Raw genomic sequence first — 122,055 nt, 5'->3', positions numbered from 1 at the left:
CAGTTGTTTACAATTTTGATCTGTAAGCTGGGGTTTATTGAATGAGTTAACTAGTAGTTGCACTTCTTTCCTAGAAAATTAAATTTGAACCTATGAATCATATTCAAGTTAAGAACAAGCAACACCATATATCCCATTGATCAAGTCATCCCTAACGGAATGAGGGTTCTGCATGATTTTACTAGAAATCTCCCCATCAAGTCTTCAGTTCCTTCTCCATCTTCTAGTTTCTATGGCAGAGAAAGTTCTTCCTCAAACAGTGGATCAAGTTGAAGCAATGGCTGCTGGCAGAGCTCTTATTTTTCTCAAGAGATTGGCATGTAACACCCCATAATTTTATTATTAATTTATTTCACATACATAAATTAAAGAGGAGGCCCACAATTAAATGGATTTAATTGATTTGGGTCTAAAATATCTAAATAAGATAATTATTATGAAACAAGAGGCCCAAGTGGGATAGCATACATATATGGGCCTTGGTAAGCTTAAAAACTCTAGCATTTTATCTCTTGAGCTATACATATTTATACTATTAATAATATGTGTAGGGATAAGGACCCAAAATCGTATATTGGGCCTTGGGCTTTGGCCGAGGACGTTGATTGGTCCGAGGATGAATAAACAACAGTGAGGATGATAAGTTTAGAGTTCTATAAGTAACATGCAAGTAGAGAGGTCGAGAAAGGTGGTCCGAGGAGAATTGTCTCCTTGGATGAATGAAGCACAGATCAAATGCCTATTCTACCGCTTAAAGTGACCCTACAGGAAACGTACTAGAAGAATGGGAGCTAGGAAATATCTAAAAAAAAGCTACTGCTACCGCATTAAATGCCCTGTAGCTAACTTTTTGGTCGCATTTATGTGAAGAAGACCCCTGAATAGTGCTGCCTTGGCTACCATAACTCACAAAAGGCTTGAAAGGGTGTCTGATGGGACAAGCATTCGAGTAGCAGCTTGAATGATTGACAAGTGTAGGATCAAGATCGTTCGAAGGGAACTATATAATGTAAGAGATCCTCCATGTATAGGGGATCAAAAAATCACAAGAGAAACACTGTAGCAATCAAAAACCAACTCTGTAATCAAACTTGAAAGGAATATATAAGAACTGATCTCCTCGAACTGTATCGAGGACGATTTTCTCTAATTCAATTTAACTTGTTTCTCTGTTTTGGTCAACTGGGACCATTTTATTCGCGATCCAACTTATTCTAACCCAGTCTTCCAACCCACTCTCTACAAATTCATTGTTTTGGGCTTTTTGGGCCTAGGTCCATTCATCGTCTGGGCTAGGGACTCAAATCTGGTCCTTACAACATGATTCTTGATTTGGATTTCATTATCTTGCATACTAAAATATTTTCATACAAATTCCTAAACTCTCTAAAATACCTCAATCTTTTAGTTAAATAATTTTAAATTTAAAAACATAAACCAATTATTATTCTTAAAAAAGTTCATATGTTTTAGACTTTCAAACTTTTATCAATTCTCACGTAGAGAATGATTTTAAAAATTATGACATTATCTCTATCTCAATTTTAAACATTATTTCACTAAATTCAAAACAAAAAATAAAAAAGAGCCTAAGTCTAGTATATAAATAAGAGGTTTCTCCTGTTTTAGCGGCACCACACGATTGATTTTATTTTTCTTTCTCTACGGCCGTGTATTGGAATTTTAGGTATGGTTTTGTTTCTGCCGTAATTTAAGAAAGTTGGAATTATTCAAGGTCTAGTATTTGTTCCCACGCTTTTAGGAAGACATGGGTCTGTACATGAATTATTTTGGTGCCTAATAGAGAAATAGGCATTTGCTTTATCAATCTAATTTTGTCATTGTGTTAATGGAAAAAGGTGTCATATGATTGTTATTATATTAGACCGGACTATGTGCATGTAGCCATATGTCATGGAATGGTCCTCCGTAGGCTATTGGGTTTGATCAATTATGAATATACCATGTGGCTTCTAAAGAATACTAGAAGGCTAGACATGTAATGACATGCTAGAGTTCTATAAAGTTGCAGTACAATCACGCCGATTAATAGATAGTGAAAATATGCAAAATAGAACAATTAGATCAAATCTTAAAGTGAACCGGACAGTTTAGTAAATAAATAGAAAATTTTGGAAACATCAGTGTTGTCTAGAATTACACTGTTTAAGTATGAAAATAGATTTTTTAGTGGGAAATTTGTGTAAATTGATGGACCTATATTTATTTTGTGGAACTGAAAATTTTATTATTATTATTTTGAGGGTATTAAATATTATACTGTATAACTATTTTTTAGGATGTTTTATTTTTGGTGAAATTAAAGCTTCGACAATTGTGATGAGATTTTAGATTTGCTGGTTGCATCTGTCCAATATTTTTATGGATTATCTAAATTGAATAGATTTTTATTGTTTGTGGTTTTAGGGCATTACATGGCACTTCCTCTATCATCTTAGAGGGAGATTCAGAGGTAATCATCAAAGCTTTGAAAAGTGAAGATGAATGCTTTACCACCTTTGGCCACCTAATCTATTAAGCTAAACTCCTCTTACAAGCCTTTAGTTTGAAAAGTTTCTCTCATGTTAAAAGACTAGGTAATTCTATGATTCATAACCTTGCTAGATATGCTAATCATATCACAAGTCTGTTAGTGTGGATGGAAGATGTTCTACCCCAACTTAATGCTTTAGTCATAATCGATTATGGCTAAGCTTTTTTAATAAAGATGTTAAGCTTTTTCCTAAAAAAAAAATGGTTAAGAAAGAAAATGGATAATGTGAGGAAACACAAAGATCAAATTATTTTAATTAGTTTGTTTAATTTTAGAAGGAAGTTGTATTTTTTACTATTAGTCCATTGGATTATATTTCAAGTCTTATTAGTTAAATAGAATTTTATTTTATTTCCTAGTGCTAAGGGTATTTTTGTTATTTAATAATTGAACTTCTTAAGTCAATTAGAATTGGGGTTATGCATAGTAGTCTATATATATCTCCGAAGGGGAAAAACGTAAATCATTATTGTATACATCATAGAGGTTTGGAGGGACAAATTCCATCCAAGCAAGAAGAGGGTCAAAAGATCTAGCTCTTCTAGCAAGTCCATGAGCAACATTATTTTCTTGTCTTTTAACATGGTAGAAAAGAACTTCTGGTAGCAAAGAGTTAACCAGCTTGATGTCCTGAATGATGTGGCCAAAACTCGCAAAATGCATATTCCTTATGTTAATAGCTTCAATGATAGTCTTCGAATTTCCTTCGATCAGTACTCTCTCAAAACCTAGTTCTAGTGCAAACCAAATAGCTCACCACTTTGCTAACACTTCCACCATCTCTATCGAGATAGGTAGTGGAATTTGATGTGATAAAGCAACCATAACTAATCCATTATCATTTCATATTATGACATCAAGTCCAGTAGTGTTTTCACCTTCAAAAACCGCATCATCAAAGTTAGCCTTATATACTAGCTAGAAGGGGGAGGATTCCAACGAACAGAGTGAGCCATGGAAGGGATCTTTGCATGGACTAAGAGAAGTTCCTGAAATTCTTGGAAGGTTTTCTAGGGCCATTGAATTGATCTTCTTTGTGGGGAACAATTCTTGACCTACCCGAGACTTGTTACTTCTCATCCATATCAGGGAGACAGTCATAGCAAAGATATCAAAATTAGATTTGTCATGGAGGGCTAGATGAAAAACATGCAAGAAACTTGAACGCACTATTGTATTCCAACGGAGATGTTTTATAATTTTGCATGATTAATTTAATTTTGAATTTTCTCAAATGGTCTATGTAAGGACTCAATTTTTGCCGATCCCAAATTGGTATACTAGGCTCGAACGTTAAAGGCCCAAACAATAAAATTTATAGAGAGTGGGCTAAAAGGCTAGGCCTTGGTCGCCGTACAGTGGTTAATCATGGTGTTCAAGTTAATCGCATAAGGGTGAACCGTGCTTGCTCAAGAAGGTTCTCTCCTCGGCATGGCCTGGGAGGCTCTAATTCTTGGCCCATCCCTCTTCTGGATTGCTTCCTTCTCCTTTTTATATTAGCCTTTACCCTCCCTCCAACGTCCACGTATAGATTCAGCTTTCTAGGGCTGATACTTGTCCTATCAGCCCATACCCAAAGTGGTTGGGAGTGGTTGTAAAAGCTGAAAAGTATTGCTCTGTCAGGCGCAGAGTACTTAATTGCAGTAATGGTAGCCTTTCCCTTGTCCTTTGTCGCCACATTGTTCAGGGGTCCTTTCCCCATCAATGCGGAAGTGTTTAGCTTTTCCATGAACCTCTCCTATACCGTACTCGCCCTTTCTTCTAGGAGCGCTTTGGGATGTCGAGGACAGAATCGTCCTCGGCTATATCTCTAGGCCATGTGGATTTTCATTGTATGTCCTCGGAAATGTCTTTCCTCGGCTCGGGCCTTGGGCCTTAATGTAAAGTGGGCTTGGGTCACAAATTCTCTAGCCCCATAATAGCCCCTCAAAATCCTGCTGTCCGGCCCCTCGAACGAAGAAGAGGGTTTTGGTGACATCGAGCCTATGTCACGGCTTGCCAAGCCTTGTCCTTCATCAATGCCGGTGCTTCTTCATTTGTCTGGGACATGCTCCTCGTTATGAGACATTCTTTTAGTTTTACTCACGCCGCATTCCTGCTGCTTCGGTGCACGAGGCGCGTTTTTAATAAGTTCTCTTTACGAGGCGACGCTAATCTAACGGTTGAAAACGGTGTTGGGAGTTGAGCGGGACTTATCTCGTTTATAGCTTTTCTTGGAGATTTGTACAGATTAAATGCCACCAGGCTTGCCCCCCATATAAGAAGCACGGTGGGGGGTCATTTTCTTTATTTGTAGTCCCTTTAAGCCTTTCAAATCCCTAACCCTCCAGTTGTGCCCATAGTCCCCATTACCAGTGTGGCTGAGCCTTCGGGGGTGATATGGTCTAAGCCAGGATGGGGATGAAGGAACCACACCCTCTTTAGAAGCATTGGGTTTCCCAAAGACTCAAGATGGCCCGGTCAGGGCAAGGGAGACAAAGACTCAAGACATTTCTTCCCCTTGATAAGGCAGGAAAGGAGCCTCTTCTTCCTTCAGCCAAAATCCGAAGCAGGTAGAGGTTGCATCAGATTTTTGATGCGACAGCACTGAGATTTCTCATCGTCGGTACCATCCGCTCTCTCTCGAGTGCTGCTAATATGACACTTGCTTGATGGGAGTTAGAGCTGGTACGGGGATTAGGCATCCCCGCTTCTTCCTCTCTTCCTCTCTTCCATCACTGGTGTCACCTAGGTGCCTCCGCTTCTTCTTCTCTTCCATCATTGGGACCATCCTGACATGCTTAGTCGCTGCTAAAACAGAATTTGAAGGATTTATCGTTCCCCTGTATTTTTTCTTTTTGCTTTTCTTTTAGCTTTTGTAGTTAGCTTCTGGTATAGGCTTGTTTAAGCCCCTTATTGTACGCTGTGCTATTTCTTTGTCTAATAAAAGATGACTTTATCCCATTCTACATGTTCTTTCTTTTCTGCAATAATTATTTTATGAGTGGATGTGCTGGTGTCCTTTTCTTTTAAACAATACTTAGGGCCGAAACCCTTGTTAACAAAGAGCTATCACTTTGAACTTATTAAAACTAATGGGCACAATAATGCCGACCTGAAGTAGGTTAACCATATAAGACTAACCGAGATAACAGCTGAATGCTCTGTATCGCATATAGGGTGATCATCCAAGGATGGGTAACCTAAAACGAACTATCCGAGAGGGTCGCTGAGCACTGGGGTGCTTTGCCATGTTCCTGACAACATTCATAGCCCTAACCTTTTTTGGCATCCGGTCCAAGGACCGAGATATGATTGTACCGGGTCTAAACACTCGGTTGCGTTAGTTTCCTTAGAGCTGGGGATCCGAGGACAGCGCGGGATTTCCATTATGTCTGGGACTTAAGTCATTTTCTAGTGACTAGTTTCCCCATAGGTTTGAGTCCGAGGACCATGCAAAACCTTGGTTCTGTCCAAAACTTATATTTTTTCTTTAAGTAGTTAGTTTTCCCATAGGTTTGAGTCCGAGGACCATGCAAGACCTTGGCTCTATCCAAAACTTATATTTTTTCTTTAAGTAGTTGGTTTCCCCATAGGTTTGAGTTCGAGGACCATGCAAGACCTTGGCTCTGTCCAAAACTTATATTTTTTCTTTAAGTAGTTGGTTTCCCCATAGGTTTGAGTCCGAAGACCATGCAAGAGCTTGGCTCTGTCCAAAACTTATATTTTTTCTTTAAGTAGTTGGTTTCCCCATAGGTTTGAGTCCGAGGACCATGCAAGACCTTGGTTCTGTCCAAAACTTATATTTTTTCTTTAAGTAGTTGGTTTCCCCATAGGTTTGAGTCCGAGGACCATGCAAGACCTTGGTTCTGTCCAAAACTTATATTTTTTCTTTAAGTAGTTGGTTTCCCCATAGGTTTGAGTCCGAGGACCATGCAAGACCTTCGCTCTGTCCAAAACTTATATTTTTTCTTTAAGTAGTTGGTTTCCTCATAGGTTTGAGTCCGAGGACCATGCAAGATCCTGGCTCTGTCCAAAACTTATATTTTTTCTTTAAGTAGTTGGTTTCCCCAGAGGTTTGAGTCCGAGGACCATGCAAGACCTTGGCTCTGTCCAAAACTTATATTTTTTCTTTAAGTAGTTGGTTTCCCCAGAGATTTGAGTCCGAGGACCATGCAAGACCTTGGCTCTGTCCAAAACTTATATTTCTTTTTTAAGTAGTTAGTTTCCCCATAGGTTTGAGTCCGAGGACCATGCAAGACCTTGGCTCTGTTCAAAACTTATATTTTTTCTTTAAGTAGTTGGTTTCCCCATAGGTTTGAGTCCGAGGGCCATGCAAGACCCTGGCTCTGTCCAAAACTTATATTTTTTCTTTAAGTAGTTGGTTTCCCCATAGGTTTGAGTCCGAGGACCATGCAAGACCCTGGCTCTGTCCAAAACTTATATTTTTTTCTTTAAGTAGTTGGTTTCCCTATAGGTTTGAGTCCGAGGACCATGCAAGACCTTGGTTCTGTCCAAAACTTATATTTTTTCTTTAAGTAGTTGGTTTCCCCATAAGTTTGAGTCCGAGGACCATGCAAGACCCTGGCTCTGTCCAAAACTTATATTTTTTCTTTAAGTAGTTGGTTTCCCCATAGGTTTGAGTCCGAGGACCATGCAAGACTTTGGTTCTGTCCAAAACTTTCTTTTTGATGGTCCCTCGGGGATTAGCCCCTTGACAAAGATGTGGGGCACTGACTTAATGTTGGAAGCCCCTAGAATTGCCCGTGCCACTGGCACTTCGAAATGTAGCCCTGAGCGGAACTTTATATTAGGGCACCAACTACATGCTGCTGGAAATGATGGAGGGGCTTTCGCAGACCCTGGTTTGATTAGAGCTTGATCCTACCACCGCCTGTGCCAACGCACAAGCCTTCCCACAGACGGTGCCAATTTTAAGGACTCAATTTGTGCCGATCCCAAATTGGTGTACTGGGCTCGAACGTTAAAGGCCCAAACAATAAAATTTATAGAGAGTGGGCTAAAAGGCTAGGCCTTGGTCTCCGGACAGTGGTTAATTATGGTGTTTAAGTTAATCGCACAAGGGTGAACTGTGCTTGCCCAAGAAGGTTCTCTCCTCGGCATGGCCTGGGAGGCTCTAATTCTTGGCCCTTGTCCCAGTCCCTTTTCTGGATTGCTTCCTTCTTGTTTTTATACTAGCCTTTACCCTCCCTCCAACGTCCACGTGTAGGTTCAGTTTTCTGGGGCTGATACTTGTCCTATTAGCCCATACCCAAAGCGGTTGGGAGTGGTTGTAAAAGCTGAAAAACATTGCTTTGTCAGGCGCAGAGTACTTAATTGCAGTAATGGTAGCCTTTCCCTTGTCCTTTGTCGCCACACTGTTCAGGGGTCCTTTCCCCATCAATGCAGAGGTGTTTAGCTTTTCCATGAACCGCTCCTATACCGTACTCGCCCTTTCTTCTAGGAGCGCTTTGGGATGCCGAGGACAAAATCGTCCTCGGCTATATCTCTAGGCCATGTGGATTTTCATTGTATGTCCTCGGAAATGTCTCTTCTCGGCTCGGGCCTTGGGCCCTAATGTAAAGTGGGCTTGGGTCACAAATTCTCTGGCCCCACAATCTAGTACTAATTTTAGTCAATCCTATGGCTTTGTTTGTTTGGGAATATGGAAAAGTTGAAGGATGAAAAATGTTAGGAAGAAATTTTTTTTTCTTCATGTGTTTTTGGTAAGAGGGATGGAAAAGTGAAAGGATAAAAATTACTATTATAGTTTTGTTTGGATTTGTCGTCTGCGTTTTTGGTTTTTTTTTTTTTTTTTTTGTCCAACGCCTATTGCGCTGTTCATGGGACATAAACAGTACAATCAGGCATATGAATAGTAACCAAAGTTCAAACAGTAAATTTTTTATTGTTTTCAGTTTTTAGCAAAATAAGCGGTATCCAAATGCACACTATGTCTTTATTCTAGTTTGAAATAATGGGATAATAAGGGTAATGTTGTCTTATTAAGTCTAAACACATTTTCCTCTCAATTTGGGGGGATAAGTTTTGGTGGGCCCAGGTGAAAAATACCTAAACTCACCCATTTCCAACTAGATCCCAAATTTCCACCCAACCAAAAGAAAGAAAACCCCAATTTTCCTTCTATTGTTTTCCATTCCCCCATTTTTCCACCCAATCAAAAAGGACCTTAGTAAGTGTTGATTTGTAAGTTTTGATTTCTAGATGCTAAGTATGATTCCATGCAAGTCTAGGTGCTATTTTTTTAATTCCTATTTTCTTCAATTTTAATATTGCATACCCTAAGGTTTTGTTCTGCATCAATGGAGAAGAAAAATTATGTGCGGAAAAATGTATTATTTTGCCAAAGTATTCATAAGATGGATTAATGAAAGAGGGGCAAAGTTTCTTACTTGGTATAAAAAGAGTTATGGTTATATATATATATATATATATATATATATATTTTTTTTTTTTTTTTTTTAAATTCCAACTTTAAAGTATGTTTACGTTGCAGATAGTGGCAGAGGCAAAAATTATTTTAAGCCAAGTTAAATATATTAATAAATTTCAAATTCAAGGAATAATTATTAATTATATACATGTTTGTGGGGCCTGAAATTTGGAATCCCGGCCCATTTCACATTAAGAGCCCAAAGCCCAAGCCGAGGAGCCCTACTGCCGAGGAGGTACGAGGAGAACCACTTGATGGCCCAGTAAAATAGCCGAGGACAACCTCACGCTCAACGCCTCACAAAACGCTTGAATAAAAGGACAAACTCAGTACAAGAGCAGTACAAGCTAGAAAGCTGCCAACACCATAACGTGGAGCCCAGCACCTGACAAGCCCATACCCCATACCATGCTATCCAGCTTTTCCCAACCACTCTGACGTGAAGATTGATAGGACGAGTAACTGCCCCAAACAAGGAGAAACTGACACGTAGATGAAGAAGGGAAATCGAATACTAGTATAAAAGGGAAAGGAGGAGGGCCCCCGGAGGAAGGAGGAAAAAAAAGGAGGAATGGTGAGAATGTAATGCTCCTCGGACTAATTCCGAGGAGCCAAACCTTTCAAACTACACTGATGCAAGGCTCAGCTATGCAGTCCAAACTCATCTTTGTATAATTACTTATGAAACCGGGACCAGACTGAAGCCCAGCGCCCAAAGGCAGGCCTTTCCAAACCCACTCTCTACAAATCATATTGTTCGGGCCCTTTACATACGAGCCCAACGTTATTCTTGGGCCGTTAAATAATTGTGTCCCTACAATTGGCGCCGTCTGTGGGAAGGCTTGCGTGTTGGCGCAGGTGGCGGTTGAGTCAACACTCTAGCAAGCAGAGGTTCACGGGGTTTCCTCCATCTTCGGCGACATGCAGTTGTTGCTCCGACATAAACCTCTGCTAGGGGCTACGCCCTGCAGTGCCAACGGCGTGGGCAGCTCTAGGGGCTTCCGGTCTCAAGCCAACTCTCCCCGCCATGGTCTAGGGGCTGGCCTTCGAAAAACAAATAAGTACACAAAGAAAAAACTACAAGTTTTGGACAGAACCAAGGCCTTGCATGGTTCTCGGACTCAAACCTATGGGGAAACCAAGTACACAGAAAAAACTACAAGTTTGGGACAGAACCAAGGCCTTGCATGGTCCTCGGACTCAAGCCTACGGGGAAACCAAGTACACAAAGAAAAAACTACAAGTTTTGGACGGAACCAAGGCCTTGCATGGTCCTCGGACTCAAGCCTATGGGGAAACCAAGTACACACAGAAAAAAACTACAAGTTTTGGACAGAACCAAGGCCTTGCATGGTCCTCGGACTCAAGCCTATGGGGAAACCAAGTACACAGAAAAAACTACAAGTTTTGGACAGAACCAAGGCCTTGCATGGTCCTCGGACTCAAGCCTATAGGGAAACCAAGTACACAAAGAAAAAACTACAAGTTTTGGACAGAACCAAGGCCTTGCATGGTCCTTGGACTCAAGCCTATGGGGAAACCATGTACACAAAGAAAAAACTACAAGTTTTGGACAGAACCAAGGCCTTGCATGGTGCTATGGGGAAACCAAGTACACAAAGAAAAAACTACAAGTTTTGGACAGAACCAAGGCCTTGCATGGTCCTCGGACTCAAGCCTATGGGGAAACCAAGTACACAAAGAAAAAACTACAAGTTTTGGACAGAACCAAGGCCTTGCATGGTCCTCGGACTCAAGCCTATGGGGAAACCAAGTACACAGAGAAAAAACTACAAGTTTTGGACAGAACCAAGGCCTTGCATGGTCCTCGGACTCAAGCCTATGGGGAAACCAAGTACACAGAAAAAACTACAAGTTTTGGACAGAACCAAGGCCTTGCATGGTCCTCGGACTCAAGCCTATGGAGAAACCAAGTACACAAAAAAAACTACAAGTTTTGGACAGAACTAAGGCCTTGCATGGTCCTCGGACTCAAGCCTATGGGGAAACCAAGTACACAAAGAAAAAACTACAAGTTTTGGACAGAACCAAGGCCTTGCATGGTCCTCGGACTCAAGCCTATGGGGAAACCAAGTACACAGAAAAAACTACAAGTTTTGGACAGAACCAAGGCCTTGCATGGTCCTCGGACTCAAGCCTATGGGGAAACCAAGTACACAGAAAAAACTACAAGTTTGGGACAGAACCAAGGTCTTGCATGGTCCTCGGACTCAAGCCTATGGGGAAACCAAGAACACAAAGAAAAAACTACAAGTTTTGGACGGAACCAAGGCCTTGCATGGTCCTCGGACTCAAGCCTATGGGGAAACCAAGTACACACAGAAAAAACTACAAGTTTTGGACAGAACCAAGGCCTTGCATGGTCCTCGGACTCAAGCCTATGGGGAAACCAAGTACACAGAAAAAACTACAAGTTTTGGACAGAACCAAGGCCTTGCATGGTCCTCGGACTCAAGCCTATGGGGAAACCAAGTACACAGAAAAAACTACAAGTTTTGGACAGAACCAAGGCCTTGCATGGTCCTCGGACTCAAGCCTATAGGGAAACCAAGTACACAGAAAAAACTACAAGTTTTGGACGGAACCAAGGCCTTGCATGGTCCTCGGACTCAAGCCTATGGGGAGACCAAGTACACAGAGAAAAAACTACAAGTTTTGGACAGAACCAAAGCCTTGCATGGTCCTCGGACTCAAGCCTATGGGGAAACCAAGTACACAGAAAAAACTACAAGTTTTGGACAGAACCAAGGCCTTGCATGGTCCTCGGACTCAAGCCTATGGGGAAACCCAGTACACAGAAAAAACTACAAGTTTGGGACAGAATCAAGGCCTTGCATGGTCCTCGGACTCAAGCCTATGGGGAAACCAAGAACACAAAGAAAAAACTACAAGTTTTGGACGGAACCAAGGCCTTGCATGGTCCTCGGACTCAAGCCTATGGGGAAACCAAGTACACAGAAAAAACTACAAGTTTTGGATAGAACCAAGGCCTTGCATGGTCCTCGGACTCAAGCCTATGGGGAAACCAAGTACACAGAAAAAACTACAAGTTTTGGGCAGAACCAAGGCCTTGCATGGTCCTCGGACTCAAGCCTATGGGGAAACCAAGTACACAGAAAAAACTACAAGTTTTGGACGGAACCAAGGCCTTGCATGGTCTTCGGACTCAAGCCTATGGGGAGACCAAGTACACAAAGAAAAAACTACAAGTTTTGGACAGAACCAAGGCCTTGCATGGTCCTCGGACTCAAGCCTATGGGGAAACCAAGTACACGAAGAAAAAACTACAAGTTTTGGACAGAACCAAGACCTTGCATGGTCCTCGGACTCAAGCCTATGGGGAAACCAAGTACCTAGAAGAGACAATACGGGGATTGGACACAACTTGTACGTTATATGACCCTTAGAATCTACCCCGCGAAAGAGTTCCCCATTGATAAGTGGGCTAATCCCAAAGCTGCATGGATTCCCCAGCCTACCCTCGGATCCTCGGTACCAGAGGAATTGGTGCCACTGCAATATAGTGCCATACGTTGTCAGAACGCAGTTAGAGTCCTTCACTGCTCGGTTACCCCCTCGGATGGATTATTTAGAGTTTATCGTTCTCGGATGGTCTCCTCGCACGTATTACGGAATATTCAGCAGTTATCTCGGTTAGTTTCCTGAGTTTAATTTACTGTGAATTATCGTTATTATGCCTGGTAATGTCGGTAAATTAGAATTAGTCGGATTATGTTTCGAGGTTTCCTGCTCTAAGTATCATTGAAGAAAAACACACATGGAGCACACCCATTCATAAAGTAGTTGTTGCAAAAAAGAAAAATATTCAAAACAAGTAAATAAATTCCTCTTTTATTAAGACAAAGAAATAGTATAGCGTACAATGAAAAGATGGAACAAGCTTATATTAAAGCCAACTACATAAGCGAAAAGAAAGATACAAGAGAATAAAGATAAAGCCGAGGAAGTAGTACAGAGGAGAGATTGGCTGCTGTTTCAAGACTTTGTTCAAGGGAAACCATTCCTCAACACTTTTACATGCTTATAACTCAGGCAGCCAAAGAACCCAACGTGGGGCCTGCACCATTGAAGAAAAGGTGTAGAGAGCCCAGCTTCGGGCTAGCGCAGCCGAAAAAAAGGTGCAGGGAACCCAACTTGAGGCCCGCACCGTTGAAGAAAAGGTGTCGGGAACCGGAAGTTGAGGAGCTTACACAAAAATTTGCCTGCGACAAGGCAGACGGCGCTGATGGCGGAAATTCTTTCTTCTGACACACCAAAAACCTGGTTTGACCAGAACCTGCTTCGGATTTTGATTGAAAGAGGGGAGGGTACCGTTCCCACCATATCCAAGCGGGAGGACACCTTAAACCTGTGCCTTCCCTGCCCAGACCACATCACTCTAAGTCTTGGAAGGGTCCGGTGCCTCTGTGGCGGGTGAAGTTCCTCCACCTCCACCCAAGCATCAAACATATTGCACTAAGGGAGGACGACACTGGGTGTGGGAACTGGTTATGTATAAAGGGTTATGATTCTGAAGAGAGCAGAAGGGTTCATGTGCCAGGAGAACAACCACCTGTCCTACTTATATAAAGGGTAAGGAGGTGTCATTTAATTTAATTTGAGCAGATTCCCAAGAAACGCTGCAGACAAGGCAGCTCTGGCACAATTTCCAACGCTATCCTCCACCACAAGATTTAAAGGTCCTCGTGAAGGCGTGCCTCGAATACTGAAATGACAAAGGACACTGCGCGGATGAAGAATAAAGTAATGCCTCTTAATTCGGCACATCTCCCATGCAAATGAAAGAACTCAAGCAGCAGTAAGGCACGGAACTTGAACAAGTCACGAGGTGGGCTCAGCATCACCAAAACCCTCCTTCCCAACTAAAAAGTCGGGAAGCAGGATTTCGAGGGGCTATTGTGGGGCCTGAAATTTGGAATCCCGGCCCACTTCACATTAAGAGCCCAAAGCCCAAGCCGAGGAGCCCTACTGCCGAGGAGGTACAAGGAGAACCACTTGATGGCCCAGTAAAATAGCCGAGGACAACCTCACGCTCAACTCCTCACAAAACGCCTGAAGAAAAGGACAAACTCAGTACAAGAGCAGTACAAGCTAGAAAGCTGCCAACACCATAACGTGGAGCCCAACACCTGACAAGCCCATACCCCATACCATGCTATCCAGTTTTTCCCAACCACTCTGACATGAAGATTGATAGGACGAGTAACTGCCCCAAACAAGGAGAAACTGACACGTAGATGAAGAAGGGAAATCGAATATTAGTATAAAAGGGAAAGGAGGAGGGCCCCCGGAGGAAGGAGGAAAAAAAAGGAGGAATGGTGAGAATGTAATGCTCCTCGGACTAATTCCGAGGAGCCAAACCTTTCAAACTACACTGATACAAGGCTCAGCTATGCAGTCCAAACTCATCTTTGTATAATTACTTATGAAACCGGGACCAGACCGAAACCCAGCGCCCAAAGGCAGGCCTTTCCAAACCCACTCTCTACAAATCATATTGTTCGGGCCCTTTACATACGAGCCCAACGTTATTCTTGAGCCGTTAAATAATCGTGTCCCTACAATGTTAATTATACATAAAGTAAGTATGTATGTAACATGATTTAATATATGCTATTTTGTTATATATAAAAGCATTTACATTAAATTATATTAATTTTTACATTGGTCAAAATATTTTCATTTTCCTTCCAGTAAATTTGCAAACTGTGAATTATTTTCTAAATCATATTGGGATTTTTGGTACATAATTGGTTTCACCATAGACTAATTACTAATATTATATATATAAAAGAAGACATAAAAAATGAAAATAAAAATATTATAAATGGGATAATTTCCAAGTTAAATATAAATGTGCAATTTTTTTTGAGAATAAATAAATGTGCAATTAAACCAAATATTGAAATTAATAGAATATTATGATTCAAAAAATATTTAAATATAGATTTTAATGTTTTTATATAGAAAAAATATTGACTTCATGTTTAAAAGAAAAATATTTAAAAGCTATATATAAGAGTTGTAGGGACTGAATTTGAGCACTATTCCTAAGGGATAAGTGAATTCAAGCCCAGCAAGCCCAATACAATAAATTTGTAGAGAGTGGGTAAAAGAACTGCACTTTAATGAGCGTAACAACAATTGAAGATGATTTAAAGAATGAATAAGTAAAAGAAATATGGACTTGAGCAAGCAATTCAATCCTCGGCACTAGTTCGAGGAGCTTTTACTTATTATTTCTTGAGTGACAGTGACAATGGTTACAAAGTTAGTTCAGATTGCTACAGTGTTTTATCTGGTAAAATCTCTGATCCCTTTTCTCAGAGCTTCTTCTTCCTTATATACTACTTTCCTCCTTCATCTCCACCATACACGTGCAGGTCAAATCTATTGTTGTTAGTCTTTGTCACATCAACCTCCTCTCAAAGCTCTTAGGTAGTAGCTGTGAGTCTGAAAAGCCACTGCTCAGGTATCATTTCCATATTAATGCAGCCAGAGTGTTAGTTGTGGAGCATTTAATATGGAGACAGCAGTTTTTCCTGGAATTGTTCTACCGCCATGCTCTAGTGTGCTTACTTGCTGTACTTATCTTTTTTCCTTGAAGTGCTTTGGAAGATTGTCTTTGTCGGTAAATCACTTTTCTTCTACCTCGGCTTTGGCTAGCCAAGGATAGAGTTGTCCTCGGTGCGGTTTCCTGGGTTGTCATGATCACTATTGTCTTCTTCATATGCGATTATGGGCCTCGGCATTGGCCTCAGGCCCAGTACAAAAGATGGACGTATATCACTGGGCTCTATGACCCCACAAGAGTCATCTAATTGACTGATACTTTCTTCTAAAGATGTATAATTGAAGTACCTATGTATTTTCCATTTTCTAATATGTCTAATTGGACCAATCGACCAAGGACCAAAGATATCAATTATTGGGGCTTGTCTATGCTAGGCGGGAAAGAAATAGTCGATACTCGGTAGGACTTTAGGAGAAAATACATGCTCTTTCTGTAACATGCATATACCACCTCAGACTTTAGAGAGGGAGAGAGAGAAGAGAAAATAGTCAAATATGGACCTTAAAAGGACATGCATACATGTCCAAAAAAATTAAAAGAACATGAATACAAGATCTTCACATTTCTAATTTATTTCCTTCAAAACCCCAAAATTTTAATTTATTTTACAAATAACAATTATTTGCAAAATGACTACTACTCATGAGAGTCCTTTTTTTTTTTTTTTTTTTTTTTTTTTTTTTTTTCTTTCTTAGTTCAAAAAACCAAAAAAAGTCAATAAACACAATTTTTGTGCAATGACTTTTACCATAATTTTGATGTGTTTGACTATAAGTGGTAGTATATATAAAAGTAATAGACAATTACTCACAGTTTGAGTGTCTAACACATTAAAATTGTAACAAAAACGTGTGACAAAAAAGCTATGATCCCAGAGAATCTTTTTTTTTATCATCTGCTAAACACTATTAATTTTTTTCTCAATTCCTTTTTCTTTTTCTCTGCCACGAAACCCAATAAAAGGCATAAAGTAATTTTTTTAATCCCTTCTTGCTACAGTAAACTGCCAAGACTATAGTGAACCGCTGGTCTTGGTAGTTCACTGTAGCCAGTTGCCAAAAAATTTGGCTCAAGCACCGTTGATGTTGGGCTCTTTTTGGTGTTTGAGTGACAAAATTGTAATTAAAAGATGGCAAAGATACTATGGTCCTATAATAACTTAGTCAAAAAAGGGTACAAATTTTGTTTGTCCTATTATTTGAGGGTAAATAGGTGGTAGTGACGTTCGCCAATTGCATTGATCTTTTACACTTTTTTTATTATAAAGTTTTGAGAAGGATCTTTTACACATATTAATGGGATCATTGGCATAAATATAGTGAACTATTGAGATTTGAGGGTGGGACCATGGCATATGGGTTTGTGGCCTATGGGGTGAACGACTTATGTGTGTACGCGTCGTCATGTCCACCCTGCTCTTTCTTTCACTCAACCTGTGGTGTGTTCGGCTGGAATCTGGATCATCTCCCCTCTCTCAATTTCTTTCTTTTCATGATTTAAATTTTATTCTTTCCATTTAAAATTTTAAAATAATATGGTCTTCGGTATAATTTTAGATAAAGAAATGGCTTTTGGTATTCATGAAAAGAAAATCTATCATGTATCAAATACATATAATTCCATCTCCATTGTGGGAGAAATTTATTGGTTCTGTTCAAAGAACTGCATAAGCCAAGAACCACGTTGGCCAATACAAAAGAGATAAAAAATATGCAAAATAGAACAATCGGATCAAAGCTAAAAGTGAACTGGACAGTTTAGTAAATAAATGAAAAAATTTGGAAATATCAGTGTTGTCTGGATTTACACTATTTAAGTATGAAAATAGATTTTTAAGTGGGAAATTTGTGTAAATTGATGGACCTATATTTATTTTGTGGAAATGAAAATTTTATTATTATTATTATTATTATTATTATTATTTTGAGGGTATTAAATATTATATCGGATAACAATTTTTTAGTATGTTTTATTTTTGGTGAGATCAGAACTTTGACAATTGTGATGAGATTTTAGATTTGTTGGTTGCATCTGTCTAATATTTTTATAAATTATCTAAATTGAATAGATTTTTATTGTTTGTGGTTTTAGGGCATTACATGACACTTCCTCTATCATCTTAGAGGGAGATTCGGAGGTCATCATCAAAGCTTTGAAAAGTGAAGATGAATGCTTTACCACCTTTAGCCACCTAATCTATTAAGCTAAACTCCTCTTAGAAGCCTTTAGTTTGATAAGTTTCTCTCGTGTTAAAAGACTAGGTAATTCTATGATTCATAACCTTGCTAGATATGCTAATTATATCACAAGTCTGTTAGTGTGGATGGAAGATGTTTTATCCCAACTTAATGCTTTAGTCATAATCGATTATGGTTGAGCTTTTTTAATAAAGATGTTAAGCTTTTTCCTAAAAAAAAATGGTTAAGAAAGAAAATGGATAATGTGAGGAAACATGAAGATCATTTTATTTTAATTAGTTTGTTTAATTTTAGAAGGAAGTTGTATTTTTTACTATTAATCCATTGGATTACATTTCAAGTCTTATTAGTTAAATAGAATTTTATTTTATTTCCTAGTGTTAAGGGTATTTTTGTTATTTAATAATTGAACTTCCTAAGTCAATTAGAATTGGGGTATGCATAGTAGTCTATATATATCTCCGTAGGGGAAAAACATAAATCATTATTGTATACATCATAGAGGTTTGGAGGGACAAATTCCATCCAAGCAAGAAGAAGGTCAGAAGATCTAGCTCTTTTAGCAAGTCCATGAGTAACATTATTCTCTTGTCTTTTAACATGGTAGAAAAGAACTTCTTGTAGCAAAGAGTTAACCAGCTTGATGTCTTGAATAATGTGGCCAAAACTAGCAAAATGCATATTCCTTATGTTAATAGCTTTCAATGATAGTCTTCGAATCTCCTTTGATCAGTACTTTCTCAAAACCCAGTTCTTGTGCAAACCAAATAGCTCACCACTTTACTAACACTTCCACCATCTCTATCGAGGTAGGTAGTGGAATTTGCCGTGATAAAGCAACCATAACTAATCCGTTATTGATTCATATTATAACATCAAGTCCAGTAGTGTTTTCACCTTCAAAAACTGCATCATCAAAGTTAGCCTTATATGGTTATACTAGCTAGAAGGGGGAAGATGCCAACGAACAAAGTGAGCCGAGGAAGGGATCTTCGCATGGACTAAGAGAAGTTCCTGAAATTCTTGGAAGGTTTTCTAGGGCCATCGAATTGATCTTCTTTGTGGGGAACAATTCCTCACCTATCCGAGACTTGTTACTTCTCATCCATATTTGGGAGACAATCATAGCAAAGAGATCAAAATTAGATTTGTCATGCATGGAGGGCCAGATGAAAAACATGCAAGAAACTTGAACGCACTATTGTATTCCAATGGAGATGTTCTATAATTTTGCATGATTAATTAAATTTTGAATTTTCTCAAATGGTCTAGTACTAATTTTAGTTAATCCTATGGCTGTTTGTTTGGGAATATGGAAAAGTTGAAGGATGGAAAATGTTAGGAATAATTTTTTTTTTCCTTCATCTGTTTTTGGTAAGAGGGATGGAAAAGTGAAAGGATAAAAATTACTGTTATGTCTTTATTGTAGTTTGAAATAATGGGATAATAAGGTTAATGTTGTCTTTTTAAATCTAAACACATTTTCCTCCCAATTTGGGGGTATAAGTTTTGGTGGGCCCAGGTGAAAAATACCTAAATTCACCCATTTCCAATTGGATCTCAAATTTCCACCCAAGCAAAAGAAAGAAAACTCCAATTTTCCTTCTATTGTTTTCCATTCCCCCTTTTTCCACCGCACCAAGAAGGACCTTAATAAGTGTTGATTTGTAAGTTTTGATTTCTAGATTCTTAGTATGTTTCCAAGCAAGTCTAGGTGCTATTTTTTTAAGTCCTATTTTCTTCAATTTTAATATTGCATACACTAAGGTTTTGTTATGCATCAATGGAGAAGAAAAATTATGTGGGGCAAACCGTATTATTTTGTCAACGTATTCATAAGATGGACTAGTGAAAGAGGGGCAAAGTTTCTTACTTGGTATTGTTGGACTTTGTGGAGCCTAGTTTATGTTTGATCTGGTTGATGATTCGATTCAATCCGAATAATGTTGCATGGTTTTTAATGGGAGATTTTTTGAGGCTTAGTCCATGGCCCAAACCGGAATTTTTTTTTGGGCCCATTTTGTAGCCCATTGTGAATCCTGTGCACACGATGTAAAAACCGTTTTTTGGTGATTAGGGTTTTATTATGTTGTTGTCGTCTTTTGAGAGATTGAAACATTGTAGCCGCACATTGTATTTTTCTTTGATAATAGTGAAATCTCTGCAACTCTGTGGATGTAGGAAAATTACCGAACAACGTAAATATTGTCTTGTGCGTGTGATTGTTTTCTTTGGCGTGTGTTTTCTCTATTTTTTTTGTTTCTCATGGGTTGGGAATTTTGGATTTTTTCCCTACAAGTATAAAAAGAGTTATGGTTATATATATATAATTTTTTTTTTTTAAGTCCGACTTTAAATTATGTTTACGTTGCAGATAGTGGCAGAGGCAAAGATTATTTTAAGCCAAGTTAAATATATTAATAAATTTCAAAGAATAATTATTAATTATATATATGTTAATTATACATAAAGTAAGTATGTATATAACATGATTTAATATATGCTATTTTGTTATATATAAAAGCATTTACATTAAGTTATATTAATTTTTACATTGGTCAAAATATTTTCTTTTTCCTTCTAGTAAATTTGCAAACTGTGAATTATTTTCTAAATCTTATTGGGATTTTTGGTACTGTGGGGCCCAATAATTTATGGGCCCGGCCCGCCTTGCTCATGGGGAGTCCACAGGCCCAAGCCGAAGAAGGCCATGGCCCAAGCTCAAAATAAGAAGCACAAAATGGCCCGGAGATACAGCCGATGACAGCTTAGTCCTCGGCAGACCCAAAGTCTCATTGATGAAAGTGGTATACGAGCAAACTTTAAGGATCAGAAAATATCTCAGGGAAGTTGTCCTTAATACCCTTCACTGATAAGACTCTACACCTGACAGAACCTGATTCTTAGGCTTTATTAACCATCCCCAACAATTCCGGGATTAGACTGACGGGACAAATATCAGTCCTGGAAAAGTTGACCTTACACGTGGACGAGGGACAACGAACGTAGGCTAGTATAAAAGAGAAGATAAACTAATCAGAAAGGGATCCCCATCTCACTTCCTGGGAAAACTCCAGGGATGAGAATGCCCGGACAATATATGTACACCACCACGAAAAACCCACCGCCGGGTAACCGGAGAAAGACATTAGTGCTCCTCGGACATGATTCGAGGAGTCCAATCCCTCAAGTTACAAAGCTGTAGGGCTTGGATATCCAGGCTGAAACCTTTTCTTATCTGAGTTTCACTAAAGTCCGGTTCGGACTAACGCCCTATGATCAAATGCTAGCCTTTCAAGCCCACTATCTACAAATCTTATTGTGAGGGATCCTTCACGTGCGAGCCCAACGTCATTGTTGGGCCGTTTGAGAATCGTGTCCCTACAATTGGCGCCGTTTGTAGGAAGGCTTGCGCGTTGGCACGGGTGGCGCATGAGTCAACTCTCTAGCAAGCAGGGATTCGCGAGTTTTTCTCCATCTCCGGTAACCTGCAGTTGTCGCTCCAATATAAACTGGTGCCAGGGCTTACATCCTGTAGTGCCAACGGCACGGGGCAGCTCTAGGGGCTTCCGACCTCAAGTTAGCTCTCCCAGTCATGGCCAAGGGGCTGACCTGCGAAAAAAGCAAATAAATACTCAAAAAAGTTTTGGAAAGAACCAAGGCCTTGCATGGTCCTCGGACTCAAGCCTATGGGGAAACCAAGTACTCAAAAAGTTTTGGACAGAACCAAGGCCTTGCATGGTCCTCGGACTCAAGCCTATGGGGAAACCAAGTACTCAAAAAAGTTTTGAACAGAACCAAGGCCTTGCATGGTCCTCGGACTCAAGCCTATGGGGAAACCAAGTACTCAAAAAGTTTTGGACAGAACCAAGGCCTTGCATGGTCCTCGGACTCAAGCCTATGGGGAAACCAAGTACTCAAAAAAGTTTTGGACAGAACCAAGGCCTTGCATGGTCCTCGGACTCGAGCCTATGGGGAAACCAAGTACTCAAAAAGTTTTGGACAGAACCAAGGCCTTGCATGGTCCTCGGACTCAAGCCTATGGGGAAACCAAGTACTCAAAAAGTTTTGGACAGAACCAAGGCCTTGCATGGTCCTCGGACTCAAGCCTATGGGGAAACCAAGTACTCAAAAAAGTTTTGGACAGAACCAAGGCCTTGCATGGTCCTCGGACTCAAGCCTATGGGGAAACCAAGTACTCAAAAAAGTTTTGGACAGAACCAAGGCCTTGCATGGTCCTCGGACTCAAGCCTATGGGGAAACCAAGTACTCAAAAAAGTTTTGGGCAGAACCAAGGCCTTGCATGGTCCTCGGACTCAAGCCTATGGGGAAACCAAGTACACACAAAAATGTAAGTCGCTAGAAGCACAAGTACACACAAAAATGTAAGTCGCTAGAAGCACAATCAGAGTTCCCTACTTCTCAGTCAGCTGCTCGGATGGATTATTTCGAGATTATCGTTCTCGGACAATATTTTCGCACTTATTACAGAACGCTCAACCGTTATCTCGGTTAGTTTCCTAAGTTTAACTTACTATGAATTGTTATTATTATGCCTGGTAGTGTCGGTAAATTAGAATTAGTTGGATTGTGTTTCAAGGGCTTTTGCTCTAAATATTACTGAGGAGAAACACACACATGAGGCACACCCATTCACCAAGTGGTACTGCCAAAAGAACAGTATCCAAAACAAATAAATAAATTTCCATTTTTACTAAAACAAAGAAATAGTACAGCGTACAATGAAAAGCTGGAATCAGCTTATGTTAAAGCTCACTGTGTAATTGAAAGGAAAGATACAAGAGAATAAAATAAAGCCAAGGAAGTGGATCAGAGGAGAGGTTGGCTACTGCTCCAAGACCTAGTTCTTCCTCAATGCTTTTATGCGCCCATAACTCAGGCAGCAAAAGAAACCCAACTTGAGCCTTACACCGCTGAAGGAAAGGTGCAGGGAGCCGGAAGTTGAGGGGCTTTCTCTAAATATTTGCCTGCCACAAGGTAGAGGCGCTGATGGCGGAGAATCTTTCTTCTGACACGCCAAAATTCTGGCATGAACAGAACCTGCTTTGGATTTTGACTAAAAGGGGGAGAAACACCCTTTCCCCTCTGTCGAAGCGGAGTATTCTCTTGAATTTATGCTTTTTGTGCCCGTACCTCACTACTTTGAGTCTCAGGAGGACACGGCGCCTCTGTGGCGGAAAGAGTTCTTTTTCCTCAACCCTCGCCTCAGACATGATATACTAAGGGAGGAAACTGAAGGACTTGTGCGAAGGTAAAACACCTTTCTCTCCTATTTATTTAAAAGGTAGGGTGGAGGCATTTAATTCTCGCAGCGTCCCAAGGAACGCTACAGACAAAATGACTCTAGCTCAACTTCCAACGTCAACTGCAACCACATGATTAAAGAAGCCTCGTAAAGGCGCACCTCGAACATTGGGACGTCAGAGAGTACCGCGTGGCCAAAGGCTGTAGAGATACCTCTTAATTCGTGGGCTTAGTGACTTCGCGGCCCAGGCCCGCTCTGCATGAGGGCCCAGGGACTGTGGCCCACGCCGAGAAATAGCCGTTGCCGAGGACAACCCCTGCTCGGCACCTCGTGAAATATCTGAAGAAAGGGAGAAACCAAGTACTCAAAAAAGTTTTGGACAGAACCAAGGCCTTGCATGGTCCTCGGACTCAAGCCTATGGGGAAACCAAGTACTCAAAAAAAGTTTTGGACAGAACCAAGGCCTTGCATGGTCCTCGGACTCAAGCCTATGGGGAAACCAAGTACTCAAAAAAGTTTTGGACAGAACCAAGGACTTGCATGGTCCTCGGACTCAAGCCTATGGGGAAACCAAGTACTGAGAAAAACATAAGTTTTGGACAGAACCTAGGACTTGCATGGTCCTCGGACTCAAGCCTATGGGGAAACCAAGTACACAAAAGAAAAAACATAAGTTTTGGACAGAACCAAGGCCTTGCATGGTCCTCGGACTCAAGCCTATGGGGAAACCAAGTACTCAAAAAAGTTTTGGACAGAACCAAGGCCTTGCATGGTCCTCGGACTCAAGCCTATGGGGAAACCAAGTACTCAAAAAAAGTTTTGGACAGAACCAAGGCCTTGCATGGTCCTCGGACTCAAGCCTATGGGTTTTGGACAGAACTAAGGACTTGCATGGTCCTCGGACTCAAGCCTATGGGGAAACCAAGTACTGAGAAAAATATAAGTTTTGGACAGAACCTAGGACTTGCATGGTCCTCGGACTCAAGCCTATGGGGAAACCAAGTACACAAAAGAAAAAACATAAGTTTTGGACAGAACCTAGGACTTGCATGGTCCTCGGACTCAAGCCTATGGGGAAACCAACTACTCGGATGGGGAAGGTTCTCGGCTCAAATACTGTAAAAGGTTAAGGCCAGCGTGTTAAGAAGATGGCGAAATGACCCAATGTTCATTAGCTTAAGGAAACTGTTCATTTGGCGGGTGACATGTCCTCGGATAGTTACTTCCTATACCGTATCGAGCACTTAGTCCTCATCTCGGCTAATTTTAAGGTGAGCTTCGTCCCTCACTGGTCGGCATTGCTATGTCGAATAATTTTATTAAAGTTATGATGACATCTTTTTATTAGCAAATATTTTAGCCTTAAGTTGTCATTGATTCAAATGCTATATTATTGTGCCGAGCAGCGCTTGTAAACTTGTAAAAACATAAAAACAGAATATGCGAAGTAAAGTAACAGCAACTTTTATTAATATGAAAAATTATTACAAAGTACAAAAAGGGGCTTAAACAAGCCTATACAAAAAGTGAATTGCCGAAGCAACAATAACCTCCGCAATACAGATAAGTAAACAGTCAGATGTCTTTCAAACTTGTCTTCAAAGTCTCTCCAATCTCTGCCTCAGTATTGCTCATGTTGGGAGAAGAACCTTTTTTAGAAAAAGATGAAGGAGAAGGAAGAAGAATTTGAAGGACAAGGAAGAAGAATTTGAAGGAGAAGGAAGAGGAGGATGGAGGAGATGAATGAGGAAGATGGAGGAGATGAGTAGGAAAGAGGAGAAGAAGAGGGAAAAGGTGAGAAGGAGGAAAGAGAGGCTAAAAGAGGCGCCAGTGAAAGAAGAGAGGAAGAAGCGGGGACGCTTAGTCCCTGCCCCAGTCCTGACTCCTAACACACTGACGCTATGTTAGATATGCTCATGAGAGAGCGGGTGGTGGTGATAATGGATGGCTTTGACTCAGTCACACCGAAAGTGAGATGTGACGAGTCCCTGCTTCGGATTTTGGCTAAAAGGAAGGGGAGACAAATCTTGAGTCTCCGCCATCCTTACCCTGACCGAGCCATCTCGAGCTTTATTAAGACATGGTGTTTTTGGGAATGGGATGGTTTATTCATGGCTGACAACTGTGCTGAACGTATTATCGGGTAAGGTATAACCAGAGAGAAGAAGTGGACTCTGGGAGGAATCTGAGGGACTCAGGTATGAGAAAATCAGCTTTTGTCTTCTCTCTTTATATAGGGGACGAAGAGGAGAGTACTTAATGTGTGCAGATCTCCAAGGAGATCTGCAAACATGAATACGCCCGTTTCATTCCCCCATGCCATCAAAACCGTTGAATTTGGGAGGTCTCGTAAAAGAAAGATATTAAGGGCATGCTTCGGATAACCAAACGGCATAAAGGCGTCGTGCGCAAATTGAGGGAAACGTCTTGTAGACCGGCACATTCCCTGGGGAGGTGAAGAGCCGCTAGCGTCGGTCAAGGGCTGAAATAAATGAGCCATAATAAAGGCTCAGTATTACCAAAACCCACCTTTCCAACCAAGATGTTGGACAACAGGGTTTTGAGGGGCTATTGTGGGGCCCAATAATTTATGGGCCCGGCCCGCCTTGCTCATGGGGAGTCCACAGGCCCAAGCCGAAGAAGGCCATGGCCCAAGCTCAAAATAAGAAGCACAAAATGGCCCGGAGATACAGCCGAGGACAGCTTAGTCCTCGGCAGACCCAAAGTCTCATTGATGAAAGTGGTATACGAGCAAACTTTAAGGATCAGAAAATATCTCAGGGAAGTTGTCCTTAATACCCTTCACTGATAAGACTCTACACCTGACAGAACCTGATTCTTAGGCTTTATTAACCATCCCCAACAATTCCGGGATTAGATTGACGGGACAAATATCAGTCCTGGAAAAGTTGACCCTACACGTGGACGAGGGACAACGAACGTAGGCTAGTATAAAAGAGAAGATAAACTAATCAGAAAGGGATCCCCATCTCACTTCCTGGGAAAAACTCCAGGGATGAGAATGTCCGGACAATATATGTACACCACCATGAAAAACCCACCGCCGGGTAACCGGAGAAAGACATTAGTGCTCCTCGGACATGATCCGAGGAGTCCAATCCCTCAAGTTACAAAGCTGTAGGGCTTAGATATCCAGGCTGAAGCCTTTTCTTATCTGAGTTTCACTAAAGTCCGGTTCGGACCAACGCCCTGTGATCAAACGCTAGCCTTTCAAGCCCACTCTCTACAAATCTTATTGTGAGGGATCCTTCACGTGCGAACCCAACGTCATTGTTGGGCCGTTTGAGAATCGTGTCCCTACAGGTACATAATTGGTTTCACTGTAGACTAATTACTAATATTATATATATATATATATAATTACTAATATTATATATATATATATACATATATATAAAAGAAGACATAAAAAATGAAAATAAAAATATTATAAATGGAATAATTTCCAAGTTAAATATAAATGTGCAATTTTTTTGAGAATAAATAAATGTGCAATTAAACCAAATATTGAAATTAATAGAATATTATTGTAGGGACACGATTATTTAATGGCCCAAGAATGACGTTGGGCTCACACATGAAAGATCCCTAACAATATGAGTTGTAGAGAATGGGCTTAAAAGGCTTGCCTTTGATCACGGGGCGATGGTCTGGTCCTGATTTTAGAGGAGTTCATGTAGAAAAAGGGTTGGGTTTGAACATTCAAGCCCTACAGCGTCGTATCCTGAGGGGTTAGACTCCTCGGACTTAGTCCGAGGAGCATCAGGATCTTCCCCTTTTTCCTCCCCCCCTCTTTCTCTTGGCTTTCGTTTCCTTTTATACTCGTATTCCTTCCTCTTTTTAGGGTCCACGTGTAAGCTTTACCTTCGGGGCAGAGGACTTGTCCTATCCGCCCATACCTCAAGTGGTTGCGAGTAGACGTAAAGGTGGAATAGCTCGGTCAAGAATAGGGGCTTGTCAGGCACAGAGTTCCCTACTACAGTATGAGCAGTCTTTTCACTTATCCTATCCGTGCATTAAACTCCTCCTTAACAACTGGTCTCTTCAGATCAAGCCCTGGGCCTTGATATAGGATGGGCCTGGGCCATGAATTTTCTGGCCCACAATTATGATTCAAAAAATATTTAAATATATATTTTAATGTTTTTATACATAAAAAAATTGACTTCATGTTTAAAAGAAAAATATTTAAAAGCTATATATAAGAGTCATCTAATTGACTGATACTTCTAAAGATGTATAATTGGAGTACCTATATATTTTCCATTTTCTAATATGTCTAATTGGACCAATCGACCAAGCACCAAAGATATCAATTATTGGGGCTTGTCTATGCTAGGCGGGAAAGAAATAGTCGGTACTCAGTAGGACTTTAGGAGAAAATACATGCTCTTTCTGTAACATGCATATACCACTTCAGACTTTAGAGAGGGAGAGAGAGAAGAGAAAATAGTCAAATACGGACCTTAAAAGGACATGCATACATGTCCAAAAAAATTAAAAGAACATGAATACAAGATCTTCACGTTTCTAATTTATTTCCTTCAAAACCCAAAATTTTAATTTATTTTACAAATAACAATTATTTGCAAAATGACTACCACTCATGAGTCTTTTTTTTTTTTTTTTCTCAGTTCAAAAAACCAAAAAAAGTCAATAAACACAATTTTTGTGCAAAGACTTTTACCATAATATTTAGATGTGTTCGACTATAAGTGGTAGCATATGTAAAAGTAATAGACAATTATTCACAGTTTAAGTGTCTACCACGTTAAAATTGTAACAAAAGCGTGTGACAAAAAAGCTAGGGTCCTAGAGAATTTTTTTTTTTTTTTTTTTTTTCCATCAACCAAACACTATTAATTTTTTTCTCTGCCACAAAACCCATAAAAGGCATAAAATAATTTTTTTTAAACCCTTCTTGCTACGGTGAACTGCCAAAACTATAGCGAACGGCTAGTCTTGGCGGTTACTTTAGCAAGTTGCCAAAAATTTTGGCTCTAGCACCATTGATGTTGGGCTCTTTTTGGTGTTGAAGGTGACTATTTCAACCCCACCAATACTGATACTCTAACACGACAAAATTGTAATCAAAAGATGGCAAAGATACTATGGTCCTAATAATAACTTAGTCAAAAAAGGGTACAAATTTTGTTAGTGACGTTCGCCAATTGTATTGATCTTTTACACATTAATGGGATCATTGGCATAAATGTAGTGAACTATTGAGATTTGAGGGTGGGACCATGGCATATGGGTTTGTGGCCTATGGGGTGAACGACTTATGTGTGATGTGTACGCGTCGTCATGTCCACCCTGCTCTTTCTTTCACTCAACCTGTGGTGTGTTCTGCTGGAATCTGGATCATCTCCCCACTCTCTCAATTTCTTTCTTTTCATGATTTGAATTTTATTCTTTCCATTTAAAATTTTTAAATAATATGGTCGTCGGTATAATTTTGGATAAAGAAATGGCTTTTGGTATCACTGTCGTGAAAAGAAAATCTATATCGGAGAAACTTATTGGCCAAGAACCATGTTGGCCAATACAAAAGAGATAAAAAAAAAAAAGATGGACAACCAGTCCCACACGTCTGGTGCTCTCTCTCTCTCCCCAGAACTGTGTAGACTCGCATGAGGTAATTCAAGAATGAAGCCAAATTACAGGAAATAGATGTTCCAGAACTAAATCAGTGCTGTCCTTCTCATATTTTACTGTCGTTTTATAGTTACCTTTTAACTTATAACATAACTCTGTTCTTGCCCATGACTGTTATTCACATTTAATGTTCCACTTCCACATTTAGTTTGTTTCCATACTTGTTTCTCATGTTGGGTAGGAAGTTAAGAACTGAAGCAATACGTGAGCTGGAGCTTATTTAGTACATTTTGCTTTCTGGGTTTGCTTTAAATATTTAGATAGCTTCATATAAAAAGCCATTTTTTTTTTTCAGTTTAGTATAGTCTGTGCTAAACATAATTGATGTGAGTGACTCAGTTAGAGTGGTTTATGGAACCTTCTAACTGAAAAAATTGTAGTTTATTTAAGCTGTACTCGAGTGTGTCCTTGGAAAAGAGTCTTGAAAAAGAGTCTGCCATTGCATTTAGAGGGCATGGCATCAGTTATAGGTTTCCGGGTATTGCCCTTTTTTGTGTCGAATTCTGAGAATAAGTATAAGAGTAGGGTGCAAGTGAGGAGTTTAGGTGATGCTGATGCTAAATTGTTATCCTCAGACTCAGTTGTGGTGAATGGAACTTCTATAGGTAGGGAGAGAGGGAAAGGTGGGACTTCAATTGATCAAGGAAATGGGCATTTAAGGTCTAAAGTTGAGGAGAAGAGGAGAGGAAAGGATGAAGCTTTGGAAACTTTGAAGCCTTTGTGGAATGATGGATATGGGACTGAGACTGTCAGAGATTTCTTTGATATGGCCAAAGACATTGTTAAGCATGATGGCGGGCCCCCACGATGGTTTTGCCCCGTTTCTTGTGGACGCCCTTTGAAGGATTCTCCAATTCTTCTCTTTTTGCCAGGTAATGGATGCCTGACCATGGTTGATCAACTCAAAGATGATTTTTGAATTTGCTTTGTGCTTTGTGCTTTGTGCTTTGTTTTTACGAGATATGTCTTGATGCTAGATTTCAGTGGATATGTTTCTTGGTTTTCTTTAAGTGATTTTGTTCTTTGATGTTTAATGTGTTTTTTGGTGGGTTAAAACTTTAGGCATATTGTTGTCAGTGTTGTTTTTTTTTTTAATATTTAAAATTGCTGGATGTTGAAACTTTGTTGGTATGAATGTATGCAGGGATGGATGGTACTGGTTTAGGACTTGTTCTGCACCATAAAGCTCTTGGGAAGTAAGTCATATTACCCTTGTGTCTATGATGAATGTGATTGCTTCTATTTTTTAATTGGATTATCACCTCTTAAGTTAAACATCTCAATGGTAATAACTTTAAAATTAAATTCATTATTTTTTATCAAAAAAGAAAAAAATGAGAAAGAAAAGAAGCATCTCAAAGGTGAGAATAGAAGTTAGTTTAAACTTTTTCTGCCAGGAATATAAAATAGATGCCCATAGCCTATCAAACCTAGGAAATATATAGGTCTTTTTATGAGATGGCCCTTCTCTATTTGGGAAAAAACTAAATTGATTTTCTTGCATATCAGTTCTTTTCTGGCAATGAATTCACTTTTGGAAGGCTTGGCATTTAAGTCAGCCTAAGAATAACAAGAACTGATTCACTCTCTGTGCATTGTTTTCAGTGACTTTTGTGGAAACTTGCTTCTTCTCCTTGCTAGGATAATATTAAGTTACTGGACTTCATGCTTTTGCATTCTTTTATTTATTTATTTTTAGTTGTTAGCAACAATTTTTAATTCCTTCACTGCAGGGCTTTTGAGGTCTGGTGCCTTCATATCCCTGTTCACGATCGTACACCATTTGAAGGTCTTAATCTTTAAATACTAATCTGTGTGTGTATAAAAATTTTGTTAAGGTTTTCATGAAGTTCAATTGCATTGTTGATTCATTGAAATGATAGATTGTCTGTACTTATCAAAAAAGAAAAGAAATGATAGATTATGTCTGTACTTCTTGTAGCTATTTGACTATCATATGTAATTATAACTAATTTGAAATGCAAATATGATTTATTACATTGTAAAATCTGTTTTGAACAGAAACCTAAGACACCATTATTCATTTATTGCTTGCACCCTTTATTCCAAACTGTCCATTTTATATGTTTATATACTTTTTTCCCCTGTTATTCCTTACATGAATAATTGGGTCTCTAACAATTACTTATAATTGAGTCGATTATGCTGACAATAGATTAATTTGTTGGTACATTTTGAGCAAAAGTTGTAAGGTCATATGAGTTAGCAATAGTTAAACAGATTTTGACTGTTGATATAAATCCTAGTCCCAAAAGGTCGAAGTAGGCTATAGATCCTCAACAAGATTGATTGGGGTCAGGCTCATGCTTGAATTAGTGAAGTTAAAAGTCCTTAAGGGCTGTACATGCCCTCTTCAATTTAAAAGCGTAAAGGGTGTTTGTGGGTAATGGGGTATGATATTAGATTGTTGGTTGGTCAGGTACTTCTTTGCTTGCCTATGGGCTCCCTAGTGCGAAACCAAAATAGGTTGGCATCTTCCAAGTGAATTTAAATTAATGAAATTTAATCATATTTATGTTACTTTAGTTATAAAATTCATTTCATTAATTGTTGAGATCAATTTTTAACAGAATCTTAGAAATTTCCTTTGCAGTGATCAGATATTTTTATGTCTTAACAAATTTGTTATGTACATGCTTCTCACACATGTAGGTGGGTTTGTATTATCCCTTAAGACACAAGATATGATATTTATAGTTTGGTAAATTTTGTTGTATGAAGGGCTGGTAAAACTTGTAGAAGAAACTGTCAGGTTCGAACATGCTTTATCTCCACATAAGCCAATTTATTTGGTTGGGGATTCCTTTGGAGGATGCCTAGCACTTGCTGTTGCTTCTCGTAATCCTGCCATTGACCTAGTTCTGATATTATCAAATCCAGGTTAGATTCCTGATATGCAGTTCATTTTTTTCTTATAAATATAATCTTGGTATGTTTCTGTTTGATGATCAATGGTTGATCATCTGAGAAATCCTGATCTTTTGGTATTTCGTTTTAGCAACATCATTTGGCAGGTCTCAGCTGCAACCATTGTTTCCTATCTTGGAGGCTATGCCTGATGGACTCCATAGCGCAGTTCCCTATCTTCTTAGCTCTATCATGGGTACCTAATCTGTCCCCTTCCAAGTCCACTTGTGGAATTCTTCAACGTGTGAAAAAATTGGATACATTATTGCTAATTTAACGAATTCACTGTGCCTTTAGTCTTAGGAATACCTCATGCCAAGTAATCAGCTACTATGGTGTATGAAATATGAATTCAGTTGCTGTGATATTTGGTGCTGCTGCTCTTAGGTGCTTGATTTGATATCAATTCTTTTTTAATATTGTCGCTAGCATGTTCATAAAAATTTGCTCATCTTAGTTTATTTCTGTATTCTTACCCTGAGTGAAACCTTGAATCTTGTCTGTTGGTCAACTTAAAAACGATTTATTTGAATGAAGTGCTTTTAGATGCATATTTTATAACAATAAGTTTTGTACTGCTCCTATCTATACTCACAGTTGAACAAACCCTGGGAACAACTTGAGTCTATTTGGTTGAACTGCTTTTTAATCCTTACTGACCTAATTTATTTAATCACATTTTTGTTAATAAATTTTATTTATTGAATTTTGCTTTAATAGATTTGCATTATTATTTTCCGTTTAAATTTAGATGTGTTTTTATCCTGTGTCACTTTTTGCAGTCACAAATTCCTCTATTTCTGATATATAATTTTCTATTTGACATCAGGTGATCCAGTGAAGATGGCTGCAGTCAATATTGAAAGCAGTTTTCCTCCTGGGCAAAGATTTGAAAGGCTGTCTCACAGCCTCACTGGGCTGTTACCATATCTTTCTGTATGGAATGCTTGCCAATTGGGTTTCCCCTTTTTTATTTTGTGTTTTTATAGATTAATTTCTCTCCTTCTGCTTCAATTTCCATTATTTTCAACTAGTTTGCTTTTTTGCCTTTTGTTTTGTATTTTTGGCATAGTTTAGTTGTACTCTCTTTAGTTTCCATTTACGGAAGTTTCTGTAATTATTAGCTGCCTGGCCACAAAAATCTTTTATCTACTGTGCTTTATCTTTCTTGTAGCTTAGTTATATATCATTAGAAGATATTCCCTCTGTCCCATTTTGTATGTCCAGTTTAGAAAGTCCTAACTTTCTAAGAGAACATCATTTAATATTTTGTATCTCACACAAAAATAAATAAGTTTCAAAATTTCAGTTGTAAACTTTTCAGAATTCAAATTTAAATAATATAAAGAACAGGGTTATATTGGGGAGTCAGTAATTAATGACGGAGAATTATTTTGGGACAGCGAAAATGGAATACTTGACATACACAATGAGAAAAAGTAGTCTCATAAAAATATAATAAATAATAAAGAAAGAAAGAAAGAAAGAAAGAAAAGAGAAAAAAACCTCTTTTTGCTGCACATTCAGCAAATCTGCTTTATTGGGGTACCAAGCCTATTGAGTCCTACAGTTGAAGAGTTTGATGAGATACATTTATTCAATGTGTCTCACTTGCATTACCAAAACATGCCAAGTTTTGATCACCTATATTATGGGTTCAAGGTTGCTGGTAAAAACACTAGCTTATGCGTACAGAAGGATTGCTGGTTGGGATGTGTTTTATTTTGTCTAGTCTAAGTTAATACCTTAGTTCATTTGCATTACAATGTGTATTTTTTTTTTTTTTTAAATTACTTATTGAAGCAGCCAAATTAATATTTGTGGTGTCAGGACTATAGTAAGATGTCAATATGAATTTTGCATCACTCCATTTTGTTGTCAGGGTTTTGATGATATTATACCAAAGGATACTCTTCTTTGGAAGCTGAAGCTGCTTAAATCAGCTGCTGCTTTTGCCAATTCCCGTCTCCATGCTGTTAAAGCCGAAGTTCTTGTCTTGGCTAGGTTTTTCTTCTCTCTAGATTTTACTTGCTGAGATACTGAATTTACTTTTAAAGTGGTAAATCTTAATTGATTGTAAAGATTGATGAAGTATTTGCGTTTCAGTGGCAAGGATAACATGCTTCCTAGTAGAGATGAAGCCGAACGAGTTAAGAACTCATTACAAGATTGTGTTGTTCGTCACTTCAAGGACAATGGGCATACCCTTTTATTGGTAAGTGAGAATATGTACATCTATCATATAATCTCATAATTAGCTCTCATCATCACTTCCACGTTAGTAAAGCTGTTGATGACACCTTGATTTTCATGAACATTGACTTCCTTAGATTGGTACTCTCAGTCATATTGACCAACTATTTACGTTCGTTGCATTGGTTTAAAATCACCTAATCCAACCAAGTTGAATCCCAAGTCTACTAACATCCTTTTCCATTTGTTCTGGCTTCAGTTTGTCCAATGGAACATTGGTTGACTACTTTTTTCATTTGATATGTATGGTGCCAACACTGAATTGCTTCAAAATTTCTTTTTCTATTTTTGGATAATTCAATAGTTTCAATGGAGGAGAGGGGATGGACGTCTCCTTTGGAAACACTAGGAGGTGCCAATTGAGCTACAAGGCTCTTGGCACTTCTAAATTTCTTGTAAATGGTTCAATCTACTTGGAGCCTAGGACCATGTTTAGATGTATTTTAAAATTTCTTTAAATTTATGATTACATATCAACTTTGAGTTATCTCAAAATATTTAACTTATTAAAGTTTCAATGGGCTTCTATTCCATGATAATTGTATTCTACTTGAAATCTTGCATACTAAGGACCCAATTCAGAGGAAAAACTGGAAATTTTAAAGATTAAGCAGACATTTAACATTGAGGATCAGGCAAACAAAAAGACATACCATGTATAAACTGTTGCTATTTGGTTTAAAGAGAAGATGGTAGTGATACTAGTTTCTCCTATGCTTAGGATGAATGAAATGGTCATGTACTTTATGTTGGAGAACCATCAGTCCAAAACCTTAAGCTATCAGGAAGTTAGCCAATTTTTTTTTTTTTTTAATAAGTAAAAATTGACTGAAAGAAAAAAAGAAAAAAGAGGTGCCTCCAAGTACGCGGGTTGTGTACTAAAGCTGCATCATAATACAACAATCAAGAAAATCCAGCAAAGTAGACAAAGAATGGCCAATTAAAGTAGCCATCCAATCATATAGAGTGCATAAAAAATCATATTTATATCCACTGTAGATCGTTCAAGACCTTCAACTGTCCGGTTATTCTATTCCTTGAAAATAATCCACATGATGCACAGAGGGATTGCCTTCCAAATTTCACATTATGGTGCCTAGAAAAATGCCCCTTCCAACAGGCCTTTTGATCAACTACCCTTTTAGGCATAAGCCGCATAACGGACTGCATATCAAGCACACGCTAAAGCTTCATGCCCTCTTTTAATTGTGTATGAACTGTAAATTAACTACTTGTTTGCTTCATTGTGATAAACAACTTTATGATTCAATTGGTCTTGGCCTTTTATGCTTAGTCTTGGGCTAGTCATGCTTGTTGGCTGTGTTCTGTACCTTTAGGAATGTTCATACAAATTGTTAGAGATATTAAGGCCCAACTCGATCTTGGTCAATAGGGTCAAGTCTGTTATAGAACTCTAGTCCATGTTCATTGTATTTTATCCTACTTGAAGTGCAAGCAAAATAATCTTAAGCCTACTAGTGGTGCAAGTATTGTAACCTTGGGTTAGTTTAGGATTTAACCTAAGATAAACATCTCTCAATGGATTCACTGTAAAAGACATAGAACATGATAGTAAATATGTAGTCATCAAGAGCTTTCCACTGTAGATGTTGGCCTTTAATTCTCAACCATGTCAATTCTCAATGTTTTCTCTCTCTAACTTCTTTATTTTCTCATTCATATTTTCTTATACACTTTATCACTTTGTCAAAGCTATGTCTTGCCTTCTCTAGCATGGTTTAGAGTTACGTATTATCTTTTCTAATATGATTTTTAATTGTCAAATCCAGAATTCTTCTCTTAACACTGCTACCAGCCACTCTGCAGGGCTCATCCTAATCTATTTCCTTCTTATTAAGTGTCCTTAACCTTCTTAGCCGAGTATCACAGACCACCAATTGTCTCCTTATTCACCTCTTTCTAATCATGCATCTTTATCATCTTCAGATTGTGTTACTTGGACTATGCCTATGATCAGTAACCTTTATTGGCTTTCTTTTTGTTCATGCTTCCTCAACCATGTTGGCTAAGTATCATAAAACATGTTGATTGGTAGCCTCCTTTACAGACTTTCTTTTTGTTAATGGGTCTTTATCATTTTCAAACTGCGTTACTTGGTCTAAGCTCCTGTTTGGAAGCCTTTATTGACTTTATTTCTGGTCACACATCTCTATCATCTTCATGTATAGCTTTTCAGATCACACCTCTCATCAGTAGCTTCCATAGGTATGATCTGCACCGTGCTTATCATTCAATACTCAATCATCGTGCACATCTGGCCCTTGTTCTAGCTTGTTATATACGCTTCATTGAATTTCAATTCCGCTTGATCCGCTCCACATCTAGTTCATTCCCAATTTCCTTCAAGATTTATCTTTCTTTCCAAACTCAAGCTGTCTTCAAGCATTTTCAGGGGAAGTTAGAAATATTATGGTACGATCTAATCTTGGTAAAGGCTCGTCTGTTATATAACTCTATTTTAGATTCATTGCATTTAATTATCTTGGAGTGCAAGTAAAGTAATCCTAAGTCTAATTGTAGTGCAATTATTGTAACTTCCTGGGTTACTTCAAGATTTATCCTAATATAATTATCCTTCAATGGGTTTATTGTGAAATAAACAGAGCTTAATAATAAAGATATAACCATTAAGGAATTTTTGTTGTGGATGTCAGCTACTAAGGCCTAACCACATTAATTCCCTACATTCTCTCTCTTTTGCTTTCTTTCTCTTCTTTATTTTTGTTTTTATATTTTCCTATGCACTTTATCATGAGGGAAAAGCTATGTTTTACCTTTTCTAACTTGGTATCAAAGTTATGTTTCTCACTCTATTCTGCTATTTTATTGTGGGAAAACAAATTGACTGCACTGTTTTCTGACATGGTGCAGGAAGATGGAATTGGTTTGATGACAGTTATTAAGGGTACTAGCAAATTTCGTCGTTCAAGGAGGCATTCTTATGCCTCAGATTTTCTTCCTCCTAGTATGACATAACTCAACTATTTCTGTGATCAAATAATCGGGTAAGTCATTGGAGCACGCAGGCACACTGACACAGACAAACACACCGCACACATACACACACACTCGCACACACACACATATCTCATCCCCCTAGCTCTCCTTATTATGATGCTTTTGGGCATGCAAATTAATTGAGATCCTGTTCAGGGGTTGCTATACAAGTACATTACACCATTATATTTGTAGAACTTTAATATGATATCAATTAGTGACATTTAATATCATGCTGAGGTGCAGCTAGGTGGACAATGAGGTCATTGTCTCAAGATTTGTCTACATCATTTTAACCTAGTGATACTTTCTTTTTTCATTTAGTGTCACCTTTTTTCTTCAATACTTCAGTTGAAGTTTTATTTTGTACTTATGTCTTCAAAGTGTAAAAAGTTGATATCCTGGTTTCATTGGCCTCTTGGCTAAGTGCTATGGGTTGATTATTGATAGACAAAGCCATGTTATAGCTTGAGGGGGCCATTGCTCCCCCAAGATTTTCTAAATGCTTTAAATTTTCCTTTACATTTGAGGATAAAGTTTAATTATGTATATAAGTGGCTCCCCCAAAAATGCAGTTACTTTTCTTATCTTATATTATATATATAGATACACACAATTCTGTCCCTAATTAGCCCTCCCACCCAATAGCTAAACGCCTAGTTCCACTGCTGAAACTGGAGACTTACAGTTGGAGGCTGAAAGGTTGGACGTCCTCTGAGCATTAATTTCACTGGTTGGGTGGCATCAGCAGGTGGAATCTTTTAGATTTGGACTCTTTTATTTTAGGGTTTAGGGTTGAGGGAGAGAGAGAGAGAGATACATTCGTGCAGAAAACATGATATGTTCTCATAAACTCATTTATTAAGTTTTGATAATTCTTACCAAACGAAACAAATTTTGATTACTCTTTTCTCTCTCTCTTTTCAAAGAACCCATTCCATGTCAGGATTATTTTATCCTTTTTATTTTTATTTTCACTTATGATGTCCTAAGTTGTTTCTATGTAGAGCTCTTTTAAAACTTTATAGATTTATCCTTGTCTTCTAAGTGTTTTCTAAAACAAATTATTCCATAATCAACTAGTTCATGTTGGTCTAATTGCAAGTATAAACTTCTTATGTATCACTAATGTATGTAACTGTAGATCTTTTAGTTTTAGAGATACCAAAAAATGCATGTTGAGGAGCATAACAAAATTTGTGAATATGTGTAGGTGTTAAAGGTTAGGACAATACTGTAAACACACATCTCATGTTCTTGGTTAATAAAATTGAATGATAAAGCATGTCTGCTATAAGCCTATAACTAATGCAGTCATGGGGCCCTCACCCACCCCCTCATGTAACCCCGAAACTTTTGTGTCAATCTTTTTGATCATGCATCAGAAATACCCACAATCTTAAGTCCAACATATGATCGAAAACAAATTTTTCTCCCATTCTCTTACTCATCCCTCCTCTTTTTGCTTTACGTGGAATGTAACTCCTATAGTCCTATTCCACTAATTTTCACTTTAATTCTAATGTTGCAGGGCAAAAATGGCATGTCTGAGATTTGACAAACATTTATTGTGTTTATCCCATTGTTCATCTTTGTTTTGACAAAAAGAGTTTAAAGTACACAAATAATTAAATTCCATTTATGCTTATTGGTTTTATTATTTTTTGGATGTGATGACATGATCTCACACATTGAGAGTAGTCGATCTTAACAGACCAAAGAAATCCCCAGTCGTAATTTGCCAGTGAATCCATAATTTCTGAACCAACTTGTTGATAAACAAGTATGGATTTTAAGAACCTTGGTCTAAAGTCCTGATTGGGCAGCCTGCAGCTTGCTTCTCGTATTCCTATTCTTAGGCCTTTGGTTGCTCTCCAGCCTGTTTAAGTTGTATCCTTCTGATATCTATCACCATGTGAAGTTGAAGCTTGATATTATAATTGCATTGATGGTAGGTTGCTTCACTTGGATTCTGGTTCAATACCGTTCTCAACTTTGGAAGATGGAAAGATAGTGAAGGGTCTTGCCAGGGTTCCAAATGAAGGTCCTGTGATATTAGTTGGTTATCACATGTTGATGGGAGTTGAACTCTCTTCACTTGCTGAAGGATTCTTAAGGGAGAAGAACATTATAGTTCGTGGCTTAGCACATCCCATGTTGTTTTCGAGGACAGCCGAGAGTTCATCTTCTGATTTTTCTTTAAGTGATTGGATGAGGGTGTTTGGGCGCAGTGCCTGTTACCCCAAGCAATCGTTTCAAATTGCTTTCAACAAAATCACATGTGCTTCTTTATCCTGGTGGTTCACGTGAGGCTCTGCATTACAAGGTCTGTCAAAGTTCCTTGTGTTTAGTTTCACCTATTTTACAACTATAGGAATAGAACCATTGATTCTGTGACTGTCAATTTTTTTGCTCCTAAATCTGCTATATTATTATTTACTTCCAAATTTTGTATTTTGTCTTGCCTGTACAGGTGAAATAATATAAAGTTGTCTCCAACAACTAATACACTTATAATATTGGTTGTGTCTATGTCAGTCCAATATTGAAGATCTTTTTGGTGTTTCTATGTGAAACTGCTGCAAATCAACTACAGCAATCAAAGGGTTACTGTGGAGTTAGTCACGTACTTGAATTCGTGCAAAAGAGTTAGTCACGTACTAGGATCCGTGCTTCGAGAGAAGTCTCTACAAGATCAAGTCCAATTGAGGATTGGTGTAAAGGTTTAACTGTAGGTTGGTATTTTAGGATAGTCCAGGGTAGTGGTAAGATTTCTTATACTTGTAACTGCTTGTTCTTGATTAGTGAATTCTTAGGAGTGGTGACCTGAAATTCACCTGGTGGAATTTTCGCATTGCGAGAGGTTTTCCTTATTCGTCAACAAATCACCGTGTCATTTAATTTCCGTTGCACATTAGTTTATTTGGTGATTTGTTAGTGCTTCTATGATTTGCATGTAATTTGACCTAATTAATCAACTTTGGTATTTGAATTTATTAACCGAGGTCAATCTATAACCCAACAATATAAACTAGATTTTATAACCCGCAATAGTGCTGGAAACTTTTTATTTTCTTTTGTTGGTAAGAATTTGGCTATATTTATCTGACTTTCATTGTAATTAATTTTTATGGACAAGTTTAATAGTAAAACATGGTTCATTTCTTTTTTAATTTTTTTTTGGTAAACAATTGCTTAGCTTCATCTTAATGCATTCAATCATATATACACCTTTGGCAGGCTTGGTAAGCCTATTTACTGCCAAACATATAGTAGTTTTGATCAATTAGCCAACTGATTAGTTAGGTTTTTCACATTCTAGGTCTTATGCTGACATATTTATTATTAGAGAAATAACATTGACCTATAAGAAAGTTTGAATTAATATTTGTTAACCTGTTTGATAAGTAAAGATATTTTATTGATGAAAAAACCTGAGTACACAGGGAGTGTATGATGGGAACATGAAATTCAACTTTGCAAGGTACACAAATCAATCATATCTAACAATGAACACAGTGAAAAAAACCCCAATGTTAACATCCAATCAAACAAAGATTTAAAGAAATTCAGCTTAAGATCAATGCTAAATATAAAATATGTAAAAATAAATAGTAAAGAATAAATTAATTGCCATATCCCTACCTTACCGTACCCTAGTTTTATTTTGAAATGACATGTCACCATGTCTTTTGTCATCTCGTGTTGGTATTCATGTTTCATAGGTTTGGAAGTCCTTTGCGTATTAATCTCAATGGTTGGGTGGCTCCGGCAAGTGAAATCTTTTAGCTTTGAGCTTTTTATTATGAGTCCTAGGGAGTGAGTTACATTCATATAGAAAACATGATATTTTTCCATATGCTCAGCTATTAAGTTTGGATAATTCTTACTAAAAGAAAATGATTTTGATGACTCTTTCCCCTCTCTTTCCAAAGAACCCTTTTCACATTTAAGATTATTCTATCCTCTTTCTTATATTTATTTTCATTTTTGATGTCCAGAGTTGTTTCTATGAAGAGATTTTTTGAAACTATATGGTATAATATTAATCCTTGTCTTCTAAGCTTAGTCTAAAAAGAATTATTGCATAATCAACTAGTTAATGTTGGTCTAATTGCAAATATAAACTTCAGAGGCATCACTAAAATATGAAATTGAAGATATTTTAGTTTTAGAGATACCAGAAAATGCAAGTTGAAAAGCACAATAAAATCTGTGAATATGTGTAGGTGGTAGAGGCTGGGATGATACTGTAAATACACTCTCATGTTCATGTTTAGTTCAATTATAATGAATGATATAGCATGTGTGGTAATGCAGTCATGGGGTCATGGGGCCCTCGCCTACCCTCTCTAGCAACCCCTAAAACTGTTGGCTTCATTTTATGATCATGCATCAGAAATAGGCCCACAATATTAACCCAAACATATGATTGAGGAAGAAAAAACATTTGTTCCCTTCCTGCAATCCATAAAAAATATGCTGTGTACATCTCCCATTCTCCTTTCTTATCATCACTTTTCTTTCTGCTTTACATGAAATCTAACTCTTATTCCACTATTTTTCACTTAAACTCTACATTGCAGAGCCAAAGTAGCATGTCCAAGACTTGACATCAATTTATTTTGCTTATCTAATCTTTTCATCATCACCATCATGCTCATCTTTTATTTTGATAAAAAGCTTTTAGTTTTTGTTAATAGTGTACACAAATGATCAAATTCCATTTATGCTGATTAGTTCTATTATTGCATGTATATATGATGACATGACCTCACACACTGAGAGTAGACAATTTACAGACTGAAGGAATCACCTATAGTTATTTTCCTGTAGTTTCATAATTTGAACCAACTTTTTGATAAACTTAGTTTTGAATTCTAAGAACCTTGGTCTAAAACCCTGATTGGGCAGACTGTGAACTGCAAGCAACTAGTCCTACTTGTCTTTGGGCTTTGGTTGCCCTGCAGCCTGTTTAAGTTGATTCTATCAGATATCTGTGGCCATGCTAAATTGAAGATTGATATTAAAATTGCATTAATGGTAGGTTGTTTCGCGTTGGTACTGATCCGATACTGTTCTCAACTTTGGAAGATGGAAAGATAATGAAAGGTCTTGCAGGCGTTCCAAGTGAAGGTCCTGTGTTATTAGTTGGTAATCACATGTTTATGGGACTGGAACTCCCTTCACTTGCTGAAGGATTCTTAAGGGAGAAGAACATTATGATTCGTGGCTTAGCGCATCCCATGTTGTTTTCGAGGATGTTTGAGAGTTCATCTTCTGAATTTTCTATAACTGATTGGGTGAAAGTGTTTGGTGCAGTTCCTGTTACTGGAAGCAATTTTTTCAAATTGCTTTCGACAAAATCACATGTGCTTCTTTATCCTGGTGGGTTACGTGAGGCTCTGCATTACAAGGTCTGTCAAGTTCCTTGTATTTCATTTCACCTGCTTTACTGCAACTAAAGAACAATACATTTTGTAACTGTCAACTATTGTACTCATAAATCTGCTTTATCATTTACTTTCCAAATTTTTATTTTGTCTTGCTTGTACGAGTGAAAGAATATAAGTCTCCAACAGCTCTTACTGGTTGTGACTGTCTGTTCATTTATTTCTGAATGTTATAAGCAAGGCAGATTGCTGGGACATTCAATCCATTTGTTAGTTTATAATTGGAAGTAATCACCTAATGTACACTCTGTTGTTGCCATGGTTCACTAAAGTTATATGCAAGGTAGATTATCTGTTACACTAATATGTCCTTCAACCTTTGTTTGTGTGAGTAGTCTGTCATTGAGAGAGGATTTAAATGTTATTAGAGGACCTTGTTGCCCTAAATCTTTGTTTTTGTTTAGCAAGGGCTATATCTATATATTTTTATCTATATATATATATATGTGTATATATATATGTCTAAACTTTATTCCAACAGTTATGGTTCTTTTATATTGCTAGGGAGAAGAATACAAGTTATTTTGGCCCGACCAGCAGGAATTTGTGAGAATGGCAGCACGGTTTGGGGCCACAATTGTACCATTTGGAGTTGTGGGAGAAGATGATGTAGGAGAAGTAAGCTTCTACTTTTGCGCATCTAACTAGTCCTATGCTTTTAGTATAAGAGCCTCTTTCTGATGGTGAAATATTAATATGTTTTGCATCTTATGTTTATATCATCGTTTTTTCTCTTTTTTCCTTTTTTATGTTTTCAAAATTTATACTCTAGAGATGAATGTTTTTAAATGCTACTTTTATGGTTTATTTGAGTTTTTGTGAAGGTTGGGAGTTTGAATTCCAGAGTATAGGAATGAGCTTGGTTATGGTTAACTAAAGGGATTAAGATGGTACTCACTACAGAACAGAAAGTTAATTATACATGTAGTGAAAGAAAGATCAGTGAGGTCCATAATCATGGACTAGCTTGAACAGTAATCAAATACAAGTTAATAAAACCTGGAATTTTGGGTTAACTACGAAAATACACTGTAGTACTTCTACTGTGATGGTTGGAAAGTAATGAATTTTTTTTAATAATTCCCAAATGCACAATTTAATATATATATATATACATACATATTTTACAAAATTGATTTTGAAAAACACCCTCATATTGTTTTTCTCTTTTATTGAGCTTGATATTGCAATTAACATCCTACTTGCTTTGGGTTTGTGCTTTTATGTTTATCAACCATGGCAGATGCTTCTTGATTACAACGATCTAATTAAGATCCCAGTGGTTAATGATTTAATCAGAGAAGCTATGAGCCATAATACGTTGAAAGTGAGGTAATTACTCTCTGAGTAATATATAATTTTATTGCAATTGTACTCTTGTAAAATTTCAAAAACTAGAGATGCTAGCCACTTTTCAATTATAGGATTCAATTTCTAATGATGGAATATGTTTGGATTTTTAGGGATGAGACAAAGGGAGAGGTTGCCAACCCAAACCTCTTTTTTCCATTGATGGTACCCAAGATACCTGGCCGCTTCTATTATTTGTTCGGGAAGCCCATAAAAACAAAGGGAAGGGAAGATATTCTGAAGGACAAGGAAGTTGCAAATCAATTGTACTTGCAGATAAAAGCTGAGGTCGAACGCAATATGGCATTCTTGATTGAGAAGCGGGAGGAGGATCCTTACAGGAGTATTGTTGATAGAACATTGTATAAAGCAATGTATGCTCCAACTGAAGTTCCAGTATTTGAGACCTAAAAAATGGTTTTGAGAGGTATATTGTTGTCTTAAATTCATTCAATTATTGCTTTTTTTCTCATGGAAAAAGGATAAGGTACAATGTCATTTTTGTTACAATAAAGGCTATAGCTATAGACCAAATTCTAAGTTGCAGTCAGTGTCTGATGAATAACACTATAATATCAACCTTTGAGACACCTCTATGCACAATTGCACACCACTTGAGAGGACATATTCCAGGGTGCATATGTTTCTGTTCAGTTGAACACTGTCTATATTTTCTCTACAAAAAAAGAAAAAAAAAAGACTGTTTATACAGTGTACACCACTTTTTTTTCTTAACACAAAATCAACCAAACTCTAGTCTGATCTCAAAAGGTATCTATAATCATATTTAATTAAAGCAGTTATCTTGCGAAATTCATTCTTTACTCCAGGAACAGAATGTATAGCTTTAAAGTTTGATACGTGGTTGTTCTGGTTTTCCTTCTGTCTAAAATTAAATTTAGTCAATTTTGGTCCAGAGTGGAGATTATGTCTAATAAATCAAATCAGAACACCATGTCTAGTTGTTTACAATTTTGATATGAAAGCTGAGGTTTATTGAATGAGTTAACTAATGGTTGCACTTACTTCTTTCCTAGAAAATTAAATTTGAACCTATGAATCATATTCAAGTGAAGAACAAGCAACACCATATATCCCATTGATCAAGTCATCCCTAACGGAATGAGGGTTCTGCATGATTTTACTAGAAGTCTCCCCATCAAGTCTTCAGCTCCTTCTCCATCTTCTAGCTTCTATGGCAGAGAAAGTTCTTCCTCAGACAGTGGATCAAGTTGAAGCAATGGCTGCTGTCAGAGCTCTTACTTCTGCTCAAGAGATTGGCATGTAACACCCCATAATTTTATTACTAATTTATTTCATATACATAAATTAAAGAGGAGGCTCACAATTAAGTGGATTTAATTGATTTGGGTCTAAAATATCTAAATAAGATAATTATTATGAAACAAGAGGCCCAAGTGAGATAGCGTACATATATGAGCCTTGATAAGCTTAAAAACTCTAGCAATTTATATCTTTAGCTATACATATCTATACTATTAATAACATGATAACATGATTCCGGTTGGGTTTTCATTATTTTGCGTACTAAAATATTTTCATACAAATTCCTAAACTCTCCAAAATACCCCAATCTTTTAGTTAAATAATTTTAAATTTAAAAACATAAACCAGTTAAAAGAGTAATTTATTATTCTTAAAAAAGTTCATATGTTTTAGGCTTTCAAACCTTTATCAATTCTCATGTAGAGAAAGATCCTAAAAATTAGGATATTATTTTTATCTCACTTTTAAACATTATTTCACTAAATTCAAAATACAAAGAGCCTAAGTCTAGTATATAAATAAGAGGTTTCTCCTCTTTTAGCGGCATCACACGATTGATTTTATTTTTCTTTCTCTGAGGCCATGCATTGGAATTTTAGGTATGGTTTTGTTTCTGCCGTAATTTTTGAAAGTTGGAATTATTCAAGGTCTAGTATTTGTTCCCACGCTTTTAGGAAGACATGGGTCTATACATGAATTATTTTGGTACCTTATAGAGAGGAGAGATGCTACGTCTACAACATTTTTACAACATTTATAGAGAAATAGGCATTGGCTTAATCAATCTAATTTTGTCATTGTGTTAATGGAAAAAGGTGTCATATGATTGTTATTATATTAGACCGGACAAAGTGCATGTAGCCATATGTCATGGAATGGTCCTTCGTAGGCTATTGGGTTTGATCAATTATGAATATACTATGTGGCTTCTAAAGAATAGTAGTAGGCTATATGATGGCTAGACATGTAATGACATGCTAGAGTTCTATAGATTTGCAGTACAATCACGCCGATTAATAGATAGCGAAAATATGCAAAATAGAACAATTGGATCAAAGCTAAAAGTGAATTGGACAATTTAGTAAATAAATGGAAAATTTTGGAAACATCAGCGTTGTGTAGAATTACACTGTTTAAGTATGAAAATAGATTTTTAAGTGTGAAATTTGTGTAAATTGATGGACCTATATTTATTTTGTGGAACTGAAAATTTTATTATTATTATTATTATTATTTTGAGGGTATTAAATATTGTATTGGATAACTATTTTTTAGGATGTTTTATTTTTGGTGAGATTAGAGCTTTGACAATTTGTGATGAGATTTTAGATTTGCGAGTTGCATTTGTCCAATATTTTTATGGATTATCTAAATTGAATAGATTTTTATTGTTTGTGGTTTTAGGGCATTACGTGGCACTTCCTCTATCATCTTAGAGGGAGCTTCGGAGGTCATCATCAAAGTTTTGAAAAGAGAAGATGAATGCTTTGCCACCTTTGGCGACCCAATCTATTAAGCTAAACTCCTCTTAGAAGCCTTTAGTTTGATAAGTTTCTCTCATGTTAAAAGACTAGGTAATTCTATAATTCATAACCTTGCTAGATATGCTAATCATATCACATGTCTATCAGTGTGGATGAAAGATATTCTATCCCAACCTAATCATTAGTCATAATCGATTATGGCTAAGCTTTTTCCTTAAAAAAAAATGGTTAAGAAAGAAAATGGATAATGTGAAGAAACACGAAGATCAATTTATTTTAATTAGTTTGTTTAATTTTAGAAGGAAGTTGTATTTTTTACTATTAGTCCATTGGATTATATTTTAGGTCTTATTAGTTAAATAGAATTTTATTTTATTTCCTAGTGTTAAGGGTATTTTCATTATTTAATAATTGAACTTCCTAAGTCAAATAGAATTGGGGTTATGCATAGTAGTCTATATGTATATCCGAAGGGGAAAAATGTAAATCATTATTGTATACATCATAGAGGTTTGGAGGGACAAATTCCATCCAAGCAAGAAGAGGGTCAAAAGATCTAGCTCTTCTAGCAAGTCCATGAGCAACATTTTTTTCTTGTCTTTAAACATGGTAGAAAAGAACTTCTGGTAGCAAAGAGTTAACTAGCTTGATGTCTTGAATGATGTGGCCAAAACTAGCAAAATGCATATTCCTTATGTTAATAGCTTCAATGATAGTCTTCGAATCTCCTTCAATTAGTACTTTCTCAAAACCCAGTTCTTGTGCAAACCAAATAGCTCACCACTTTGCTAACACTTCCACCATCTCTATCGAGGTTGGTTGTGGAATTTGCTGTGATAAAACAACCATAACTAATCTGTTATCATTTCATATTATAACATCAAGTCCAGTAGTGTTTTCACCTTCAAAAACTGCATCATCGAAGTTAACCTTATATGGTTATACTTGCTAGAAGGGGGAGGATGCCAACAAACTGAGTGAGCCGTGGAAGGGATCTTCGCATGGACTAAGAGAAGTTCCTGAAATTCTTGGAAGGTTTTCTAGGGCCATTGAATTGATCTTCTTTTTGGGGAACAATTCCTCACCTACCTGAGACTTGTTACTTCTCATTCATATCATGGAGATAGTCATAGCAAAGAGATCAAAATTAGATTTGTCATGGAGGGCCAGATGAAAAACATGCAAGAAACTTGAACGCACTATTGTATTCCAACGGAGATATTCTATTATTTTGCATGATTAATTAAATTTTGAATTTTCTCAAATGGTCTAGTACTAATTTTAGTCAATCCTATGGTTCTGTTTGTTTGGGAAGAGGGAAAAGTTGAAGGATGGAAAATGTTAGGAAGAATTTTTTTTTTCCTTCATGTGTTTTTGGTGAGAGGGATGGAAAAGTGAAATGATAAAGATTACTTTTATGTCTTTATTGTAGTTTGAAATAATGGGATAATAAGGGTAATGATGTCTTTTTAAATCTAAACACATTTTCCTCCCAATTTGGAGGAATAAGTTTTGGTGGCCCCGGGTGAAAAATACCTAAACTCACCCATTTCCAACTGGATCCCAAATTTCCACCCAACCAAAAGAAAGAAAACTCCAATTTTCCTTCTATTGTTTTCCATTCCCCCCTTTTTTCACCCAATCAAAAAGGACCTTAATAAGTGTTGATTTGTAAGTTTTGATTTCTAGATGCTCAGTATGATTTCAAGCAAGTCTAGGTGCTATTTCTTTAAGTCCTATTTTCTTCAATTTTAATATTGCATACACTAAGGTTTTGTTCTGCATCAATGGAGAAGAAAAATTATGTGCGGCAAATCGTATTATTTTTTCAAAGTATTCACAAGATGGATTAATGAAAGAGGGGCAAAGTTTCTTACTTGGTATAAAAAGAGTTATGGTTATATATATATTTTTTAAAGTCCAACTTTAAAATATGTTTACGTTGCAGATAGTGGCAGAGGCAAAATTTTTTTTAAGCCAAGTTAAATATATTAATAAATTTCAAATTCAAAGAATAATTATTAATTATATATATGTTAATTATACATAAAGTAAGTGTGTATGTAACATGATTTAATATATGCTATTTTGTTATATATAAAAGCATTTACATTAAGTTATATTAATTTTTACATTGGTTAAAATATTTTCTTTTTCCTTCCAGTAGATTTGCAAACTGTGAATTATTTTCTAAATCATATTGGGATTTTTGGTACATAATTGGTTTCACCGTAGACTAATTACTAATATTTTATATATATAAAAGAAGACAAAAAATGAAAATGAAAATATTGTAAATGGGATAATTTCCAAGTTAAATATAAATGTGCAATTTTTTTTGAGAATAAATAAATGTGCAATTAAACCAAATATTGAAATTAATAGAATATTATGATTCAAAAAAAATATTTAAATATAGATTTTAATGTTTTTATACATAAAAAATATTGACTTCATGTTTAAAAGAAAAATATTTAAAAGCTATATATAAGAGTCATCTAATTGACTGATACTTCTAAAGATGTATAATTGGAGTACCTATATATTTTCCATTTTCTAATATGTCTAATTGGACCAATCGGCCAAGGACCAAAGATATCAATTATTGGGGCTTGTCTATGCTAGGTGGGAAAGCAATAGTCGGTACTCGGTAGGACTTTAGGAGAAAATACATGCTCTTTTTTTTTTTTTTTTTTTTTTTTTTTTTTTTTTTTTTTTTTTTTTTTTTTTTTTTTTTTTTTTTTTTTTTTTTTTTTTTTTTGGTTGCCTGCCACGGTATCCGGGGCTTCGCCCCGACTAATCCGTTGGTCGACCCGGGTCGCACACCTGGCTTTGGTGGGTGAGTCTCCCAACAGGGCATTCTGCATACACAAGGTCTCGAACCCGAGACCTTGCTTAAGCGACACAAGCTGCTTACCACTTGAGCCAACCCATGTTGGTAAATACATGCTCTTTTTGTAACATGCATGGACCACCTCAAACTTTAGAAAGGGAGAGAGAGAAGAGAAAATAGTCAAATACGGACCTTAGAAGGACATGCATACATGTCCAAAAAAAATTAAAAGAACATGAATATAGGATCTTCACGTTTCTAATTTATTTCCTTCAAAACCCAAAATTTTAATTTATTTTACAAATAACAATTATTTGCTAAATGACTACTACTCATGAGGGTTTTTTTTTTTTTTTTTTTCTCAGTTCAAAAAACCAAAAAAAGTCAATAAACACAAATTTTTTGCAACGACTTTTGCCATAATTTTGATGTGTTTGACTATAAGTGGTAGTATATGTAAAAGTAATAGACAACTACTCATAGTTTAAGTGTCTAACACGTTAGAATTGTAACAAAAGTGTGTGACAAAAAAGCTATGGTCCCAGAGCATCCACATCGGTGAAATTAAAAATTTTAGCATTTAACACTTCAAAAAACTATTTTATTTATTTTAACACAATTTCACAACACACCCTGCATCAATTCTTTTTTTTTTTATTTTTTTTTTTATCTTTTTTCTTTTCATCAGCCAAACACTATTAATTTTTTTCTCACTTCCTTTTTCTTTTTCTCTGCCACAAAACCCAACAAAAGGCATAAAATAAATTTTTTTTTATCCCTTCTTGCTACAGTGAACTGCCAAGAATATAGTGAACTACAAGTCTTGATAGTTCACTATAGCAAGTTGCCAAAAAATTTGGATTTGGCACCATTGATGTTGGGCCCTTTTTGGCGTTTGAGGTGACTATTTTAACACCACCAATACTAATGCCCTAACACACGACAAAATTATCATAAAAAAGATGGCAAAAATACTATGGTCTAATAATAACTTAGTCAACAAAGGGTACAAATTTTGTTAGTCCTATCATTTGAGGGTAAATCGGTGATAGTGACGTTCACCGAATGCAATTGGCATAAATGTAGTGAACTATTGAGGGTGGGACCATGGCATACGGGTTTGTGGCCTATGGGGTGAACGACTTTTGTGTGTCCGTGTCATGTCCACCCTGCTGTTTCTTTCACTCAACCTGGATTTTTTTTCTTTCCCAAACAACCTTAGATATCAAACAATTTCGTTAGTTGTTACATTTCAAAACAATGTTGAAAACTAGCATTTCGAGTGTTTAAAACTCGAGTTTCAAGATAAAACTCGAATTTCTAAGTCTCAATTTGTAAGTGGTGGCATTTGATGTGAAAAAATATCCACGTGGAACTTGAGTTTTCAAGACTCGAGTTTTACTGTTTTATTTTTTCCTTCTTCATCTATGCGTTCTTCTTCCTCACGTTTTATTTTTCCCTTCTTCTTCTTCTTCGTTCTTCAACGCTGCAGATTTGAAGACCAGATCGTCCAATCGCCCACCCAACATTCAATCGTCCAATCGACCAGATTGGCTTACCCAGCGTTCAGTCGTCCAATTGACCAGATCGTCTCTTCGTTCTTCCTTTATTCTTCGGAGCTCCAAATCGTGCCTCTTCAGATATGTTCTTCCTCTGTTCTTCTTTAGATCTGATCTTCAAGTACAAAAATCGAGTCTTAGAGACTCGGTTTTGCTTTGTAGAACTCAAGTCTATAAGACTTGAGATCTATGTGGCATCATACTTCCAACTCACCAAGTGGGAATCGAGTCTTTAACCCTTGAGTTTTAGACTGAAATCGAGTTTATAAAATTGAGATGCTAGTTTGCAAAATTCTTTCAAATGCATGTTAACTTATGATATTATTTCTCTTCACTATGCTAGTTTACAAATTACCTCCTCAACCTGTGGTGTGTTCGGCTGGAATCTGGATCAACTCCCCTCTCTTAATTTCTTTCTTTTTATGATTTAAATTTTATTCTTTCCATTTAAAATTTTTAAATAATATGGTAGTCGGTATAATTTTAGATTAAAAAAATGGCTTTTGTTAATGGGTGGTATCACTATCATGAAAAGAAAATATATCATGTATCAAATACATATAATTCCACCTCCATTGCAAGAGAAGTTTATTGGTTCTAGTGCATTGGGAAGCAACCAAGCAAATAAGTAAAGGTTAATGAGTGCTTGAAGGAGGTGAGGTATGAATAATGCCAAGACCACAACAAATCACACAACTTTTGCCACAACACAACTACTCACACCTCACACGTGGTATTAGCATTATTCCATGAAGTATTTATTTATTTGTTTTTGTTGTTTTCCAAATCTAAAGCCTATCCACGTGTCTTAAAAAAAAAAAAATACTCAATCTTAATGATTGCATGTAGTTCCATCTTAATGGGACCCTTTTTATTATTATTATTTTTATTTATAAAGAAGTGATATCTTAGCTTTTGATCAGATTGTTTTATATTCCAAAAGTTATTTTAGGTCCATAATCAATTCTACAATTATTTTCAAAATTATCATATATATTAGTCACAGGCCCATGTGATGCATGAGAATATATAATTATTTTGTAATGTGATATACCATAATTCAATCTCCAAAATTTATTGAAGATAATTTATTCTCCTCAAAAATTGAATTATTTCTAAAAGTATTTTCCAACTCTCTATCTTTACAAATATATCATTCTATTATTATTGTTTTTTTTTTTAATTTTTTTATGTCTAATATTTGTAACCTAATAATGGAGGGACATGCTAACACAACATTAGATTTCATCTTTTTCTTCATGTGATAAGATTGGATCATATTTTAATTCTTCTGAAATTTCAGGGGCAACCTTCGTACCAACTGCATGCATCCTTACTTCCTAAAAGTGATGTCTAGTTAGTTGCCAATAGAAAAGGATAAAGCCACACAAAAAAGAAGAAGGTAAAGTGAGGTTTAACAGGTTAGAATTATCATATAAAAACTTATTTACAATAAGGTAAATAAATAAAATACATTTCAACAAACCTTACTTCAGCAAAATAATCAAATTTAATAGACCCTCACTTATTAAGATCACCATTTCAGCAATCTAGAGAAGGGCAACCATAAAGCAATTTATAATAAACATGATCAAATGCCCAACTCAAATCAATTTTGAAAAACAAAAGTATATTTGAATAGTTTTGAGACCATAAAAACTCAAACTTGTTTATTATGAAATCCCGAAATTGAATTACATTTTTTTTCTAGTAATAAGATGGAAATAAATAAATAAGTAATAAAAATAATGCAAATAACAAAACTTATTTTGAGTTCATACCCTTCGGACCTGGGCTACTAATGTTCGCCTCTCATATGTTTCAGATTCGTTTGCAAGTTCTAGAGTCACTCTTTATCTCTTGCACTCATTTGATTGGGGTATGGCAGACGAGCTTGAGCCATGATCGAAAGAATGGGAAACTATCCCATTGAAGGCCATACCAATCAATTTGTGGATTGGTGGAGAGAGAGCAATTGAAAATTTGTAACAAAAAAAAAGAGAGGTGAGGAGGTTGCAATTGTGGTTTAAAGGAAAAGAAAATCAATCAGTGATTGTCAGAATTCCATATAATAGCGGTATATGAAGAGTCTGGGTTAATGGAGAGGTTTGGCTACAAACTTGATTGTAGCTAATAGCTACAAACTTGATTGTAGCCAATAGCTACAACTTTCATTAAAAATATAACAATTGAATTGGATGGTTTTTATGTTCTTAAAAAGTATGTCAAATTTCGTGGCAATCAAATGTTATATACTACTCAATCTATAAACTTATTTTTTATTTATAATTTTAGACTACAAAAGTTTGAAATTTAGACATTTGATTGATGATATAGCTACTAATCTTTGATTTTCTAAAATTTTTGCAAGTATGAAAGATATAAGAAGAAAATGTAATCTAACGGTGGATTTCTTAGAATTTACATCTAATAAAAAGATGTTGAGTGAAGTTGTAGTCATTGCCTACTTGTTGCGGAGCCAAGATTTTGACTTAAGTGGGGCAAGTTCAAAAGACAAAATTGAAAGTAAAATGAATGTGAAATTTTTTTTTTTTTTTTTTTTTTGAGAAACAAACACACACACGCAAGAGAGAGGAAAAGGGATTCCAACACAAAAATACGCCACAACTCCACTCAAAAACTATGGTAATTTTTAATGAATGTGAAAATATTAATTGATATTAATAACAAACTAAATAAACAATTATATGGTAATATAATTTTCATATATAAACTAAAATAAATGTAAAATTTATTTTATTTTTTCATACTTATAATTCAATTTAACCTCATATTATGATAACTAGTCGTGGACCTGCGCATTGCGCGTGATAAATTTTTGATTTTTATGATTGTGTTATTATTTTGAATAATTTTCAATGTATTACTACTTAAGCCCTCTCAACAGCTGGGCTCCGATATTGAATTTTAAATAATTTTAAATTCAAATTATTTTGAATAATTTTCAATGTATTACTACTTAAGCCCTACCAACCATCATTTAACCGTCATTGTAGCAAAAGATCATTTCAAATAATTGGTGGATAATATGAACACCCTACCAATAATATGAGGACTATTTTAGCAAAGCATTTCATTTTAGAGAGACCTAAAGAGATATTTCAGATTGTGTGAACTTGTAATTTAATAGATAATCCGTTATAATTTGGTAGAAACCAAAAGATAATATAAAAATTATTTTAGCACAACAAAAGATAATATAATCTCAATTTTATAATAGCCATTTCATTAATTGAGAGTTGGACATACTTTATGAAACAATCTAGCTGTTGAACTTGAAATTTAACAGATAATCCGTAATCAACTGGTAGAAAATATGAACAACCTACACAACCAAAAGAAAATATAAAAAATATTTTAGCATAGCCTTTTCATTTTATAGCTGTTGAACTTGCAATTTAATAGATATTTCGTAATCAACTGGTAGAAAGTATGAACAACCTACACAACCAAATAAAAATATAAAGAATATTTTAGTAAAGCCTTTTCATTTTATTTATAATTAAAAGTTAGAAATACTTGAAAAAACAATCCAGTGTAAAAACATGTAAATTAACAGGTAACTTGTGAGCAACTGGTGGGTAAAATAGTAATCAAAATGGTGACAGGTGTCCACATCATTGAACACCAAGACCTTTTTTTTTAAAAATTTATTTATTTATTATTATTTTTTAATCTTTTGATAAATGAACACAAACACTCACATGCAAATACACACTCAAACACTAAAAAAAAAAAAAAAATTTATGTCATCTATCTATAGTGTCTTCCTGCTTAGTAAGTAAGTTCACACAAGTATCATGAAAACCATTTTTCTAAGACTATTTGGAGATTCCTGTCTTTATGCAATTCCGTTAAAAATTAAAATATCACAAGGTAAGACCAACCCAAAAACTTAAACTATAATAGGTTTTTTAGACCAACCTCATTCTTTTTAATCTCCCTCCTTTTTTGCTTTTAATCTACCTTTGTTTTTACTCTTTCACTTTGTGTTAAAACCTTCCACTGCCAAGCATGTGAATTTCGGTCAAAAATTCATTAAATAACTTATTGCTCCACAATTGATTTTCCAACTGCTATAATTGCAGTTAACACCTTCCTTTTGAATGATATCAATAGACAAAAGACCCAAAACAATACCAGCTTTGTTTTTATTGTACTACGAAATGTATTATGTATATAACCATGTTTTGAAGCTTGGCCTTTGGTAGCAATTATTTCATAGAATATACCTCACAAGAAGACTAAATTACCGAACTTTTTTGAGAATCAACTAAATTATTGAACTTAATGATGTATATAAGGCTACATCCAAGAAATAATTAATTAACCATGTTCTAAGGCATCAAGATGGTTGCTGAAAAATGTCGTAGACACTAATCTCAATGTTGATTTCTTTTTCTTTAGCTCATCGTGCTTAAATAGTAGTGACATGACATAAGAGGCATAGATTTTAAAAAAAGTCTGCAATTAATTAAAATTTCTCAATTTGAGGAAAATATTGCACCTACAATAGTTTAGGATGTGGCCATTAGGAAAAAATATCACAAAGGATCCATTTTCCAAGTGCTATGCACGGGAAAGTTAAATCGTGGTCCCAAAGAGTAACAAAAAGTTGTTTTCAGCCCCCCTAGAAGTGTTCTTACTTTTCCATGGTGCCTTTGATACTCCCAAACCAAAAGTGCAACTTATGTAGTCTCACTGTTCTGCTTTATAATTGCTGTCTAGCAAACCTCAGTTTGGCAAGAATATCGTGGGAAAAATAATGAAAGAAGCCAATATAAGTGCATCAACCAACCATAAAAATGGATTTTCAATTCCAAATTTTCAATAAATGATAAGCTGTTCCAAGTCCAATCAAAGATAAGTTGCAAAACACCAGGGCTTTGAACATTTATATTCCAATTTGCCTAAGGCAGAAGGTACAATTTCACCACAACTAATTGGGTATTAAACCCACCAATAACCTATTTCATAAATTAAAACCTCCCTTAAGCATAAAAATAAGACATAGAAGAGAGAAATGGTAAAAAGGAAAGTATAAAAATAGAAGAACCTAGGAAAAGTCCTACTATGGCTTTGTGCCAACTTGCAAAAGAAAATGCAAAGGTATAAACACTGTGTTGGGCATTTTTCATAAGGTTTTGTCAGTCTGAAAGTACAATGTAAAAGACAATGGCTAATAAAAAAAAAAAACAAAAGTAGTCCCAACTGGCTGAACAGGTATATGCAATTAGACAAAAAGTTATTGTATTTGTGAGTGCAAACAGTGAGTGAATTCCATTGGTTAAGCAAGTCAAGGACAATGTAAACTTCAATCTCTCAACAATCAAAGTTCTTTATTCATAATTGAAGGGCTTGGTTAACTCCATCTCAAATTCTCCAGAATTCAACTTTAAGCGGTTTTGGACAATTGTTATGTCCATATTTGCTCGTGATCTTGAATCAACCCGCCTGCACCAATTGGTCTTGGACGACCCACAACAACCCAAATTCTCGGGCCAATAATAAAGATTCAATTTTGAAAGTGTGTTTGTCTTCCTTATAATCTCAGAAACTGAGTAGTGTGTTCAAAACCAAGTAGCAAACCACTACTACCAATCCATATAAATCAAAAGACAAACTACTGGCAGTATTTCTGCAGCTTTTGTCAGACAGTGCACCAATTAAAAACCACAGCAACCATAACAATCATCCACACCACACCACGAAAGAGGCCGTAACAAAATGTAAAAAGGGAAACCAAAAACATCAAGCAAAATAATGGAGCACAAAAAGAACTGGGGTTTAGAGATACCTCAACCAAATCAGCCAGGTTCTGTAAGTATTTATATACTGTGAGGAGAGGAGTACAGCAAGGAAGGAACTCAAATAAGTGGCCGTTACTGTGAAATCGTAGAGCAGGAAGGTGGGGAGATTTTCAGACTCTTTGGTTGTCCTTGAAACTGTTACTGTGAAACCATAGAGCTGAAGTGTAGCGCTGAACTCTCTGGTTGTCCTCACGCACAACCCTTCAGGCTCCGTTTGGGAGTTTATAAGGGAATGGAATAGAATGGAATGGAATGATTATAAGGGAATGGAAATGAATGGAATGGAATGAACTAAATTTAAGTAAGGGAAAGGAATGGAAAAGAATGGAATGGAATGGAATTAAGTAACCTTGTTTGGATGTTTTAAAATAAAGGAATGGAAAAGAATGAAAATGAATGGAATGTAACTAATCTTGTTTGGGAGCAACATGGAGGGAATGGAATGGAATCATTTTCTGATAATATTACTATTAGACCCCTATTTTAAAATAAAGAGTTGAATATATAGGGGTATTTTGGGAGTTTTAGTAAAAAAATCATTAAATCTAATTCCATTCCCTCCCATTCCTCCCAATTTTGGGGGGAATGAAAATTTGAGGTTTTAAGGGAATAGAGAGGAATGAGTGTTCCCTCCTATCCATTCCATTCCCTCCCACTTAAACTCCCAAACAAGGGAATGAGCTTTCCATTCCCTCTATTAAAACTCCCAAACAAGGGAATGGAAGAATATTCTAAAATAATTCTTTTCATTCCTTTCCATTCCATTCCATTCCCTCCTCCCAAACGAGGCCTCAAGGTTCCACGGTTTCAAATCTTTCCTTTAAGTTGAAAAGGCCTTAGGGTGGGCTTTATGGTGGAAGTAAATAGATAAAGAGTGGACTGAGATTTATTATAGGGCTGAGATTTATTATTCTGAAATTTGTAAAAATTGTTTTAAAATTGTAGGTAAAAAAAAGAAAAAAAGGATTGGGATGACATGGCCGTTGACATGGTGCAACGTGAGCGTAACGACATTAAACGCTACGCTTCAGCTTTTAGTAATATATATATATATATAGATGATTCTCCATAATCTCAATCAATTATAAATATATTTCATATAAAATAAAGAAAACAAAAGTAATTAATTTATAGATAATAACAATCCAATTAAGGATTACTTTTTCTATTAAAAAAAGAGATTACTATAAATACATCAAGTTTAAACATATAATTTTATTAATTAATATAAATTAAAAATAAATAAATTAACATAAAGTGTTGAGAATATTTGCAAAAGTTGTATATTTGTCTCTCTATCTTGAATACTTTTAAAAAAATATTTAAATTTTAACCTTTTTTTTTTTTAATTCTTTTTTGGTTTGAGAGAAAACTTTGGTTTAGGAGATAAACTTTGGGTTTATTGCAAAAACTATGAAACTATAAAGAAGATGGAAGAAAAAATTTAGTTGGAGTGTATAAATCTATGTTTAGTGTCTTATACAGTACTTTGTATCAAATGATACCATATCAAAATTTAACAAACGAGAGACATATGTGTAAAAATAACTATTCACTAACACATGACTTTTATTTGTTAGTGAAGTATTTTGATATTTATATAGTACAAGAACATAATATATATATATATATATATGTATAAAGTTTATTATTCAACGAAAAATACAATTATTATAAAGCAGGACCCATTATTTTAATACTTGCCAAGAGTACAGTGAAATTGAAGCGTGACAAATAAATACATTTTTTTACTAGTGCCATGGACATAACAATTTCGCAATAATTTCACAATAAAACTTTAGTAACAAGCTACTAATTGTTATCATGTAGTCCTATTATTAATATTATTTTTATTTATTTATTTTCCATTAACAATTCTCCACTTAAATTTTATTGTAAAATTATTGAGTAAATGTTGTGTACCTAGTTTTTTTATTTTTTATTTAATAAGTAAAGAGATTACTTTTAGCCTTTGAGTGGAACACTTTATTTTTATAACTTTTGAGTGGAACTTTTGGTAAAGCGAAAAGGGCAAAAAACTGAACGTGCAGTGTCCTACTATAAACAATTTTTTGGGAAGCTCACGGGGCAATTTAAGCTAAATTTTGTTCTTAGACTATACTTGCAATTACATGGTATAATTGTAAAGATGAGTATGAATTTGGTCGTGCACTAAAATTTTTCTTCCAATTCAAGGACGCTGGATGAAAGTTGAGGCCTTTCTGTGATGTTTACGGCATGTGAAGCTGGGCTTCCCAAGCCTTTTTGGAAGTGTTCTCAGCTTTTCCAACTGGCAGAAACAGCCAAACAAAGGGCATTCACGCAATATAACACAGATGGTGGCTTCATCTTTTTACGGTCCAGACCCCATTGTAAAGTCTCTCTCAGTTACGGCCCAGACCCCATTATAAGTCTCTCTCAGTTCAAAGAACTGCATAAGCCAGGAACAATGTTGGCCAATACAAAAGAGATAAAAAAAAAAGAAAAAATATATGGACAACCAGACCCACACGTCTGTGGCTCTCTCTCTCTCTCTCTCTCCAGAATTGTGTGGACTCACATGAGGTAATTCAGAATGAAGCCAGAACTAAATCAGTGCTGTCCTTTTCATATTTTACTGTCGTTTTATGGTTACCTTTTAACTTATTACATAACTCTGTTTTTGCCCATGAATGTTATTCACGTTTAATGTTCCACTTCCACATTTACCTTGTTTTCCACATTTATTTCTCATGTTGGGTAGGAAGTAAAGAACTGGAGCAATAAATGAGCTGGAGTTTATTTAGTACATTTTGATTTCTGGGTTTGCTTTAAAAATTTAGATAGCTTCATATAAAAAAACCTTTTTTTTTTTTTTTTTTTTCAGTTTGTTATAGTCTGTGCTAAACATAATTGGTGTGAGTGATTCAGTTAGAGCGGTTTATGGAACTTTCTAACTGAAAAAATTGTAGTTTATTTAAGCTTTACTCAAGAGTGTGTTCTTGGAAAAGAGTTGGTAAGTTTTTCAATTTGTGAGTCTTGAAAAAGAGTCTGCCATTGCATTTAGAGTCCATGGCATCAGTTATAGGTTTCAGGGTATTGCCCTTTTTTGTGTCAAATTCTGAGAATAAGTATGGGAGTAGAGTGCAAGTGAGGAGTTTAGGTGATGCTGATGCTAAATTGTTATCCTCAGACTCAGTTGTGGTGAATGGAACTTCTATAGGTGGGGAGAGAGGGAAAGGTGGGACTTCAATTGACCAAGGAAATGGGCATTTAAGGTCTAAAGTTGAGGAGAAGAGGAGAGTAAAGGATGAAGCTTTGGAAACTTTGAAGCCTTTGTGGAATGATGGATATGGGACTGAGACTGTCAGAGATTTCTTTGATATGGCCAAAGACATTGTTAAGCATGATGGCGGGCCCCCACGGTGGTTTTGCCCCATTTCTTGCGGACGCCCTTTGAAGGATTCTCCAATTCTTCTCTTTTTGCCAGGTAATGGATGCCTGACCATGGTTGATCAGCTCAAAGATGATTTTTGAATTTGCTTTGTGCTTTGTATTTACAAGATATGTGTAGATGCTAGATTTCAGTGGATATGTTTCTTGGTTTTCTTTAAGTGATTTTGTTCCTTGATGTTTAATGTGCTTTTTGGTGGGTTAAAACTTTAGGTATATTGTTGTCAGTTTTTATTTTTATTTATATTTATATTTAAAATTGCTGGATGTTGAAACTTTGTTGGTATGAATGTATGCAGGGATGGATGGTACTGGTTTGGGACTTGTTCTGCACCATAAAGCTCTTGGGAAGTAAGTCATATTACCCTTGTGTGTATGATGAATGTGATTGCTTCTATTTTTTAATTGGATTATCACCTCTTAAGTTAAACATCTCAATGGTAATCACTCTCAATGGTAATCACTTTAAAATTAAATTCATTATTTTTATCAAAAAAGAAAAAAGAAAAAAGAAAAGAAGCATCTCAAAGGTGAGAATAGAAGTTAATTTAAACTTTTTTGGCCAGGAACATAAAATAGATGCCCATAGCATGTCAAACCTAGGAAATTTATAGGTTTTCTTATGAGATGACCCTTTTCTATTTGGGAAAAAACTAAATTGACTTTCTTGCTTGTCTGTTCTTTTCTGGCAATGAATTCACTTCTAGAAGGCTTGGCTTTTAAGTCAGCCTAAGAATAACAAGAACCGATTCACTCTCTGTAAGATTTGAACCAACAACACCGGGTATTGGAGACCCACACTCTACTAAACTGAACTAAGAGTGCTTTATTATTGTTAAGTAGTTTGTAACCATGTGGTCTCCTTCCAATTCCAGGACAAAACTAAAGTGAGGTTTTTCTCAGTGTGTGATTCTCATGGAAATAAGTGTTTTCTCTATTGGTTTCCTTTTTTGGTTGCTTTTGCATTCTACATCTGCAGGTGTGCATTGTTTTCAGTGACTTTTGTGGAAACTTGCTTCTTCTCCTTGCTAGGATAATATTATGTTACTGGACTTCATGCTTTTACATTCTTTTATTTTTATTTTTTTTAGTTGTTAGCAACAATTTTTAATTCCTTCAATGCAGGGCTTTTGAGGTCTGGTGCCTTCATATCCCTGTTCATGATCGTACACCATTTGAAGGTCTTAATCTTTAAATACTAATCTGTGTGTGTATAAAAATTTCGTTAAGGTTTTCATGAAGTTCAATTGCATTGTTGATTCATTGAAATGATAGATTATGACTGTACTTCTTGTAGCTATTTGACTATCATATGTAATTATAACTAATTTGAAATGCAACTATGATTTATTACATTGTAAAATCTGTTTTGAACAGAAACCTAAGACACCATTATTCATTTATTGCTTGCACCCTTTATTCCAAACTGTCCATTTTATATGTTTATATACTTTTTCCCTCTGTTATTCCTTACCTGAATAATAGGGACTCTAACAATTATTTATAATTGAATCGATTATGTTGACAATAGATTAAGAAATTTGTTGGTACATTTTGAGCAAAAGTTGTAAGGTCATATGAGTTAGCAATAGTTAAATAGATTTTGACTGTTGATATAAAGCCTAATCCCAAAACATCGGAGTAGGCTATAGATCCTCAACAAGACCGATCGGGGTCAGGCTCATGCTTGAATTAGTGAAGTTAAAAGTCCTTAAGGGTTGTAAATGCCCTCTTCTATTTAAAAGTGTAAAGGGTGTTTGTGGGTAATGGGGTATGATATTAGCTTGTTTGTTGGTTAGGTACTTCTTCGCTTGCCTATGGGCTCCCTAGTGCGAAACCAAAATAGGTTGGCATCTTCCAAGTGAATTTAAATTAATGAAATTTATCATATTTATGTTACTTTAGTTATAAAATTCATTTCATTAATTGTTGAGATCAATTTTTAACAGAATCTTAGAAATTTCCTTTGCAGTGATCAAATATTTTTATGTCCTTAACGAATTTGTTATGTGCATGCTTCTCACACATGTAGGTGGCTTTGTATTATCCCTTAATACACAAGATATGATAATTTATAGTTTGGTGAATTTTGTTGTATGAAGGGCTGGTAAAACTTGTAGAAGAAACTGTCAGGTTTGAGCATTCTTTATCTCCACATAAGCCAATTTATTTGGTTGGGGATTCCTTTGGAGGATGCCTAGCACTTGCTGTTGCTTCTCGTAATCCTGCCATTGACCTAGTTCTGATATTATCAAATCCAGGTTAGTTTCCTGATATGCAGTTCAGTTTTTTCTTATAAATATAATCTTGGTATGTTTCTGATTGATGATCAATGGTTGATCATCTGAGAAATCCTGATCTTTTGGTATTTCGTTTTAGCAACATCATTTGGCAGGTCTCAGCTGCAACCATTGTTTCCTATCTTGGAGGCTATGCCTGATGGACTCCATAGCGCAGTTCCCTATCTTCTTAGCTCTATCATGGGTACCTAATCTGTCCCCTTCAAGTCTACTTGTGGAATTATTCAACGTGTGAAAAAATTGGATACATTATTGCTGGTGCTTGATTTGATATCAATTCTTTTTTAATATTATTGCTAGCATGTTCATAAAAATTTGATCATCTTAGTTTATTTCTGTATTCTTACCCTGAGTGAGACCTTGGATCTTGTCTTTTGGTCAACTTAAAAATGATTTATTTGAATGAAGTGCTTTTAGATGTATATTTAAAACAATAAGTTTTGTACTGCTACTATCTATACTCACAGTTGAACAAACCCTGGGAACAACTTTTGTCTATTTGGTTGAACTGCTTTTTAATCCTTACTGACCTAATTTATTTAATAGGTAGCAAATACTTGTTTAACTAGTGGACTGGCAGCCATTAATGTATATGATAATTTAATTTTTTTTTTACATATAATTTGTCTCTGCAGCCTTTGTTTCTCCAACTGTTGCTCTTGTGCAAGCTTCTACACTTTGATTATCATAGTTTGACCTAGATTGTCTTCTACTGTAAACATCACATTTTTGTTAATAAATTTTATTTTTTGAATTCTGCTTTAATAGATTTGCATTATTATTTTCCCTTTAAATTTACCCGTGTCACTTTTTGCAGTCACAAATTCCTCTATTTCTGATATATAATTTTCTATTTTGACATCAGGTGATCCAGTGAAGATGGCTGCAGTCAATATTGAAAGCAGTTTTCCTCCTGGGCAAAGATTTGAAAGGCTGTCTCGCAGCCTCACTGGGTTGTTACCATATCTTTCTGTATGGAATGCTTGCCAATTGGGTTTCCCCTTTTTTATTTTGTGTTTTCATAGATTAATTTCTCTCCTTCTGCTTCAATTTCCATTATTTTCAAGTAGTTTTGCTTTTTTGCCTTTTGTTTTGTATTTTTGGCATAGTTTAGTTGTACTCTCTTTAGTTTCCATTTATGGAAGTTTTTTTAATTATTAGCTGCCTGGCCACAAAAATCTTTTATCTACTATGCTCTATCTTTTTTGTAGCTTAGTTATATATCATTAGAAGATATTCCCTCTGTCCAATTTTGTATGTCCAGTTTAGAAAGTCCTAACTTTCTAAGAGAACATCATTTAATATTTTGTATCTCACACAAAAATAAATAAGTTTCAAAATTTCTGTTGTAAACTTTTCAGAATTCAAATTTAAATAAAATAAAGAACAGGGTTATATTGGGGAGTCAGTATTTAATGACTGAGAATTATTTTGGGACAGCGAAAATGGAATACTTGACACAAGGAGGAGTAGTCTCATAAAAATATAATAAATAATAAAGAAAGAAAGAAAGAAAAAAAAAAAAAAGAGAAAAAAACCTCCTTTTGCTGCACATCCAGCAAATCTCCTTTACTGGGGAACCAAGCCTATTGAGTCCTACAGTTGAAGAGTTTGATGAGATACATTTATTCAATCTGTCTCACTTGCATTACCAGAACATTTCAAGTTTGATCACCTATATTATGGGTTCAAGGTTGCTGGTAAAAACCCTAGCTTATGTGTACCGAAGGATTGCTGGTTGGGGTGGGTTTTATTTTGTCTAGTCTAAGTTAATATCTTAGTTCATTTGCCTTACAATGTGTATTTTTTTTATTTAAATTTTTTGTTTATAGTTTAAATTACTTATTGAAGCAGCCCAATTAATATTTGTGGTGTCAGGTCTGTAGTAAGATGTCAATATGAATTTTGCATCACTCCATTTTTTTGTCAGGGTTTTGATGATATTATACCAAGGGACACTCTTCTTTGGAAGCTGAAGCTGCTTAAATCAGCTGCTGCTTATGCCAATTCCCGTCTCCATGCTGTTAAAGCTGAAGTTCTTGTCTTGGCTAGGTTTTTCTTCTCTCTAGATTTTACTTGCTGAGATACTGAATTTACTTTTAAAGTGGTAAATCTTAATTGATTGTAAAGATTGATGAAGTATTTGCATTTTAGTGGCAAGGATAACATGCTTCCTAGTAGAGATGAAGCCGAACGACTTAAGAACTCATTACAAGATTGTATTGTTCGTCACTTCAAGGACAATGGGCATACCCTTTTATTGGTATGTGAGAATATGTAAATCTATCATATAATCTCATGGTTAGCTCTCATCACCACTTTCACGTTAGTAAAGCTGCTGATGACACCTAGATTTTCATGAACATTGACTTCCTTAGATTGGTACTCTCTGTCATATTGGCCAAATATTTACTTTCGTTGCATTGGTTTAAAATCACCTAATCCAACCAGGTTGAATCCCAAGTATACTAACATCCTTTTCCATCTGTTCTGGCTTCAGTTTGTCCAATGGAACATTGGTTGACTACTTTTTCATTTGATATGTATGGTGCCAACACTGAATTGCTTCAAAATTTCTTTTTCTTTTTTTGGATAGTTCAATAGTTTCAATCGGGGAGAGGGGATTTGAACCCAAGACGACTCCTTTGGAAACACTAGGAGGTGCCGATTGAGCTACAAGGCTTGTGGCACTTCAAAATTTCTAGTAAATGGTTCAATCTACATGGAGGACCATGTTTAGATGATGTATTTTAAAATTTCTTCAAATTTATGATTACATCTCAATTTTGAGTTATCTCAAAATATTTAACTTATTAAAGTGTCAATGGGCTTTTATTCCATGATAATTGTATTCTACTTGAAATCTTGCACACTAAGGACCCAATTCAGAGCAAAATTTGGAAATTTAAAAGATTGAGCGGACACTTAACATTGAGGATTAGGAAAACAAAAAGACATACCATGTATAAATTGTTGCTGTTCGGATTAAAGAGAAGATTTTAGTGATACTGGTTGTGGAGATACGGTCATGAAGTTATTCATCTTTGGTGGAAGGTTATATCCACTAAATATGGGGAGGCTCAAGGGGGTTGGAGTACTAAAATTTGTAGAACTCATGGGTGTGGTTTGTGGCAAAGTATTAATGAAGGTTGGGAAAGCTTCTCTAAGCATTTTTCCTTTGTTGTGGGTGATGGTACCCAGATTCGTTTCTGGCATGATAGATGGGTTGGGGTTGATCCCCTTAAAATCCTCTACCCTGAGTTATATGTGAGTTCAGCGGATAAGGAAACTTGTATTTTTGATGTTGTGAGTCATCAAGAGGGGGATGATGTTAGATTTTGGAACTTGAGATTTTATAGGGATTTCGAAGTCTGTGAGCTTGCTGCTTCTTTTTCTCTTCTTGATTTTATTTAAGTTCATCTTCCACGTTGAGTAGGTAGTGATTTTGTGTTGGGGTTTTAATGGAAATGGTAAGTTTGATACCCGTTCGTTTTACAATGAGTTAAGGATGATTCCCAACTCTATCTTCCCTTGGAAGGGCATTTGGAAAGCAAAGGTTCCCAAAAGAGTGGCTTTTTTCTATGGACAACAGCTCATGATCACATTCTTACATTGGATAATCTCATGCTTAGAGGTCACTCTTTGGCAAATCAGTGTTGTATGTGCCGGTGTAGTGGGGAATCTGTGGATCATCTCCTTATTCACTGTCATGTGGCGAATTCTTTATTGGTTTTTATGCTTCAGGCTTTTGGTATTTAGTGGGTCTTGCCTAGTTTTGTGGCGGAATTATTATTTTGTTGGAATCATTGGCTTGGGAAACATGATTTAGATATTTGGAATTTAATTCCAAGATGTTTGATGTGGACTGTATGGATGGAGCGTAATCGTCGGTCCTTTGAAGATTCTGAGAAGTCTTTGGTTGAGTTAATAGGCCTGTGCTAGAGAAGTCTTTTTGATTGGTCTCGGTGCTAGGTTTTACAGAATGTTCTTCTGTTCAGATTTTTTCTTCTCTTAGTTTAGTCTCTTGATTGTTTTCTGTGGTGTTCTGTTTTGTGCTTTGCTGTGTTCATTCTCATGAACACATTGTATGTTTCTTTTTCCATTTTCATCAATAATAATTCTTATATTACCTATAAAAAAAACAAAGTGATACTAGTTTCTCGTTTGCTTAGAATGAATGAAATGGTCATGTACTTTATGTTGGAGAACCATCAGTCCAAAACCTTAAGCTATCAGGAAGTTTGCCAATTTTATTTATTTATTTATTTATTTTTTAATTAGTAAAAATTGACTGAAAGAAAAAAAAAAAAAAAGAGGTGCCTCCAAGTACTTGGGTTGTGTACTAAAGGTGCATCATAAATTAGTAAAAAATACAACAATCAAGAAAATCCAGCAAAGTAGAGAAAGAATGGCCACTTAAAGTAGCCATCCAATCATATAGAGTGCATAAAAAATCATCTTTATATCCACTGTAGATCATTCAAGACCTTCAAATGTCCGGTTATTCCATTCCTTCAAAATAATCCACATGATGCACAGAGGGATTGCCTTCCAAATTTCACAATACGGTGCCTAGAAAATTGCCCCTTCCAACAGGCCTTTAGATCAACTACCCTTTTAGGCATAAGCCGCATAACCGACTGCATATCAAGCACACACTAAAGCTTCATGCTCTCTTTTAATTGTGTATGAACTGTAAATTAACTACTTGTTTGCTTCATTTTGATAAACAACTTTATGATTCAATTGGTCTTGGCCTTTTATGCTTCTCGGGCTAGTCATACTTGTTGGCTGTGTTCTGTACCTTTAGGAATGTTCATACAAATTGTTAGAGATATTAAGGCCCAACTCAATCTTGGTCAACAGGGTCAAGTCTGTTATAGAACTCTAGTCCATGTTCATTGTATTTTATGCTAATTGAAGTGCAAGCAAAGTAATCTTAAGCCTACTAGTAGTGCAAGTATTGTAACCTTGGGTTAGTTTAGGATTTAACCATGTTAATTCTCAATGTTTTCTCTCTCTAACTTCTTTATTTTCTCATTCATATTTTCTTATACACTATCATTTTGTCAAAGCTGTCTTGCCTTCTCTAGCATGGTTTAGATTTACGTATTATCTTTTCTAATATGATCTTTAATTGTCAAATCCAGAATTCTTCTCTTAACACTGCTACCAGCCACTCTGCAGGGCTCATCCTAATCTATTTCCTTCCTATTAAGTGTCCTTAACCTTCTTAGCCGAGTATCACAGACAACACCAATCGTCTCCTTATTCACTTCTTTCTAATCATGCATCTTTATCATCTTCTGATTGTGTTACTTGGACTATGCCTATGATCAGTAACATTTATTGGCTTTCTTTTTGGTCATGCATCCTCAACCATGTTGGCCAAGTATCATAAAGCACGTTGATTGGTAGCCTCCTTTTCAGACTTTTTTGGTAATGTGTCTTTATCATTTTCAAGCTGCATTACTTGGTCTAAACCCCTGTTTGGAAGCCTTTATTGACTTTATTTCTGGTCACACATCTCTATCAGCTTCATGCATAGCTTTTCAGATCACACCTCTCATCAGTAGCTTCCATAGGTATGATCTGCACCATGCCTATCATTCAATACTCAATCATCGTGCACATCTGGCCCTAGTTTTAGCTTGTTATATGCGCTTCATTGAATTCAATTCCGCTTGATCTGCTCCACATCTAATTCATTCCCAATTTCTTTCAAGATTTAACTTTCTTTCCAAACTCAAGTTGTCTTCAAGCGTTTTAGGGGGGAGTTAGAAATATTAGGATACAATCTAATCTTGGTTAAATGCTCATGTTTGTTATATAACTCTAGTTTAGGTTCATTGCATTTAATTATCTTGGAGTGCAAGTAAAGTAATCCTAAGTATAATTGTAGTGCAATTATTGTAACTTCCTGGGTTACTTCAAGATTTATCCTAATATAATTATCCTTCAATGGGTTTATTGTAAAATATACAGAGCTTAATAGTAAAGATGTAACCATTAAGGAATTTTTGTTGTGGGTGTAGGCTACTAAGGCCTAACCACATTAATTCCCTACATTCTCTCTCTTTTGCTTTCTTTCTCTTCTTTATTTTTGTTTTCATATTTTCCTATGCACTTTATGAAAAGCTATGTTTTACCTTTTCTAACTTGGTATCAAAGTTATGTTTCTCACTCTATTATGCTATTTTACTGTGGGAAAACAAATTGACTGCACTGTTTTCTGACATGGTGCAGGAAGATGGAATTGGTTTGATGACGGTTATTAAGGGTACTTGCAAATTTCGTCGTTCAAGGAGGCATTCTTATGCCTCTGATTTTCTTCCTCCTAGTATGACAGAACTCAACTATGTCTGTGATCAAATAATCGGGTAAGTCACTGGAGCACGCAGGCACGCTGACACAGACAAACACACCGCGCGCACGTGTGCACACACACACATATCTCATCCCCCCAGCTCTCCTTATTATGATGCTTTTGGGCATGCAAATTAATCGAGATCCTGTTCAAGGGTTGCTATACAAATACATTACACCATTATATTTGTAGAACTTTAATATGATATCAATTAGTGACATTTAATATCATGCTGAGGTGCAGCTAGGTGGACAATGAGGTCGCTGTCTCAAGATTTGTCTATATCATTTTAACCTAGTGATACTTTCTTTTTTCATTTAGTGTTACCTTTTTTCTTCAATATTTCAATTGAAGTTTTATTTAGTTTTATTTTGTACTTATGTCTTCAAAGTGTAAAAATTTGATATCCTGGTATCATTGGCCTCTTGGCTAAGTGCTATGGGTTGAGTATTGACAGACATAGCCACGTTATAGCTTGAGGGGGCCATTGCTCCCCCAAGATTTTCTAAATGCTTTGAATTTTCCTTTACATTTGAGGATAATGTTTAATTATGTATACAAGTGGCTCCCCCAAAAATGCACTTACTTTTCTTATCTTATCTTTTATATATATATATATATATATATATATATAGATACACACAATTCTGTCCCTAATTAGCCCTCCCACCCAATAGCTAAACGCCTAGCTTCACTGCTGACACTAGAGACTTACAGTTGGAGGCTGAAAGGTTGGACGTCCTCTGAGCATTAATCTCACTGGTTGGGTGGCATCAGCAGGTGGAATCTTTTAGATTTGGGCTCTTTTATTTTAGGGTTTAGGGTTGAGGGAGAGAGAGAGAGATACATTCGTGCAGAAAACATGATATGTTCCCATAAGCTCATTTATTAAGTTTTGATAATTCTTACCAAACGAAACAAATTTTGATTACTCTTTTCTCCCTCTCTTTTCAAAGAACCCATTCCATGTAAGGATTATTTTTTCCTTTTTATTTTTATTTTCACTTATGATGTCCTAAGTTGTTTCTATGTAGAGCTCTTTTAAAACTTTATAGATTTATCCTTGTCTTCTAAGTGTTTTCTAAAACAAATTATTGCATAATCAACTGGTTCATGTTGGTCTAACTGCAAGTATAAACTTCTGATATATCACCAATGTATGTAACTGTACATCTTTTAGTTTTAGAGATATCAAAAAATGCTTGTTGAGGAGCATAACAAAATTTGTGAATATGTATAGGTGTTAGAGGTTAGGACAATACTGTAGACTCACATCTCATGTTCTTGGTTAGTTATAGTGAATGATAAAGCATGTCTGCTATAAGCCTATAACTATTGCAGTCATGGGGCCCTCACCGACCCCCTCGTGTAACCCCAAAACTTTTGTGTCAATCTTTTTGGTCATGCATCAGAAATACCCACAATCTTAAGTCCAACATATGATCGAAAACAAAATTTTCTCCCATTCTCTTACTCATCCCTCCTCTTTCTGCTTTATGTGGAATGTAACTCCTATAGTCCTATTCCAATAATTTTCACTTTAATTCTAATGTTGCAGAGCAAAAATGGCATGTCTGAGATTTGACAAACATTTATTGTGTTTATCCCATTGTTCATCACAATCATGTTCATCTTTGTTTTGACAAAAAGAGTTTAGTTTTCTTTAAAGTACACAAATGATTAAATTCCATTTATGCTAATTCGTTTTATTATTTTTTGGATGTGATGGCATGATCTCACACATTGAGAGTAGTTGATCTTAACAGACCAAAGAAATCCCCAGTCATAATTTGCCAGTGAATCCATAATTTCTGAACCAACTTGTTGATAAACAAGTATGGATTTTAAGAACCTTGGTCTAAAGTCCTGATTGGGCAGCCTGCAGCTTGCTTCTCGTATTCCTATTCTTAAGGCTTTGGTTGCTCTCCCGCCTGTTTAAGTTGTATCCTTCTGATATCTATCACCATGTGAAAATGAAGCTTGATATTAGAATTGCATTGATGTTAGGTTGCTTCGCTTGGCTTCTGGTTCAATACTGTTCTCAACTTTGGAAGATGGAAAGATAGTGAAGGGTCTTTCCGGGGTTCCAAATGAAGGTCCTGTGATATTAGTTGGTTATCACATGTTGATGGGAGTTGAACTCTCTTCACTTGCTGAAGGATTCTTAAGGGAAAAGAACATTATGGTTCGTGGCTTAGCACATCCCATGTTGTTTTCGAGGACAGCCGAGAGTTCATCTTCTGATTTTTCTTTAAGTGATTGGATGAGAGTGTTTGGCGCAGTGCCTGTTACCCCAAGCAATATTTTCAAATTGCTTTCAACAAAATCACATGTGCTTCTTTATCCTGGTGGTTCACGTGAGGCTCTGCATTACAAGGTCTGTCAAAGTTCCTTGTGTTTAGTTTCAACTTTCAACTACTTTACAACTATAGAACCATAAATTCTGTGATTGTCAAATTTGTTGCTCCTAAATCTGCTCAATTATTATTTACTTCCAAATTTTGTATTTTGTCTTGCCTGTACAGGTGAAATTATATAAAGTTGTCTCCAACAGCTCATACACTTATAATATTGGTTGTGTCTATGTCAGTTAATTTACTTCTGAATCTTATTTGCAAGGCAGATTGCTGGGACTTTCAATCCATTTGTTAGTTATAATTTATATGCACTCTGTTAATGCCATGGTTCTATGTTTTAGCTTTCAGTTGGATTCTAGGTAGATTTAAATGTGGAACTAATTTGATAAATCTTGAGGGTAGTTTGTGAAACAGAAGTTTTAGTTATAATTTAATAATCTATGTGTTGCATCAGTGCATCACTACATTAAAATAATTATACAGCCAAAACAATGATTAAGTGATGCGGGAGATGAAAGAGAATTATTATTTAATATTATTTATGTTTGCAAGTCAATTGTATTTTTATGTTTTAGGTCCTAGTAGTTTATTGGGCTTTTAGTATTTTAATTTAGAAGTAAGGTTATTTTTGTAATAAGGCAATTAGGGTTTCCTAGCCAGCAAGGGTATTTTTGTAATAAGGCAATTAGGGTTTCCTAGCCAATTAGAACTAGGGTTTAGTAATCCTTTATAAGCAACCTATTGTACTCCTTGAGGAGACAGTTGATATTTTGATGAATGAAAACAATGGCCGTTTGGTCTTTCTTTGGTCTGGTGCTGACTCCTAGGTCATATCTTTTATTTTTCCGTTATTTCAATTTTGTTCTAGTTGTCCTGCGTCAGTTTTGGTATCAGAGCAAACACCGATCTGTTGAAGCATCACCACTGCAGGAAAGAGCTAGAAAATATCACCAAAAAAAAAAAAAAAAAAACCAGATTTTGAAGCCAACCAGAAACCTCTAGTCCAGAACCCACAATCAAGTTTCCAAATCCCTTGCAACCACAAAGAGAGAAAAAAAACCACGTCAAGACCCATCGGCAACCTCGACTCACCACCGTTGAGATTGACCCACCAGCCGCCGAAACCCACATACCAGCACTTAGCCGCCGCCGACCCATCAGCCACCGCCGCCGAAAGCATCTTCACCTTCAACTACCGCCGCTGAGGACGTTGACCACCACCGATGCCAAGACCCAAGACATCGCGCCGCCACTCCTCTACGATTCAAGCCGCTGCTGTCTTCCCTGTCTTCGCGCCACCACAGCCGTCGATCCCTAGCACCGCGTCCATCACCAAGCCTCTTTTCAGTTTAGAGAATGTTGTCTCTTTTCGTTCCTATGGTTTCCTTTTTTTTTTAAAGTCTGTCCTGTAGTTTGCGTTCTTTTTAAGTCTATTGTTTGCTTTCTTTAAGTCTGTAGTTCCTTAAGTCCAGCAGTGTATTTTATTATTTTGCAAAAAAAAAAAAAAAAAAAAAAACCAAGCAGAGTCCAGGCCTGTGACAGACCAGTCCAAGCTCAGTTCCAGCACTACCTGTCCAGAGAACATCACAGCAGCCCAGGTTCTTGTTCCAGCTCCAAACTATTTTTTGACGCATTATTTTAGAGAATCATGGAAATATTAGAAGCACCTTATTTTGATGGTTATGAAGCTTATCCACGAGATTTTATCAACTGGATGAATGGGATGGAGCAATTCTTTGAGCGGGCAAATTTTGCAGATAACATAAAGGTTAGGTATGCCAAGTCGAAGTTAATAGGTAAAGCACAGAGGTTTTGGGAGAATCTTGAACGTTTCCGTTATATGGATTATGAACCTGCCATTACTGTGTGGGAAGATATGAAAGAAAGGCTTTGTGATGAGTACTTGTCACCATACTATCGAGCTAAGTATCTACCCCGATCTCAGTGTGGTACTTTTCAAGTTGAAGCAAATGCGATGACTCCTCATCCTCATCCCATATCATGTCCTCAATGCACTTTTGAACAATCTACCAAGAAATTATCTACCAGGAAAGTAACGGAATTAACTGTAAAGCTCATGAAAGAGATTCAAGACAGGACTGCTCAGATGAAGCAAATGAAGACTCAACCCGATTCAATTGGGAAACCAAAGATAATTGATCATAATGAACTTATTACTACCCCCATAGAAGAGAACATTGATGGTGATATCTTGGTCGTGGAGAATCCTCCAGCAACACCAAAGCCTAATGTTGACATAGACGTACATGCTTCGACAAGTGTTGCTTTAACAAGCGTGCAAGGAAATGAATCTATTGAAGAACAGCAAGGTGAAAAGATGGCGCCTAAAGAGAGTATTATGTTAGAGGGTGCACATGATGTGAAAGTTGAAGTTGTTGAATGTGCTTCTAATCAACCCTCCACAGTCCTTGAAGATCTACATCTTGGTGAAGTCGAAGAGGTTGAAACCAAAGTGCTTCCTATGACTCATAAGGTTCAAGAAGAGATTATACTGATTCCACACATTGATTTTGTTATTCCAAATGAGTTTGATGCGGTGCAATTCAAGGTTTTTCTTTTCCCTATGCTCTCTAAGGTGATTTCAAACTTGAAGCAAGTGTTGTTTGTCAGCATCCTAATCCTTCAATGCTTTAAAACTCGAGGTCGAGTTTTCTCCAACCAGAGGAGAATGATGCGGGAGATGAAAGAGAATTATTATTTAATATTATTTATGTTTGCAAGTCAATTGTATTTTTATGTTTTAGGTCCTAGTAGTTTATTGGGCTTTTAGTATTTTAATTTAGAAGTAAGGTTATTTTTGTAATAAGGCAATTAGGGTTTCCTAGCCAGCAAGGGTATTTTTGTAATAAGGCAATTAGGGTTTCCTGCCAATTAGAACTAGGGTTTAGTAATCCTTTATAAGCAACCTATTGTACTCCTTGAGGAGACAGTTGATATTTTGATGAATGAAAACAATGGCCGTTTGGTCTTTCTTTGGTCTGGTGCTGACTCTAGGTCTACCCTAGGTGCTGACTCCTAGTGGTTTCCCCGCTTGGTGTTGACTCCAAGCAAGGCCTAGGTGCTGACTCCTAGGTCATATCTTTTATTTTTCCGTTATTTCAATTTTGTTCTGGTTGTCCTGCGTCATTAAGATTATTACAGGAAATGCAATTTTGTGGAGACACTTGCATATGCTATTTGTTATAATGGTGAAGGTAATTCAAAAGGATAATATATAAAAAGTGCAATTCATAATTAATGTGCGGTCTCTGGAAGTGGTGATGAGAACTAGGCTTAAACCTTGCACTAGACTGAACACTTCAAAGGATGAACTTTTTTTAATATCTGATACACTGATATATCCTTCAAACCTTTGTTTGTGTGAGAATTATGTTATTGGGAGAGGATTAAGAGGTTATTAGAGGCCCTTGTTGCACTAAATCTTATTTATTTATTATTATCTGTCAAAACGTTGTTTTCCAACAGTTATGGTGCTTTTATATTTCCAGGGAGAAGAATACAAATTATTTTGGCCTGATCAGCAGGAATTTGTGAGGATGGCAGCACGGTTTGGGGCCACCATTGTACCATTTGGAGTTGTGGGTGAAGATGATGTAGCAGAAGTAAGCTTGTGCTTTTGTTTTAACTTTTATCTATCAAGTCCTATGATTTTAATATAAGATTCTTTTTCTGATGGTGAAATATTAATATGTTTGCATCCTTTGTTTATATCATCCTTTTTTCCCTCTTTCTTCCATGTTTTTTAAATATATTTTTACTTTAGAGAAATGGCTATTTTTTAATGCTAATTTCAAGGTTTATTTGAGTTCTAGTGAAGGTGGGGGGAGTTCGAATTCCAGAGATGCAGAGTGAGCTCGATTTTGTTTAACTAATGGGATTAAGATGATGCTCACAACAGAAAAGTTAATAATGCTTGTAGTGAAAAGCATGATTAGTGAGGTGTATAATCATGGACAGTATTCAAATATAAATCAATATAACCTGTCATTTTAGGTTAATGTAAATACACCCTAGTACTACAATTATGAGGGGAAAAAAGTAATAAAACATAATTAATTCTCACATTCATAAGTTCGTTTTGTTTTGCAAAAGTTAATTTTGAAAAATATTCTTATTTTTCCCCCCTCTTTTATTGAGCTTGATTTTGCAATTAACATTCTACTTGATTTGGGTTTGTGCTTTTATGTTTTTGACCATGGCAGTTGGTCCTTGATTACAACGACCTAATGAAAATCCCGGTGGTTAATGATCTTGTGAAAGATGCCAATGAAAAAGCAATAAGAGTGAGGTACTTACTCTCCGAGCAATATATGATTGTTTTCAAGTGTGCTCCTGTAAAAATTTCAAAAACTTGAGATTCTAGCCACTTTTATATTATAGGAAATTGGATTCAAGTTCTAATGGCATAATATGCTTGTATTTTCAGGGATGAGGCAAGTGGGGAGGTTGCCAGCCAAAAGTTCTTTATTCCGTTGCTTATGCCCAAAATACCTGGTCGCTTCTACTATCTGTTTGGGAAGCCAATAAAAACAAAGGGAAGGGAAGACATCCTGAAGGACAAACAAGTTGCAAACCAATTGTACTTGCAGGTAAAATCTGAGGTTGAACGCCAAATGTCATTCTTGATTAAGAAGCGGCAGGAGGATCCTTATAGGAGTATTGTTGATAGAACATTGTATAAGGCAATCTATGCTCCTTCACATGAAGTTCCAGCATTTGAGCCCTAAATAATGGTTTTGAGAGGTACATTGTTCTTGTCTTAAATTCATTCAATCATCTCCTTGTTCCATAGAAAAAGATAAAAGTTGCAGTCAGTCTGATGTATAACATTATAATACCATCCTGCAGATAAAAAATAGAATGAAAATTTGGTTGACCGTACTATGGCTGTTTGGGAGCACACCTCCATGCACAAAGCACAATTGCACACCACCTGAGAGGACATCTTCCAGGATGCATAGATTTCTGTTCAATTGAAGAGTGTCTGTACAGCACATTTTTTCTTAAACACAATCAACAAAACTCTTGTCAGATCTCAAAAGTTATCTATAATCATTTTTAATAAAGACTTTTCTGAAATTCATTGTTCACTCTTGGAACAGATTATATGGCTTAAATGTGAATAGGTAGTTGTGATGGTTTTCCTTCTGGCTAACATTAAATTTAGAGCCAATTTTGGTTTTCCCAGAGTGGTAATTATATCTAATAAATCAAATCTGAACATCATGTCTAGGTGTTTACAATTATTGATTTAAAAGCTGGGGTTTATTGAATGAGTTTACCAATAGTTGCACTTCTTTCCCAGAAAATCATATTTGAAGTGAGGCAAACCAGATTTATTTTTTTTATAAATTTTTTTCAAAAGGTTGATTAATGGAAGATGGGCAAAGTTCCATCACTTGGAATAAATGAAGTTAAAAGATGGAGGGTTTTTACTGTGTCATCTTTAAACTTTGGCCTGAGTCTCAATATGGTTCTTGAATTTTCAATTTGCATGTTTAACCCTGCACATTATTTTTATGACAAATCAAAGCTATTGTTAGTATTTTCTGTTAAAGTGAAACAGATTTAATAACTCAATGCGTACATGGGAATGATAACATTGCAAAATTATTGATGATGTGATTGAAACCTTGTGTACATCATGTGAGTCTTGAACGTAAAATAGAAGTAGAAGGTTTGATTTGTCAAAAACTATGCAGGGGTTAATTGTTCAATTCTTAAGTCCAAAGTTTGACCTAATAGAACTCTTGTCAAAGTTCAAGGGTAATATTTGTTCAAATCAGGAGTCTTAGGTTCAACCAAAAGTTGGGTTAATTGTCTCAAATAGACAATTTAATACAAAGTTAGATCCTTTCAAAGTAAGAAACTAGAGTTGTATTGAGAGTTATGACGATTACTTTGTCACAACAACTCTAAAGTTCATCATTGTTCTGTAAAGCTTGTTGCAGATCTGTTAGGAAAAGGATATATATGAAGGTTAAAACGTCTTCCTGAAACCCCTATTCCTAGGCTTCCTATTCATTACTTTGACGAAATGTTTCCTTCACAAAGCTAATTGCTGCTTCATGAGTCAGATGGAGCTCAAAATGAAATCCCAATTTATAATTCAATTACTCATGCCTACGGCACATTTCTTGTCTACCTTAGATCAGATAGAGGCACCAAAATAGAGCTGTTATTGTGTTCAGGAGGGTGTTTTTTCAAATTAAATTGTTTAATTTTTCCCCTAGATATTTCAAAGAAAAAGTACACTTATATGAGCGAAGAATAGTTTCATTACTAGAGTTTCTTTCTGCTATTCTATCATGAGATATACTGGAATAAAGCTTGCAAAATTTACTGTTAATAGCTTTTGGTCACTGTAATCAGGTGTCATTGTGTTTTTTGTATGCATAGATGCTCATGCAGAACAAAGTGAACCGTCTGTGCCACACAATGATTTGTCAACAATAGCCTTGAAAAAGAAAGATGCATAGCTGGCCAAAAAAATGTGAACACCCAAAAAAGTGTGTTATAAAGGAACTTATTTTTAATCTGGCTTTGCTGAGAGCACCATCACGTACAAATCTAATTTTACTAAAGAGGGGACAATTTGTTCATGTTGGTCATGGAGTTCATATTCAATTAGTCTTCAGAATATGATTCTTCAGAGAAGTGTAGAATTGATCCTTAATAGATCTCTTGGTAAAAATAGATTAGAGAGAAAGAAGGGACGATTTGTTCCGAGAGAAAGAAGGGATGATTTGTTCATGTACCATAGGTCATGTAGGTAATGGAGGTCAAAATCAATGAGTATGCAGAATATGATTCTTCAGAAAAGTGTAGAGTTGATCTTTGATAGATCTTTTGGAGAAATGACCAAGTAACTTAATTCCAGTGACATGGGTGGAGAACAGCCAGCTTGGCAGTGGCAATTCCTGAATATATTTTTAGAGGAGTCAGTAAGAAGATGTATTTAAAAAAAAAAAAAAAAATGAATAAAAGATGAGAAATGCTACGTCCACAATATTTTTACTATACTTTTCCAATAAATCTTAGATGATAAGTTGTTATTAGTTTTAATTTAAACTCACTATTGAAATTACTTTTTTGTCAATCAGTAAAAGTCAATAACAATCTGCCACTTAAGATTTGTTATGAAAGTATTATGAAAATGACGTTTCTCATATAAGACAAACTATAAGTTCATTGCATATTGTTGCTAATGCAATGAACATACTAATTGTTCTTGCTAAAATTAAATCTTTGAAATCATCTATTATTTTAAATACAATAAATTTATTAATTATTGTTCTTAAGTGAACTCCAAACGAGATCTAAATATTATAAACTTTTATTTTTTTAGTTTATTTCAAATTTGTTTGGATCTAAATGAGTTATTTATTTTTAAAGATTTAAGATGGACAAATTTATACTTTTATTGTTAGGCTTACTAGTTTTTCCCCCATATTTTAGATCAAATTGGTGTATATATATATATATATATATATTTGGTTTAAAAAGACCAAAATATTGTCAAGATGATCATATTCAAGTTTATTTAAGATCCGCTTAAAAAAAAATATTTAGGTTTCTGATGGTTCAAAATTTTATTTTAAGAGGGTCAAATAAAAAAAATTTAGAAAATTATATATAAATTTTTTTTTGGCCCAGCTTATGGGGGTTCATTTGAACCCCCTGAACTATAACTAGAGCCGCCCATGCAGCTTGGCTCCCAATTCCAGCTGTGAAACAACCAAAATGTATGTCAAGTCTATGTTAACTTGTGATTGAAATTTTGTATCAATAGAAGAAAAACAATATAGAAAACGTTCTAGCCGGTTAAGTTTTCTAAATGACGAAAAATTATATTCAGAAATATAGTAGGAAACTGTATAAACACAAATCATGGAGTTTCCAACATGAGCAGCATGTTCTTGGGCAATTTCAACAGGAAGTGCTTAATTTTCACAGTTAAATCAGGCAGCGTTTCTAGTGAATGACTTTCCTTCTGAGTTATACGTGGTGGAACAACATAGAATAGGGCTAGTTCTGGTATGCAGGTTCACACTCAACTAAGATGTGTAATATGTTTACTGGTGACTGTATGCCTTTATGTTCCAACTCTCATCCTCATTGGGCATCAAATTTTCTGATTCTTGCCTTGTGCTGAAAAGGAAGGGTTCACATTAGGTTTCATGAACATTCTCTCACTTTTATTTATTCTCTTAAGGTGGATGTGACTCATGAGGCAGTCTGCACAGACAGCAAAACCAACTATTCCCTGAAGAAACAAGATCTTATTCTAGGGAAAGCTAGCTAGTGGAGATCACAATCAATAGATGGGCAGAATATGATTCTTCAACGCTTTGTCATTTATGGAACGACATGAAAGGAATCTCAAGGTGCATGAGAAACAGTATACACTTTTCCCACCCGCAGTATAGTTGAATATAGTACCATTATCAATTATCATGCAAGTAGGAACATTGTTTCTCTATTTAAGGATGAGTTATGATCAAGTGACAACTATAGAAGCAGAGAGAGAAGTCCAAAGAGTTCTTTGACAAAACAAAGCTTCCACTCAAAAGTTAGTGATGGCCGGGTATGGTTATGCTTATAGAGGCAACTCGACCTACAGTGGAGTTCCACCTCGTTCTAATGAATGGATCAAAAAAAGCTATGTCTCTGAATCTGATAATTTGAGCCGGCCTGTCACCGTCGATGCTGAGGGAAGGAAAATACCAATCATGTTGGCAACTCCCAATTACACTGCACAGGGCTATGTTACAAAAGTTGAGACGGTTGTTGAGCATGTCCGCCTACCTTTGGTCATACAATACAGAAATAGCTCTCCACCAAAAGTAGGGCCAGTGAAAGACTATGGATACAAGGTCGAGCCAATCAAAGAGAATGGATATAGAGCCGAGCCAGTCAAAGACTATGGATATAAGCCAGAGCCAGAGAAAGGGTATGGATACAAGCCAGAGCCAGTGAAAGAGTATGGATACAAGCCCGAGCCAGTCAAAGAATACGGATACAAGACCGAGCCAATGAAAGATTACGGATATAAGCCTGAGCCAGTCAAAGAATACGGATACAAGACCGAGCCAATGAAGAACTACGGATATAAGGCCGAGCCAGTGAAGGACTATGGATACAAGGCTGAACCTATGAAAGACTACACATATAAGACTGAGCCTATGAGAGACTATACATATAAGCCAGCAAATGACTATGGATATAAGGCTGAGCCTATGAAAGACTATACATACAAGAATGAGCCTGTAAAAGAATATGGTAAGGTCGAACCAATGAAAGATAATAAATATGCTCACGATCGCCCGCGAGAAGTTGAGGATTTCATCACCAATGTTCAGACTGAAGCTAGCCGATCCAGAAGGGTTAGCCCTCCAGGTGTATCAAACTGGCCCCTAGCTCCTCTGTCAAACAGGCAGAATAATGGCAATACTGGCTCTGGTGACTACAATAACTCCGGCAACAAAGACTGGCTCAAGCCGAGTGGAAATACCATTCGGAACGAGAATAATGATGACTACCACCAGAAGAATGGCAATGCTATGGAACCAGCAATGATCAATACCGGAGGCTGGGTTAGGCCAAGTCGTGCTACATGGTCTACACCACCACCAACTCATCCTGATGCCACTCTGGGCAAACCCACCACTGATATTGGCACAGCTGTGGATAATTTGAAGGATGCATTGAAACCTTTATATCTCTCTACTCCTCCTTCTCGGTACACAGTACCAGCCTCATCAACCATTGACAGTAAGGAAGCTGCAAGGCGGTATGGTGGTGCAAAAATTGATTGAGCCTCAAGTCAATATATGCTTCTTGCTGGGAAGATTTGTTTGGAGATATCCGTCTATTCTATATTTCTATCAGCCTATTTTGCCTAATATTTACCCAATTACTATTATGTGGCTTTATAAGTATGTTGTATTACCTCTAATATTAAAATAAACTTTTGTAAAATGCTTGTCCAACAGACTTACCGCTTTCATCTATGAATTTTTTTTCTTATGCACACAAATAATTTGATAATTTGAGCATTATGTGTGCGTGTGTACAGGGTTCGATTCAAGTTATACTTAGTATAACTTTAAGTAATGCTACAGTTACATTACTTAATATTTTTTAATTAGATTTGAATTGACAAATTCAACGTTAGATTACATTATCTTTGTATATTTTCATGTTTGCAAAATTTTAAGGTGATAAAAGATCAATAGCCATGTCGTTATCAATTATTTAAATTCAAGTTTTTGTAGTTTAAAATAATTTATAAAAGATGAGTTTACGTATCAAATATTAAAATAACATCTGATTGGCATGAAAATTGACATATATGTTAAGAACATATAGAATATGTAATTCGACTAATTGTGAGATTTTTAAAATATGAATTTAGTAACAAGTTATTGTGTTGTGTAATATTGCTTAGAATTAACTTTTTAGTATTATCAATTTGATTGTTGATATTATAAATACTTTTCTACTTGACTTAGTTTTTTTTTTTTTTTTTTTTTTTAAACGGTAGTTGACTTATTTAGTTTTTTTTTTTTTATAAATAATTATAATATATTGCTAATCCCGCAGTTCAAACATTTTCCTTCTTAGATCCCCAAACACTTTGTGCATGGAAAGATGTCAATTCAGCTACAAGCCCCTTGACACTTATTTAGTTAGATTTTTTAATTTGGTATTGATAAAATAGTTTATTAAATATATCCTAAGTATGTAACAACTTTTGTAATATATGATACATAAAAAGAAAAAAAAAATCAATTTCGATATGATTCTCCTTTTTTACAACTATATTTTTGTGATTATTCAATATATACGTCTCATTTTTGTTGTAATTTGTTGTATTTATTTGACTTGAATGGTCATGATTTAAATTAATCCAATAATAGACCACCTAATAACTAGGATATTTGACATTTTATTTATTTTATTATTACTAATTAACCGATTAATCTATTTTTATTGTTTAGGAAATAAAATAGATAAATTGTGGTTTGACCTAAACTTGAGTTGACTCGCCATAAGTCTAAAAGACAATTTTTACTAATCGAAATTCTAAATTTTTTTGATATCAACTCAATTATGACTCAAACCTGGTTGAATAGAATCCAAATATGATCCATTGTCCTGTCTTGTGTCATCTTTCTAGTTAAAATCATCTTTGTAATGGGTGCAATGGGCAAGCCCTGTAACTTATCACAACAAAAACCAAAAGTCGTTATGACAAACTTGATCAATATGATAAATTCTCACAATTTTATCGTATTAGGATTCTCTCTATTTTGAAGTGGATCTATTTTATTGTTTAGATTAAATATTATAAATGTCTAAAGATGTATTTAGTGTCACATAAGTGGTTGTTTGTACATTACCAAATCTAGAAAATAAAATTTAAATCTTGAAATAAACTTATTTCATTTCACTTGAAATTAAAATTTAGGCTTATAGCCCATTACCCCGTAAGATGAAATTTAGATTTGTGAATGATAATTTTAATAATTATTTCGAAACATGTTTCATAATATTCTTACAGTGTTAAATTATTATGAATTTAAAAACAATTTTCTGTTCATGGCCCAAAAAAAAAAAAAATGTTTGTAAAAATATAATCAAATAGGTCCGAATCTTTCTCACCCAACCGCTGTGCCTTGATAGAATGGACATCTCTTCCGGTAACAGTTTGGGCTGGCCTTAAAAATGTCCAACATCGTCTCTAGTTTTGAAAAAAAAAAATTAGACATAAACTTGCCAATCTTATCGAACCTAAGAGCACTTACAGCAGTGAAGCTAAATAGCTATATAGCTATTTTAGTTTCACCAAAATACAAAAATGGCTCTATGACAGTGAAGGTATAGCTAAAAATTTTAGCTTCATAGCTACAGTACGTAGCTATTTTTGGTTGCGTACTGTAGCTTGAAGCTTTTTTTTTTTTTTTTTTTTTTTAAATTTATTACACATCTATCTCTTCTCTCGTTAAACAAGCATTTCCTATTTTCTCTCTCTCTCTCTCTCTCTCTCTCTCTCTCTCTCCAGCTTCTCTTCTTTCTTCTTTCTTCCTCAATTTTTTTTCCCTCTCTAGCTCACCGGCCAGCTCCCTTATCTCCCTCATCCCTTAGCTCACTAGCCAGCTTTGCACGCTGTTGATTTCGTTCTCTCCCTAGTTGATCCGGTGAAACCCAATATCGTCAATCTTCGAGATATCAAGATCGTGAAGAAACTCGGCGATACCGTGGACGATACCGAGCTTGTGAAAGGCCTTGTTTTCGACAAGAAAGTGAATCACGCTTCTGGTGGACTCACTGGTATGGAGAATGTGAAAATCACCGTCATCCTTTAGCTCGCCGATCTGTTCCGCCAACCGAGCTCGCCAACCCACCCCAAGCCCCATCGCCGATCTGTTCCGCCGGTGTGTATTGTGTTGATTTTTTATTTTATTTGTGATTTGTGATTTGTGATTTTGTTTGTGATTGGTGATTTTGTTTGGTCTGGGTTGAGGAAAAAGATTAAGGATTTGGGTTGGTGGTTTTTTCTTTTCTGCTGTGGATTGGTGGTGGTAGTGGATGTTTGTGCTATGCTGGTGTTTTTTTTTTTTTTTTTTTTTTTTTTTTTTTTGTGTGTGTGGATGTTTTTATTATTATTTTAATGAGTTATTTGTATTATTTTAATCAAATAGCTAAAAATATAGCTCTATTGCTGTGGAGTGTGAAGAGGTAAAATAGATAAAGTGACTTTTATAGGTACCAAATAACTATATTTTTTGCTCCACTGATGTGGATGCTCTAAAGAGAATTAAAAAACTAATTATTGATAAAGGAATTTCTTACCCGTGAAAAATGGGTCAACTCAAAACCCAACCGTGAAGAATGGGTTGGGTACGGGTTTAACTCATTGGCCTGAGCCTATAAATTATCAATAATTAGTTAGTAAAGGCTCTTTCATGGGTGTGTGAATATTTAGGACCATCTTTATCTATTGTGTAGACACTTCACTTTGTACCGGTCTCCTGTCCAAATTCCCAACCTCAACTAATATGACTAGCATATTGTATTAAGCCCAACAACTCATTCCTCAAGACTCTAAGACCATTTTGCAATTCCCAGCCATAATAGGCATATCCTGCTTTTAGGCTACTAGACGGTCTTGAAAGTGGTGTACGCAACTTGAAGACAAGAACTCTTAATAAATCACTCAATTTCTATAGGATGATATAAAAGTGTCCACCAGCCACCTTGTCACCCTAGAGAATATAAAACAAATCTCCCCCCTTTATTCCAAACTGTTAAATTACGGATTGTTTAAGCTTTTAAGATGTGATAAATTTAATCATTTAACCATATGCTTCTAATACTTACCCTTAAGTTTTGGTTCAAACTCCCTTTTTATAGGTGAGGTCTAACAAGTGGAATTTTAAAATGAGGGGTAGAGTGGAGGAGACAAAGATTGAACCCAAGACCTCCTACTCTAATACCATGTTATTTTATCAATTGTCCCAAAAGTTTAAGATTTTAGGCCCATATGTGAAGGTAAGTGTTAGAATTATGGTTAAGGAGTATTACAATTATGGTTAAGTGATTAAATTCACTTTTTTGTAATAGCTTAAGTTTTGAGAGAATTAGTAATTTATTTTGGTATCAGAACAAAATTGAAGATCCAAAGTCTTGGGCCTCACTTATTAAAGGGAAGTTTAGGCTCGCATGTGAAGAAGAGTATTAAAATTATTGTTAAGTAATTAAATTCACTATTTTCTAATAATCTAAGTTTTTGAGAGAATTGTTAATTTAACACAAACTATCTATTAATATCTAGTCATTCAGAAAACACTTAGAAAAAACCATATCCCTACCTACATTCCCTCTTGTATTTAGGTTAATAGTGGTTTAGAAAGTGTTAAGATTGGTAACCCAGGCCCAAGATTGGTAGCACGGTGGTCGCCTCCACCTGAGAGCTGTTATAAGATCAATTTCGACGCAGCTCTGTTTGATCATTTGGGCTCTGCGGGTATTGGGGTGGTTGTTCGAGATCATAGAGGAGAAGTTATGGCAGCCCTTAGTCAGAAAATTGCTCTCCCTCAGTCAGTTGCATTGGCAGAAGCTCGGGCAGCCCATAGAGCAATCACTTTTGCTCAAGAAATGTCTTTCTTTCATATCCAGGTTGAAGGGGATTGTCTAGGGGTTATTCGTGCTTTGCAATCCCAGGGACAGTGCAAAACCTTGTATGGACACGTGATTGATGATGCTCGGAGATTAGGCTATGCTTTACATTCTTGTCAGTTTTTTCATGTTGGAAGGGGAGGAAATAAGTTAGCTCATGAATTAGCTAGAAGAGCAGTTTTATCTGCAGATACTGATGTATGGGTAGAAGATCTACCTGATGATTTGGACGCTGTGTTCCGATCTGATTTTTATTAATAAAATTTCCTTACTGTTTTCAAAAAAAAAAAAAAAAAAAAAAAAAAAAAAAAGAAAGTGGTAAGAAAGAGTATAAACTCAGATAATGAAGTTTCTAAGATGAGTAATACGTTCTTGGGCAATTTCTGTAGGAATTGATTTTTGCAGTGAAGGGTCTGTTTGTGATCTGTTTATTTTACTGAAATTGAAAACTTTTTATTGAAAGTATTATAGATAAAAGTTAGTGAAATAATATAGTAGGACTCATGTATAGTACCAAAAAGTATAGTGAGACCCATTAATAATAGCAAAAACAAACTGATTAGTAAAATAAGTTGGCAAAAATAATATTTGCCAAACGGACACTAAATCAAGCAGTGTTTCTAAAGAATGACTTTTCTTCTGAGTAATACGTTCAAAAACTGAATAGGATAGAGCTACTATTCTGGTTTGTGGGCTCCAAACTCATCTTAGTTTTGTATTATGTATACTGGTGATTGTATGCCTTAAGTTTCCAACTCTCACCCTCATTGTGTTGGTGTTGACACCCATAAGTCCAGCCCACACTCTTTGTCAAAGCTCATTAAATGAGTTTGTGAGAAAAGCTTGTCAAGAAGTAAATGAAGTTGGCTTTTATGTGCAAAAGTCAAGCCATATATATGAAGGATGTATCAATTGTCATGTGCATGTCCTACAAGCTAGAGAAGAAAAGAAAGAAAAACTGAATAATAAATAAATGAGGCCATTCGGCCATTTGGTGTAGAAGAGTGAGGAAAAGTCCTAGAGTGTGAGGACTGGTGTAGTCTTGAAGAATTGCGTGAGTGAGAGTAAGCAAAAGAGAAGAGGAAAATAGAGAGAGCAAGAGAATATTGTGAGAGATACATAGTGAGGAAAAGAGCGGCAAGAAAAAGTGAGTTTTTTTTTACTCAAGTTGTATTTCTAAGTGTTGCAATTTCTATTTAATATAGTGAAATTATTCAGAGTTTGTCTCATGGTTTTTCCTTTCAATGAGAAAAGGGTTTTCCACGTAAATCTTTGTGTTTTGGCGTGGTTATGTTTTCGCTGTGCTTGCTGAAATTTATTCACAATTATATAGAATTTTTCCCAACAAGTAGTATCAGAGCGTAAGTTTGATTGGGAGCAATGGTTGGAGAAGAAGGAAAGACGTCAAGAATCGAGAAGTTTGACGACACAGACTTTGGCTATTGGAAGATGCAAATCGAAGATTCCTTGTATGGGAAGAAATTACATCTTCCTCTTTTGGGGAAGAAACCAGATAGTATGGAAGAAGAAGAATAAAGTCTTCTTGATAGACAAGTGCTAGGAATTATATGATTAGCTCTAACAAGATCAGTTACACACAACGTTGTGAAGGAGAAGACCACAGTGGATCTTATAAAGGCTTTGTATAGCATGTATGGAAAGCCTTCGACTAATAACAATGTGCATTTGATGAAGAAGTTGTTTAATCTGAAGATGGTGGAAGGTACTCTTGTGGCGCAGTTTTTGAATGAGTTTAATACCATCACAAATTAATTTTTCTTTGTGGAAATTGATTTTGATGATGAGATCTATGCATTGATTGTTTTGGCTTCTTTGCCAAACAGTTGGGAGGCCATGAGAATCGCAGTGAACAATTCTGTAGGAAAAAGCAAACTCAAATATGATGATATTCGAGATTTGATTTTGAGTGAAAAGGTTCGCAAAAGAAATGCGGGTATAAATAATGCACAAGATCAAACTCTTATCACAGAGAACAAAGGTAGAAATAGAAGTAGAGGGCTTGATGATCTGACTAAATTTAATGATAGGTCACAATCAAAAGATAGATCTCAGTTTAAAGAGATGAGAGAATACTTCCATTGTGAGAAAAAGGGTCACATAAAAAGAAATTGTTGGCATTTGAATAAAGAACAAATTGAGGATAAAGATGAAAAGAATGATAATAAGAAGAATACTATAGCAGTTATGTTTGGTGAGGATGTTCTGATGCTCTCTTTTGAAGAGCAAAAGTGTGAGCATGTTGCTAAAAAAGATGTTGAGTGGGTTGTTGATTCAGCAGCCTCCCACCATGTTATCTCTACAAAAGGGTCGTTCACCTAGGCCTGCCATGGGTCGGACCAGGTCGGTTTAAGGCCTAAACCGAACTTGACCTGATTGGATCAAGTTGCCAAGTTTTGGGCCCGTATTTAACCAAATATTCGGGTTGGATCCAACATTTTGGGTAATCGATTGGCTGGGTTGAAGTTGTCAGAATGACGGGTTTGGGCCTTAAATTGGGCCAAAATTTTGGACATAGTTAAAATTATTGTAATTTCATTTTTCTGGGCCTTTTTAGCCCAAATGACTCATTTTGGCACTTTAATAAACCATATGATTTCAAATTTTTTGAATTACCTATATATTTCAAATTGGGCCTCTTTTTACTTAATTTATTTTAAAAAAGGCCTTCAAGCTTAGCTTATATTATGAACTACACTAGATCTGTTGGGCCTTAAGGACATATCAAACCTAATATAATCTGGCAGTTTCTCACAACTTTTCACAAATTTCAACTTGGATAGAATAACATAACATAACACACCAAAATCACAAATTTCAACCTCGACAGAATAACACAACACAGCACAACACACCAAAATCACAAATTTTCACAAATTTCAACCTGGACAGAATAATAAAACACAACACAACCCACCAAAAAGCCTTTTTTTTTTTTTTTAATCACCTGTGATCTCTGAAACAATAAAAGCACCTAAGCAGTACATATCAATCCAAATATATAAACTTTCCCACATCAACTACAAAAAATAAACACAGCAAAATAGACTAAAGATAGCACAACACAACCTACAAAAACACTATTTTTACCATTTGTTAAACAATACAATAAGCACCTAGGTAGTAAGCTAGTAGCTCAACACCTATTAAACCTGCCCACCACAACAAATAATATTTCCAACAACAAATAAATCACAATTGATAATAGTATACTGCAATATTCCAATTAATGGATATTGTAGGGATAAGGGGCCTAAGAACATATGTTGGGCCTTAGGCTTTGTCCGAGGACACTTTGCGGTCTGAGGACAAATAAACAATAATGAGTATGTAATACTCAGGACTCCATGAGCGAACTACGGGTGAGAATGCCAGGGAAGGTAAGCCGAGGAGGAGTATCTCCTCGGCTAAGTAAAACAGAGGTCAGAAAGAGTGTCCAGTCATCCAGGGTGACCTTTCGGGAAATTCTAGTGATAACGATATACGTTATGAACGTACAGGACAACTGGGAGGTGGGAAAATATCTAAGGGAAAGCTACTACCACTGCATTGAATGCTTTGCAGCTAACTCTCTAGCCACATTAATGAGGAAGTGATCTCTGAACAGTAGTTTTTAGTCTTACAGCTACTCTCCAAAGACTTCAAGAAGGTACTGATGTGATAGGGATCAACACCAACAATCTAATTTACACGTGGAGGGTAGAGATAAGGGCAAAGGGATAGTATAAAATCGGAAGAGGGCAAAGAAAGTGTGGGAGGATCGAGAAATTAAGAGAAAAACACTGTAGCAATCAAGAATCGAACTTGTAATCAAATTTGAGAGGAAATATATAAGAACTGATCTCCTCGGATTGTGCCGAGGATGATTTTCTTTAGATTAAATCAGTTTATCTTTATTTTCTTGTCATCTGGATCTACTTTGCTTGTTATTTGACTCATTAAAGCCTAGTTTTTCAACCCACTTTCTACAAATTCATTGTATTGGGCTCTTTGGGCCTAAGTTCATACATCCTTTGGGCTTGGGAACCAAATTGCGTCCTTATAGATATATATACTTAGTACCATAGAGGCAGTTATTGCAAGTTTTTCAAGCAGTAAACCATAAGGCAAAAAGCTTTGCAAGTTATACAATGTTCCCAAAAATATAATTAGTTACAATAATGAAATACCATAGGTATTTCCAAAAAATAGTTTTTCCAAAAGTATTGAATGACTACTCTATAGTTAATAAGTTTATAATTTATAGGAAAGAAAACCTATGAACTAAGATTTCTTTTCTATAAGTATTGAGAGTTGAGTATTGTTAGAAAAGAAATATATCCAAAAAAAGCTTCCAAAATGTTCCCAAAAAGCTGATTTCTTTACAAAATAAATGACCATCCTCCTACAATAGACAAAAAAATATTCAACAAACAATACAGTAGTACCAAATACAAGACCAACTAGTAAGGAAACCAAATTTATAATAGAAAGGGGCTAAAGGCAGAATCATACCAAGTCAATGATTAATCATTAATAATTAAGGCTTGTTTGCCTGAGGTGGAACCCTTGCTTGAATTGGTATTTGCTATTGCACTTGCTGTTGGTTGTTGATTTAAAACTAGAAAAGAATAGGAAATAAACACAATAGATTAAATTTTGCTTGAATACATGAGACATTTAATACAATTAATAGACAATAAGTTTCGAAATATAAACATATTACCTAAGTCAAGTAACGGAATTGTGGCTTGAAGCCAATTTTGTGAACATACAAGGTTTTGAACCATGAGAGGAGAGAATGAACTTCAAAATGGATTAACAATGCAACCTCTGGTGCTAAATGCTAACTCAGATGCAATAGTGGAAACTGGTACAGCTAGCACATCCTTAGCCACTTTAGACAACACTTGGTACCTACTACAATTATTGTCTCTCCACCACCCCAATATCTCAAAATTGACATCCTTTCTACCATCATAGTTTTCAGCCAAATACTTTTCAAGCTCATTACTACAACCTACAGATTGCTCAACTTGAAAGAAACGTTCATCTCGCGAGTGAACCATCACATATGGATCACTAGCATCACTTTCCAATTTTGTCCTCTCACTCACTTTGTTCTTGCACATTTGGTGAATGAATAGAAGAGTAAAAATTATACAACTTGTATAAAAGATCTTTCACCTTATCAACCATCACTTCTGCCACTACATTCCCATAAATCTCAAAAAAAGAAAACTTCAAAAACCTCAATTTTTTCCGTGGATCAAGAACCACAACCACATACAAAAGAGGAATAATTTTCTCCCATTCCCCCCAATATTTCTAAAATTTAGTTTGCATGTTTGTGGCCGTGTTTTTCAAGAGAGTGTTTTGGGACTAAATTAGAGATACTCTCTTGAATAACAAAGATCTCATCATAGAAGGCATTTGAAGTAACATACAAAGAACCGGAGAACTTTTTTGTTGCATTATAAAAAAAACCTTAAGAAAGTCACAAATGCCCTACAATTTTGGAAATCACTCATACAAGGAGATCCCAAACCACCACTATCTTCCCTAGTCCTAAAGTATGACGAAAAACCATCATCTTCAAAATCCATTTGAAGGACCACTTTCTCAAAATTTTTAGCAATTTCTAACATGAGGTAGGTCGAGTTCCACCTAGTAGGTACATCTAGACAAAGAAGACTATTGGACTCCATACCTAGCCTCTCCATGAAACTCCTAAAAGTTTGATTTCTATTAGGTGAGGACTTCACATACCTCACAGCTTCACACACCTTAGCAACAGATGCATCAATCTCTTTTAAACCCTCCTCCACAATGAGATTTAGGGTATGGGCACAACATCTCATCTGCATGAACTCATTTCCTAAAATTGTCCCATTCCAATCTTTAGTCACCCTTTGTAAAAATTTAATTGTTGTTAAATTTGAGCTAGCATTATCTATTGTCAAAGTGAATATCCCATCAATACCCCACTCACACAAAGACATCTCAATCTTTCTACCTATAGTCTCCCCCTTGTGGTCTTCAACTAGACAAAAATTTAAAATTCTCTTATGCAATTTCCAAGCATCATCATTAAAGTGACATGTGAGACACATATAATTTAAATTTTGAATAGAAGTCCATGTGTCCGTAGTGAGATACACCCTACAACCCTTCAAGGATTTCCTTAGCTTCTCTCTCTCACTATTATAAATGCTAATCACATCTCTAGCCACAGTTTGATGAGATGGGATATCCTTTAAACAAAATTTAGGTTGTAAGGTAGCTACATATTTCTTAAACCCATACCCCTCGATACACCTAAAAGGAAACTCATCAATTATAATCATTTCAGCCAATGCCTTTCTAGAAGTCTTGATGGAAAAGGTGGTTGACACAACCAGGAACCCATCTTCTCCATCCTTCTTGAGATCAAAGGCTAATATTTTTTACCCTTTAACTAGATCTTCTCTATTAAGGTTCTTGGGAAAATTTGGCACATGAGCTAACAAATTACTAGTACCACAACTCTTACTATCAGCATTATACGATTTTTGGCAATAATTACAAATAGCCTTAGTTTTACTAGTATCACCCTCTCCTATCTTTATTTTTTCAAAATGGCTCCAAACAACTGACTTTTTCCTACCACTACAAGTACCACTAATAGGAACTGTCATGCTCACTTTGTATGGTGGAACTGGGGGCAACTTAGCAGTAGCAACTGCTTCAGCTTTGGTAGCAGCAGATGTTTCGACTTGGGTGGGAATAACACCATCAGCTTGTGTAGCAATTGGTGTTTGGATAGCAGGTTCATTAGTGGAGGTTTCCATGACCTAAAAAAATCAAAGATATGTATTAGCAAACTAGAATAACAAGTATAATTAATGGCTTTAATAATAATAATAATAATAATAACAACTACTCAAACCAAAAAGGAAAAACAGTATCCTACTTATGCAAAAAATAAAAACACAAAACATAACCAAAAAAAAAAAAAAAACCCAAATACAAATAGCACAAGCCAAAACAGTGATGCTCAAAGTTGATTAAACAATAGCAAAATGTCAATAATAACAAACATCAAACACAAACATAATATATGATTTATATAGCATATTACACCATATTGGTCTATTGTCCTTAACAAGCATCAACTCAAACTGAAAAAGAAAAAAAAATTCTCAACTTAAACTCTAAACACAAACATAATTCATGATTTACATAGCAGATTAAACACTAAATACTAACATAATATATGATTTACATATTAGATTAAACACTAAACACAAACATAATACATCATTTACATAGCAGATTAAACACTAAACACTAAACACTAACATAATATATGATTTACGTAGCAAATTAAACAATAAACACAAACATAATACATGATTTACATTGCAGATTAAACACTAACATAATATATGATTTACACAACAGAATAATCACTAAACACTAACACATTAGAGCATCCAAAGCAGTTGAGCTATTTTTTTAGCTATTTGGCACCACAAAAAGCTACTTTATCTATTTTACCTACTCATTTTACAAAACATCTAGCAGTAGTGGATATATTTTATCTTTCAACATAATAAAATAATATAAACATCACAATAAAATAATATATCCCACCACTACCACCACCAATTCATACAGCCCACCACCACTACCACTACCCATAGCTAACTCCTCCATCGCCATAACCACCAAAATCAGCCCACAACGACGCAAGAAAATCAACCCACAACCACAAAAATAAAACCAGACCACTCCAATTCCAGAAATCCCAAAATTAGAGTCCTTAACATCAGATATTGAGATGCCCTTGAAGAACATCTTCACCGAAAATTCATAAAGATATTCTTTTGACTCTTCCTTCACCAATTCTTCAGTTTCCTTCCACACTTCCTCATCTTCACAACAACTACAAAAATCTTCTTCATCTTCTTCCTTAACAATATTCACATGAATTGCCTGATTCTCCATTTCCAATACCATTTTCTTAACTCTCAACTAATCAATAACTTCTTATACTTCAAGATGTGACTTTTATCAAAATCTAAGCTTGACCCATCAGCAAATGGATCTGAAACTCTATATTTCAGTAACTGTATCTCCCAAAATCACAAAGAAAAATCCTTGTCAAGCAGTGATCTTTTAGCCCCTACTTGTAGATCAAAATACAAGAAAAACCCATCAAAGACTGAGTCCACCCAAAACTGCAAACCCCTCCAAAAATCACAAAGGAAGATTCATATCAAAACTTTGATCTTTAAGCGTGGGTCTGAGGCACGGATCGACGGCTTGGGGCTTAGGTCGTCTTGGGAGTTCTACGGAGTGGGTCAGCCCGTGGGTTGGTGACATTGAGCTTCAGTGGGCTGGTGACGTTGGGGTTCAAGTCGGGCTAGCGGCAGTGAGACAGAGAGGCGAGAGTTCAGAGCTGAGAGTTTGACAGAGTTGAGAGTTCATGAGTTTGAGAGCTGATCTAAGGTGAGAGGGAGAGAATGAGAGTAACAGGTAGAAATAGAAAAGAAAAAGAATAAAAAAATAGAAAGAAGCATTATTTTAATATGCGTAGGAATTAAAAAAATATTTTAAAGTTTTAGCTTCATGTTCCATATGAAGCCAAAAGTAGCTTCATACAGAAGCTTGAAGCTAAAATTTTTTAGCTTTACATACATTGATGTAGAGCATTTTTTGTGTTTTGGTGAAACTAAAATAGCTATATAGCTATTTTGCTTCCCTGTTGTGAGTGCTCTTATATATGATTTAAAAACTAAACACAGAATATATGATTTATAGTTGATTATTACAACCAAACATAATATATGATTTACATAAAAGATTACACTAGATTGGCCTATTATTCTTATCAAGTAGCAACTCAAACAGAAAAAGAAAAAAAAAATCTCATCTTAAACACTAACCACAAAGGAAAGCAAAAACCATACCTTAAAAAAAACCGTGGGTTTCAAACTTGAAGGCAGAAAACCCTACTTGGAGTTAGCTTTCAATCCTGCATAAAATTAAAACAGGATCAAAGTTGATTAAAAAAAAAAAGAACAAAGAGCAAAAGTAAAATAGTTAGGGTTTCAAGGTTTTTTTTTAGTTAGGGTTTCATATTATAAATCTTTGGGTTTATTTGATTTTAACATTTGATTTCCATAACAAATTAAACCAATGAGACTAACAAAAAGAAAAAAGAAAAAAGATGAGAAACAGAAAATACCTAAGCATTTGGGGTACACAATGGTGAGGTGAGGACTAAACACCAGCGGTAGCTACACTGTGAAGGGAGAATTGAGTGGATAGTAGCAGTTGCGGCTAGGCATTGGAGGTGGAGAGATGAGTGGGCTATGGTATTAGAGGCGGCTAGGGTTTGGATTTGGAGAATTTGTTTTGAGAGAGTTGAAGAGCCAACCAAATAGAGAAGTGAGAGTTTGAGAGAGTGAAATAGAGAACTGAGACTTTGAGAGTTTGAGTTTGACCAAGGATTAAAGCTTTAAATTGAAGAAGTGAAGAGGTGAGGAAGGGTGAAGAGGGGAGAAAGAGTGAAGGTGAAGCCATGACCCATGAATTTTGCAAGTTCAAATCTGAAGTGAAAACTGAACTCTAACCTAGGAAGTGTGCATGATATCTCTCATTAGAGATAGTGAGAGATATTAGATCTTTGATGTGTAATTGTCACAGTTCGATTAGGTCTTAATTTTGGATTATAACCGTTGATTTAGAAATTGGGTATTTATGCCACACTGCCACTGCAATCAGTCAAATCACTCAACTTCCACTCTCATCATCACCGTTGATTTTGAATTTTAATTTGAGTTTAACGATTGATTTGTATATTGGGAATTTGTACGAAAAATGTAACTTTTGCTTCCACTCATACATGTTTCCCTCTCTTAAATACCGAAATGTGTAGGCTGGCATGTCAAATCAACTTTTCTTTGTATAAATAATTTGTTCGATTTGGGTTATTTGGGTGAAAAAATTTTAAACCCGAGTCCGAATTGAATTATTCGGTTATTTGTATTGCCAACCCGTGACTGACCACAGACTGAATTCGGAGCCGCCCATGGACCTTCGGTTCGGGCGGGTGGGTCGGTTGATCTAGGTCACTAGATAGCCCTACGTTCACCACATACAAAGTAGGTGACTTTGGTGTTGTGAAGATGGGTAACTCTAGTTATTCAAAAATTGTGGGAATTGGTGATGTTTGAATCAAGACCAATGTTGGTTGCACAATGATATTGAAGGACGTGTAGTATGTTTTAGATTTAAGGATGAATGTATTGTCTACATTGGCTATGGATCGAGCTAGTTATTGTAACCATCTTGGCAATGGAAGATGGAAATTTTCTAAAGGATCATTGGTTGTTGTAAGAGGATGTGCTTGTTTTGGTATGTACAGGACTCATGTGAGAGCTTGTAAGAAAAAGTTCAATGTGGTCAAAGTTTTTGAGAAAACTCCACAGCTGAGAGTTGATATTAATGGTGTTGTAGCCAAGATAGTAAAATTCTCTCTACCTAATAGTGATTTAAATGAGGAAGTGATATTTGATGAAAAATATCATGATGCTAGGAAGAATGAAGAAGTGAAATATCGTGAAGGTCTTAAGCAAGGGGAGCAAATGTCCTCTATTAGAGATTGTTGAACCTCTTGAAAGGAGGTATATTGAAGAACATTGAGCAATTAGCTTCGAGAATATTTGGGCCTATGATGAGGAGAACCAAGAAATTGGATTAAGGATATCCAAGGTGAAATAAATTTTTTCAGAATGAAAGATATTGACTTTGATGAAATTTTCTCAATGTTAGTGAAGATAATGAAAAAGGTTCGGCCTGATGTTGGCTTGACTAGCATAAATTCCAACTAAAGAGTTGAGTTGAAGATCTCCTCCCTAAGTGGGCTGGAGGAGGAGATTGTTGGGTGCCAACACCCACAAGTCCAGCCCACACTCCTTGTCAAAGCTCATTAAATGAGCTTGTGTGAATTGTCAATAAGTAAATGAAGTTAGCTTTTATGTGCAAAAGTCAAGCCATATTTATGAAGGATGTATCAATTGTCTTGTGCGTGTCCTACAAGCTAGTAGGGCTATCCACGGGTTGAGTCGAATTGGGTTTTGGGTTGACTCGAACTGACTCGATTGACTCAGGTCAACCTAAAAGAACACAGAGAAATCAAAATCCAAAAAAGAGAGAGAAATCAACCCAAATAACACAGAGAAATCAAAACCCAAAGGACATAAACCCAAACACAAACTGCAAAAATCACATAGCACAAACAAGACCTCAGATCTATGGATTGAAATGAAGAAAGAAAAAGGGATATAACACTAAATCGGCACCACCACCACTCCTCTCCCATCATCACCTCATCCATCACAAGATTAGTGCAAAATCTAAAAAAAATTTACATTTTTTACTAACCCACCATTAGATGCACAAGAATAAAGGATATTTCAAGCAGATTAGAGGAGGTTTTGAGAGTTGGGTTTGAGCAACTTGACGACAACGGCGACTGTAAGAAGGGGTTAGGGTTAGGAATTTGAGAGAGAGAGAGACAGAGCGTGAAAATAATTTTTTGTAGAATGAAACTTCATGGGTCAAATTTTTTGCCTTTTTTTTTAACTTCTCATGGGTCTGGTCGGTTTCTATGGGTTATGAGTTGTGGAACCCGAAATTGAACCAAAACCTGAAATTTTGTCTTTAACTGATCCGCACCCAACCCTTTTGGGCAGTCAGATCTGCCTATGGGTCTTTGGATCGGATTGGGTTGGATGGGTGGGTCAGGTCTAATGGGTTGATGGACAGCCCTACAAGTTAGAGAAGAAAAGATGAAGAATAAATAAATGAGGCCATTTGGCCATTTGGTGTAGAAGAGTGAAGAGAAGTCCCGGAGTGTGAGGATTGATGCAGTTTTGAAGAACTACATGAGTGAGAACAAGTAAAAGAGAAGAGAAAAATAGAGAGAGCAAGAGAAAATTGTGAGTGATACACAATGAGGAAGAGAGCAGTGAGTGAAAAGAAAAAGTGAGTGTTTTTTTTGCTCAAGTTGTATCTCTAAGTGTTGTAATCTCTATTTAATATAGTGAAATTATTCGGAGTTTGTCTCATGATTTTTTCCTTCAAGGAGAAAGGTTTTTCACATAAATCTTTGTATTCCTGTATAGTTGTGCTTCCACAGTGTTTGCTAAAATATATTTAGTTATATAGAATTTTTTCCAACACATTGGGCATCGTATTTTCTGATTCTTATCTTGTGCTGAAACGTGAAGGAAGGTTCACATTAGCTTTCATGGAGTTAAAAGAGATTGTCACTTTTATTATTCTCTTGAGGTGGATATGACTTATGAAATAGTCTGAATAGAAGGCAGGACAAACTACTATATGAAGAAACTAGTTCTCATTCTAGGGAAGCTAATGGAGATCACTATCTATGGACAGGCAGAATATGATTCTTCCAATTGTTTTGTCATTAATGGAACAACTTGAAGGGAATCTAAAGGTGCATGAGAAAAAGTAGTATACGACTCTTGCCACATGCAATATAGTCGAATCTTCTACCGTTCATTTATCATGTAAGTAGGAACATTATTTCTATATTTTATGACAACTATAGAAGCTGTGAAAGAAGTCCTAGTTCTTTAAGAAAACAAAGATTTCACTCAAAGGTTAGTGATGGCCGGATCTGGTTATGCTTATAGAGGCTATTCCACCTACAGTGGTGTTCCACCTAGTTCTGATGAATGGAGCAAAACAAGCTATGCCTCTGACACTGATCAATATTTGTGCCAGCCTGTCATCGTCGATGCAGAGGAAAGGAAATTGGCAATCATGTTGGCAACTCCCAATTACATTGCACAAGGCTATGTTACAAAAGTTCAGGCAGTTGTTGAGCACCCAGTACCTTTGGTGATAGGACCAAAAGTTGGGAAAGACTATAGATACAAACATCGCTCCCCACCAATGGATGAGCCAGTGAAAGACAATGGTTACAAGGTTGAGCCATGGAAGGACTATGGATACAAAAATAGCTTCCCAACAAAGGCTGAGCCAATGAAAGACTCTGGATGCAAGGTCGAGCCCGTGAAAGACTATAAATGCAAGACTGAGCCAGTCAAAGGCTATGGATACAAGCCCGAGCCTATGAGAGACTATGGATACACGGCTGAGCCAGTCAAAGATTATGGATATACGGCTGAGCCTGTGAAAGACTATGGATACAAGGTCGAGCCAACGAAAGACTACGTAAATAAGGCTGAGCCAATCAAAGACTACGGCTATAAGACTCAGCCAATAAGAGACTACAGATATAAAACTGAGCCCATGAAGGAATATGGTAAAGTCGAGCCAATGAACGATTACAAATACGCTAATGATAAGTGGCATAGGCCTTCGAGTCCAATTCATGATCGCCCGGAAGAAGTTGTGGATTGCAATGAAAATTGTGGAAGCAAGAGGTTTCAAGACGGACGACATTACAATAATTACTCACTCAATGCGAGTACAATCATTCCTAAGGAGCCCAGTAGCGATTGCTCTGTCAAGCCGCCTGAAAATCTTCCCAGGCGTGAGATTAATGATGACTACCTCCACAAGAATGAAAATGCTATGGAACCAACAATGATCAACACTGGAGGCTGGGTTAGGCCAAATCGTGCTACGTGGTCTACACCACCACCAAGTCATCATGATGCCACTCTTAGCAAATCCACATCTGATCTTGGCACAGACGTGGAGAATTTAAAGGAAGGGTTGAAGCCTTTATCTGTCTCTGGTCCTACTCGTCGGTTCTCAGTACCACCAATGTCAAAAACAGTGCCAAAAAAAGATGCCTACACAGAAACCATTGATAGTAGGGAGGCTGCAAGGCGGTATAACAACTTAAAATATCTACCACCAGCAGAAGACAACTACACCAAAACCATTGATAGCAGAGAGGCTGCTAGGAAGTATGGTGGTGCAATGATTGGTTAAGCCTCAAGTCAACGCTTCTAGCTGAGACGTTTGTTTTGAGATACAGGTCCATTCCATCAGTCTATTTTCCCTTCTATTTAAGCAATTACTATTATATATGTGACTTTATAATTAAGTTGTATTGCCGGCCTCTTGTTTCTCAAAAAAAAAAAAAAAACGAGAAGAAGGTTGTGTTGCCTCCAATAATAAAATAAACTCTTGTAAAATGCATGAGCAATAGACTTAATGCTTTCATCCATGAATTATTTGTATGCACATAAATATTGTTAAGCGTTACGTGTGTGTGTGTGTTCTAATCAAAAGTAGCCTTGGTATGTAGTTTCTCAAAAAGAAAAAAGAAAAAAGAAAAATAATAATTATCTCATAGAGGGTATTGTATATAGTAAAACTTATCTCATCATCTCTTAAAAGTTATTATGGCTTTCGAAAGGAGTTTATGGTTTATTTTTGTGTTAAAATCCTATCAATTTACAATGTTTACTTTTGATTTTTTTTTATTTTTTTTATTTAAGGTAATCAAAATCATTCATATGATATGTTACACGGACAACAACTATATGGCTAAAACATAACTTTTTGATATTACCAATTTGATTGTTGATATTATAAACACATTTCTAGTTGACATATTTAGTTAGATTTTTAAATTTTTTTTTCGAGAAAGGTTATATTTTTTAATTTGGTATTGATAAAATAATTTATTAAAAATATATCCTAAGTTTGTAACAACTTAGTTATATAAAAAAAAAGAAAAGAAAACTTAACGTGTTTATATTTTTCTTATAAAATTTTCAATTATCATATGAAACACAATAAGATATATGATTAACAAGAAGGGAAAAAAAGAACAATTCACAAGCATATTTTTGTGATTATTTAGGATATATATATATATATATATATATGTCATTTTTAGATTTATTTTGACTTGAATGGTCATGATTTATATTAATCCTCTAATAGACCAACTAATAATAAGGATATTTGATATTTTATTTATTTCACTATTACTAACTAATCATTAATATTTTTTATTTTTTATTTTTTGGAAAAAAGAGAAATTGTGGTTTGATCTAAACTCAAGTTGACTTGTTATAGGTCTAAAAAATAATTTCTCCCTGAAATCTGAAATTTTTTGACATAGACTCAATTATGACCCAAACCTAGTTGAATGAATTCCAAATTCGACCCATTGTCCAATCTATTGTCATCTTTCTTGTTAAATTTAGAAAATAAAATTTTAATCATAAAATAAAATATTTCGATTTCACTTGAAATGAAATTTAGGCTTATAACCCATTACCCATAAGATGAAATTAATTTAGATTTGTGAATGGTTTCTATTAGTATATGGTGGGGCCTCCAATCCATATCTTTTATTTATTTATTCATTATTTTATCTTCCCAATCCATATCTTGACTAGAACTACTATTACTAAGCCTAAGGCTTTAAAAAACGTGTATACTATATTACGATTTTTATAAAACCTGGGAATCGAAATTTTATTTGACCCCTATGTAACTGTCATAGTGAAATAGTGAAATTATTGAATTTATTGTTCAATCACACATACCAGCAAATAACCTATGCTCTGTTTGTTTTGATGAAAATTTTTTCATGAAGATGATTTTAAATTTTCTTGTGTTTGGTAGTATCAAGAAAAAATATTTTAAGGGAAAACTATTTTACTCAACAGAAAAACCTATTAAAAATACAACTTATTTTTAAGAGATTGTTTTATGTTAAAAATTTTCGAAAAACAACTTTATCTCATATCATGCTAAATAAAAAAGTTTAAGAGATAATACAAAAACCATTGAAACAATTTTATCTCATTTTCAAGAACGCTACTAAACAAAGGGCAAAACAAACGGAGCTAGTACAGGCGTGATTGCCTACTTTATGTTCCTCATCCTCAATTTAGAAGAAAACAAACAAAATCTACATTTGATTCAAAAATCTGTTAAAAAGATATTCTTCTTATATTAATCTAGCTAGTTATGAGGAAAATGTTAAACAACATTTATAAAAATTATAACTTCATGTAAATACCATTCACTTCTAAATTAAAAGTAAAAATAAAAACAATTATCAACCCATAGCTAGAATAGTGAAAAAAAGAAGAAAAAAGTTTTGCTATAAACTTGATTAGATATTCTTTATGTTTTCAACACACATGTCAAATTTCGTGCTAATAAGATGTTATTTTCTATATAATATATAAACTTATTTTTATGTATAAATTTAGACTTTAAAAACTTGAAATTTAAACATTTGATTGATGACATGGCTATTTATCTTTGATCTTGTGGAAATTTTGCTAGATGAAGCATATAAGAAGAAAATGTAATCTAATGGTAGATTTGTCAAAACTCACTTCCAATAAAAAGATATTAAATGAAATTGTAACCTTAGATTACAACTAAGTTTGTTACAAAATTTCATTAAAAATTATAGAAAGCCTTCTAAAAACATTTATATTAGTCCCTTTCTAAATTTGATAACCTGTCTCATTTATTAATGTTTCAAATTAAATATTATAAATCTAAAAATGTAACCAATGTCTCTAAATAACATACACTTCATATATTGTTAGATCCAAAAATAAAATTTTAACTATGAAATGGATTCTGTTCTTTTAAAGTGAGATGGAGACGTTTCTACCCCTCATCCTAGTAGACAAGGTTGAATCAATGTCCTTTCCCAACAATCTTATCCCAGAAGAAAGACATTAGAGAATTCTGGAAATTTATAAAGCTTAATTATGCTTTTTAACTCAGATCCGCGTTAGTGCCACGTGGTTGGAAAATATCCACATAACAAAGATGTACAATGGGTCGCAGTGACACCTCAAGCATGGATTCCATGAAAGTGGCTCGAAATGTTTTACCATGAAGAGAGGGAACTTTAAATGAATTTGATTCTTCAGAATGCTTTTGTAGTGGCAGAATCTAGGTTTAGTACACAAAATATAGAATTGATCCTTGATGGATCGCTTAGAGAAAAGTATACGAAGCAAAGTAATTCCAACATTTTTGTTACATAACTTGGCATCAATCACGTTATTGCTGGCTTCAAATGGCTTATTATCATTCATCATTCAATATCATTCTTCCAGAAAATTAGAAGCTGATGTAAAGAAGATGAAACTACTCAATAAAAGTATATTCACAGCTATGGGAATATTTGAGTAGATTGTTAAATCAAGTGACTCAAAAAATGCAATGACATGCATGGTGGGATATAATAGGTAGCTTGGTTACCAATTCCAGCTATGGGAAACCACCAAAAGCATGTGAAGATGAAGCTAGGGTTTCTCTCTCTCTCTCTCTCTCTCTCTCTTAGTGATTATTGTGATTCAAATTTTATATCACTAAAAGAAAAATAATATAGAAAATGTGCTAGCTGGAAATGGGATTTGTAGATGACTAGAAATTCTATTCAGAAATAATATAACATTAACGAATACAAGATCATGAAGTTACGAACATAGAGTAATTTGTCCTTGGGCAATTTCGGTACGTGTGGCCGGGAAGCGCTTTTTGCAGTCAATCAGGCAGTGTTTCTAAGGAGTGACTTTTCCTTGGAGAAATATGTGCTAGAACTGAATAGGATACAGCCATAATTCTGGTTTGCGGGGTCCAGACTCAACTAAGTTGTGTATTATGTTTACTGTTGATTGGAAACCTTAAAGTCTATTCTCTCACTTTTATATATTCTCTTAAGGTAGATATGATTCATGAGGCAATCTGCACAGAGGACAGGACCAAGTGTTATCTGAAGACAACAAGATCTCATTCTAGGGAACTAAGCTAATGGAGATCATAATCCATGGATAGGCTAGAATATGATGTTATAAATATTTAGTGAATAAATAAAAAGTTTTGATACATAAATAATATCCCAAATAATTAGCCAAAAAATTTAAAAAAAAAAAGTTTAGAATAATCTCACAATGCTATAGAATCACGCTGCGAAAGTATTGTCCTTAAAGATTGATTTGTGCCATCAGGAGTTAAACTCAGTGCAATTGGTTCTTTTGGCCAAACAACCCCTCAAGATTAGATTACAGCGTCAACCTTCGTGATAGATGCACTTCCAGTCACGAAGGTTCAAGAACAACCCTCTATTGCCTTTCTTTAGAATAAATATAAATTGTAGAAAAATATGTGGGAGAGACTTATAATAGGATTGTGTATATCTAAATATAGAGTAGTAAAAAAACTTATAGGGAAGGGTGTGATGATGAGTACCATATGGGCTATTCATGACAATAATAACCTATAGTTATTGGTAACTAATAACCCATAAAAGCCCAACGGCTATTTTGTCATAATTGCCAACGGCTATTTTACTCATAAATTCTCAACGGCTAGAAAATAAATAATAATAAAAGTGTTTGGAACACACACCCACACCAACAATCCCCCACATGTTACAAAGACAAAATAGGAAGGGCAAACAACTAAGGAAAGCATGCATCAATATGGTACCAAAAGGTTTTAACCATACATAGGATAGATAAGTAGGAACTAAAAGACAATGGTGGAGTTTAAACTCTTTTAACCAAGCTATTAGTAATCCAAATTTACCACCCACATAACTTTCTTTACCAAGGTTGTTCTTAAGCGGGTTAACGCCTTTTCCAGACCATGCGCCACTGGGTTTCATAAGAGCTCTAGAGACCTACCCAAAAAGTCTCATAAGAAGCGGCACAACTTCCACTCACACATAAGTGGCATCTATTAGGAGTGCGTGCAGATACATCCCATCCCAACAGGTAGGAATATGGATCCATTAAGAGCCTAAAGCTCAACCTCACCAAATTCTACAACTTAGCACTGTCTCACACCATAGGGATGGACTCATTACTAATCTCCTTACCAAGATAGCGGAAAACACATAACAAATGACAGTGCCCATGGACCATTGATGGCCTTTACTCATTTAACCTCTTATGTGGAATCGCCCATCATAGAGGTTGGGCATTAGTCATAGTGTCACAACTTGGGTATCAGTTCAATCCCCTAGATGTCTCACTCACCAGCCTTCTTGCTAGTGATTTGGTAAAAGGATAATCCAAGTTCCCTTCAGACCTCACAAAGTCCAATGACATAATATCATTATTAATAAGCTGCCTCAGTCTCAATTGGATATGTCGACTTTTTCCATTATAAACTTTACTCTTAACAAGTGTTATGGCAGCCTGACAATTACAAGGAAAGCAAATAGAGACAACAAAGTTAGTAAATGAAGGCATAAACTCTTAAGCCATACAGCTTCAGACCCAGCATTTTCTAAGGCCATTAACTCTGTTTCCATATTAGATCTCACTATGCAAGTCTTCTTGAATGACTTCCAAGAGACAGCCCTTCCAGCTAGTGTGAACACATATCCACTAGTGGACTTCACATAATTTGTATCAGAGATCTAGTTAGCATTACAATATCCTTCTAAAACAACTTGATAACCACAATATGAAAAACAAAAATAAAAAGTCTCCTTTGAAAATATCAATAATATAGATATTGTATCCCAATGTTAAACACTAGGACCATGAGTGTATCTACTCAATCTACCAACATCATATGCAATATCAGGGTGACTACAATTTGTCAAAAATATTAAACAACCAATAACTTGTGTTTATTTATCTTGTAAAACATTATCACCACAATTTTTGACTAAGTGCACCTTTAAGTCATACATAATAGATATAGGTCATATATCAAAGTGTTTAATTTTTTTTTTTTTCTCCACATAATGAGATGGTGATAGTGCACTGTAATCATTATCCCTAAGGATCTTGATGCCTAAAATAACATTTGTCCCAACCTAAATTTTCATATCAAATTTAAAGGCAAGAAAACATTTAGTATCATGCATAACATTATGACTAGTTCCAAATATAAGTTAGTCATCAACATATAAATAAATAATGACACTTTCATTATTATTTAACTTATTATATATGCATTTATCCTCATGACCATAAATCACAAATCCAAGTGTAAGCATCATATATCAAAATTTTCATGTCATTGTATAGGTGTTTGTTTTAATCCATACAAGGATTTAACCAATTTACAAACTTTATGTTATTGTCCAAGGACAACACAACCCTAGGGTTGCTCCATATAATTTTTTTTTTCTTCTAATTCATCTATTAGAAAAATAGTTTTAACATCCATATGATGTATAATAGGTTTGTAAATAGATACAATGACAAACAACATTCTTATAGATGCAATTCTAATAAACAAAGAATAAGTATCAAATAATCAACATGATATTTTGCTTATAGTCTTAAGTTGCCAAGCATGCCTTATATTTTTCTATGATCCCATTCGATTTTCTTTTAGAAACCCACTTGCAACCATACAATTTTGTTTTAAACACTCACTTACAACTAATAGGCTTAACCTTAGGTGGAAGCTCAACCTATTTCAAGTGTGATTAGACATAATCTAATAATTTGTTAAAAGCTTCCAACAATAATGGTGCATTAACAAATTTAATTGCATCATAATAACTTACATGTTCATATTCAACAATATAGATAAGAAAATTGTTACCGTAACTCTTTTTCTCCCTAGTTTGCTTACTTCTTCTCAATTCTTGCACATCACAACAAGATCATTAGAAGTATCAATAGGTTCATGAAATATATTTTCCTTACTTTTCAAAGGAAACTCATACTTTTAAGAAAGTATTTTTAAGATTCAATAATAGTATTAAATTATAAATACATCACTATTGATGAAGATAATTCTATATCATGAACTATAGCAAACATAACCAATAAACACACAATCACATAATTAAGAATCAAGTTTCCTCCTTATAGGTTCATGTAGCATGACCTTAGGCAAGTACCCCCACACTTTGAGGAATTCTGCTTTTAGATTTGGGTAACATCTTAGTCAAACACCCCCACAATTCGAAGTATATCAAGTTAGGCTTACACCATTCTCAACTTCATTTTATATTTTATAAAAATTTCCAAAGCTTCATCTTTGGTTCTTAGTAAATAAAGTTTAGTGAATCTAGAATGGTCATCAACAAAGATTACATAAAAAATTTTACCACTTCTAGTCATTGTGTGTTTTAAATCACCCAAGTCATTATGTACCAAACTAAGGAGTTCGGATTCTCTTGTTACAAATTTACAAGGTTTCTTGGTGATTTTAGTTTTGACACAAATTTCATATTTTGTCAATGTTTGCTTCACTTAGTGAGTTTATGATTCCACATTCTTTCATTTTCTTTATGTAACCAAGATTTATATGTCCAAGTCTATGCCACACATCAATAGAATCAACCAAGTATGCATAAGAAGATGAACTATTTTCATTCATAACTTGATCAACATTAAGTACAAAAAGACCATCATTATCATAACCCTTACCAACAAAGATTTCATTTTTAGATAAAGTAAATAAACCACCATCAAATAGAACTTTAATACCAGCTTTACCAAGCAAACGTACCGAGATGAGATTGTGTCGAAAATGAGGTACATGGAGGATATTGGTGAGTGAAAGAGTTTTACCGGAAGATAGCTTCAAGAGTACCTTCCCTTTGCCACTCACTAGTATAGGCCTATTGTCCCCAACATAAACAAACTTAGTGCCTTCCACTATTGGAGTGTAGGAAGTAAACTCCTCTTTGAATGCACCAATATGTCTTGTACAAGCCGAATCTACTACCCATCCTTTCACACTTGAGACCAAATGTGCCTCGAACACCACTGCCGCAGTGACCTCTTCGGTTTCCACCACATTTGCTTTGTTTGATGTTGAGCCTTTGTTGTTATTATTGTTTTGAAGTTGCCTCTCACTCTATAAGTTGCTGCATAATGACCAGTCTTACCACAATTGAAACAATTACCCTTTTTCTTTTGGATTTAAGAATTTGGGTTATTTTTGTTATAAAACTTTCCTTTGCCTCTTGGATCATATTTCTTATTGTTTTGTGGAGGTCTAAAGGGTTCTCCCTCTACAATATTAGCCTTGGAAGTAAATTCCTTCGCTTTAAAAGAAATTTCGGACATTCTATTAGTCTCTTCTATTTGAATATCGACAATTGTTTGTTGAAGATTTAAATAGGTTCTATGATGGTTATACCAGTGCTTATACTCTTTCCAAGAGTCCGACAACTTATAAACAAGGCCATGAGTCACAAACCTTTTGGGTAAATTATCACCCTCTTTGGCTAAGTTAGAAACTAATTTTTGAAAATCTTCGATTTGGCTAGAAATAGTTTTTTCTTCACACATTTGAAAAGACATATATTTAGCCGTAGCAAATTTTTTAGCACCCTCATCCTCAAACCCATAATGACTATTGAGTTTATCCCATAAATCTTTAGTACAAGTAAAATGACAATAATTATCAAATAACTTATTAGCTAAACCACACTTAATAGTATGTGTACATAATTTATTTATTTTTAACCACTTTGCTAATTTTTCAGGATCATTGGGTTTGGGTTCACGAAGAACACTATCAATTTCAGTAAATTCCAAGATGGGCAAAACCCTTTCTTTCCAATGTTTAAAATTACTTCCATCAAAAGGTTCAAGCTTGGTAATTTCTGAAATGACTTTAAGAGAATCAATAACTTGTTTATCCATTTTGAGAAATTAACTCAACCTTTAAGATTGTTGGAAATATTTTAGTGAATAAACAAGTTTTGATACATAAATAATATCCCAAATAATTAGCAAGAACATAAAATAAAAAAGAGTTTAGAATAATCTCACAATGCTATAGAATCACACTGCGAATGCGTTGTCCTTAAAAGTTGATTTGTGTCACCTGGAGTAAAACTCAATGCGACTGGTTCTCTTGGCCAAACAACCCCCCAGGATTAGACTATAGAGTCAACCTTTGTGATGGACGTACTTCCACTCACAAAGGTTCAAGAACAACCCTCTATTGCCTTTCCTTAGAACAAATATAAATTGTAGAAAAATATGTGGGAGAGACGTATAATAAGATTGTGTATATCTAAATATAGAGTAGTAAAAAAACTTATAGGGAAGGGTGTGGTGATGGGTATTATATAGGCTATTCATGACAATAATAACCTATAGTTATTGGTAAATAATAATACATAAAAGCCTAACAACTATATTATCCATTATTGCCCAACGGCTATTTTTTTCATAATTGCCAATGGCTATTTTTACTCATAAATTCCCAACGGCTAGGAAATAAATAATAATAAAAGTGTTTGGAACACACACTCACACCAACATATGATTCTTCAATTGTTTTGTCATTAATGAACAGCTTGAAGGGAATCTAAAAGTGGATGAGGAAAGCAGTGTATACACTCTTGCTAAACACAATATAGTTAAATCTTGTACCATATCAATTATCATGTAGATAGGAATATTATCTCTATATTTAAGGATAAGTTATGATAACTATAGAAGCTGAGAAAGAAGCTCAAGAGTTCTTTGAGTAAAAAAAAAAAAAACTCACTCAAAAGTTAGTGATGGCCAAGTATGGTTATGCTTATGGAGGCAACTCCACCAAGAGTGGTTTTCCACCTCACACTAATGAATGGAGCAAACCAAGCTATGCTTTTGAATCTGTTCATTTGAGCCAACCTGTCATTGTTGATTCAAAGGGAAGGAAGATGCCAATCATTTTGGAAACTTCCAACAACTATGCACAAAGGTATGTTGCAGAAGTTGAGACAGCTACTGAGCAGGTCCGTGCACCATTGGTCATAGAATACAGACATATATAGCTTCCCGCCAAAAGTCATGCCGACGAAAGACTATGGACATAGACATAGCTCCCTACCAAAGCTTGAGCAAACTAAAGACTATGGATACAAGGTCGATCCATTGAAAGAATATGGATACAAACATGGTGCTTAAACCAAAGATGAACTAGTGAAAGATTTTGGGTACAAGGCTAAGCCGATGAAAGACTATAGCTTGTGCGTGTCCTACAAGCTAGTAGGGTTGTCCATGGATCAGGTCGGATCGGGTTTTGGATTGACCCACACCCGACCCTATTGGCTCGGGTCAACATAAAATGGACCCGCAACCGACCATATGTTCGAGTCGAACTTGGTGGCTTGGGTCATGGGTTGAGCGGGTTGGAGCCGTTGGGTAATTTTGGGTTTGAAGCAAAAGAAGAAAATTGAAAAATCACAACCCAAACAATTGAAACAATACAAAAATCAAAACCCAAAAGAACACAAACACGGAGAAATCAATCCAAAAACACAAAATCAACACCCAAAAGGACACAAAGAAATCAACCTAAAAGAACATAGAGAAATCAAAATCCAAAAAAGACAGAGAAATCAACCCAAATAACACATAGAAATCGAAACCCAAAGGACACATACTACAAAAATTACATAGCACAAACAAGTCCTTAGATCTATGAATTCAAATGAAGAAAGAGAGAGAGAGAGATAACACTAAATCGGCACCAACACCACTCCCCTCCCCCATCATCACCACATCCATCATAAGATCAGTGTGAAATCTGAATTTTTTTTACATTTTTTACTAACCCACCATTAGATGCACAAGATCAAAGGATATTTTGAGCAGATTAGAGTAGGTTTCGAGTGTTGGGTTAGAGCAACTTGACGGTGGTGGCAACAATATGCCAATTTAATGACAACGGCGGCCAACTTTACGACGGCGACGGTTGTAAGAAGGGGTTAGGGTTAGGATTAGGGATTTGAGAGAGAGAGAGAGATCAGAGAGGGAGAGAGAGAGCGTGAAAATAATTTTTTATAGAATGAAACTCCACAAGTTAGATTTTTTGCCTTTTTTTAAAACATCTCACGGGTCAGGTTGGTTTCTACGGTTATGAGTTATGGAACCCAAAACCAAACCGAAACCCAAAATTTTGTCTTTAACTGACCTACACCTGACCCTTCTGGGCAGTCAAATCCACCCATGCGTCAGGTCTGACTGGTTGATGGACAACCCTACAAGCTAGAGAAGAAAAGAAGAAAAGTTGAATAATAAATAAATGAGGTCATTTGGCCACTTGGTGTAGAAGAGTGAAGAGAAGTCCCTGAGTGTGAGGATTGGTGCAATCTTAAAGAACTGTGTAAGTGAGAACAAGCAAAAGAGAAGAGAAACTTAGAGAGAGCAAGAGAAAATTGTGAGAGATACACAGTGAGGAAGAGAGTTGAGAGAAAAGAGAAAGTGAGGTTTTTTTTTTTTTGCTCAAGTTGTATCTCTAAGTGTTGTAATCTCTATTTAATATAGTGAAATTATTTGGAATTTGTCCCATGATTTTTCCCTTTAAGGAAAAAGGTTTTCCACGTAAATATTTGTATTCTTCTGTGATTGTGCTTCCGCTGTGCTTGTTAAAATATATTCAGAGTTATTTAGAATTTTTCCCAACACATTGAGCATCGTATTTCTTGAATCTTATCTTATGTTGAAACGTGAAGGAAGGTACACATTAGCTTTCATGGAGTTAAAAGGGATTCTGTCACTTTTATTATTCTCTTAAGGTGGATATGACTTATGAGGTAGTCTGAATAGAAGGCAGGACAAACTACTATATGAAGAAAAAAGTTCTCATTCAAGGGAAGCTAATGGAGATCACTATCCATGAACAGGCAAAATATGATTCTTCCAACTGTTTTGTCGTTAATGGAACAACTTGAAGGGAATCTAAAGGTGCATGAGAAAAAATAGTATACGACTCTTGCCACATGCAATATAGTCGAATCTTCTACCGTTCATTTATCATGTAAGTAGGAACATTATTTCTCTATTTAAGGATAAGTTATGACAACTATAGAAACTGTGAAAGAAGTCCTAGTTCTTTAAGAAAGCAAAGATTTCACTCAAAGGTTAGTGATGGCCAGATCTGGTTATGCTTATAGAGGCTACTCCACCTACAGTGGTGTTCCACCTAGTTCTGATGAATGGAGCAAAACAAGCTATGCCTCTGACACTGATCAATATTTGTGCCAGCCTGTCATCGCCGATGCAGAGGGAAGGAAATTGACAATCATTTTGGCAAATCCCTTTTACAGTGCACAAGGCTATGTTACAAAAGTTGAGGCAGTTATTGAGTACCATGGACCTTCGGCGATAATACCAAAAGTTGGGAACGACCATGGATACAAACATTGCTCCCCACCAATGGATGAGCCAGTGAAAGACTATGGTTACAAGGTTGAGCCATGGAAGGACTATGGATACAAAAATAGCTTCCCAACAAAGGCTGAGCCAATGAAAGACTCTGGATACAAGGGCGAGCCCGTGAAAGACTATAAATACAAGACTGAGCCGGTCAAAGGCTACGGATACAAGCCCGAGCCTATGAGAGACTATGGATACACGGCTGAGCCGCCTGTGAAAGACAGTGGATACAAGGTCGACCCAACGAAAGACTACGAAAATAAGGCTGAGCCAATCAAAGACTACGGCTATAAGACTGAGCCAAAAAGAGACTACGGCTATAAAGCTGAGCCAATGAAGGAATATGGTCAAGTCGAGCCAATGAACGATTATAAATACGCGAATGATAAGTGGCATAGGCCTTCGAGTCCAATTCATGATCGCCCGCAAAAAGTTGAGGATTACACTGAAAATGGTCGAAGAAGGAGGTTTCAAGATGGACGACAATACAATAATTACTCACTCAATGCGAGTACAAACATTCCTAAGGAGCCCAGTAGCGATCGCTCTGTCAAGCCGCCTGAAAATCTTCCCAGGAATGGAAATGCTATGGAACCAACAATGATCAATAATGGAGGCTGGGTTAGGCCAAATCGTGCTACGTGGTCTACACCACCACCAAGTCATCATGATGCCACTCTTAGCAAATCTACACCTGATCTTGGCACAGCCGTGGAGAATTCGAAAGAAGCATTGAAGCCTTTATCTGTCTCTGGTCCTACTCCTCGGTTCTCAGTACCACCAATGTCAAAAACAGTGCCAAAAAAAGATGCCTACACAGAAACCATTGATAGTAGGGAGGCTGCAAGGCGGTATAACAACTTAAAATATCTACCACCAGCAGAAGACAACTACACCAAAACCATTGATAGCAGAGAGGCTGTTAGGAAGTATGGTGGTGCAATAATTGGTTAAGCCTCAAGTCAATGCTTCTAGCTGGGACGTTTGTTTTGAGATACTGGTCCGTTCCATCAGTCTATTTTCCCTTATATTTACGCAATTACTATTATATATGTGAGTTTATAATTAAGTTGTATTGCCTCTAATAATAAAATAAACTCTTGTAAAATGCATGAGCAATAGACTTAATGCTTTCATCCATGAATTATTTTCATGCACACAAATATTGTTAAGCGTTATATGTGTTTGTATGTATGTGTTCTAATCAAAAGTAGCCTTTGTACGGAGTTTCTCAGAAAGAAAAAAGAAAAAAGAAAAATAATAATTATTCTATAAAGGATATTGTATATAGTATAACTTATCTCGTTATCCTTTAAAAGCTCTTATGGCTTTTGCAAAGAGTTTGTGATTTGTCTCTATATTAAAATCCTATCAGTTTACTGTTTATTTTTTATTTTTATTTTAAAAGTAATCAACATCATTCATATGATATGTTACGCGTACAACAACTATATTTCTAAAACATAACTTTTTAGTGTTACCAATTTGATTGTTGATATTATTAACACATTTCTAGTTGACATATTTAGTTAAATTTAAAAAAAAAAATTTGAGAAAGGTTAGATTTTTTAATTTGGTTTTGATAAAATAATTTATTAAAAATATATCCTAAGTTTGTAACAACTTAGTTATATAAAATAAATAAATAAAATTAATGTGTTAATATTTTTCTTATAAAATTTTCAATTATCATATGAAACACAATAAGATATATGATTAACAAGAAGGGAAAAAAAAAAAAAAAAAAAAAAAAAAAAAAAAAAACAATTCACAAGCATATTTTTGTGATTATTTAGGATATATTTCTTATTTTTTTGGTCATTTGTTTGATTTATTTGACTTGAATGGTCATGATTTTTATTAATCCTATAATAGACCATCTAATAATAAGGATATTTGATATTTTATTTATTTCACTAGTACTAACTAATCATTATTTATATATGATAGGCCAAAAACGAATTGACTCCTTGTGATTAATTAATTGATTAATTAGCCAAGTTTATTAATTAATCAAATTAACATGCAAAGCGCGTGGTAGCACAAACAAATCACCAATTAAACTAATTGCAACGGAAATTAAATTGACATAGTGATTTGTTTACGAATGAGGAAAACCAATACGGCAAAAACCCCACCAGATGATTTTAAGGTCACCACTCCCGAGAATCCATTATTATCAAAATAAGTGGTTACAAGTAAAGGAATCTTAGTACCTTACGCCAACTTACAGTTGAACTCTTATCCTAATACCCAATTGGACTGGTTTTGTAGTGACAAACTCTCCTTTTGATGCATGACTCCCAGTACATGACTAATCAATTGTGTAGATCCCAGTACGCTACTTCAATCACCAATTAGAGAAGGTTGTTGGCTACAAAATTCTTCAGTTCATCTAGACGATGAAGATCAAGAAAATGCTTGGTCACAAAACTCTACGGTACACAAACACAGGAACTTTTACACAAGAACAATAAACTAGGGTAAATTCTGTCTCCGGTCACAATTTGCTTGAACAAATTTTGCTCAACACTTGTGCAACTTGTGTCACCTTTGACGGCCCTTAAAATAATCATTTTATATGTTTAGGGTTGTGAGAAAAGAAAGTCCAAACATATAATCACAAATTAGAGTCAAAACAGAACTGAAAATCTGTTTTTCTTAAACCTCGACAGATAGACATTTGTTGAGCAGCTATCGAGCCACGGGGTTGGAACAGCTCTTCAAGCACGATAGATACTAGCTATCAAGCTTTAATAAACTTGCACTTTTCAGTTTGAATCTTGGACAGACCTGTATGGCTTCAACACTTGATCTTGAAACACAATTTTTTGAAGTATTAAACACATTATAGATCTACTCAAATACAAGTAAAGTGCATTTTGTTAAAGAATTAGTCAATTACATAAAATAGTGACATATGTTCTTAACAAGTGAATCACATATGTCCTAACAGTCTCCCCCTTTAGTAATCTGTGACAAAACCATAACAAACAAATGAATATATGAGAGAAGTCATAAATCACTCACCTCATATTCACTTGTTGAACACAATAAAATCCATCTTAACATAAACTCTTGAAAAATTTTGAAAGAAGAGAGTTTATGGCAAGTAGACTTTGACAACTTGTATTTCTGAAACACTTTAAACAAAACTTATCAAGGTATCTTTGTGTGAAACAGAAATAATATATTGCATACACGTAATAAGAAGCATATGCATAAAGAGTGAAAAGAAACAACACATGTAAGGGTAGGTGAAAAAAACATACATCAACATTTAAAGAAAATAAGTATAATGTATGTCAATAATGGTCACAAGACCCCATGTACAAGAATAAATGTATCTAAAGTAGAGAAAAGAAAAGATATACATATAATCCTCACTACATCTCTCAGATATCAACACTCCTCCTAACAAAATGGTCTTATACTAATTCTCTCCCTAAGAATGACTACTTTCATATACAAAACTACTCTCCATTTTTTGTCAGGAGTGACAAAGGGTACGAATGTCAAGTAGACATCTCATCTGTACCGAAAGAGCTAGCATCTCCATCCTTGGAAGTATCATCATCATCAACCTCAGCCTCAAAAGCCACTAAAGGAGGTGGAGGAGAAGCCTTAGGAACAAAGCCACCCATGACCGCCTAAGGCTAAGGCTTTAAAAAATGTGTATACTATATTATGATTTTTATAAAAGTGGGGAATCAAAATTTTATTCGACCCCTATGTAATTGTCATAATGAAATTATTGAATTTATTGTTCAATCACACATACCAGCAAATAACCTATACTCTGTTTGTTTTGATGGAAATTTTTTCATGAAGATGATTTTAAATTTTCTTGTGTTTGGTAGTATTAGAAAAAAAATATTTTAAGGGAAAAATATTTTACTCAACAGAAAAGCCTATTAAAAATACAACTTATTTTTAAGAGATTGTTTTATGTTAAAATTTTTCGAAAAACAAATTTATCTCATATCACACTAAATAAAGAAGTTTAAGAGGTAATACGAAAACCATTGAAACTATTCTATCTCATTTTCAAGAACGCTACTAAACAAATGACAAAACAAACAGAGTGTTAGTATAGGCATGATTGCCTACTTTATGTTCCTCATCCTCAATTTAGAAGAAAACAAACAAAATCTACATTTCATTCAAAAAAATCTGTTAAAAAGATATTCTCCTTATATTAATCTAGCTAGTTATGACGAAAATGATAAACAACATTTATAAAAATTATAACTTCATGTAAATACCATCCACTTCTAAATAAAAAAAATAATAATAAAAAAAAATTATCAATCCATAGCCAGAAAAGTGAAAAAGAAGAAGAAGAAAGTTTGGCTACAAACTTGATTAGCTACTCTTTATGTTTTCAACACACATGTTAAATTTCGTGCCAATAAGATATTATTTACTGTATAATATATAAACTTATTTTTATGTATAAATTTAGACTACAAAAACTTGAAATTTAAACATTTGATTGATGACATATCTATTTATCTTTGATCTTGTGGAAATTTTGCTAGGTGAAGTATATAAGAAGAAAATGTAATTTATTAAATTTGTCAAAATTCACTTTCAATAAAAAGATATTGAGTGAAATTGTAACCTTAAACTACAACCAAGTTGGTTACAAAATTTCATTAAAATATAAAGAAAGACTTCTTAAAACATTTATATTAATCCCTTTTTAAATTTGAAAATGATAGCCTATCTCTCATTTATTAATGTTTCAAGTTAAATATTATAAAAATCTAAAAATGTAACCAATGCCCCTAAATAACATACACTTCACATGTTGTTAGATCCAAAAATAAAATTTTAACTATGAAATGGGTTTTGTTTATTTGAAGTGAAATGGAGACGTTTCTACCCCTCATCCTAGTAGACAAGGTTGAATCAGTGTCCTTTCCCAACAATCTTATCCCAGAAGAAAGACATCAAAGAATTTTGGAAATTTATAAAGCTTAATTATGCTGTTTAACTCAGATCCACTAGAAATACACTTGAAAATAGAGAATAATAAGCTAGTTTCAGAATGTGCTACAACCGCGCGTTAGTGCTACGTGGTTGGAAACTTTATGTTTTACCATGAAGAGATCGAGGGAACTTTAAATGAATTTGATTCTTCAGAATGCTTTTGTAGTGGCAAAATATAGGTGTAGTACGTACACAATGTAGAATTGATCCTTGATGGATCGCTTAGAGAAAAAGTATACGAAGCCAAGTAATACCAACATTTTTGTTATATAACTGGGCGTCAATCACGTTATTGCAGGCTTCAAATGACTAATTATCATTCATCATTCTTCCAGAAAATTAGAAGCTGATGTAAAGAAGATGAAACTACTCAATAAAAGTATATTCACAGGCTGTGTTTTTATTTGAGTAGATTGTTAAATCAAGTGACTCAAAATATGCAATGACATGCATGGCGGGATGTAATAGGCAGCTTGGTTACCAATTCCAGCTATGGGAAACTACCAAAAGCATGTGAAGATGAAGCTAGGGCTTCTCTCTCTCTCTCTCTCTCTCTCTCTCTCTCTCTCTCTCTCTTAGTGATTATTGTGATTCAAATTTTATATCACTAAAAGAAAAATAATATAGAAAATGTGCTAGCTGGAAATGGGGTTTGTAGATGACTAGAAATTCTATTCAGAATTATAAGATTAACGAATACAAGATCATGAAGTTAGTAACATAGAGTAATATGTTCTTGGGCAATTTCGGTACGTGTGGCCGGGAAGCGCTTTTTGCAGTCAATCAGGCAGTGTTTCTAAAGAGTGGCTTTTCTTCTGAGTAATATGTGCTAGCAGAACTGAATAGGATACAGCTATAATTCTGGTTTGCGGGGTCCAAACTCAACTAATTTGTGTATTATGTCTACTGTATGTGTTGATTGTAAACCTCGAGTATATGTTTCGCGTTCAGTGTTTTGTTTTGTTTTTGTTTTTTTACTTTTAGCGCTGTTCATGATCATGAACAGTACAACCAGCCAATTAACAATCCCATATGTGAACAGTAAATTTTATTATTATTTTTTTTTTAAATTTTCAGTTTTTTGCTAAATAAGTTATATCCAAACCGATCCAAAGTCTCTAATCTCATCAACATTGTACTGAAACATGAAGGAAGGTCACGTTAGCTTTCATGGAGTCAAAGATATTCTCACTTTTATATATTCTCTTAAGGTAGATATGACTCATGAGGCAATCCGCAGAGAGGACAGGACCAAGTGTTATCTGAAGAAAACAAGATCTCATTCTAGAGAATTAATCTAATGGAGATCATAATCCATGGATAGGCTAGAATATGATTCTTCAACTGTTTGGTCATTAATGAACAGCTTGAAGGGAATCCGATGAAAGTGGATGAGAAAAGCAGTGAATACGCTCTTGCCAAACGCAGTATAGTTGAATCTTGTACCATATCAATTATCATGCAGATAGGAATATTATCTCTGTATTTAAGGATAAGTTACGATAACTATAGAAACTGAGGAAGAAGTCCAAGAGTTCTTTGAGTAAAAAAAAAAAAAAACTCACTCAAAAGTTAGTGATGGCTAAGTATGGTTATGCTTATGGAGGCAACGCCACCAAGAGTGGTTTTCCACGTCGCTCTGATGAATGGAGCAAACCAAGCTATGCATCTGAATCTGATCATTTGAGCCAGCCTGTCATTGTCGTTGCAGAGGTAAGGAAGATGCCAATCATTTTGGAAACTTCCAACAACTGTGCACAGAGGTATGTTGCAGAAGTTGAGACAGCTGTTGAGGAGGTCTGTGCACCATTGGTCATAGAATACAGACATAGCTCCCCACCAAAAGTCATGCCGCCGAAAGACTATGGACAGAGACATAGCTCCCTACCAAAGCTTGAGCAAACTAAAGACTATGGATACAAACATGGTGCTCAAACAAAAGATGAACTGGTGAATGATTACGGGTACGAGGTTGAGTCGATGAAAGACCATAGATACAAACATAGTTCCCCACCAACAGTTGAGCCAGTCAAAGACCATGGATACAAAAATAGCTCCCCAGCAAAGGTCGAGCCGATGAAAAACTATGGATACAAGGCCGAGCCAGTCAAGGACTATGAATATAAGCCTGAGCCTGTGAAAGAGTATGCATATAAGGTGGAGCCAATCAAAGACTATGAATATAAGCCAGAGCCACTGAGAGATTACGGATATAAGTCAGAGCCAGCGAAAGGCCATGGATATAATCAAGCTCAATCAGACAAGCAGAATAGCAATTTTCCTCGGTTCAGAGTACCAGCGATCCAAAAACCAGTGCCAAAAAGAGATACCTATACAGAAATCATTGATAATAGGGAAGCTGCAAGGCGGTATGGCAACTTAATATCTCAGCCACAAACCATTGATAGTAGAGAAGCTGCTAGGAAGTACGGTGGTGTTCTAATAAAATAGTTGAGCCTCAAGTCCATGCTTCTAGCTGGGAGGTTTGTTTGGAGATATTGGTCTATTCTATTAGTCCTTTCTCCCTTATATTATTACCCAGTTACTTTTATGTGGCTTTATAAGTAAGTTGTATGCCGAGCTTAGTAACGTAAGCTTGTAACCAAGTTGGGGCATTAAAGTTGTTGAACGTATGATGGAACCGACTAGGTGGGAGAGGTGGCTGTTGGTCTGTCACAAGCTTGCCCCTCGTTCTTGGGTTAAAGGGCACCCCCACCCACCAAGGGTGGGTAGCTCTCAATATCAAAAAAAAAAAAAAGTAAGTTGTATTACCTCGAATATTAAAATAAGCTCTTGTAAAATATGCATGTGCAATAGACTTGCTACTTTCATGGTATGAAATATTTTTATTTTTATTTTTTTATGCACACAAGTATTTTTACCCGTTATATATGTGTGTGTATAGATTCTCTAATCAAAAGTAACCTAGGTAGTGAACTTGTAATGAATTGTCTATTGTAAGATAGGCATGTTTGGTTGTGTCTAACAATAAAGAGAAAACTTATAAATATGATGCTTTCATTAATTTTCTTTACCCTAAAAAGAAAACCTTTTGGGACCATGTTTCTAATAACAACTAGTCACTAACCCATGCAATGCATGGGAAAATTATTGTATAAGTAGATGTTAACAACTATTTGTCTCTTCCACTTTGATTGTACATAGTCGCTAACCCGTGCAATGCACGGAATAATTTGAGAAAAATAATATATATTTTCTTTGCTTAAAAACTCACTTTAAAATGAATAGGCTGGCTTTCTACTCATAATATGACTCAACATACTCAAAAACTGGAATCACGTTTGATTAAAGGAAAATTGAACAATATCAACTATTGTAAAAATGGTAAAAGAACAAAAATATATAACAAATGAAAGTTTTCCATTATGTTTCTTCTTCTTATTAGGAAAAAAATAGCAATAAAAAAGCATATCAATCAATTTATTGAATTTGATTTGAATACAGTTTAGAATATATAAATTAAAAAAAAAAAAAAAAGGGACTCTCTCCTATACTTGAAACACTTCAATTTGGACTCTTTAAATATGCTATGCACTGAAATCCTGGCTATTGTAGACAATAATTTGGGACAATAATAAACACCGTTTCCCCTTGGATCATGACAATAGAAAGAACCTGCAACATCTAACATTCAGTGAGGTAAAAGAGATGACAATCCAACTACAAAGAAAGACAACTCAAAACAAAATGGTATATAATTGATATTAAGATATGGTTGTTACTTAATGTAACCGATCACAAAAATATAAAGAGATGTATATAAGTTGCTAATCCAAGTATACTTTGTTATCCATTAGAAACTGTTTGTTGAAATAGACACATCCATCATCAAAAGTTTAGGTAACATATTAATAACATAAAACTACCCGTCAAGCATTAGTTTTAAAACCAACACATGGTACGTAATAAACTAATTTTTTTTTTTTTTTTTAAATGGTCTTAAAAGTGGGATAAGCAAATAAAAGCAGCATTAAATAGAGACACAACTACTAAGATGGCTTTCACATCAATATCTAAAAATTCCTAAGGAAATAATATTCTCACTAACTACACACATGACATATCATGTAATTTACACACTTAGCTTTGAACTCATCATTGATACAATTCTCCTAGATAAAACTTTAAAAGATATTTGAATTTATACATGAATCATAAATATGATTGGAGAGAACAAAGCAAACCATTTTTAGTGTTGAATGGGTGAGCATTGAACCGCAGTCCATAGTGGTTCCCCTGCAATGCTTGTGCAGAAACAGCCTAAACAATAGAGGATATGACGAAAACAAATTAGACTATGAAACATGGAACCACTAATCAGATTGAAAAAGAATACATAAATCCCAATTAGGTCCTCAGGATAATAATATCAATTTCCCGGTGAAAAAATAACATATAAATATGTGTGTGTGTGTGTGTGTGTGTGTGAGAGAGAGAGAGAGATGAAAGAATTGACAGTAATAGTGGAGACAGCAAGAACACTCTACTCACACCAAGCATGATACTTAAGCAGAAAACATAAACCAAAAAAAATTAAAAAACTCCCATTTGAAAAACCAAATATCAAATAAATAATCACGACTTCAATTAAATCAAAGGGAGCCTAGCCGTTACCTAAAAGCTTCAATCAAGAGTTCAAAACATAGTTCCATAGAATTTGGGAGTAACAGTGGCAACTATCAGTATAAATACTGCCCTACATAGTTCCTTACTTCTTTTTTTATATATAGGTTATAAAAATTCATTGAAACAAAAAGGAAAATGGTTTTACCTTGTGGAAGAATAAATCCAAAAATACAAATTCAAAATGTTAACTCCTAAAATCTAACTTATGATATCTGTGAATCCATGAAAACTCAATGAAGAATATGAGGTCACAACCTGTACCCACTCAATAAGAGTCTTTCAAAACAGAAGATTTTCTAAAACAAAACCCAATAACTATATAGCATCAAATCAACCGTGCCTAAAATTATTATTAAACCCCATAACTATCTGCAACACACAGCCCATACATATCACTGAAAACTCTGAACCACAATCTACATCAATCATCAGGTCGACTCTTAGGCCTTTCAAAAACATAGAAAAAAAAACCATTAATTCTTACAAAACCTGTAGAATTTGAAATCCCTAAATCGATAGAAAACCTAATTGAAGACATATAATTAAAACATAACTTTGAGGCTTTGCTCCTTTTAAACCAATTTCAATCTGAATTTTAACCCATATCAATCAAATAAAATTGAAACTTGAAAAAGATTAGATTGGACTTCTTCATACTTGAAAAATCATCCAACATCAGAAACGGAAAAGGATCCAAATTTTTCAAGTCAGTCTTGAAAATCAAATAACTTTGAGGCTCTATTCCATTTAAACCAATTTCAATCTGAATTTTAACCCATATCAATCAAATAAAATTGAAACTAGAAAAAGATCAGATTAGAATTCTTCATACCTGAAAAATTGTCCAACATCAGAAATGGAAAAGGATCCAAATTCGTCCA

General features: G+C 35.5%; 4 protein-coding genes and 1 pseudogene across 5 annotated transcripts; all 5 read left to right on the top strand.

Moving 5' to 3' along the window:
• The first annotated feature begins 28,735 nt into the window (after positions 1–28,735).
• LOC126717275 (phytyl ester synthase 1, chloroplastic-like) lies at positions 28,736–45,157 on the top strand (annotated as a pseudogene).
• A 14,019-nt stretch (positions 45,158–59,176) lies between these two features.
• LOC126717274 (phytyl ester synthase 1, chloroplastic-like) lies at positions 59,177–76,309 on the top strand. Of its 2 annotated transcripts, XM_050418797.1 has the most exons (15): positions 59,177–59,307; positions 59,915–60,211; positions 60,474–60,525; positions 61,300–61,355; positions 62,277–62,435; positions 62,554–62,658; positions 63,340–63,446; positions 64,405–64,526; positions 64,629–64,737; positions 68,721–68,854; positions 70,849–71,218; positions 74,708–74,821; positions 75,422–75,507; positions 75,646–75,962; positions 76,068–76,309. In XM_050418797.1, exons 2-14 carry the CDS (start codon positions 60,106–60,108, stop codon positions 75,944–75,946), a joined length of 1,821 nt encoding a protein of 606 aa, XP_050274754.1. In that variant the 5' UTR covers positions 59,177–59,307; positions 59,915–60,105; the 3' UTR covers positions 75,947–75,962; positions 76,068–76,309. The 2 variants fall into 2 exon arrangements, with proteins under 2 accessions (XP_050274754.1, XP_050274753.1); XM_050418796.1 differs by lacking the exon at positions 59,177–59,307 and having other exon boundaries at positions 59,415–60,211.
• On the top strand, positions 71,225–74,304 carry LOC126717276 (uncharacterized). The gene is made up of 2 exons (XM_050418799.1): positions 71,225–71,819; positions 71,863–74,304. Exon 2 carries the CDS (start codon positions 72,847–72,849, stop codon positions 73,987–73,989), a length of 1,143 nt encoding a protein of 380 aa, XP_050274756.1. The 5' UTR covers positions 71,225–71,819; positions 71,863–72,846; the 3' UTR covers positions 73,990–74,304.
• Positions 76,310–84,665: 8,356 nt separating the features above from the next.
• On the top strand, positions 84,666–85,661 carry LOC126719311 (uncharacterized). The gene is made up of 2 exons (XM_050421880.1): positions 84,666–84,776; positions 85,119–85,661. The coding sequence occupies exons 1-2, from the start codon at positions 84,666–84,668 to the stop codon at positions 85,659–85,661; spliced, it is 654 nt and encodes a 217-aa protein (XP_050277837.1).
• A 12,351-nt stretch (positions 85,662–98,012) lies between these two features.
• LOC126717271 (uncharacterized) lies at positions 98,013–112,697 on the top strand. The gene is made up of 2 exons (XM_050418793.1): positions 98,013–98,405; positions 111,566–112,697. The coding sequence occupies exons 1-2, from the start codon at positions 98,085–98,087 to the stop codon at positions 112,484–112,486; spliced, it is 1,242 nt and encodes a 413-aa protein (XP_050274750.1). The 5' UTR covers positions 98,013–98,084; the 3' UTR covers positions 112,487–112,697.
• The last annotated feature ends 9,358 nt before the right edge of the window (positions 112,698–122,055 follow it).

This window comes from Quercus robur, chromosome 3 (assembly GCF_932294415.1).
Source record: "Quercus robur chromosome 3, dhQueRobu3.1, whole genome shotgun sequence".
In the NCBI taxonomy this organism is placed as follows: domain Eukaryota; kingdom Viridiplantae; phylum Streptophyta; class Magnoliopsida; order Fagales; family Fagaceae; genus Quercus; species Quercus robur.
Note: the sequence above shows the minus strand (reverse complement) of the source record. Positions and strands in the feature narration are given on the sequence as shown.

Excerpts from the sequence above, each read along its gene's own strand:
- LOC126717274 (XM_050418796.1), top strand. The coding sequence starts at position 59,794 with ATGGCATCAGTTATAGGTTTCAGGGTATTGCCCTTTTTTGTGTCAAAT. Across the intron at positions 60,526-61,299 it reads CACCATAAAGCTCTTGGGAA|GGCTTTTGAGGTCTGGTGCC; the intron begins GTAAGTCATATT and ends CCTTCAATGCAG. Across the intron at positions 75,508-75,645 it reads GAAAAAGCAATAAGAGTGAG|GGATGAGGCAAGTGGGGAGG; the intron begins GTACTTACTCTC and ends TTGTATTTTCAG.
- LOC126717276 (XM_050418799.1), top strand. The coding sequence starts at position 72,847 with ATGGAAATATTAGAAGCACCTTATTTTGATGGTTATGAAGCTTATCCA.
- LOC126719311 (XM_050421880.1), top strand. The coding sequence starts at position 84,666 with ATGAGGGGTAGAGTGGAGGAGACAAAGATTGAACCCAAGACCTCCTAC. Across the intron at positions 84,777-85,118 it reads TTTTAGGCCCATATGTGAAG|GTTAATAGTGGTTTAGAAAG; the intron begins GTAAGTGTTAGA and ends TCTTGTATTTAG.
- LOC126717271 (XM_050418793.1), top strand. The coding sequence starts at position 98,085 with ATGGCCGGATCTGGTTATGCTTATAGAGGCTATTCCACCTACAGTGGT. Across the intron at positions 98,406-111,565 it reads TGAAAGACAATGGTTACAAG|GTTGAGCCATGGAAGGACTA; the intron begins GTTGAGCCATGG and ends TATGGTTACAAG.